Here is a 144,179-nt window from a genome sequence, read left to right as displayed (position 1 = left end):
CTCCTTGTCCTTTCAGAAGTGCCAACTGTGGTTTGAGCAAGGTGGTTATTTCCTCATCTCCGAGAATTCTAAACCTGCTGGAGACTACTGTCTTTATGTTCTTGTGAAGATCAACTGTCTGGAATACAGTACTTGTGGGTGATCTCGAGTCCTCTCCTTGTCCAGAGAGGAATTATTGAACAGCTAGTCTATTCTCCAGCTTTTCATTCCACCATGCTCTGCTTTTCATTAAGCCCCGTTCAGACTGCCATTTCTCTCCCCCCCCAAATTTAAAATGATACATCTCTTGAGGAAAAGGTGCACCATCATCTTCTTCAAGGTCAAAGGTACCACCCCATCTCTCATTGAGGTCAACAATACAGCATGGATCCAACTACAGTTTACCTCCTGATTGCCTTAATAACCCAGGAGGAACCTGAGTCCAATAAACAGATGACCAATCTAATATAGCAGAGAACCCTGTCCATTTCCTCAAGCATCACTAACTCAAACTGATTCAAGGTTAGAACAAAAAAGGGCAAAGCAAAGCAATTCAAATAAAGGAAATAGATATTACACAGAGATGTAAGCAAGTATAAAAGTATGCCTTTGGGACCAAAATTCTAGTTTCTCATTTGTATAATGCAGAAATATGTTAATAATGAGATTTTGAGGTTCTACTCAATGTATAACTGCTATAAAATATATTAAAATAATTGGCCATATTGCCAGCATCATGATGTCTTTAAATGTGTATGTTGTGTTCCTCAAAAAGGACAAATGCCTAAATAATGACTGAAATGATAAAGTTCAATCTGTTACAAGAAAGGCTATAACATTTAGGTATTTTTTCCCCATAAAAATCAAATAAGCATTTTGTGGGGGAGGTGCCAGTAGAGGCATACAAAATAACGTATGAACTTGAAAAAGCAGATTTGGAAAAAGCATTCTCACAACACCAGAATCCAATGTTATTCATCTGATTGGCAGGGGATTTCAGAAGAGATAAAAGGAAGTTTTTCATATGCTTAACTTGTGAAATGCATTACCACCACCAGATGGCCATCAACTGGGACACATTTTCCATGGGCAGATTCCTTAGGAATATAACTATCAGTCATTATTATTATTAATTATAATGGCCATATGTTACCCTCAGTATCATAGACTTTATGCCCCTCAATACTGAGTATTGAAAAAGAAGCTGCTACATTTCTACATTTGTCTGCTACTTAAGGATAATCAAAATAACCCTACAGTCATTTTTATCTTAAGCTGGCTTGAAATATGCATCTTACTGTGATTCTACTAAGTGCTTGCTAATTTAAAGTCAATAGATGGCACTCTGTCCTTGAACTAGTTAGCTCTGACCTTATTAGCATTGTCTTCTTACATGAGAATAATTATTTTCATAAGAAATGCTAAAGACACTTTTTGGTTTGGATGTATCATCACTTCTCATTGCTGCTAGTGTGGAATATAAAGCAGAAGAGAACCACTTTTAAATCAGATGTGTTTTCTTGCCAGTGAGTTATTTAACTGAATTGCAAATTGAGGAAACATAAAATGCAGCCAATCCTTTTTAAGGTTAACTATCTGGCTAAGTTTGCAATCTTACAGAAATTTCACTGAGACAAACCCCTCTGAACATATCAGAACTTACTTCTGAGTAGACTGAGGTAGACTTGCCCAATACATTTGAATTTTCTACCCTAATATTTCACATTCAGCTGCTTTCGTCTTTTTTTTCCAGTTTCATCATGATAGTAACTTTTTAGTTCTGCCCATCTAAAGCTCAGTTGTGAAGTACAAAATATACCACCATCATTTATTGACCCCACAACTGAAGAATCCTTTAGTGAACACAGCTGCCGTCAAAGAAATACATCACAACCTGAAAATTGTTGCGCTATGAATGGAGCAACAACTCTCTGACAAATAATTTACCTATCACTGAAGATGGGCAGCGTTTTTATAAGGTTCATTTATGTAAGTATTTCTTTTTCTACATGTCCCCAATACTTCAGGGGGAAAAATGAACATTGGGGTGAACCCATTCAAGTGCAAAATGTCCTTTTAATTCTCTAGTCTAGTGTATGAGTGTCTTCACACATATGTACCTTCAAATCACTCTTGACTTCTGACAACTACCTGGACAGCCCTTGTGATTTTCTTGGGAAGATTATTAGAGGGAGTTAGCCCTTGACTTCTCTCTGGGACTGAGAGAGGGAGATAATGGCACAAAGCTACTCCACTGGCTTCATGCTTAAGGCAGGACTAGAACTCACGGTCTCCTGGTTTCTAGTCTGGTTCCTTTAGCCACTAAACCAGCCTGAATCTCTTTCTCTTAGCAGTTGAAATTAGTAAGTACTTGAAGAACTGTTTCCATAGAAACCTTCAAAGAGGTAGTCCTTGACTTACATTCATTCATTTAGTGGCCATTCAAAGTTACAATGATACTGAAAAAAGAGATTGATGAGCAGTTTTCACACTTACAACTACTGCAGCATCTCCATGGTCACATGATCAAAATTTGGGCACTTGGCAACTGGCACGTACAGGTAGTCCTCAACTTACAACTCATTCTTGTTCATTTTCACCAAAAAAGTGACTTATGACCTTTTTTTCACACATGTCGGTTGCAGGATCCCTGTAGTCACATCATCAAAATTCAGATGTTGGCAACTGGTTCATATTTCTGACGGTTGCAGTGTCCCGGGGCCGTGTGATCACCTTTTGCAACTTTCTGATAAGCAAAGTCAATGGAGAAGCCAGATTCACTTAACAACCATGTTACTAACCTAACAACTGCAGTGATTCACTTAACTGTGGCAAGAAAAGTTGTAACATGGGACAAAACTCACTTAACAAATGTCTCACTTAACAACAGAAACGTTGAGATCAGTAATGGTCATAAGTTGAGGACTACTGTGATCATCATTTGTAACCTTCCTAACTGGCTTCTGACTTGCAAGACCCATGGAGGAGGCCAGATTTACTTACTGACCGCAGGGTTCACTTAACAACTAAAGTGATTTGCTGAACAACAACAGTGGAAATCAAAATTGAGTGGCTCAGCTCTGCAATTACTTTTGTTTGAATGGTTAAAGAGTAGTTGTGGTGTGAAAGTGCTGTGATTCATTAAAGGAGGCAAGTTTAATAATATTTATTGAAGTTTTTAAAAAGACAGTAATAAAAGAAACTACAAACTAAACTCAGAAAAGAAAAATAGAACAGAAGGTGCAAGAAAGTGGGGGAGGAAGAAAGGAAGAAGTAAAAAAAATATGCAAACAAAATATTTAAAGAAGTGACTTCCAATCTTCATCACAACAAGTACAAACTTGGTAATTCTTCATCTCTTTATAACAGGGGTCCCCAACCCCTGGTCCACGGACCGGCACTGGGCCATGGCATGCCAGAAACCAGGCTGTGTAAACAAGCAAAGCCCCATCCTTGGGAGGCAGGCAGCACCCAAAACCATGCTCCATCTGGTCTGCGGAAAAACGTCTCTCCGTGGAACTGGTCCTGGTGCCCCAAAGGTTGGAGGCCTCTGCCTTATAAGGTTGCATGCAAGTATTTTTTCTTCAGTTAGAACAGAATTGGAAGAGACCTTGGAGGTCTTCTAATCCAACCTCCTGCTAAAGCCCCTGCCCTGCCCCCTCTGCCCCCACCCCTGCCCCCCACGCTGCCCCCCTGCCTGCCCCCGCCCTGCCCCCGCCTACAACTTCTCAGGGCAAGCTGTTCCACTGGTTAATTGTCCTCACTGTTGGGAAGTTTATCCTTAGTTCCAGTTGCTTCTCTCCTTGATTAGTTTCCAATCCATTGTTTCTTCCCATAAACCATCCCTTATCCATATGCAAATCCATAAATCATTAAAATTTTCATTCCTGTTGTCAGCAAAAGTTCATAAAGAATTCTCAGAATTCTATAGAAACTTATTTTAGTCTTGGTCAAATAAATCAACATTGTACTCCTTCTTTTTGCTTCCAGAAATCTTAATGTTTAATTCAGATATTGTCATAGGGTTTGATCTCTCTTCATTTTTTTTCAACTTAGAGGCTTCCTCAAGGCTTTAACAAACTTCTTTTATAAATCCAGTAAGGGGTCCCTGAACAAGTCATTCTCTTGGCTTATCCTTTGTATTTCCATCTTAACTGTCACCTTTGTTTTATAATCCTCATTTTTTCATGTTCTAGTATTTCTTTATATTCTATCCTCATGCCATGTATGGCTTTAAATATAAAAACTATTACCTATTCATTAGTCTTACAAAGTAACATGGCAAAATCACGTGATTAAATATTCCTTTTTTTACAAGAATCTTGCTACCTCTGGAAAGCCAGCTTATCAAGGAGAAAAGATGATAGTCCAAGATTCTGTTTCTTTTCCTTTACTATTTTTAAAGATTCTGATTTTGCTTTAAAACGAGTTAGAGCTGCCTGGTATAAAATAAATATGTGCTATATTAATTCCCAATCATCTTAATCATTACAGAGAAAAGATACACTTAAAAAAAACCTCTGTGTTAAGTATCCCTAATTCAGTCTCTACTCTTTCCACTCCATCCATCCCACATGTGATTCAGGAAAACATTCTTCCATTCAACAATGCTAGTCTAAGCAAACTGTGCTTAAAAAAAATACCCTTTAAACTTGTTTTCCCCTTTTGTATATTTTGAGGAAATGCCTCAGACTGAAGAGCTCTGCTGATGTTCACCTATGTGATTGTTCTGTCTGAGGGCCTGTAACTGCTTTGAAGTTGGCTACTCAATACGTAGTGAAAGTGACCTGATTTTAAAATAGTGGCATATCACTGGACTGTCAGGAAGATGAAACTACTTCTAGTAGCCATTCTTTCATATCCTACAGTCTTGACTATATGAAATATATTTTTAGATTTATATTATTTGTATTTATTTCATTTATATTCCACCTTTCCATCCAATACACACACACATACACACAAGTATGGCCACAATACAAATACATCAATATTAAAATCAAACCAAAACATATTTAAATCCCCAGCTAAAGAGGTAAAATTTAACTCATTTCCTAAAAGAAAGGTAAATGAGGTAAAATGAGGATCCAGATTGTTGGGGGCAATATGCTAACATTGTAAACCACTCAGAGAGTGTTGTAAAACACTGTGAAGTGGTGTATAAGTCTAAGTGTTATTGCTATTGCTCCTGTTAACAGAGTTTAGAAAGATCATGAGTGTTGTGTAGTAGGTTCTGGAGAGTAGGAAGGACGCCAGTCTGATGAGTACAGCATAACAGCTCTTTAACAAAACAAAACATCTTTAACAAACCTTTATTAGGTGGAAGTGACCGTACTGGGGAATAGGTGCTACCTGCACTCTTTATATAACTGGCCAGTACCTGGCCAGGTACACAGCCAACCAATCGGATTGAACCTCTGTTTCCCGCTGAAACTGCTTCCCACCAAAACAGTTACAGTTCAACGCCTCCTGGTGGTGACTCTTATACAAGTGCTTTAGGTGTTCCTAAAAAGCCTAATACATAACAATGAGAATATATTTTATAATTTGGAAGGAAGGTAGGTGAAATCTGTCTACCATGTGCTTAACAAAAGATCTTTGAAAATACAGATAGATAGATTTCCACTGAGTATTTAAGTGCCCAGACAGGATTGTAATTGGAGAAGCAGTCTATCAGCAAGTTAATCCCTACACAATCTAAATTCTAAAGGCTACAACCATGTGATTTGTGCTAAAACAGCAATGAGCAACCAAAGCAGATCTTTCATCATGGCATGATTGGATCACATCACTGTGCTTTCATTTGATTGCTGACTTTGTGTTATCTGAAGTTACTGTACTTTCATTAAGACAAGACTTATGTGGAGTAAATTGCAATAGTCTATGAATGGAAACAGCTAACACTCTAAATATAGTTTTGAAAATGTATTTCATACTATCACCATCATCTGGAGATACAGAAATAGTTGCAGTTCATGGGTTATGTCATAGTCAACTATCCATTCATTTAGTAATGAATTTTATAAGCATTTCAGTCAATACTGCTGTAAATCAACACACAACACAGAAATACACTATTTAACTCATTTCCTAAAAGAAAGGTAAATGAGGTAAAATGAGGATCCAGATTGTTGGGGGCAATATGTAAATCAACACACAACACAGAAATACACTATAAAGTTATGGCAAAAATTACAAGTTGTATTCTATTCCTGCAACTGGGAGTTCTATAGCACAAGGCCCAAAGGCTTTCTGCAATAGCCAAATTTTTACAAGCTCCCAGCAGGCCAGTTGGGTGGCAACTTGTTTCAAAGCAAGGGAGCCTCCATACAGAATGTCCACTTTTGGCTCCCTCCTGTCACATCTCCTGATAGGGGAGGACTAGTGGTGGGATTCAGCCGGTTCACACCACTTTGGCAGAACCGGTAGCTAACTTTTTGTTTCCCAGGCCCAGAATGGACTTTTGGAAATGGCATCCACACAGAGAACCGGCTGTTCACATATTTGAATCCCACCACTGGGGAGCACTTTCAACAAGCATCTGTCCTCTGACAGATGCATCATCTATGTGTTACAGAAGGACTTGGAGATAGATCTTCAAGAGACTTTCTAGGGCTGAGCTATATACTATAAGACTTTGTAGGTGATATCCAGTACTGCCAATTTCTCTTTTAAGAGAAGTAGATCTTGATAGGGAATATTCTGAATTTCCAAACCCAAGCTTTCTTGCCAATATGTACTTTTCAGTGTTGTATGAATTGCATTTCAGTTTTTCAATCTAATTGGCGCTTCTGGGAGGTCCAGTCCAGAAAACGTAATAGGAAACTATTGAATGATAACATATGTAACTCTAGTTTATAATTATCACTTACTCTACTCACAAAATCCCTCTTTCTTTCTATACATAAATTTACCTCTTTATATACATTTATGTACACTTTAATGGATACTGAGAATGATATTTCAATTGTGTGTAGTAAAGGTGGAGGGGCTGACCCATCTCTCTCTTTCTCATTGTTTATATTCTTAAGCAAGCAGCAATTTGTAGATATGGGAATCTGACTTCCAAAACAAGACTCTGTATTTGGAACATTGTGTTTGTTTTGAGGACATTCCACCCATTGAATTATAAATTTCACCCTATGAAATCCATCATAAAGATATAATACTTGAGGAATTTCTTTTCCTTTCGTTTATTTTTCCAAACATTTTGAGAAAATGAGATGGCTATCTGCCGTTTCCTTATTTTTTTGCAGGAAAGCTAAGGGTTGTTGACTTCCTCTCCCCTCCCTTCCTTCCTTCTTTCTGAAGGTACAGAACTCATCTGAGAAAAGAAGAAAAAAAACCAAATGAAGTGATTGTTCCTGTTCTCTTTCTTAAGTCATTTGGAACGCTGTCCCTCCACGTTTTCTAAATGCACTGCAGCTGCCACACGAGAAGTGACAACTTTGCCAATTAGGGAGCAATTACAAGCATTGGGTTACTACCACTGTCGGGTCAGCACCTGGTAAGTTAACCTTCCAAAATTTCTTAAGGCAGCCTGTAAACTAATAATAAATGAAAGTTGAAAGATCAAATACATGCTTCTTTGTGGATCCCAAGCATTTCAGTTTGGCAGGAGCTTAGTACGTGTGTTTATGTATGCTTGTGTGCATTCTACAATTAACTATACAGTACTCCAATTTTCTAGATACTCGATCAAACAATCTGAAATTGTAAAAGTGATAATTTTTACAACTACAGTAAACATTTTTAGTGGTTTCTGAAAGCTGCAATCTTTTTTGTTTTAGTGCATTTCCCAATGTGAAAGACACACTCAGATCCTTGTGAAATCTCAAAATAGTTCATCTGAGAAATGCACTTTCTTGTGGCCCTTAGTAGCTAATTGATTTAGTATGGGCTACACGGGGGCCTGAACGATCTCTTAAAATCTTCTAGTTTTAAGCAGAAGATGGAGGCTATAATTATATGAAGAGCGCCTTGTGTATAAAGTGTTAATATCTCAAATGCTCTCTTTCCTGAAAGTGTACAATACCAGTGAACCAACCACTTTGCATCATAAGCAGTAAAAGATTCTGGAAACTATCTTATAAACAAATACATCAAAATCTAGGCAACATTTCTCTTAAGTAAATTCCAGTTACAAGGTTAATTCTGCTCAGTCATGAATTGTACTCTCCCAGTATCTAGTTCACTGCAATTTTAGCTGTAGTTTTAATTATACGCCAAGACACCTAGGAGTAAGCCTTACTTTCACTATAGGGTCCTTTCCTTTCCTTTCCTTTCCTTTCCTTTCCTTTCCTTTCCTTTCCTTTCCTTTCCTTTCCTTTCCTTTCCTTTCCTTTCCTTTCCTTTCCTTTCCTTTCCTTTCCTTTCCTTTCCTTTCCTTTCCTTTCCTTTCCTTTCCTTCATTCTGGAGGCAGAGCAATGCTGGAACTTAAGTTTAAATGTGAAGTATTCATAGCATACTGAAGACCCAGTTTTCTCACATCTAAACTATCTGGGAATTACGGTATATTTAGAAATTTTAGAAATGAGTTCCATTGTACAAAATTGGGATTATTTCTCAATAAAGACATGTTGTTACCAGCCTCAATATTTGAAATGAAGAGCCCTCTTCCTCAAGCTTCAATCCTATACAGGCTAAGCAGTGTTGAACAGATTGCAACAATTCTGAAAAAAACATGTGTAGAATTGTACTATGCACTATGTATTATGACATTTGGGGATATCAGAATTGGGCTGCAAAAATCTGAATCACCGCTAAGCGAAGAGATACAAGAGGACTTTAACTCTATTATTTAGCGATTGTCTAGATTTGTGCAGCCCAGACTTTCTGGTCTTAACTAAACCCGTGCTACTAAAAAGAGTCCTTTTACAAATTTTCTTGCCTGAGGTTTGTCAAGCATTCGTAGCTGCCAATTTTCAAGAAAACTTTAGAAAATATTTTGTTCTGATTGTTCTGACTGACATTTTATCTGAACTGTGGCTTCTGTGCATTTTTAAGAAGTGCTTTGCTGGGTGTTTCTTTTAATGTTAGTTTTATTAATTCTTTGTTTCTTTTATTTCCTATACTATGGAAGAGTTTTCCTCTTCCATGGGCAAATATAAAAATATTTTAAAATAAATAAATAAATAAATCCGCCCAAAGTTTGGGATTAAAATCAAGTCCATGGCAAAGTGGGAGAGTTTTTCCCCCACATATGACATCATATGCAATTTTCTATTATTTACAATACTTTACCAGATTTGTTGGAAATTTTTAAAGGTATGCATGCCTATGTAATTGATGGATTTATTGGCTGTCTTTTTAATGAAATTTTCTCTGGTTGAGGTAAGCAATACAGAAGAAGTTAACATTCTCAGAAGTGTTATGATCTGAGGCCTAATTTAAAATATCAGTAATCTTTGGAACAGCTAATATATGAGTCAGTATACAGTGCTTAACCTAGAGTAATGTTAACTTTTAGATAATATTTTATATTTGTCATATTTAAATATACAATAAAATATATTCTTGTAGCTAGTGGTTGTAACTAGAGATTCATTCTGAAGGTTGTTTCAGAGTGAGAATTGACAATTTAAGGGCAATCAGGATAGAAATAAAATAAAACATTCAATTATTATGTTATAAGGAAAAATTAACTTTTTCAGGCAGTTTGGTGTGCATCCTTGCTTAAAGATTTACTATCATGCCTTTGTACCTTTAAGAGCTCAAAAATATAAAATTAGAAATTAAATAATGAGAAAACATTGGAAACTATTAAGTGAACCATAAAGATTCAGTAAATAAATATTAATTAAAATAAAGTCTAAAATACCATCACATGTCAAATAGCAAAGAGAGAGAATGTGCAGTATTATATGCATTATTTAATCATTCAATGAATTGGAATGGCTCTTGGAAACAATGTTGACTTGCAGTTAATTCATAATAATTTTCAAAGGTGCTTGGATTGGCACATTGTAGTTAATGCTGCTTGGATAGTTTGTCTTTGCACACTGGCTGAACCCAGCTGATTAAAACTTATTCAGTTCATCATTGGATGAACCCAGCTGATTAAAACTTATTCAGGCTTAAACAAAACAGAGTTTAGCACAATGTATAAGCTAGAGCAGTGTGAATTCCCAGTGTTCTTGATTATGCTTATTTATAAATATAATTTCTAGCCCATATATTCCTTGTTAACAAGTCATAAAGTAATGAATAGTTTGAAAAATAATATAAAGCATTTAAAAAATGATTACAAGAAGATGATGGTGACAGTCTTCTGAAAACTCACATTGTTGATGATAAAACCAATAATAACCCACCTATTTAAAATCATGATCAGCTAGTGTTATACTGGACCTATGGAGAATTGCAGTAGAGAGTCTATTTTAAATAATTTGGCCTTGAGTCAACATTGAAATGAATCCATTAAACAGAAAGAAGAAGATAGTGGAAAGAGGAAGATAAACCAAGAACTAGATGAGTTTTCATAAAAGTGAGAATACTGAACCACATTTGGGATTAAATTGGTAGATGTTTTAGGAAACACTCTGAAGATCTATGTAAGTAATTACCTTCTTCTGTAGGTTTCACTTCCCCTGAATTAGTCATGTTGGTGAGCGATAAATCTTCATCAGAGTATGAAGAGACTGTGTCATTATGTCATTGGAATCTTCTTTAGGTTACCAAATCTGGACTGCAAAAGTTCAGACAAATCCTGACTGTGAATAATATTTAAGAGGAGGAGCTTTCTTAAACATTGGAAATGCTGATACCTGGAGATCAGGAACCCCATTGTCTATGGAGACTGAGCAATCAAGTCACAACTATAATCAGTGAATGATGAACAGAAGTGATATATATTGTCTACATGCGAGGGAGTAGTCTTACAATAGACCTGGTGTATGGAGTGACATAGTTACAGGGCTAACCCTTGCACCCTTTTGCATCTCAGTGTTGACATAGCTGGCACTATGCCACAGCAAGCGGGAAAATACTGTTTTCATATTGGAGTGCCTCAGCTGGACTTTGGCACACCCTGAGTGCCTAGCTGGTACAACATGGCTGCTGCAGTGTGAGGTACAATAATGCTTTCCAAGAATGCTAAATGAGCTGTCCTTATGCCACAGCAGAAGGGTTCCATGGATATGGCTTTAGTCTTCCTCAGAGTCTCCGAAGTTGCTATATAAATCTGGAGATTAAGTCACATAGTACACGAGCTCCTTATAGAAATGGAACGTATGTTGTAGAATTCAGGCAAAACTCTTCCATGCAAAAGGGAGACCAGGGAAGTGGGGGAATATTCTGTTCTTCATATTTCAGGATTCTGTTTATTAGGTAAAGGTAAAGGTAAAGGTTTCCCTGCACATGCGTGCTAGTCGTTTCCAACTCTAGGGGCCGGTGCTCATCTCCGTTTCAAAGCCAAAGATGTCCGAGGACATCTCTGTGGTCATGTGGCCGGCATGACTAGATGCCAAAGGCACACGGAATGCTGTTACCTTCCCACCGTAGTGGTCCCTATTTTTCTACTTGCATTTTTACGTGCTTTCAAACTGCTAGGTTGGCAGAAGCTGGGACGAGTAACAGGAGCTCACTCTGTTACGCGGCACTTGGGATTCGACCCGTCAAACTGCCGACCTTCTGATCAACAAGCTCAGCGTCCTAACCCACTGAGCCACCATGTATTACTACCTGTTTGTAACTGTTTGTTTTTTCTGCACAGCATTTTCTAAAAAGTAACTCTTTTTATCCCCTTGGCTGGGATAATATTTGCAAGCAACTCAGTGGGGATGATGTCCTTAATATATGATGTTGCAGTGTCAAATGAGGACAATATCTATTGTCCTTACTCTGAATTGTCTTCGTGACAATGGCTATATTAGGATTGGATGAAAATGGTTGAAAGTGAGGGCAGTAATTTTCCATCTCTTGAACTTGGGTCTATGGAATCACCACAAAAAACAAATTCTACTTCAAGGGAATGCTAGAAACATTCTTTTACTTTGAATTGTTGTTAGAGATGAAACATTTCTGTACCTGCCTATAATTCATTCTCCATAAATGACCAAAATACACTGTTTTGTGAGTTGTGAAAAAATGTTGAAAAAAGCCACAGCTCATCCTAGCTCAGCCTGGCCCAGAGATGTCTGAAACATTATAGATTTTGGCTGGTATATTCACTTTGTGTTGGTAGCTGTCCTTTCCAGAAGCAGTAAAAGACAGGGTTGTATATCTTGAATTCTATGCTCCTCTGCATATAGACTCAACCATGAATATCAGGACTGTGCCCAACTTCAGATTTGAAGACAGAAAGCTTCTACAACTCTTTGAACCAAACTCACATTTTCCTATGAAAAAGGAAACACTCTATTTGTTGAGGGCCCCCGTGCAATTCTAGGAAAAGATGCAAGTAATTTAAAGAGTTGCAGGCAGATGGTCCGGGCGCACTGATATATTCAGTATGTTCTAAAATACCTTTTTCCCTCTAAATTTGAAGCTCTACAGAGCCCAAATTCATCTGATTATTGAATTGCCAAAGTAGTTATAAATCTCATAAAAATTTGACTGTGTTCTATGTCAAACTTTAAGAGGTTTGACAGATCTTCACTTCCAGTTTAATGTATATATGAAGTAAAAGAAGAAAGGAAGTGATTTATGCTGGGAAAACACTTTATGCCTGAATCAATACCTGAAGGTAATTTCCCATAGAGAACTGAGATGTTAGCCTTCCTATATGCCCATCTAAGACATGGCTGAGAGGTGGACTCTGTTGCTACTTTCAATTCATTCAAGATAATGATGACTGGCAACAATCTACCAGCTTTTAAAGCAAAGGAAAGTCAAAGTAAGATCATAAGCATATCAGCTGATTCACTTAGCAACTGCTTTGCTTAACAATCAAGTTGCCAGTCCCATTTATGGTCACTGAATAAGGACTACCTGTAGTTTAAGACAATACAGAATAAGCTGCTATGGGGTCTCAAATTTGCTTATAACTATTTATGTAAATACTTTTCAGAGATTTAGACACCTTATTACTTTGTCCATTTTTCCTGTCTTGCTATAAGACCCATGCATGCATTAAAGCATAAAGTACAAAGTGAAAGCCAGTGGTAAGGCCCATGTTCTCCACAGATGCTCATACATTGAGTGCAAATTCACCTAAGACTTTACCATAATCAGAAACCCCAGTGTAATCAGGTTTTTCATAATAAAGGATGCTTGGTCAACTGAGTTACTTACAAATCCGCTAGGATTACAGGTGTTCCTCATTTAGCAACTGCCTTGTTTACTGACTGTTCACAGTTATGATGCTGATGAAAAAGTAATTTTATGCTGAGTCTTTGCTTTTACAATCTTCATAGCTGTATAAAGCAAAGGCAAGCTGAAATAAAATTGTAAGCACAGTGATGGTTTTCCTTAGATACCACCCTGTTTAATGACCGAATTGCTGGTCCCAATTAGGGTCACTAAAGAAGGACTACCTGTATATCCCCCTCCTTCTGACTTTTTCAGCCCTTACAACAGCTAAATGGCTAAAAAAAAGTTAAGTTTCTGATCAAATCAGATTTAGAATTACTTTATAGGAAGAATGTAGTATAACTATCTTCTAGTAGTATTTCCTATCCTATAGCAATAAGTTAAGCCTTGAACTTTGGGGGCACCTAGTGACTGGTGCCAATATTTTTATGGTTGCTTATGCAGAATACATTTCAGTATGGTAATACATACCTAAGGAATGTGCATATCTGCAATTATTCCTATTTCTTTAGGGAAAATAGTATCTTTGCTGTCATCTTTACCATCTAGCCCTTGCTGGAAGAATTTTTAATGGGTTTTCCAATATTTTTAAAAACTCAGGACAGCATGCTAAGGCTGGTCTACCTGAATGCAAGGTCCGTAGCTAACAAAGCCCACCTCATTCGTGACCTAGTGGAGAGCGAGCATGCGGACCTGGCTTGCATCACGGAAACCTGGCTGGGCCCAGAGGGTGGTGTTCCTCTGGTTGACCTCTGCCCGCCAGGTTTCCAGGTGCTGCACCAGCCTCGGGCTCATGGGAGGGGTGGGGGAGTGGCAGTTATCATCAGGGAATCCCTTAGCCCGCGAGAGACCACCGTCCCTCAGATGGTCGGGTGTGAGTCTCTCCTACTGAGATACGGCCCAGGGGCGCAGTTGGGCCTGCTGCTGGCGTACCTACCACCTAATCGTGCAGCGGCGGCCCTGCCCGAGCTACTCGATGCCCTCTCAGGGTTGGTGGTTGAATTCCCAAGACTCATGGTCTTGGGCGACTTTAATCTACCGTCCCTGGGAGGATCGTCAGAACTGGCTCGGGAGTTCATGGCTTCCATGGCGGCCATGGACCTGTCGCAAATAATTTCTGGACCGACTCATGAGAGAGGCCACACCCCAGACTTGGTGTTCTTGTCTGGACGGTGGCGTGATGATATCGGTGGGGGCACCACAACTGTTACGCCCCTGTCATGGACCGATCACCACCTCCTGCGGCTAGACTTCCCCCTTGCCACCCCCCACCGTGGGTGCACGGTGCCAGTCAGATGGTACCGCCCTAGGCGCCTAATGGACCCTGATAAGTTCCAGGCAGCGCTTAGGGACACGCATGCACTCCCTGCTCACAGCTCGGCGGATGCCTTAGTGGAAGCCTGGGAAAAGGCAGCCACGGAGGCTCTGGACCGAGTTGTACCCTTGCGGCCTCTGACCCGGCGCAGATCCCAGCGAGCCCCATGGTTCACCGAGGAGCTCCGGGAGATGAAGCGTCGGAGACGGGGCCTAGAGAGCCGTTGGAGATCCAGCCGATCCGAATCCGACCGATTGCGACTAAGAATCCTCACCAGGTCTTATCTCGCTGCGATAAGGGTGGCAAAATCCAACTATTTTTCCACCCTCATCGCGTCCGCAGATAATCGCCCGGCTGCCTTGTTCAGGGTGACTCGCTCCCTATTAAACCAAGAGGTGAGGGAGGAACCCTTGCAGGGTCGAGCCGAGGAATTCAGTCAATATCTGCTGGATAAAATTGCTCGGATTCGAACTGGCCTAGACTCCAACTGGGCTGAGATGGAAGAACAAGACATGGACAGTCTTGTCGACGTCATCTGGGATGAATTTGATCCTGTAACTCCTAAGGAAGTGGACAGGATTATGAGAAGGTTGAGCTCCTCCACATGCTTACTGGACCCGTGCCCTTCCTGGCTGGCCTATGCAGCTCGAGAGGGGACACGTGGATGGTTCCTAGCGGTCATCTCTGCTTCTCTAAGTGAGGGTCACTTCCCCACCGCCTTGAAGGAGGCGGTGGTGAGACCTCTCCTCAAGAAGCCCACCTTGGACCCATCCTCTTTAAATAACTTTCGTCCAGTCTCCAATCTTCGCTTCCTTGCGAAGGTTGTTGAGAGCGTGGTGGCGCACCAACTTCCTCAGATCCTGGATGAAGCGGTTTATCTAGACCCGTACCAATCGGGTTTCAGGCCGGGCTACAGCACGGAGACGGCATTGGTCGCTCTGATGAATGATCTCTGGAGAGCCCGGGACAGGGGCTATTCCTCTGTCCTAGTCTTATTAGACCTCTCGGCGGCTTTCGATACCATCGACCATGGTATCTTGCTGCGACGCCTCAGGGGACTGGGAGTGGGAGGCACGGTTCTGCGTTGGTTCTCCTCCTTTCTCCAGGGTCGCTCGCAGTCGGTGCTGACAGGGGGACAGAGGTCGACCCCGAGGCCTCTCGCTTGCGGAGTCCCTCAGGGGTCGGTCCTCTCGCCTCTCCTGTTCAACATCTACATGAAACCGCTGGGTGAGATCATTCGCAGTTTTGGAGTAGGGTTCCATCAGTATGCTGATGACACCCAGCTTTTTATCTCAACTCCAAACAATATCAGTGATGCCCTAGACGTGATGTCCCGCTGCCTGAAAGCGGTCCGGGAATGGATGGGGAGGAACAGGCTTCAACTGAACCCGGACAAGACTGAATGGCTGTACGTTCCGGCAAACCAGGATATTCAGAATGTCCCATTGCTTAACATCGGGGACATGTTACTACCCCCTGTTGATAGGGCCCGCAACCTGGGTGTCCTCCTAGACTCGCAGCTCTCCCTAGAAGACCACATAGGAGTTGTGACCATGGGGGCCTTCTCCCGGGTTCGACTAGTTCGCCAACTACGGCCTTATCTAGACCTGGATTCCTTACGTACAGTCACCCATGCCCTTGTGACCTCTCGCCTAGACTATTGTAACGCTCTCTACATGGGGCTGCCCTTGAGATCCACTCGGAAGCTTCAGCTGGTGCAAAGTGCGGCGGCACGGACACTCTTGGGAGCCTCCCGATACTCCCATATCACACCTCTCCTCCGTGCGCTGCACTGGCTTCCGGTTGCCTTCCGAGTGAAGTTCAAGGTGCTAACAATGACATACAAAGCCCTACATGGCATGGGTCCGGACTACCTACGGGAGCACCTTCTGCCGATGTCAGCACCCCACCGTCCTGTGCGCTCCCACAGAGAGGGCCTCCTCAGGGTGCCACCGCTCAAGGAATGTCGGCTGGTGGCCCCCAGGGGGAGGGCATTCTCAGTGGGTGCGCCGGCCCTCTGGAACAGTTTACCAACCGAAATCCGGATGGCCCCCGACCTCCGTACCTTCCGTCGCGACTTAAAAACTTTCCTGTTCCAGCAGTCCGGCCTGGCATGATAGCGTTAATTGGGGTCCCAGTTTGTTTTCACTATTGTTTTTATTACTTTTTATTGTTCATCTGTATACCTTCCTCTGTACACCGCCCCGAGTCCCTTGGGAGAAGGGCGGTTTATAAAAACTAATAAATAAATAAATAAATAAATTTGGCTAACCTGGCCTGTGTTGTGAAGCTAAGCAGCTTCAGATTTGATTAATATTTGGATGGGAAGATATCAGGAATTCTAGTACTGTAGGCTACAATGGGAAGTTAGAAAATTTTCTTATTTCCTGAAATTTGAGGGAGATACAGAAAGGCTCCGTTCCCTGTCGAGCAGCTATTTATTTTGAATTATATATTTAGTGCATGATTTAATCTGTTTCAAAACAACAGCCCCAGAAAAAAGATAGATGTGTGTTATTTTATGCAATGTCAAATACAAATGAATAAAGAATATCAAGTTCAGCAACAGAAATGACAGCATGAATATCCACATTGGGATCTGTTTCACCCCCTATTATACCATAATGCAGTTCATTTATTTGAGGACAAATCAGTCGTGACTCCTAGCAACTGCCTGTTGTTTTCTTGGCAAGATTTTCAGAAACAGTTTACTATTGCCTGCTTTCTAGTGCTAATAGTATACGAATGGCCCAAGATTACCCAGCTGGCTTTATGTTTAAGTCACAACTAGAACTCATGGTCTCCTGGTTTCTAGCCTGGTGCACTGACCAAACTGGCTCTTTTTATTTGTCTTAGTCTTAGCACACTATACAAATGTAGAGATTATAATGTGATTTGTGTAATGCATTTGTGTTCTGCTGTTTGTCAGGAAGCTCAAGGCAGCAAAAAGAGGCATCTGCTCAAGACCCTTAAGATAGCCTCCAAAAATGTCTGGCTCCAAGTTACGGTTGCAAGACCCAATCTGGGTCTGTCACCGGAACCAGAGGTTTTGCTTTCAGACTTATGTTGGAGCCCATCCTCAGGGCACATTCTGATAGAGAGAAGCTCCCTTAGGATGGGCTCCGGTACAAGTCCGAAAGCTTGGAAAACAAACCTCTGGTCCCAGTGACTGATCCAAGTTGGATCCTGCAACATTATCAAGAGACACATATATTTGCCTTCATTCATCAAAGTCACAGTGATTCAGTATTGACTTTGCCTTCATGGAAACAGTTTACTATCATTGATAACTTCTTTATGCTTGGTTTAGGCTAAAGTGCACTGAGTGATGGCTTTAGAATTAAATGACTGTGAATTTAAAATGGACAACTGGATTGCTATGTCACAAAACATTTGACTTCTCATAATACTAAACAGTATAGAAGAAAGATTCCTGTTCTGTATACTTCAGAAAATTTGAAACAAAAGATCACAGCATGGGCGCTTGTACTTTAAATAGTTCTGGTGCAGATAAAGATTTTGGAGATATGATCTTATCAAGAAGGGTAAGAAAAACTGTTGTACTGCAGTGCTCACTATTCAAGGTACAGGAAGCTGGTCTTCTCTTGCTATTGCACTTGGCAGCATATTTAGTATTTAACGCTTACTTCCTAAACTTAGAAATAAGAACGTTGTGTACAAAAGGAGAGAATGGAGTTCCAGTCTTCTAAAGATGATAAATAATTACCTTTTCTTTTGAAAAAGCATAATAAAATATTAAACTGGCAGCAGTTAGGATCACTGGGAACCAATGTAGATGTACTAACATTTTCTTCTTCTCATTCAAGGCAAATGTGATTCATGCTGAAGTCACTTCTGTTGCATTACTCACTGTTTAAAATAAATTAAAATTTAATTTGGATGGTGCTATTGTTCTTTTAAAAGGATGACAAACCACGCAAAGTTAAAAGCAACTCAAAATTCACAAAAGCCATTCTCATTTTGCACTCTTCTCTAGCAATATGCAATATGCATAGATAAACACACTAACCTGCAGCCTTGAAGGGCAAAACTGTATATACTATTAGGGACTTCACTTTGAGTGGAGATCCCCACATCTCTCTCTCTCTCTCTCTCTCTCTCTCTCTCTCTCTCTCTCTCTCTCTCTCTCTCATCTCAGAAAGCAACTGTAAAAATCATTGATTAGGATGGGTTGTCAGCCCAAGACAAAAATTAAGGGTTTGCCCCAAAGCTAACATGGCACAGGAAGTATGCTAATATAAATACATATCAAACTCACCAAATGCTAGTGACTGCCTGGACAAGTCCTGCCATATTCTTGTCAAGATTTTTGAATGTTTTGCCATTGCCTTTTTCCTGGGGTTGCCAAGGACATCTGGCTGGCTTTGTGCCTAAGACAGGATTAAAATTCAGTGTCTCCTGGTGTCTGTCCTGATGCCTTAACCACTGCACCAAACTGTTTCTTTCCCTCTATTTCCTAATATTGTGGAAAGATTAGAATTAATGAGAAGCATGTAGAGAGCCCATAAAATTTCTCAAACTTTGTCCCTCAGCCTTCTATTGGGGGTATAGCTCCCATTCAGCAATTAAAGGATCCCATACTGAGGAAGATTATTCAAAGGAATGATATGCAAAGAAGACATAATAAAGGGTAAGAAAAATAATATACTTTCTTGAATTCTATAAAAGCTCCAATTTAGCATGAAGTAGAGGCAAATGCAGTATCTATTTCAGAATCATACTACCAGGGCTATTTTTGTCACAGAATGCTCAGAACGGAATTCCGGCACCTTTTTTGGATGGAACCTTGTAGGGTAGGCAAGGTGGGTTGTATGACGTGTGAGTTCCGGCACCTTTTTCTTTTACAAAAAAAGCACTGCATACTACAATGGTGAGAATCTTTGGTTACCGTAGTCACATCAGGTTTGCTCCTTGACATAGGAAGTTATATACATAGAAGAGCAGGTTTACATATTGTAACTTCCAATTCATCAAAGGGCATACATATGGTACACTACCTTTGTAAAGTTGTTTAATGTTTAAGATCTCTCTCTCTCTCTTTCTCTCTCTTCCCTCCATGTCTCTAACTAGCTAGTTAGCTAGCTACCTGTAATTAGGTAGCTATGCACCTCATCTTTCTGTCATCTCTAAACAACAGTGTCCTCAAATATTTCCCCCCCAATAATTTACTAGAAAACAACATGGAACCTTGAACTTATACATTTCTATCTCAACCATCACATACTGTATTTAAAGAACGATCATTGTTTTCTCTGTCTCTTAGACACAGATGTCTGGAGCTCATGCAGATGCCTTTAAAGCCCATTTGGCCCAAAGGTGATGATTTAATGTGAGTACAGATGCTGTCCTATTGATACTTAAACTTAAGGGTTATTTATTTGTTGCACATTTATTCAACAAACATTATAAAACAGGCTAAATAACAAATGGATATAAAGGGTTGAATTAATTTGTTGGGCAGAGTACAGCATTGAAAGGCATATCCAAAGGTCCTAAATCTACCAGTAGAAGCACACAGTACCAATCTTTCATTGTCTGCTTACTAGTTTCGGCAGTTCATGACAGCCTGCAAAATCAATACTTAGTCACATAGGACATTGCCTTTCACTGAATCAAGCTTTTGGTAGATATAGTCCCTCCCAAAATCACTAAACTGTAAATGTTACATTGATAGAGGTAGAAATAATGACATTCATGGGGAATAAAAACATGGTATGAATGCCATTTATTTAATAGTATTGTTTCTGCCCAGCTCAGTCCAATTTTTTATTTTGGTCATGTCTATTTTTGGGGACTGCGGCCTTCTACTCTTCTACCACTCAAAGGCTAAAAGCGACCCATATAATGTGATGACAGGTCTTAAGGGGGTTCAAAGAGAAGTTTTCCCAAGTCTTATCTGGAAATTGTAGACCTTGACATGTTCTGCATTCAAAACAAGCAACTGGCTATGCATGAAACTTAACGGGTTCTAAGACATGCCTTACTTTCTCTGAAATTAGCATTACCAACTAATCCACCAGCTAGCAAACTAGTTAAACAGCTTAGTAATTAAGGCAAGTTGCAACTGGCCACACTATTTTGAGTGTGACCCCCTCCCCAGAACTGTGACACATTTTGCTATTCAATACTGAGTTTTAACTGATGGGGTAAGGCAAGCTATTAAGTGCTTGCTAATAGCCATATGAATTATATTTAATTAATTTAATTGCAATTGACATTTAATTCAATCAATTGACATTTGGGCATTTTTGGGGGGATTGCCACACCTTTTCCACTGTGTCCCTAAGATATTAGTCAGAGTCTAAGTGTGGTTCTTGACCCCAAAGGAATATACTGTACAGCATGACTTTAGGAGCAGGATGATTGCCTAAACAGTTATTTCCAGTTCCATGATCTTAATGAACAGGAATGTTCATTAAGTATGTATGAACTCATATATGTATGTATGTATGAACTTTTTTGACATTGAAAGGCAGATCTAAATGCAGCCCTAGTGGAGCAGCAGAAGTAGCCCTTATCAACCATAGCTTGTACTCATTTTTAATGCATGGAAGAATTAGACTGAGTCCTTTCATGTGGAGTTACATGTCATAAAGCTATATTAAGCAACTGCATGAAGTTGACCAGATTTTTTTGTTAAAAGCTACAAAGACTGACAAATGCCAGAAACCAGATTTCTGGCCTAGAAAAGTAAACTTGAGGCTAAAAAAAGAAAGCAGACAAAACAGGATAGACCACCATCTTTTGTGTTAAACTGTCATTTAAGGATTTCAACTCAATTACACTTCATATCAAATAACAGCAAGCAGGAATAAGATTGGTTTTAAAAGATGTTATTTATTATTTGAAGGAAGCTAGAAAGTCCAGGAGAACTTCGGTGCAATGAAGAAAGAGGACACACATTGCAAGATGGACAATATACAAGCCTTTTCCTTTGCTCATTGCTTGGATCCTATTGTAAAAACCAATATAGCTCCACCCCTCAGTGAGGAATTCAGGACACAGCTTGCCCAATTTGGATACAGCCCTGCCACAGACTTAGAAAACTTCAAAAGTTCTTTGGAAGGGGGATCTCGTAAACGTAAAAGCATGCCAATGAAAATGCCTTCCACTCTCCCTCCAGGAGATCCCACATCTCCATTGGACAAAGTTGAAGAAAATGTTGATGGAGGTTCTCCCAGCCTCCCTTCAATATTTCAGCATGAATCCACACAGCCAAAGTACAATGCTCACATGATTGACCTCTGCAACCTTGGTTATCACTTTTACAGGACTCTGGAACACTTTGGGACACAGCATATCAAAGAAGAACCAATAAAGCCCAAGGTTCTATGGCCTGGTCCTACCACTTTTCTGCAGGCTCCCTATTCATACTATCCCAAAATTCATCCTACTCTAATGTTTCCTTTTATGATGCCCCCAGATTTGCATTTTAGAAATCCTTTCCCATTAAAAAGACCCCTGGAGCCACCCTTTGAAAGGGTTGAGTTAAGTGAGCAAGCTGAAAAGAAGCAAAAGGTGGAAAGAGTAGATGTTAATATTCAGATTGATGACAGCTATTACATTGATGTAGGAGGGGAGCAGAAACGTTGGCAGTGCCCTATGTGTGACAAGTCTTACACATCCAAATACAATTTGGTCACTCACATTTTGGGGCACAGTGGCATCAAACCCCACGCTTGCTCCCGGTGTGGCAAGCTTTTCAAGCAGCTAAGCCATCTCCATACTCATATGCTGACTCATCAAGGCACTCGACCTCATAAGTGCCAGGTGTGTCACAAGGCCTTTACCCAAACGAGTCACCTGAAGAGACACATGATGCAGCACAGTGACATTAAACCTTACAGCTGCAGGATTTGTGGAAGGGGTTTTGCATATCCCAGTGAGTTGAAAGCTCATGAATCCAAGCATGAGAGTGGCAGAGAAAATATTTGCATTGAGTGTGGTCTTGACTTCCCAACTTTGTCTCAGCTGAAGAGGCACTTAACCACCCACCGAGGTCCTATTCAATACACTTGCACTGAGTGTGACAAGATATTCCAGTACCCAAGCCAGCTGCAGAATCACATGATGAAGCACAAGGATATTCGCCCATATATTTGCACTGAATGTGGTATGGAATTTGTGCAGCCACATCACCTGAAGCAGCACTCCTTGACTCATAAGGTAAGCTAATGCCAGGGATTCTCCAATAGTTGTGCTGGGGGGGGGGGAAACCCCTGCTAAAATGCAAATATTTTTAAGTACTTCTAAACTGAAAGTAACAGAGAAGTCACTTCGAGATTACTACCATCTTTACTTCTCCCTAACCTCAGAAACACTTTCAGTCTCAATAGCATTGATCCTCAGTGCAGCCATCTTGAAATGTCAAGAACACCATACTTGCTGCAGCCGTCCAATAGGTGTTCACAAATTGACATTTGGCCAGTATCACCCTCTGTGTTTATATGCCAGTCCATTTATTTGGCTTTTTAAAAAAACACCTGACTGTGCTTTTAACTGTTTCATGAAAGAGAAGCCACCTAAACTCAATTTAAAAAAAAACTCAGCACAGCATCACAGCAACATGCCCACTATGGGGAGGGAAGAGAGTCAAGGGGCTCAGAGTAGATAAAATAAAAGTTCCCTTAAAGGAAGATATCTGACCCAAAACTCAAAAGTTTGCAAAGCTAGATTCCTTTTCCACTGTGGTTGAGCCAAAGTGAATAGTCTCAGCTACCCCAGCCAAAACCAAGATCAAATTTAAAACAGAAAAAAGAAAAAGGCGGGGGTTAGGATTAGGAACCAACACTTACCTCATTCTTATGTTTTTCAAGGGTGTGAAAGAGCACAAGTGTGGAATCTGTGGCCGGGAGTTTACACTACTTGCCAATATGAAGAGACATGTCTTAATTCACACCAATATCAGAGCCTACCAATGCCACCTCTGCTTTAAAAGCTTTGTGCAAAAACAAACTCTCAAAGCCCATATGATTGTCCATTCAGACGTCAAACCTTTCAAATGTAAGGTGAGTATTTCTTACCCTAGGTCAAATGAACTAAAAGTTATAAAAAAAAATAAGTCACTGGTGGAGAAGGACCTGATAAATTCATTATAGGTTGCACAATAAACAACAAAGGCAACTTGTCATAAATATTATTATGTCTATGGCTAGCTGACATTTGCATTAGTAGAAATATGTAAATATCAATATTATTGAATTCAGAGCACATGGATGATTTAATAAGACCTCAGAATAGCTCTTTTCATACATCTTCATACAAACCAGTATGATTCACTTTCATGATGTCCCATATCTGCTTTCCTACGCTTGCTGGTAAGTTTGATCCTTCTTTACTTTTAAAAGGAAGGAGATAAATTCATGTTTAAGAAAATTAGAGTGAAGACAGTTTGAACCATACCACAAAAGCTTTTGTTTCCAGTAACTCCCAACATGCTTTAAATCTAACCAATAAATCCTCCACTTTGGTGTGAATTTGGAGTGTACAGGAACTACTGTACTTTCAACCAACCATTGTTCAGAGAAAGCTAGCCAATACCAGAACACTAAAAAAGCTAGCCTGTCATTGTTCACTTTTTTTGCGTGCCAGAGCATCCTCCCTTCTTAACCACTTCCAGCACTCCAATAATCAACGAACACCCCCTCCTTCTTTTTCACAAAAATGAAAACAAATATGCGTTTGGTATATTATGGTGCTATTATCCTAGCAAATCCTGAAAAATGCTTTGTCCAAGAAAATCCTGATTATGGATCACGTCAGCAAAGTTGCATTTGAAATCATTTCCCAAAATGGATTTACTAAAACAGAACAATATTCACCTGCAGATGACATAATAAAGCCTCCCCCCCACAGCACTGTGGAAATAGAACTAGAACATTGCAGCAGATCATTGCTGGTTTGCTGTTAACGTTGTGTGACAGGATAGAGACCTATAACGCAACAGAAGCAGGATAAAGTCAGTGCAGTGCCTCTCAACCTTAGTAACTTTAAGATTTCAACTTCCAGAATTCCTTGGCCAACATTGGAGTTCATTCTTCATTCTTAGAAAAGAAATGTCAATGAATCTTAAGCTAACATATTTATGAACTTTCTTCCATATTACCTGGTATGAGTGATCTTTAAGGTAGTATTTAAAAGAAGCAAATCTGAGCATATCAAGAGATTGGGAGCAGAAGCAGAACTACTATTTTGCTAATAACAAAAATATTTATACCACACCAGGACAATCCACTTATTGTTGTGGTTATTGTCATTCAGTGCCAATCTACAGCTAATATAATGAGCAGTGGGTTCTTTGGGGCATCTGATGAAGTTGCAGACATCTGCCTTATGTAATTTGCTAAGTAAAACCCCACTCCTATTCTGGACTGCGGCCTGACATTCAAATCTACAATGCAAGAAATGAAACCTACGTAGACTTGTGCCTATACATGATTATAATATTAATTTGATTTCCAAAAGATATTCATTTCTGGAATACATAGGCAAAATAGAATAGAACAGAACAGAACAGAATAGAATAGAACAGAACAGAATAGAATAGCAAGGGACCTTGGAGGTCTTCTAGTCCAGCACTCTGCTCAAGCAGGAGAACCTATACCATCTCAGACGAATGACTGTCTAGCCTCTTTTTAAAAATCTCCAGTGATGGAGTGTCCATGATTTCTGAAGGCAAGATGTTCCACTGGTTAATTGTCTTCACTGTCAGGAAGTTTCTGCTTAATTCCAGCTTGCTTCTCTCTTTGATCAGTTTCCAACCATTGTTTCTTGACCTGCCCTCTGGTGCTTTGGTGAATAATGTGACCCCCTCTTCTTTGTAGCAGCCCCTCAAATACTGGAATACTGCTATCATGTCTCCCCTATTTCTTCTTTTCTTTAGACTAGCCAAACCCAAGTCCTGTAGCCATTCTTCGTATGTTTTAGTCTCCAGGCCCTTGATCATCTTAATTGCTCTTCTCTGAATGTTTTTCGAACACTCAACATCTTTTTTGTAATATGGTGACTAAAATTGGCTGCAGTATTCCAGGTGTGGTCTTACTAGGGTTTTATAAAGCGGTACTAATACCTCATGTGATCTTGATTCTGTCCTGCTGTTTATACAACCCAGGATTGTATTTAGCTTTTTTGGCTGCTGCTGCACACTGCTGGCTCATGGTTAAGTGATCGTCCACTAGGATTCCAAGGTCCCTCTCACAGTTACTGTTTTTAAGCCAGGTCTTGCCCAATCTGTACATGTACCTTTGATTTTTCCTACCTAAATGTATAACTTCGCTTTTTTCCACATTGAAACTCATTTTGTTGGATAGGGCCCTTTGTTCAAGTTTGTCGAGATCTTTTTGGATCCTGAGTTTGTCTTCTGGGGTGTTGGCTACTCCTGCCAGTTTAGTGTCATCTTCAAATTTGATGAGTTCACCTTCAATTCCCTCATTGATGAAGATATTGAAGAGTACTGGGCCTAAGATGGAACCTTGTGGTACCCCACTGCTTACTTCTTTCCATGTGGATGTAGTGCCATTGAAGACTACTCATTGAGTATGGTTTGCCAGCCAGCTACAGATCCATCTGGTGATGATGTTGTCTATTCCACCTTTTTCTAGCTTACCAAGGAGTAGGATGATATACTATTTAGCATGATTAATAGATAATGTTAATCTGTTATGTAGGTGATAATTGTTCAATTTTTTCTCCTTTTCCGGAGATGGGGTACTTGGATTGATGAAATAGTGCCATAGTTTCATTGTGTCATTCTTTGACTCTTCAGTTGCTGCACTAAATCAGCCTTCCACACTCTTGTGCAGTGTTGGGTTTGCAGTTCCCAGAATTCTAAGCATTAAGGCCATGATTGCTAGGTATTCTGGGAGCTGCAGTTACAATATATTTATCAGCTATCAAATAGGAGAAGAGGGACTGAAATGAGGAAGCATTAAAACTAGAACGCAGACTTTGCCTTCAAATTTCCTTTTGATTTTATTCTTCATCTTGAGATTGCATTTCATAGCACTTAGTGTGATTGCTAGTCTGCTGATGATAAATATATCTGACATTTGTATTGCACATTTCATTCCAAAGGGAGGTCAAGGATATTTAACAATTTGATATACTGGCTAGACACGTGAATCAGTCTGTGCATGTTGCCTTTTTTTATCAATACAAAATATCAATTATGCCTATACCTAAAGACAGAAAATATATTAGCAGCACTAGAGGAGAAAATGCCATATTTTAAATGGGATAATATTAATTGAATACCATCATAACTCGCACAACCGTGTCAAAATGAGTCTATTGAAAATGCTATTAACTTTTTCATGGAAATAGCTGCACCTTCTGACAACCTGCAGAAGAATACAGTCAGTCGATGCTACTCCTGTCTTCATCTTTCATTGTCAGCACCCTCTTGGATGGCAGCTGTTTCTAAAGACCTCCAGTGGCCCCCAATCCCCTATTTACTGAATGAGGCAAAAACTCCTTTTACCTCAACTGTGAGCTCAGGATTGCTTTACCTTTTTTTGCCCTCGGGAGGGCACAGGATCAGCACGTGGCTGCAAGAGGAAGTAAATATGAACGAGGGCATTGGTGACTCACTGTCATCATTTCTCTCCCTCAGGAAAGAGGGAAATACATTGTAAGAATGGAATTCTCATTAGGCTTGTGTGAGCAGGCCAGACTTTGTCCCATGAAGCCTCCTTTGGCTCCAGAGACAATGCTATTTCAATGCCGTCCTGAGATGCCACAATCACACAGTTCATCTTGTTGCTTCATTTCTGGCTTCTCCTCAGTCTCATCTGATGACGGGAGGCCTCTGGCTTGGTCCTGGAGGTCCTGGAAATGCTTTCTGGATGAGCCTTTGTAAACTGGGCTTGCCTTGGGAGAGCCCAAAAGTGAAGTGAAGGGCAAAGCAGAACAAAGCAAACTTAAGTGCAGTTTTCTAGCATGATAGCTATGACTGGTATATTTAATTCAAAACAGTGGGCTGTTTTGTGTAGCAAAGTGGGCTGACACAAAAATGATGAAAGATATGTGATGATTTCATTATGCAGATTATGCATATTTGTGTCATTGATATGATTCATTTGCACCATTTGCCCCTCATCCTTACTAGTGCTCTAAAGACACTCATTGCTTGTAGTCCTGTCAAAAACAAATCACTATTTTAAGTTTTACATAGGAAATCGGGCAACAAAATGAATTACTCTTATTATATGTTGCCATCTTCATAAGAGAATGGCAATAAAGTTGAGGAGTAAACCTTGCTTGCCCACCTCAAAACATAGGCAGGACCAACGCAAAACTATAGTTTATGTGTAAATTAAATTAATTACATATACAGGATTGATCTTCTTGTACCTAATCAATTCCACCTTCCAGGATATTAAAATTTGTACCATAAATTGGGAAAATAATAGTCCTACTGTAGTCTGCAGTGATCAGGTTCCTTGAGTATTATATTCAGTGCTGTGCATCAAAGGTAAGAAACATTCAGGCACACTGGAGGAGGTGCAAAGAAAGGCCATGAAAATGGTTGAGCACAGGAAGAAAAATTATGCAGGGAGCAAATGAGATAAGCATATTTTTTTTCAAACACCATATGGTGTCAGAAGTAGTCCGTGGCATGTTCGCTATCATCCTGAAATGGAATAATCAGATTAAACCAGATTCCTGCATTAAAATGAGAACTAAAGTCCTATCTAAAGTCCTAAATGCCCTTTTCCAAGGCTTTTATTCTATGATAATCACTCACACCTTGGAGGAATTTTAGTAAGCTACATGAAGCTCTGATGTTTGCCTTTGAGGTAGACAGTCAGGAAACAGAAAGCACAAGATATACTGCAACTGTAGTTTACTGTATTGATAGAAGCTATACTAACAGAATTTCCAAAGCCTGATAGCATTTATCCTTCCTTCTTACACTAAACAAGGTCAGTCATGAGTTTCTTTCTTGCACTTTTCTGTTTTCCTTGTCTGACTTCATGTTTTGTTACCTACTTTTTCTGAGGACATTTCTGTTCTCTACTACCCATGAAGCCACAGGTAATGTCTTAACTATAGGAAAACCAAGAAACAATTAGCCTTTTCAATATCTCTACATTGCACCAAGTAACTTTGTCAAATAATTAAGAAGGATGATGGCTTATTGGTGATGGGATTTAGCCAGTTCGCACCGCTTCGGCAGAACCGGTAGCTAATGTCTTGTTGCCCAGGCCCAGAATGGACTTCTGGAAGCGGCATCCACACCGAGAACCGGTTGTTCACATATTTGAATCTCACCACTGTGGCTTATGCAGAGATAAAATGGACATCCAATGTTTGGTAGCAATTTCTGAGGCTCCCAAAAACTTGCACAGTCCATTTATAAAACCAAACCTGGAATCTACCTGACTGTGCACTTTAAGCAATGTCAGGCAGCTGGGCCTAACCACTGCAGCTGTTCCATAGCAGTTTAAAGCAATACGATGGCAGGAATACTGTAAGGACTTTTAATTGGAGAGAGATCTAGATAGCCAACATTACGGCTGCCATCAAAGTTATCCATTGTTACCAAACTCACCATAGTCTACTGGTATGACAAGATACCTATTATATCAATATCAATTCTTATCTAGAACTCCCTCAATCCTGGATTTGGACTAATGCTTTAAAAAAAATAATTTTATCGCTTTAAAAACAATAGTCTTTGTATTCCTTCTTAGATAAGGTATTTATATCCTTGTAGATCATGCACTGGATAAAGTTATCTGTGCAGGAGGGAAGATGGGTGCAATGGCTCAGTGGGTTTGTTGGCTGGAAATTTGACAGCCAGGTTTGAGACCCAAACGTTGTGTGACAGGATGAGCTCCCATTATTCGCACCAGCTCCTGCCCACCTAGTAGTTCGTAAGTATAAATACACAAGTAGATAAATAGGTACCACTTCGGTGAGAAGATAACAGTGTTCATGCACCTTGACATATAGTCATGCTGGCCATCTGACCATAGAAGTATCTTCGGCCAATGCTAAAAAATGGAGATGAGCGCTGCCCCTTAGAGTCAGACACCACTGGACAGGGGAAACCTTTAGTTTTACCTTTTTGCAGGAGGGAAAAAAGCATGAATCCAACAGCCATCTGATCTTTGTTGCACTGAATGGTCAGATGGAGAGAAACTAAGATAGTCAATAGAAGGAAGGAAATCCAACAGACTGATTTTAAACCCTGACAGTTTTGTTCCTGAAGGGTTTCAACAGGCAGCAGCTGAAACTGGCCACTTGGAGAAGGGGATCGGCCTGCTTGCAAGAAGCCCTGGAGAATTGGGGCTGTTTGGCTGGCCTTCAGCAAGTTCAGGCAGTGACCAGATAGCCGCTTTTTGGCACCATGCTCCTCCTGAACAGAAGGAAGGATATCGCTGTATGAGCTACTTGCTTAACAATGGCTTGCACGTCCCCAGGGAATGGCCTGCAAATAGATTTCATCTTGCTTTCTCTTGTACTTTTTGGAGCTTCCTGTTTTCTCACGGCCCTTTTGGACACTTTGCAGTCTTTCTCCCTCTCCCTCTCTCTCTTACTTTCAGGAAAGGAACACCCTTCTTATTAAACCATCTTTTAAAAAAGAAGAAAGAAAACAAGGGTAAGACAGCACAGCAGTGGCCTTTCTACCTCTCTGCAGGCTTGGGTTTCTTGGACTAGTTTCTCAGAGCAAAACAAAACAGCCTGCTTTCCTACGGAGCTGATCACAAAGACCAGATGTGGCCCAAGGGCAGAAGACAGGCTCTGTCGCTAATATTTCCTCATTACTTGGATTTTTTTCCTCTCCAACGAGCAGTGCTATCTGCAGTCTCTTATATGAATCCAGCCAGAGATTGCAGGTTTAGCTTATAAATAATTACACAAATTTTGTTTCCAAGTGCAACCGTGTAGTTAATGCATGAATGTACTGAAACAACTGTTCCCCGTCCATGTCAATGCACACACATGTCCTTTGTTATCTTAACTGTTGTCAAACATTTGAGATTCTTTTGTTTGCTGTTTGCAAAAGGATTATAGTTCCAGCCTGTTCAGGTTGATGCTGGAATGAGTCTTTAGAATAATATTTTCTAAAACAGAATGCTGAATTATATTCAGCAATGTCCCTCAAAATGTACTGAACAATCTGGGACAACTTTTACAATAACCATGGTGTTCCATCATAAGCTACTAATTTGTCCAAAATTTACTTTGTGTAAGTTTCAGTAGTGAAGCAAAGTGAAGTCTTCTTCAGCATTTAAGAAGGGCCTCAAATGACCTTTAAGAGAATGGCAAATGATCAGGAATGCAGCAGAAGATGGTGCCAATGTTAATAAAAATGTATCTTTTTTTTACCATGACTGATGTTGCTTGGCACAGCTTTTATTTCTTTCCTCCATTTTTAAACAACTTTTCATAGCAATAGGACTGATTAGAATGGGTTGTCTATAAGGATATTTAGGATACCTAAAATTACCTAGTTGTACACTGCCTCATTTTGAAAAATGTGTACCAATATGATAGTTGGCTACTGAATTGTTCTAAAAAGAATTAAAACACGATTGCAGTACTGACAAAACTTCTGCTGTTCAATTTATCTTCTACAAATTTGTCTAGTAGAATAGTCCATATACATTTGGGATGGAATAAATCAAGCCTTTAAAATGACAGAATTGCCCTGTCATGCCAGTGAGTATAGTATGGAGTTTTATTTAAAATATTTCAAAAGTTGACAAACAATCAATTCACATGAAGTATGCAGCCTTTGTATGAACTACTTGGCAACCTAGAATGAGAAGAAAAAAATGGCTGCAGCCATGCTAATTTGTAGAGTTTATTCATCTCTGTCTGTTGGAACCATGACACTACTCTCAGAATATTCCAACAAAAAAGCCAAAATGAGTTTCAGCGGCCAATTTTCCTCACTGAGATAGACTGCTTTAATACGATAATACTGGTAGTTTTTCTCCCTTCCCAGGAAATCCAAAGGTTTGCTAGAGAGAGCAAAGAGTCCATCAAATATTAGCTGGAAAGAAACATGAGCAAATCAAAGATTAAATAAGAAACAGAAATACACTTGAAGAGGAAATACAGAACTTCCTCTTCATCTGTTTAGTTTTCCTGTAGCATTCCATGCATTTTAAACAATAGGAATCCCAATGGTAAACACACACCATCTTCTAGAATGGCTAGCCCCCAACCTGACACACTCAGATACATTGCATTCCCATCACACCAGGGAATGGCAACCTTGGATATTGGAAGTGACCATCCATTCAACCTTGAAGGCACAACTTCCAAGAAGGTTTTTTTTAGAATAAGAGTGATCTGCATTTCTGAATAAGCTGGTACAATTTCTCAAATAGGCCTAAGACCATTCAGAAACTACTCTGCAATAAATCTGAGTTTGTCCTTATATTTACTCAGCCAGCATCCAATAAAAATACTTGCCTGCTATATTTGTATTTTTAGGCTATAATTTTGTTTCCAGATCAAAGAATATTCAGTAATTTCAAAGCCTCCTGTACTCTCCATTTTAGTGAGTACAGTATCAAATTTGAATGAAAGAGAAGCATATCAAATTTAGCTGTAAAGACATTCCTTTTCCTTGAGGACCTATCTGTGATGGTTGAGTTTCATTCATTGCAGAATGAAATTAAAAAGTGGAATTTCTTCCAAATTTTGGATCTATACCCTAACCATAACCCTATAGTCAGCACTTAGATTTCTATCTCAGATTTCATCTTTTTTGGCCAGGTCAAATCTGACATGTTGTAAAAAAATATACTTTGGAGTAATTTCTGTCAAGCCTGTCAGAACTAGAAGCCTCCCAGGACTTCTAGAAGGACACAATTTTTGAATAATTCATTTTATTTCCAGAACTAGAAAATCCTGACAATTTAGAGAACTGTTCATTCTTTGATCGAGATTAAAAGGAGGCAATAGAAGAAATGTTGCTGATTTATGCTTCAGAAAGAGAAACTGCAGAACTGTGGAGAAGTTGACTCAGTGTAAACAGGCTATGTCTGGGGGGGGAAGAAATGATCTCTTTGAAAAAAGGTGCCTCATTTTGATTCTCATTGGTCTTTTGACAGCTGTGTGGAAAAGAATTTAATCGAATGCATAATTTAATGGGCCACATGCACTTGCATTCTGACAGCAAGCCATTCAAATGCCTCTACTGTCCCAGCAAATTCACCTTGAAGGGGAACCTCACCAGACACATGAAAGTCAAACATGGGGTCATGGAAAGAGGATTTCGTTCTCCAGGTAAAAAGTGATAACTAGCCTTATTTGTATTTCATTCAATAATATAATGACATTATTGAGCATCTAGAAGTTGCCGGAGTTCATTTGTGTAACAGAATCAAAATCATGTCTAGTTGAACCAGATTTTGTGAAATAAGAGGTTCTCTAGAGCAGGGCTTTTCAACGTTTTCACAGATTGTACCACTTTTAGGACATGACAATATTCGAGTACCACCAGTGCTTAGCAAGGTGTCAAAAACTTGATGACTGAAAAAAAGGGGCAGGGTTTTGGGTTTTACTAGTTAGATTCATTTGTTGTTATAGAAATGGCTAGTTTATACTATTATGGAAAAGTAAAAAATTGAGGTTCGATGTTAATGCTTCATTCTACCACAACAGAGGAAGTCGGAAATCAATGCCTTTTCTTTTACCCTTCTCCCCCTCACTTCCCCCCCTTCTTCCTCCCCATTGTGTCCTACTATTCGCTTTTGTATTTTTGTACTTTATTCCATAATCTAATAAAATATTACAAATCATAAAAAAAGGAAAAAAGTACCGGTGGTGGTTCCTTTGCTCTCAGGCCATGTGGAGGACCCCCAGCAGTGCAGGCTGCCCAGAGCCCTGGTCAGTGGAGGGCAAGCACCCAGCTCAGCCCAGCCTTCCCCAAGGCCCCCCCCGGCTGCGCTTAGCTTCTCCTCGAGGCTGCTGCTGTTTGGCTTGCTCTCCTTGGTCAGGTCTCTCATAGTGTGTGTGGGAGAGCAAAATGTGTGGGTCAGAGGGAGGCCCACTCCCTCTCCCTGCTAGGAGCATCCTCAGCAATAGGATGGGAGACCACCAGGAGAGTCAGGAGGAGGGGACAAGGGGATGGCAAAAGGGCAGCAGGGCTGGTCGTGGCCAAGTGCTATGGCAGGTCTTCCCTCAAACCCTCCCTCCCCCTCATTATAATTTCCTTCCTTCCTTCCTTCCTTCCTTCCTTCCTTCCTTCCTTCCTTCCTTCCTTCCTTCCTTTGTGCTCAGGAAGGGATAACAGGAAGGGGAGAGATTGCCAGCGCTGCCGGTGGCCATGCTGCCGCCGGCCATAGCTATCCCATGCAGGCAGGGGTGGGCCCAGTGAAAGGGAAGCCTGGTGGCTGCAAGGCTAGGTCACCAAGTGGGCGTGGTGCTGATCTACTGTTGGGGCCTATCAAAGCCAGAATGCACTCAGCCTTAGATGCATGGGGCAGTCATGGAGCCAGCGAGGGTTCCCCCGCCATCTCTGCCCCACCCCCTACGGGTGCACAGAGAAGGCAGCGAGCGCACGAGCACTGGCGTCCTGGGGGAAAGGGAAGTGCTTCTCTTGCCTTTTTTCTTTCTCAGTAGTCAGCAGGGATGGTCAGCAGGGATGTCGGGCACTCACTGCCTCCTCTTCGTGCACCCCGTGGGCGGGGCAGGGGAAGCCCCTTGCTGCCCTTTCCCACAAAACTTCCTTTTATATCCTCTCCTCTCTCCCCCTCCTCCTTTTCTCTTCAGGGCACCTCCAGCTTCCAAAAGCGCCGATCAGCTGGAGCCGGGCGCTGATCCTGGGGCTTCTGCCGAGGCCCAACAGCCCTGCAGCTCCAGCTGTCTCTCCCTCAGGCTTGTGTGGTGCTGCCGCTGCTTCAGCTCATTCATCTCCCCCCCCACTACCACTTCTAGAGAAGTGGTTGCGTACCACCTGCCAGGTGCCAAAGTACCACCAGTGGTACGCATACCACTGATTGACAAGCCCTGCTGTAAACCACTTATAGAGGGCTGTAAAGTACTATGAAGCAGTATATAAGTCTAAGTTCTATTGCTATATATAATAAAATCAAGTATTACTTAGAATTTCTATAATAGTCCAAACTCATCCAATATTTATGCAATAAAAACTATTCAAAATTGTCAAGAATGTCAAGTGAAATAGCAAAGAGCCCCTTTTTTATATTCCCTACTATAAAATTGCAAAATAATCATAAGGCACAAGTTGAAATATTCTGCACAAAGCTGAAGATCAGAGTCACTGTAATTACGAAATTGACATGGAATGGGAAATGTATCCATTAATGCATTTGTCTTGTTCAAAAATATCCTAGGATTTGCAAGGGAACAACTGAGCATATCAGAAACGGATACCTCAAGAAGCCTAGAACAGGAAGAACCTTTTGACCTTTCCCAAAAGAACCACAGGCAAGGACTATCCTTTCATTCTGACAGGGAGACTGCGAAGCAAAACACAAGCCACGATGAAGAAGACAATTGCCAGAGGGCAGAGCAGTATTCCCCTCGCATGTATGACAAGGGCAAGAACCCTAACAGACTGCAGGATCTTCCAGGCGAAACAGAAAATGAGGTTAAGGATTTCAGAGAGTCCTACTGTCATGGCAAAGAGAAAAAGTACAATGACACCATCGAGGACAAACAAGAAAACAGAAGGGAGCAATGCCGGGGAGAGAGAGACTTTGTGAATCACAATGAGGAATATCACTTCGAAAGTAGTAGATTCACTCAGTCTCTGTCTGACTATTTGTACTTTCAACATAGGAACAAGAGTTTGAAGGAGCTGCTGGAAAGTAAAATGGAGTCACAAGCTGTTTTTCTGGGGATCTAAATGGTCATCACTGAATTATCTTTGGGGAAATGAAGTGTTTTCAGAGTTTTTGGCTAACATGAACTATAACATTTACCAAGACTGGTAAATGATAGCAAAAATTATTTTAAAATGACAAAAAACCTAGCAAAAATAATTTAAGACAAATATCCCTTGTTCCTTCAGGTTTTCTCTTTTTTAACAGTAATATTTTAGAGATTAATCTAATCTATCATTCTCTTCCCAAAACCTTGTCCCAATATTTGGACCAGGTCTACATGTTCAGCAGAACAAAGTGGAAGAGTCCTGAGGTAGTAAGTATAACAGATGGCATACAATATAATCTTTTTTTATGTTTCCCTATGTGATAAGTTTTTTCCCATCACAACTTTTTCTAGGCTACACAATCCTTGTTTTTGTTGGTATATTTATTTTGCTTGCAGGAAGTGAAGCACGTGTGAAGCAGCCACCTGAAGTGTCTAGTCTCTAACTCAAGATACCACCATTTCCTTCTGCCAGTGGTGAAGCTCATTCCAGGACTTGGTTCCAGGCTGTTTAATATTCTGTCACACTCAGTGGTGGGATTCAGCCAGTTCGCACCACTTCAGCAGAACCGGTAGCTAATGTGTTGTTGCCCAGGCCCAGAATGGACTTCTGGAAGTGGCCACCACACAGAGAACCAGTTGTTCACATATTTGAATCCCACCACTAGTCACACTGTGGCAAGGCCAAGAACCGATAACTGGAGCAGATCTGGCTGAGCAATAAGAAATGAGGAAGAATCCTCTTTCTTATTCCAGACACTGGAAGAATAGGCTTAGCCTCTTTGTGGTGGTATCTGTTCTTCTTTCCTGTTTTTATACAGTAATATTATAGAGGTTAATCGTTCCAAACTCTTTTACCATAACCGATCTAAGTTAGTAACTACATGCACTCTGCAGATAACCAAGGGGTCCCTTGAAGGCGTACTTTTCATACAAAAGCTGTCAGTTATAAAATTGCTCTTTCACTAGATAAATATACCTACCATGAAAGAAAGAGAAGTTTATTTCAGTTCTGGACATGTTTTTTTTTTGATAATTCAGTTTTGCATTGTTTGCCTTTTGGTGGGCGTTTCAGTCTGTGTTGATTCCTGGCAACTACCTGGAGAAGTCCTTGAAGTTTTCTTGAAAGATTTTTGAAACTGGTTTGCAATGGCTACTGTCACCCATTTGGTTTCATGCCTGTGGGAATAAATTCAGTCTCTTGGTTTCTAGCCTGATGTCTTAACCAATACACATTATTATAGATTTCACTGTATAGTTGCAATAAATACTTAAATTGATTTGAGTGTCATTCCATATCTTCATAATAGCCAAGTCTATTCAGTGACATACATACTTAGAAAAGTAGCCAAGGATGCAAAAATGCTGTATCATTGCATTAAGCAATGATTATATTGCAGTAAAGGTTTTGATTATTTTGTCCATATTGAAAGATGCATCCCAAAAGATTTTCTTGACAGATTAACAAAAATAAGTATTTTTATGTAATCCTGTGATACAGAGGAGATCCTTATATTTCCATATATTCTTTTATGTGGAGATCACTACATTGTTCTTCATGTGGGATAATATGAAGAAGTATCTAAAGCATCTTCTGGGTTGAATTGCCCTTTTAATTTGATGAGTCTAATAACTTCCATAGGCTGTTTGCTTTACTTGTAGACTATGCTACATTTGCATGTAAAGTTATTAAGGAAAATAAAATCTCAGTGTGGGCTTGTTAACCTTAATGGTCCCATGTCTAAACTACACCAACTAAAGAACTTATTCCACTCTTCAAAAATATAATCAAGGTAACTATTGACTTGATCTGCATTGCAAAGTTGCAAACCAAGACTTTACATGGATTTTACCCTGGACTGTAGAGCTATGAGAAGCATTCAAAACAGACCCTTTGCAACATTTGAATGTGCAAGCGAAGGTTGGTCACAGCTGCATTGAAGACTGTCCCTGGCCATTTGCGTGTATCTGTGCAGACAATTTCTATAGAACTGCCAGTGAAGAGAAGTGACTGACAACTGAGACAGACTTGAAAGCAGCTACACAAGCCTTACAAAAGTTGCAACTGACAATGCTTTGTGGAGAGATGCATCATACATGCTAGCATATTTTGCAGAGCACGAATGCTTTGTACAGCTATTGCATACTGGGGAGAATAATTTAGTGAAAGAGATAACACACAAAGATACACAAGAGCATTGCCCCCATTAAAATAATTCTAAGGGAACTCTAGACTATAAAATTTATATCTCATGCATATTATATGTATGAAGGAAATTCTATAATTTTTGGACATTAATAATTATAGATATCAGACAAGGAGAAACTTGCACACAGACTCTGTGGAAAGTAGAATTGTCACATTATTTCAAATTGTGCAAAACCTAGTCATAAAAAGGGCAAATGTTCTTTAACTGAATTTAGATGTAGTTCTAATTAAATAAAATAAATGTAAAATTATTAGCACAATTGTCCTCTGTATTTAAACTTCCCATTTTTGAAGGCAGTCTTTACCAGTCTATACCTCCTTATAATCTCTGAAGTCTCATTTCTTCTTCTTAGTAATGACTCAATCCTGCCACAATACTGGTCCCCATGTGGGAGAGATAATGAGGGTATTCATGAACTTAACACTTTCTTTTCTCCTTTACTATAATTGATTGAATTACTGTGAAAATATTTTCAACAACAGATAACTGAGAAATATGGTTCAATTTTTTTTAGAAAATGAAAATGCTGGGCAGAGCATTATTTGGAAGTGTGCCCATATGGCCCCTCTCCAAGATAATTTGGCATAATAAGGTGCAATTTACTGGATGGAGTTGGTATACAAGGGATGATAGCTTTATGGTACTTTGGTGTTTGTAACTGCTTATATTGCCCACAATAGCCATCTTGAAATGGTCCCTTGAACAGTATTTTGCAAGACTTCCTGCGACATGATCATGAAAGATTGGAGAGTGCTGTTGTAGTGATTGCAATGTACTCCATCCAGAAATTAACTGACTCTAATGCTTCAGCCATTTAGCATTCTCAAGATAATTGATTCATATACTGTTAGTGTAGACATCTTGGTTGATAGGTAAACCAGAGGAGGGCAAGTGACAGAGTATGTATTATGTCAGGGTACAAACTCTGCCCCTAGAGCAGGGATGTCAAACTCCCGCCCCGTGGGCCGGATATGTCATCAGGAAACCGTGCCCACCCCAATGGAGAAAAAGCTCCGATACATCGTGCGACATCACATGACATTGTGAATTTGACATTTCTGCCCTAGAGTACTTACATATTACATCAAAATGCAAATAGAAAGAATGGAACTTTCAACATGATATCATAGAACACGTTTCATCACTTAGGTGTCACTGTGTTTAGGATATTATAGGATCCTATGGCTAGTAAGACTTAGGAAAAAAATCGTGCAGAGTTCAGACCTAGGGACAAACTAGAAATTATATGGTGCTAATACATTTCCTCCCCATTCAAATATATTCAGAGAAAGGATTTCCCTTGTAATGGCAACAGGACAAGGAAAGGTAAATTCCTCTTTTCTGTTTATCTTATGAACCTAAAAATCAGTAACTCACTCAGCCAATTCTGTTTGCATTTTGAAAAATCCATACAGTATTTATATGTAAAGCTACACTTAGTATCAGGGCTAATTTGGCACTTGCTTCAAAGTACAGAAATGAGAATAATGTTAGAATACAATTCTTCCTGTGTTCAATATGTCTTGCTGTCATTATGTAAGTATATATGCGTATGATTATAAGCTAATCTAAATTAGCTTATGGCAATAATATGATCTGCATCTTATTGGATACTAGTAGTCTGATATTAAAATGAGAACTTGTATGTGAAGAGGTCAACAATAAATAGCAGGCTTTCTTATTATTATTCATTGGATACAGTTTGAAAACTTTATTGTGTAGACCTGTACTGGCTAAGGAGATGTTTAGATGTAGCTATTCAGTTAGGAATGTATGACGTTTTGGAGAAGTGGAGATGGTATTTGACCTTTGGTCATTGTTCTTGGAGATGCACTCTAATAACAAGCAAAAGATAAATAAAAGCCAAAATAAATTTGACATGGTGGTTTCTCACTATGTACATAAAATTTTTTCCTAAAGCATTACTTTAACATTTCAATTTGGCAGAAAAACTTCAAGGGTTTTATATGGCCTTAGGAGCTCAGATTCCCCCATTAAGTAATATGGAAACCTCACTAACCTACAAATAAGGTGTTATAAAATTGCTTACAATTATACTCATAAAACAAGAACAATCCCCCAGGCTAAATTACACAGGTTTTCTATACAGACTGACCTCTTGCAAAGGTGTGAGATACCATATTATGCTAATTTTCTTGTCATGTTCCTTTTGAACCTTGGTAATTGTAGTTTTATCTTGTACTCTGTAACAGGAGTAGATTCACAAAGCTATAGTTGCAGTGTTCTTTGTACCAAATCTTAAAGATATCCCTAAAGAGTCTTAGGGCACAAATATGCTTTATTTAAGAACAAGCAGTACCAGTAGTCCTCAATAGGTTGCTTAATCACCATTCAAATTTACAATGGGCTCAGAAAAAGTCATTTGTGACCTGTTATGACTACGACATCACACCATCACATTTCAGGCACTTGGCAACTAGCTTGCATTTACTACTGGTTATAGCATCCTGCAATCACATAATCTCATTATGTTAGTATTATTTTTTTTGCCATTTTCTAGCAAAATATGCCCATTGGATAAGCTGAATTTGGACTAATGACCACATGAGTCATTTAATCACTGCAGTGAGTTGCTTTACAACTGGATAAAAATGGTTGTAAATCAAATCCAGTCACATGGTGACTGAACTTACAACTGTAATGACTTACAGCCAGAATTCTGGCTCATCTGTGATTATAATTCAAGGACTAGCTACATTTGGTAAAAGGATTCTGGGCAGCCATATAGAATTCTGCAAGACGCAGCAGTACATAGCAGGCAAGTGAAAAAATGGAAAGAAATATTGATTGCGTCTCATTGTAAGCGGATATAACTAAGATAAGAAACAGCATCAAGCAGCATAATGATCAATTAACAAATGATCTAGGAGAGCTCAGATATATTTGGAAAGTGGTAAAAAGAGTCAATGCATAATATAAAACATAATTTCTATTTATGTATCTCAAAACCTTTTGGTAGCCTAGCATATAAGATTGCAATTTTATTTTCATTTGTAAGTATTAAGTATTGGGGAGAATGGTACCATAGTGAATTAAATAAGTTAATTAGATTTTGATAGTTATTTTATCTGTATAATTTTTCTCAGAAACCAGGTGATTCCTATTTCTGTATCCCTTTATTCTGCTGAAATATTTGCCCAGGGATATCATCTCTGACATCTTACTGCTTCATGGTGCGGTTGCATTTTGCAGCTGATGGTGCAAATCTTGAAAGTATAATTTAAAATATAATATTTATATTATGCCCATTTTATGTTGAATAGAATTCTGCTATTTGTCTTGTGTTTACTAAACTGAATAAGGTCTAACATTAACATTTTATGTTTTATCTATATAACAAATAATGTGAGCTTTGTAAATAAAATTCAGCCAATGTTCCAATTTACTTTTGTTACCTAATAATTAATTTCAGAGTTGCATGTAAAATATATTTTGTTAATTTAAATAAAATAAAAAATAGACATATCAATTGTCAGTTGTAATTTCTGTCAAGTACATATAGAAATATCAGTGATATCTTCCAGATATACCAATAGGCTCTGTTATGATGTTCCATATTGCTTTCTTCAAGACATAAATGATTTTAGAGGCATCTTTTACCTGGATTTATCTTTCATCAATGAAATGAGCACTGGAGACTTAGGAAATTATGACAATCTTTTAGTTCATTTATGAACACATAAAATGAAGGTAGATAGAGATATGAAGCAATAATTCTACAGGTAAGAATTATATTGCCCATGTAAGATCTGTACAGAGAGGTCTGCACCAGCCTTTCTACAAAAATTTCTTTTGTTTCTAAAAATGCTTCTATCATTTTTTCTGCATACAGACCCCAAATCCAGCTTTTGCTATGGGACTGGAAAAGCAAGGAGAAATGAGTCATCTTCTCCACTATAGCTCTTACATTACAAGCATTAGAATGACTTAAGAGAATTGAGCTACCTATGAATAGAACTGACCATTTTGTCTTTATCATTACTTTGTGCAGACGCCAGTATTCTTCTGGAAAGTTAATCAGTCTCTCTGTGTGTATGCAGACAAATATACATGAATATTTTTGATGGGATCATTGTAAAGAGACGTAGAACTGATTCATTTACTACACTAAGACATTTATCTAACCATTGTTAAATATTAATAGAGGACTGGTGAAATATTGAGGGAGCTCCAGTAAAATAAACTTCTGCTGTAAAATTATAAAAGGCACAAAACTAAAACACACAAACAATGTACACACACAAAAATGTTTTTAATAATAGTATTAATTCTTGTCTGTATATATTGTTTTGCTTTGTTGTATGCCACCCAGAAATAATTGTTTGTGAGATGGGCAGTCATATAAATATGATGAAACAAACAAACAAACAAGTTGAATTTGGATAGAATTATAATTTACAAAATTTACAAAGGGGAAGCTGTCAAAACAATTCAAAATAATCTTGCCTTGATTGTGTTTGGAATAAAAGAAGTTGGAGAAAACTCACTGTTTTTCAAGATTCTGTTGTAATCCCTCTATAACAATAAAGTAGTAATTTTGTAATTCCAGTTAATTGGGACATGCCAATACTTTATAGACCATGTTTTCCTAAAAGCAACAAAGATTGAGCTCCTTAAAATCAAATCATACTGATATAAATAATGACTGGAACACACATGAAAACAGTTACAACAATAGGACAATTTGGAAGGCAAATTGTAATTTGTACAATTTGTAATTGTAGTTTTATGAAGTGTTCATTTCAGGGAACAACGTGAATGGAGAAAGGTTTTGATTGTGTACTTTGGAAACACTGTAAACTTGTTCAGCATGTGGAGGAAACTCTGTGCCTTTGATAGCTGGGAGGGACCACCATAGTCTCATGTGGCTCTTAGTGTTTCCGCTTTGCTAGATGCAACAACAAATTTTAAAGGGGTACAAAAGGCTTGACCTTTTTATAATATATTTGTTTCAGCATCTTTGTTGGCAGTTGAACTGAGTTCCTTTCGCATAATAGAGCATCTCTGAAAATTCGTGATAATGATTCCATCACTACAAGTGAAAAAACAACAACATTCAAACATCTCATTGAAAACAAAAATGCAAAATTTACCATTAGAATTTAAACCATTTAACTTTTGTTCTGTTTCAAATATCTTTGGAACAGTTTGCCACATTTTAGCTTGCTTGAACCATCATTCATTTCTTCCAGCTAAACTTTTTCTTCCGTGGCTTAGATGTATCCAGGGCTTTTTTTCTCATTGAACGCTCAGAATGGAGTTCTGGCACCTTTTTTGGATGGAACCTTGTAGGGTAGGCAAGGTGGGTTGTATAACATGTGTGAGTTCTGGCACCTTTTTCTTTTATAAAAAAAGCACTTGATGTATCTAGCATGAATCATGCTCAAGTATACGCCCACAGATCCAAAGTGCAGGTATTTAGTGTGATAAAAATAAACAAGAGCCATTGTCTGTGTTTGCCCTAACCCAGTTCAAGTGCCACACTACCTAAAGCCATTCAGATATGGGTCTGTGCCTCAGCTGATTTTTATCATGAGGTTTCACATACTATGTTAAGTTGTGGAATATAAAGCCATTATTTTTGAGATGAAATATGATTAGTTATTCTCACAGCATATTGAGTAATATGCTCCTGTTTAAAAATCACAATAAGGTCACAGAACATATTGAGCCAAAATCAAAATAGCTTACATTTTGATTTAGAACAATATGCAAACTCAAACACAGATGATTTCTGCTAGGAGGACATTAGTCTAGCAAAAGTCATTTTTGTCTCATGAAGCTGCAAGGTTGTTTTAGATCACTGATTTTTGTCAAATAGTTTTTCCTCGCAGCACTTTCATTCTGGATACATTCAAAGGTTTTTACTTGTGGGACAGAGCCACTTCTCCTTATGAAAAATTGCGTATTTGAGGATCTTTGAGTTGAAAGGTATGTAATAAACTTGGCGGGATTCGACCCGCCAAACTGCTGACCATCTGATCGACAAGCTCAGCGTCCTAACCCACTGAGCCACCGCGTCCCTTTTAGCAGATAACTCATGCTAAAACCACTTGCAGAAGCAAAATTGAAAATAATAGTTCTTTAAATATTCAGTCTTGTGCAGTTGAAGGAAATAAGCAGTTTCATCTTCCTGAATCCCTAACATTAGCTGGTTGGGAAGATCATAAATGCTGTCTAGAACTTCCTCTCCTGACATCTCAGAATGATATGATGAAAGACTAGAACCTTCACAAAGTGGCTCAGTGGGTTAGAACGCTGAGCTTGTGGATCAGATGGTCGGCAGTTTGGTGGGTCAAATCCCTAGTGCCGTGTAACAGAGCGAGCGCCTGTTATTCATCCCAGCTTCTGCCAACCTAGCAGTTCGAAAGCATGTAAAAATGCAAGTAGAATAATAGGGACCATTACGGTGGGAAGGTAACAGTGTTCCATGCGCCGTTGGCGTCTAGTCATGCCGGCCACATGACCACGGAGACATCCTCGGACAAGCGCTGGCTCTTTGGGTTTGAAACAGAGATGAGCACCGGCCCCTAGAGTTGGAAACGACTAGCACGCATGTGCAGGGGAAACTTTACCTTTACTAAAGTGGAGTTTCTTTTTCTATATAATATTCATAAATACATATGATTGTTGCCTAGCTTCAGAAAAAGGAAATTTGTATATCATAAAAATTGCTTCCTATTGCAGTGTGAATAACTCAACTGGTAGCAAATTGGCTGTTTGCCACTCAACACTGAAGTACTGAAGTGTGTCTGTAACTAGAACTCTACAACTGTTTTTTGGTTATCACCTGCCCAGCTGTGGGATGAGTAGGACAGACCTGACGGAAATATGTCACACAACACATTTGATTGTCTTTTATTATCTGACAGTTGATAAATCATTCCAGGTTCAAGGGTCTCCAGACACCTTTTTTAGGTGCATCCCGTTCCATAACTAATAAGACAATTGTGTGCTGGAATTTAGTTACTCCTCTGGCCTTAAACTGAAGGATGTTAAAACTTTCTTATAAAATTTTAGGGCACAAAGCTAGATATTACTGTGAGGGGAAGTTACACAAGGAAGCAGTCAGGGTGTAGATAAGAGAAACAAAGGAAGCCGCTTTCTGTGGCTCAGGATATTTCTCTGTCTTGTCCAGTTTTGTCCATCCCAGAGGTGAGCACCCTAATGCCCTTCAGCTATTAGATTCCATTTCCATTAGCTCTATCCAGTATAATAAATACTGAGGCCCAATGGGTTGTATTCTAATTGGAAGTGACCCAAACAACAGAACAGACTGCGTTTCTGACATCATCTTTCAATATGCCCGTGTATTAAATGAAAACACCAAGAAATCTGTGCAAATCTTATACTTTAACTAACACATTCTCCCCGTGCAGACTTGGGGGAAAAAATGGATGGTAGTGACCACGATAGAAGAAGAGTTTGTTTTTTTTGTAATCATTTTATCTTATGGTAAGGTCTTGACATTGCTGACAATCCTGACAAGGACAGGATTGGTACTAGCCAAGTTTTTCAGGTGCTATATGGTAGAAATAGACAAGCCAAAATTCCCTGACCTAAATAGTTAATCATAACAGATGTTAGATGCTGTAATTCATAAACTGAGTCTGAAAATACACTATCAATGTACACCAATACCTTCCTTCCTTCCTTCCTTCCTTCCTTCCTTCCTTCCTTCCTTCCTTCCTTCCTTCCTTCCTTCCTTCCCCACCTTTATCATTTTTATAAATAACTCAAGGGGGTGAACATATCCAACACACCTTTCTCCTACTATTTTTCTCACTACAACAATGCTGTGAGGTGGGTTGGACTGAGAGTGACTGGCCCAGGGTCACCCAGCTGCTTTCATGCCTAAGATGGGATTTGAACTCAGTCTCCTGCTTTCTAGCTTGGGGCCTTAACCACTAGAACAAAGCCAATATCATAGAGGCCTGTCAGTAGCAAAAATAAGTATGCCTTCTTATACAGGAAGGTTTTTCTTTTTCATCTTAAAATGTATCTGGATGATTATTATTGCATTAACATCAAACACCTCCACAGTTGGAAATGATCCATCAAAGATCTCCGACTGCGTGCTCCAGTATACAAGTATAGAGATGCCAATTATAAAATCCTCACATGCATCATAGACTCAGTTTTACAAAATAACACCATCTGCCATTCATTCAGCTTCCTATGCTTATATTTTATTACTAAATAAAATAAAGCGATTAAATGGGACAAATATGTGTGCTAAAAGATTATTGCAGCTCAGCCAGATCCAGTTCAAGGATGGTAAACCTGGGGGTTTATAACATCCCTGTCCATTGGTTATGACATTTTTGATGATTGTTGTGTCCATCCATTTCCAGAAAGTTACAAGCCCATGAAGACTTGTCTCATTCTTGATACCTTTAACATTTGGACCACTTGTGGCTGTCCAATTTGCTGTGAGTGACTGTAGCTCAGTGTTTTCCAATAAAAAATGTTTTCAAGAGCAGAGCATATTTAGGGGAAGTTAAAACAAAAGTTGTTGGCTACAGTTGACCATAAGGTTGCAATTGTCATGTTGATGTTTTTGATTCTCTTGTAACCATATTTGCTTATCAGTTAATATTTATAGTATTTATATTTACAGTAATTATAAGCAATAAAGTTTTCAGTGGATTAAATGAAAAACATATTAAATATACAGTTTCTTCTTTTCTGATATTACAATGCTATAACTCATGTCTGTCGAAAGCACATAAAATGCAAGTAGAAAAATAGGGACCACTACGGTGGGAAGGTAACAGTGTTCCATGCGCCTTTGGCATCTAGTCATGCCGGCCACATGACCATGGAGACGTCCTCAGACAAGCACTGGCTCTTCAGCTTTGAAATGGAGATGAGCACCGGCCCCTAGAGTCGGAAACAACTAGCACGCATGTGGGGGGGAACCTTTACCTTTACCTTTTTATCTGCTAAAATCTGAAACAGATTTTCCTACATTGGGATATTTAAGATAGTTACTGTCATTTTTTGAACAGTTTCTAATACTTCATTGTTAAAAATGCTTCTTTTCTATACTTGATAAAGAATAAGCACCACGTAGTCTTCCAACTCTTCCCCCCATTTTTTTCCTTTCTCTGTGATGTCTATGGATATGAACATGAAACAATGCCCTGGTCCTTCAAGAAACAAAAGTAGATCTTCAGAAAACTGGCCTAAAGGTGCAATTATCTATCTAGATTAACATTGTCTTGTACTTGATTATTGCCCCCAAATATAGGCTGTACAAGGCATTGCAAAACTTGTGATGTTTATGCTAGAAACCATAAATTGGATACATCTGTCATTAATTTTGAAGATCAGAATTAATCTTCCAGAAATCTAATATACTCATTTGGAACATTCTTAACATTAAAAAAAATCTAATCTACGACTTAGCCGCATTCTTAAAATTGTGGAAGGTATTTTATATCATTGGAAAACTGAAGTTCAGAAAGGCCTCTGAAGGAAATCAGACAGGATCCCCACTGAGTGGTATGAAAATGATAAGACAATCTGTCTGCTCCCTTGTAGCAGTATATAAGAGGTCTTTTGAAAAACGGATTATCCGTATCATATTATGAGGTTGGTACAGCTGTGTGAGCTATTATCCAAATTGTCCTTATTACCGTAGATGTAGCTATTAAGTTATGACAGCTACTTTGACTACCAAAAGCATTACTTTCAACAATTAATCTTGCACAATTTTGATTTATGAAAGGACTTCAAATTTCCAACAATATTAAATCATTTTAGCATTGTATTATAATAATGAAACAGAACCATTGGCTTCTTAGTATGTAGAAAAAGCATTTGGAATACCACAACATAGACTATAAACAAACTGGATTTCCATCACATTTTAATTTTTTGAATGAAAAAGGAATGTTTCTGATATTGAAACTAGGCAAAGATGCTTCTTATCTTCTTTAATATTTAGTACGGTGCTGTAAACATTGATATATTTAGGAAGACACCCTGTGTCCTTCTGAATATTTGGGCCTTAGCAACTGAATATAAGATATTGCTATCAGTAATGTATTGAAATGAAAATAATGTTAAAAACATACTGTTACAAGCCCAGGGAGTTATTCCTTGGCATCACTGAAATCTTGGCAAATACTTTAATATTATATAAAACTACTGTTAAATTTGTTGCACTTAAGTTATACATATTGAGGCCTTATTGCTAAAAAATTAAAATGTGTCAACAGTTTTCATGAGAACTTGATGCTTTAGAACAGCTTTTATTTAAAATTGGATATGAGAGGGTGTGCAAGTGGACAGGGTAAAATATTGAATAATCACTGTTAATCAGTTAGTTAGAAATCATATCTGTACAATTTCTGAAAGAGTACAAATAAAATATGAACAAATGAATGGCCATACATGTAATTAAAGCATAATATTATATTTCTTGTTTGGATCAGATATTTTGAAAGTACTGAAAAAAAGCTTTCATAAGCCCAAACCAACAATTGCACATAATTGACAATTAGAACATTTTACAGAGATAAATTTGAATAACACACAAGGTATTTGGAAAATTGGAGGATCCTGTAGTATAAAACCTACTATCTCATTGCAAATAGATAATGTTGATGTTAAACTGGTGTGAGCTATATTTTCTCAAACCTTTTAGTGGTTTCCCATTTTTTAGTTTTTTTTCTAGTTTGCATAGCATTGCTTACTCTGAAAGGGACTTGCAATTGGGCATATATGTATATAGGTAAAGATAAAGGTTCCCCTGCACATGCGTGCTAGTCGTTTTCGACTCTAGGGGCCGGTGCTCATCTCCGTTTCAAAGCCGAAGAGCCAGCCCTCAGTGTCCTAACCCACTGTATATATTTGAACAACCTATAAATCTTGATAAATGAAATAAGCTTTTCTTGCTTACCCCAATAATATTCAATTAGCTGTTCCTCAAGAGGAATTTTATTAAAGTAGAAAAAGCAGATGGCAATATATTAAAGCAGGCCTAAGAGTAGTGCATCCCATGTAGCCAAATTTAAAATTTGAATTTTTAAAAAATATTTAAATTTAAGTTATGTTGCATTTCTATACCCCAGAAACTCATTGTTTCAGAATTTCTTTGCTTGTTCATCTTTGCACCAATAGGACTGGGTTGGTGCTACTTTGGAGAGCCTTAGCACCAGGAGTGAAAACTGGAACAACTGCAGATTACACAGTATTTGCCTCTATTATATAGTAGATGATGGGTGGGAGGTGTCAGCCTGAGATCAGGAGTTCAAACAACACTGACAGTGTAGTTCACTGGGTGAAGTTAGCTTAACTCCAAAAGATGCACGGTCTGTTTCTAATCAAATCTAGCCTTGGCAGGGTTTGTGGACAAAGTCGCTTAGCTTCATTTTGGAGTTCGAATGACAAATTTATCTCCTGCCCAAGACTCAGGTAAGTGTGTTGTATGAATGGTCCCTGTAAGTCTTATCAGTTGAACTAGGTTGCCGAATTCTGCTTATTGCTCACAGTTACAGAGTCTCTCTCTCTCTCTCTCTCTCTCTCTCTCTCTCTCTCTCTCTCTCTCTCTCTCTCTCTCTCTCTCTCTCTCTCTCTCTCTCTCTCTCTCTCTCTCTCTCTCTCTCTCTCTCTTAAACTCTGAAGGCTGTTGGGCTGTTTCTCTGAAAGCTGAAAGAAAGGGGAAACATCTGATTATGATGTCAAAATAAGACAACATTTTTCAGAACTTTCATGTTGTTGGCTTCCCTGAAAGACACTCAAAATGAATAGGAAAGAATTTCCTGGGGAAAACGCTGGAATGCTTAGATAAAAAAGAGGAAATGACTGAAACAAATTGTGGGCTCTCCAGTAATGGTGAGCCTGTGATTATTGTCTCTTTGTACAAAGTTCCAAAATGGTTACAAATAAAGGTATTCAGTGTGACCCACGTGCATAGGTCAATATATGCATAACTGTACTATTGAAATAATAGTGATTTGCACAATTATGGTATTAATCTCAATGGCACGTTGAAACGCAGGCATGAATTTCAAACTGCAGGCCAAACTGTAATCTTAATATTTGAAATTTCACAAGTGAAATTCAGGGCACACAGGAAAAAAAATGCCAGAAACATCTTCTGATAAATACAGTAAAGGGGATCTGCTCTCGCTCTGTGTGCAAAGTACACAGAGCATGCTCACAACAGCCTCATTTCTGCAACACGCACAAGCCAATCAGCCACCAAATCAAATATTCCCATAACATAGATTCAAAACAACTGAGTCAAAAATCACTGCTCTGGGACCTACTGAGATCTCATCTACTTTTTCAGGGACTGACTTTGATTCTTTGCATTAAATGTTATGGTATGGACATCTTGGTCACTTCCCACCATCCAGACAGGCAGGAGAAGGGGCAGCTTTGCTACTGCAGATAACACACGTTGGGAAGTTCTGCCTAATCTTAGCAGCAGGATTTTTGTTTTAGAGGTTTTTGTTTGCATGTTTGTTTATTTTTTAAAAATGTTGCTATGAAAATTGGGTTGATTTACAGCAGGGGTGTCAAACTGCTGGCCCGCAGGCCAGTTTCATCATACTGAAGCCACGCCCACCCCATTGCCAGTATGGCGCAACATGTCACGTGACGTGGCAACTTTGACACCCATGATTTACAGGGTTCAAATGTTCTCATAAATGATTAACTGAACAGGGTTAATTTACTCTGTGCACGACTGGGAGTATTTTGTGCTAATTTAGGTATCTCAAATTCAAAATTATTATGACTGCTACATGGGGATCTAGTTCAATAGCTGGGCAGAAGCATATTCTTCTTTCTTTGCGTCTCTTCTTACCCTTCTTCTTCTTCTTCCCATGCCATACTTGCTTGCCATCCTTCTCACTTGTCACCCAGGTGTTAATGATGGGACCCCTCCTCCTCCTCCTCCTCCTGGGACAGTTCCACCCTTGTAATCTATTCCCCCTGGGCAGGCTCGCTCCTTCTGTTCAGAATGCCTGTCACTGCCTTGAGGCTGGATCTGCCCAGCTCAGCCAACCAAGGTGTCAATTGGCAGGAGAAACAATAGGTTGGGCTAATATTGTGGCCCAATCCGTGCATTTATGTTACAGTGAAAATCCTAACATTTCTAGGCAGTGTCCTACCTTCTAGAAAGTGATTTTTAGGCCACAATAAATATCTTGAAGAATGTCCATGGGCTGCTTGTTTGAGGGTCCCTGACTAAATGTGGTAAGGTACTTGACTGGTTTAACTGTTTATTTTTTGGTGTTTCTACAACCATTGTCTCTTCCCTCCAACTCCAAATGACCAAGCCGAACATATTAGGAAAATAAGGCCAATGCCAAATAATTTTTTTAAAAATATGTTTTATTAATTTTTAACATACACCTTAATATTTGGTAAACATCGTGTTGTCTGGGCTAGTGTTTAAAAAACAATCAATAACAATTTCTATATAATACTCTATATGATAGTTTTCCTTGATTTCCTCTTCTTCCAATAATATTCTCTTTTGCCAACCTTAAATTAATACAGTTCTTATTTAAATAAATGACAATTAAATATAAACATTTTTCTCATGTTTCTGCAAATAATAACCACATCAATATAAAGCTTCTTTTCATTGATCATCTTAATTGCCTTGTCATAAATCCTGTTTACATTCTTATTTAAATTTGTTCTCCTCACAATATTCAAAACATTCTTACTGGTTAAGATTTTCTCAAAATTAATTACACTTAAGTATTTAAGTCTTTTTTTCTCATACAAGCTATCAGATTTTTACATTTCTCATATCTTAAAGAAAATGCAAAATAATTTTAGAAGCTCATTTCAACCACACACATGCAAGCACAAGCTTGGAGGAGCCTAGATTTGCTTTCCAGAGGAGTAAGTGACCAGTATATCCACCCACAGAAGTATAAAATACATATTCTAACCTAAGAGAGAAGAGGATGTTATAACAAATAACATATTATCCAATTAACATATGTCATATTTTGTCAAACAAATATACTACAACTATTTGCAGAAGGGAAACATAAGTATAAAGCATAGGCAAAGCTGAGTTGATAGGAAAAAATTGGATTGGTGCAAAAGTGATAGAACTAAAAAAAACATAGAATGAACAAAGCAACAGTGATATGGTTAGATTATTTAGCAGACTCCTTCCATCAAGAAACTCAATCTGGTCAATTAAAACACAACCAACTCTACAGTTCTCAACTTACAATGACAATTAAGCCCAATGTTTCTGTTGTTAAGTAAGACATTTGGTGAGTTTTGCCTCATTTTATGACCCTTATTTCCACAGTTGTTAAGTGAATCAACAGTTGATAAGTTAGTAACCTGGTTGTTAAGTGAATCAGGCTTCCCCATTGACTTTGCTTGTCAAGAGGTTGCAAAAAGTGATCAAATGACCTTGGGACACAGCAATGGTCATAAGGATGAGCCAGCTGCTAAGCATCTGAATTTTAATCACATGATCATGATCTGTTACAACAAAGATTGTAACTGTGAAAAATAAACATGTCACTTTTTCCAGTGCCATTGTAACTTTGAACGGTCACTAAATGAGTCGAGGATTACCTGTACTTGGTTAAGAAAACAAAACAAAATCAACAGACTCAGATTAATGGACAGTTTTAAAATTGAAGGCACTTCCATGTGGCATTTTTTCAGCTACCTAACAGTTCCATAGGGAGTATCATCTTCATACCTGCCAACCTTAAAATGCTGGGAACAGGCAGGGATACCCTTAGCCAATCAATGCTCCTTTTCAATGATCAACAAAAATAGTGTGAAGAAGGTTATCCAGAAGTGCCCTGCCCCCTGAGCTATGTCAGTTCCTGGAGTAACAGAAATTGCCTCGTCCATATGCTATAACAGACATATAGTGTTATTGTTATACAGTAAACAATCTTTCTCCCTTTTGTGACCTACTGAAGAGCAAAAAACTGATATACACAATCCCTTGTTGGGTATAAACCTATAGCACTACCTAAAGAGCCTTGGTGGAGCAGTGGGCTAATGCCTCCTTATGTAACACCAGCTGCCTGCAATTAGTGCAGGTTCGCATCCCACCAGGCTCAAGGTTGACTCAGCCTTCCATCCTTCCGAGGTAGGTAAAATGAGGACCCAGATTGTTGGGGGCAATTAAGCTGACTTTGTAATAATGCCGCTTGGGGGGGTGTATGAAAGCCCTAATAAGCAGGCATATACATAGAATAAAGGCTACTGCTAAGCTTGTAAGCCGCCCTGAGTCTTCGGAGAAGGGCGGGATATAAATGGGATTAAAATAAAAATAAAATAAAAATAAATAAATTTTGCTCACTGTCACTCTTGTACTTGTTCTGGCAAATACTTTCTGAAGGATGCTGAACAAACTAACCTCACTGTAGTGTTTGCATTCACTCTTGCTCCCTTTTCTGCTGTGTAGAAAAAGAACAATGGTGCTCTTCTAATCCCCACACAGTCTTGGGAGTCTGCTCATACTTCTTAAGCAAGTTAAACATCTCCCAACAAACCAGATTAATGTTTTAACATTTGTTCAGTTCCAACATCTATACCTTCATCTTTGCTGTTCTTCAACAGTCACATCTATAACTTCCTTTTTGTCATTTATTTCTACTCTGAAATATTCTTAATACACTTCTCTAAAATACTCCAACATTTCCTCACTTCAGTTTCATCCTCAGTCATTTTATTAGTTTTACTTTTAAACCTATTCCTCTCCTAGAGAGATAAATTTATAACAGTGCTTATAACTGTTGTAAAGAAAACCCGTCTCTTTCTATCTTCTTTTGTTCTTTTCTATTATTTTTCTTTTTTGCCCTTTTAGCTCCGTGATTTTTTTCTTTTTATCCTACATTAATTTGTATTCATTTTTACCTTTGATTTTACAACTTTTAATAAATTACCGGTATATATAAAAATGTAGTTTTCTCTCTACAGACATTATATACTATCTTTTCTTCATTCCCATTCTTGCAACATTTTCTTAAATGCATGTCCTCTTATTCACAATCTCTTTCACTTCAACATTTCACCAAACATCATTTTTCATACTTCCCATTGGCATAACAGAATTTTTTTTCATTAGGTTTTAGACAGCTTTCGCATCCTTTTTTTTTTTTCTTACATCCACTTTGTTCATTCTCTTGGGAGATCAATCTACTTAACTCTTTTTCAGACGGGATTCACATTTTCTGTTCCTGAAGTCAGGCACTTTCACTCCTATTGGTTTCACTTTTTAAGTTTTCTTCCATGTCCATTTCCCTTCAAGCTTCACTCTTGATACTGTTCCAAAATCAGAACTTCCAATTCCCCTCATATCCTTTACTAAGGAATTTGTGTTTTCAAATGTAGTATATGCATTTCTTTGCTGTGTTTACACATGTATAACTGTAGTCTTAAATTACATTCTTAAAACAAATGCATCTGTTTCTCAGCAAACACCACTCATCACTGCCATTATAGACTCCAATAGCCCAGTCACTTTTTCTCCATTTTTTTCATCTCATTCCAACCCATCCATTGAAGTCACCTAGCAGAAAAAGTTTCTGTATTCGTTCAGAATGGTCCACAACTATCCATCAAATTCACCTTTGGTTCTTCCATTATCATTCAATGTCAACCAAAAAAGCATGTATACATAATATTTGAATTGTTATATCTATTTAGTATATCATAATATCGCAAGTCATGATGCATAATAGATAGGAAACAGGGGACAGTCAATAACTATATGAAAAATGCTAGTGTTATAAAAACAAAGTCTCCATCTTGCCAAGTCCCAAAATATTTATATTCTAATTCAATTGAAGCTAAAAATTTACCTTGTAGAACTAATAGATAAATAGTTAGAAAAGGGGCATGGATATTATTTATACATGATTAACCCAGCAAGAATATTATATGCCTCTTTACTGGGAAACAAAATTAGTTATTTCCTAATTAAAGAATGGCACTCAATTAGCCATATATTGAAATGGAAAGAACAACTTGGTGTTAGCTACATACATTTGTACTGCAATTTATTTTAAATATCAATATGCTGGTCTTGGTAAATATGATTAACCTTCAATTTAAATGTCTAGGTAGGCCAGTCTAGCTATAATTATTTCTGCCTACTGCTTTGCTGTCTAGATAAATTTCATGCAGTGTTTTTTCCCCCCAAAATATACTATTGGTTTCACCTATTTCATTATATGAAGTTCCTGAAAATGTGCCAGCTAAATGTCATGTCATTGTATCTTATTAAAAGATCTGACCTTTAGGGCATAAAATATAGAAATATCCATTTGTGAAGCACAAATGGATGTTTCCCTGATGATGATGTTTCCCTGATGATTCAGATTTCATTACTGAGTCTGTGTTTGCGAAAGTCTTTCTGGCCTGTTGGATTCATATTCAAAGAGCTCATTTATTTTTGCTTAATACTACTTGTACATAATAACTTTGGCAACAAATTGTTTTCAAAACCCTGGTTTTTCATGCTGTGTAAATCCAACTACTCTGTTCATTGATCTTCCTATATTTCAGTGTTTCTATGATAGGACAAGAGAAGATGGGTCTCTAAATTAAGTCATGGTTTTCTCATTATGAGGTATTGGATAAGGCATAATTACCTGGGGTTCACAAAATACGTTAAGCCAGTGTTTCCCAACCTTGGCCACTTTAAGGCAGGTGGACTTCAACTCCCAGAATTCCCCAGCCAGCCATGGGGAGTTAAAGTCAACCCGCCTTAAAGTTGCCAAGGTTGGGAAACACTGGCTTAGGCCTTGATTTAGAAACTATAATTCCTATGACTGGATTCCTATGACACTAAGTACCGTAGTTTCCGGCGTATAAGACTACTTTTTAACCCATGAAAATCTTCTCAAAAGTCAGGGGTCATCTTATACACCTGGTGCTGAAAATTTAGGGACAGGGCTGGCTGGAAAACCTGGAGCGGATCTCCCATTTAGTCTGCGCAGGGAAAGCGGGACCAATTGGAGAAGAAGCTGCAGTCTGTGATTTTTTACAGGCTGGGGTCTGGGCGTCTTTCCTTCTAAAGTTGAAGAGCAGCTGTAGTATATCCCAACTTGAAAGGCAGGTGGGGAAGGCAGCAGCCAGAGCAGCGGCTTAGCTCTAAGGACACATTTGACTCAAGAACTGGGCGGGCTGGCTGGAAAACCTGGAGTGGATCTCCCATTTGGTCTTTTTTTTTTAAATCCCATTTATATCCTGCCCTTCTCCAAAGACTCAGGGTGGCTTACAATTTAAAGCACAAATCAATGTGCTTAGCAATAGCCTTCATTCTGTGTATATGCCTGTTTATTAGGGCTTTCACCCCCCCCCAAGCAGCATTATTACAAAGTCAGCTTATTGTCCCCAACAATCTGGGTCCTCATTTTACCTACCTTGGAAGGATGGAAAGCTGAGTCAACCTTGAGCCTGGTGGGATGCGAACCTGCACTAATTGCAGGCAGCTGGTGTTACTTAAGGCTCTGCGCAGGGAAAGCTTTAGAGTGAATTAGGAAAAGTGAAAAAGTGAATTAGGAAAATAGGGAACGGTTGCTGGAATTGGGTATGTGTAGCTTAACGAAGAGAAGGGTGAGGGGTGACATGATAGCAGTGATCCAATATCTCAGGGGCGGCCACAAAGCAGAGGGAGCCAAGCTATTCTCCAAAGCACCTGAAAGCAGGACAAGAAGCAATGGATGGAAACTAGTCAAGGAGAGAAGCAACCTAGAACTAAAGAGAAACTTCCTGACAGTTAGAACAATTAACCAGTGGAACAACCTGCCTCCAGAAGTGGTGAATGCTCCAACACTGGAAGTTTTTAAGAAGAGACTGGACAGCCATTTGTCTGAAATGGTATAGGGTTTCCTGCCTTAGCAGGGGGTTGGACTAGATGACCTCCAAGGTCCCCTCCAACAACTTCTTCTTCTTCTTCTTCTTCTTCTTCTTCTTCTTCTTCTTCTTCTTATTATTATTATTATTATTATTATTATTATTATTATTATTATTATTATTATTATTATTATTTAATCCACTTGCATTGTTTTATGTTTACATGTTGATGACAAACAGCCTTATGTTTATAAGTGAGTTTTCCTACTAAGCACCTGCATGTCATAAGCATTTGAATTAAAATTACCATATTAAAATCAAATCTGATGTTTTTTAATTTTTATTTGGTGTGCGTTGGAAGAGGGGTAGTCTTATACGGCGAGTATAGCCCAAACCCTATAATTTAACAGGAAATGTAGGGGGTCGTCTTATACGCCCAGTCGTCTTATACGCTGGAAAATACAGTATTTTTTAAATAGCGGCTTTTAATTTGTATAAAGCAAATTTCCTTTATCATTTTGAATAAGCAGTTAATTTTACTTTGATTCAAGATCTATTTAATCTAAGCTCTTAAATCCTAGTACTTAAAAGTTCCACTTTCATCTGGAGATATTAGAAATACACAGAATATTGGAGCTGAGTACATTTGCTGTTATTGTTAAATCTAAATATGGCTGCAATAGCCTACCATGAATTATCAGAATCAGGGGGCCCAGGGACATTTCTGGCCAGGCTGCTCTAGAATGTCTTATAAATTGATTTCAGAAGCATTTAAGGCATTTTTTCATACCAGTCATGAGTTAATATTTTCAAATACTCTGTTTCAGAAGACATTAAAGATGGTAAAAGCATTAGTAAGTTAGGACACAGGACTTAAAACTAGGTATTGATGTACCTGTTTGTTTGAGGTTGGCTGTTATATTTTCTAAATTGAAAAAGTAACGCATTTGTCATGAACATGTCAACTGCTAATTCCTTATTGGTGAGATATAAATGCTGAAAGTGAACCAGTTCTTGGAAGAAAAATTGGGACTCTCTCAGTTTATGAAAATCATTAAGTATATCTTGGTTGAACTCTTTTGAGAAAAGGTGATGATATGTTTCTAGAAGGATATTTACGTACTGTATTGGATTTTAAAAATTGGCTTAATGAAATTTGTCACATCTTAGCCTCTATTTTGAAGGAGACAAAATTGAACAGTGTGACTCAATATGGTTCAAATAAAATTGTAATGATTTGAATTAATTTAAAATTAATATCAAATTTCAGAATAACAATATAATAGTAATATAATTTGCATATTTGAATAATTTAGTTTTTTAATTAATGGGATTTTAAATGTTACTTTCCTTTTTTGTCTTTTTCATTTTGTTTTGTTTTGTTTAGAATAATAATTTATTTGCTTGAGGCTTTTACATTTTTTTGTTACTTTAGGTTTTGTTTTTAAACATAATCTGTTATGTAATAATTATGAGAGACAGTGTGGTAAAATAGGAATGAGAAGGACTTAGGTTCTAGTTCTTCCTTAGGCATGGAAGCTGGTTGGATGACTTTGGGCCAACCTTTCTCTCTCAGCCCTACATTGGGAAGTCAAAAAACATCTGTCTGCCAACCTATATTGAACCAGTGTGGTAGACTATGGCCTCATAACTTTCAGTGAAGAGGCCTTCATCCTAAAAGGTGTTGATTCAGACTGATTATAATATTAGCATGAATGTGTGTGCATGGACATACACATTCATTATACATTACTGTTATTAATATGTAACACATTTTAAGAAAAATTAATTGTAATTTTTAAAAATCCAATTAAAATTATAACAAAAATACCAGTTAGTCTTAGATTCTCATGTCTAAGCTTTTCTCTATTTGTCTAGGCCAGGGGTAGGCAACCTCGGCTCTTTTATGACTCATGGACTTCAACTCCCAGAATTCCTGAGTCAGCACAGCTGACTCAGGAATTCTGGGAGTTGAAGTCCATGAGTCATAAAAGAGCCGAGGTTGCCTACCCCTGGTCTAGGCAGTAACAGCACCAAGCCAATCTTGGATGATCTGCAGGTAAGAGCTGGTTAATATTTGGATGGAACCCATCCAAGGTTATAAACTAGACTAGAAAATCAACTCTTCCTATCCCCAATCTTGGAAGAAGGCAACATTAAATACATCTGTAGTCAAGAAATGGGGTTACAAAATATTCTTGTGCCTTTTCTTTTTTGACATTAAAAGAATAATTCTTATTTCAATCTTCAGAAAAACCCATGAGACTTCAAAGCCACAATCTATCTTCATTGCTAATCCAGGTTCCTCTCTAAAAGTAAGTAACAGTACAACAAAACAGATTCTGTGGTCTAAATTTCCCCTGAAAACTGCTTAACCGCAGAGAGGATTTTATACAGGCATCAGTCTTTTCTATTCCAGTTCTCTCTTTTTTTGGACATATTGAAATGAGAACTATCGAAGCTTGACACATAAATGCATTCTTCCCAAAGAATGGGCTGCTTTATTTCTCTTCCTCCCCATAATGCAATTATTTTTAGAACTGCAAAGGTTTATGTAAAATTTATATATTTATGCTCTACTCCTTTAACCAACCATTTCCAACCATCCAAATATGTTGGATGACAGCTCCTAGAATTCCAATTGACTTATGACCACAATTGAGCCCAACATTTCTGTTGCTAAGTGAAACAATTTTTAGTGAGTTTTACCCCATTTTGCGACCTTTAAGTGAATCACTGTGGTTGTTTAGTATCATGGTTGTTAAGTGAATTTGGCTTCCCCATTGACTTTGCTTGGCAGAAGTTTGCAAAAGGTGATCACATGATCCTGGGACACTGCAACCGTTATAAATATGAGTCAATTGTCAAGTGTCTGAATTTTTATCATGTGACCATGAGGATGATGCAAAGGTTGTATGAAAAACAGTCATAAATCACTTTTTTCAGTGCCGTAGTAACTTTGAACGGTCACTAAACTGTTGTAAGTTGAGGACTACCTGTATTTGATCCATTATCTCTTGCAATTTGGGGAAGACTGACATGCAATGGCAGAATAATCTGAGAATCTATTTCATATCATTGATCTACTTCAGTATTGTCTCCAGTGATTGACAACAACTTGCTAGTATAGAATAGAGAACGTATTTCTTAACCTTAAGTGGATATGCCTGGATAAACCAGGGATGTATTTGCAGATTTTTAGGAGTTTTTCAATTTATCTCTACCCTTTCGTCTTCCAATAAAGCATTTCCATTTGTACATGTGTAAAAAATGCTCTTGGGTCAAGCTTGAGTCCTGATGACAGCATCCATGCAGAGTTGTTTTTTTTTTAAACAATGCTAGGAAGTAGTTTTAGCTTCCCAGTACTGGGCTAGTATTATGAACAAATATACAAGCCATTGGGTTGCCGCAGTAGGTTTTGTCTGCCCACATAAATGACAGATGTGACAGAAGAGTGAATGTCATTCCAAAATGGTAAAAGGGGGAGAAAAATTCAAAAGACAAATGGGACAACTCACTGAGGTATCACCTTTTGCTGTTTTGTACACAAGCGAGTTCCTTGGACTGCAAGGCGATCAAACCGGTCAGTCCTAGAGGAGATAAACCCTGACTGCTCTTTAGAAGGCCAGATCCTGAAGCTAAAACTCAAATACTTTGGCCACCTAATGAGAAGGAAGGACTCACTGGAGAAGAGCCTAATGCTGGGAAAGATTGAGGGCAATAGAAGAAGGGGACGACAGAGAATGAGGTGGCTGGATGGAGTCACTGAAGCAGTAGGCGTGAGCTTAGATGGACTCCAGAAGATGGTAGAGGACAGGAAGGCCTGGAGGAACATTGTGCATGGGGTTGTGATGGGTTGGATACGACTTCGCAACTAACAACAACAAAACACAAGCAACTGAACAATATTACTATAATTGTATAATTATTATAATGTCCTTTGGTTCAAACTCAATTATCAGTTTTTAAAATAAATATTTAAATAATGTCTCTTTTAAGGTGTTCTATTTGGGGGTGGGGGGTGGGGGGTCCATTCAATCAGCAGTATTTATGAATTTTATTTGCCTGTACTGACTTCTCTGCCAGCTTTACTTTAAACACTACCTTCAATTACTGATGTCAACTTCTCTTACTTGAAATGAACTCCTAAAAGCAATAAATGAAAAAAAGAGGAACTTTGTGAGTGAAAACCACAAGTTCAAGATGACAAAATATGAAAATAGGGACAAGAGACTACCACGTGAACATAAAGGCTATATTCAGTTAGAAATCATATAAATAAGACAGAAACAGCCCTGTTATTAGGCTCAATGGAGCTACATTGCTTTTCACTATAATCGCCCGGTCTATTTACTAGGGTTATGTATAAAATGTGCCTTAATGGACAAAAACAAGCACAGCAATGGGAAGCTTTATGCATTCAAGCCTGTACATACAGGACAGACACTTCATTTAATTGAGATGAAAATAGAGGACGAAGGAAAACCCTTTTTTTCTTGATGTTACTCAACTGTTAGGAATTGGGGAATCTTTGCTCAGCTCTTGCAAATTAGCCAGGGAGTTGTCATAGGAGAACTTAGTTTATTTTTTACCATCCTGCTTTTAGATTATGCTCCAATGCTTCTTATCACATTGCAAGGTAATTCAAGACAGTTATAGAGTTGGTTCAAGTCCCAAGAAACAATAGGCGTACTCTTTTGGAGGTAATTACTGCCAAAGCAGACCTATTTCTGTTATTACTTTAAAAAGACTATTATTTGACACTATTAAGAGGCAAGCTGAAAACTAGTTATTTTGCAGTCATGTATGTTCTTTCTCAACATTCAGTATCTAAGAAGTCTTGAAAGCTCTATAGTAAGTTTTGTAAACTATTTACATTGGTATTTCAAGACTATGGAAACAGATTGAAAACTCGGTGGGATCATACAACACACTAAACAATAGCTTGCTTAATCATGGTTTACAGTATACATTACACTTATCTTGCTTTGCACAATGCCTTAAGCTATACATAGGCCCTGAAGCACCCCAATTTTCATCCTCAAGTTCCCTGCAGACCTTAGGCCTGCTTTTTCACCCCTCTGGGTCTCATATTCTCTCCTACCCCATCACCAGTCACCTTTTGTAGATCTCTGGAGCTCATATTGGGTAATTGTAGGCCACTCTGCTCCTTGGCATCCCTGCAGGTTGCATGGCATGGTCCTGGATGAAGGTACCATTTTTGGAGAAGCCACATTGCCAAACCATGCCATATAGCCTGCAGGGATGCTGAAGGATGGAGCAGCCTAGTTGTCTTTCCCCTTTCCAGAGCTCTACAAAAGGTAAGTGGCAACCCACACCCTCCTCCCCATCCCTTGCTTTCTCACTTAACTTCTGTAGATCTTCAGAGCTCGCATTAGAGAGCAGGCTGCTTTGCCTATGGCTCTGTGAATTGTGGCTGCTCCAAAAATGGGGTCCAATTCCTGGATGGAGCCATCCAACCTAAGAAAGCCGAGGAGTGGAGTGGCCTTCTCTCAGTGTGAACTCTGGAGCTGTACAGTACAGAAGGCAAGTGAACAATCTGTGATGGAGGGTGGGGAGGAGGATATGCAACTCTGTGGGTTGGGAAGCAGGCCCAAGGGCTGCAGGGAGCTAGTAGGGTGGGAAAGCAGACCCAAGGCAAGATGGGATGGAGGGAGATAGGTGAGGGGGACACTGTTGCAGCTTCTCTGTGGTTGGTCAAAAGGGTGAACCCCCCCAATTTTTTGCAAGTGACCATGATTTCAAAACTTGGTTGTAAGTAGTTTTGGGGAAGTCTGTTGTAACTCTGAATAGTAGCTAAGTGACCAATTGTAAGTTGAGGACTATCTGCACAACAGCCAAGATTGCTACAGGATCCAGAAGTATAGAAGTTAAATGGATGAACAAATAACTTGAGTATGTTTTTGCATTTCTTGTATAATAGTGTCAAAATTTTGTTATTTTGGAAAAAAAGAAGAGCCCAGTGAAACATTGATATCCTAATCACTATAAATAGCTGGCACATGCTTGATGAGTACAGGGCAAGGTAAAGCTTATTTATTTATTGCATTTCTTCTATGAGAATCCTTCATGTTTTATCTCTAAACGTATTCTGGATATAATACACATTATGTGTATAACCCAGGTATATAACTCAGTGTATTTCTTATTTTATATTTAACTAATTTTATACCACAAAAGGTATACATTTTTTAAATTGCCTCCAATATAATTTGCATTCACCATTCAAATTAGATGGATTGTTTTATAAATAATGAATAGTGCACCCTCTACTGTCTGTTTCAGTGTTTTGGCAAGACATTGAAAAATAAAGTCAGTTCCTACATTATCTTTTTCTGAAGTCATTTAAAACATTATTTGAAGAAAACATAGAAATATGTTTTTGTTGCTATATACTAATCTATCGAAAGGAAATTAACAAAATCTTGTTGATTTGTGTCTGATACAGACATTACACATACAGTTCAGACTGACCCCAGCTATTTTTAATTCAACAATACTTATTTCCACCTCAGAGTGCTTAGGATTTCAACTTCCTGGATATTTCCATGTTTCGTATCATATTTATATCTACCATTCTGTCAGGATAGCTTTTGCACCTCTTGTTCCATTAAATATTAAGGATCCCTTTTCATAGAAAATGACTCCTTACTAAGATATTATGAAATGTTTCTTAAGTAGTACTGAGGCAATTCTGAATTTTGGTAAACATACCGTGATGAAAATAACAATATATACATGCTAAAAAAATAAGGAACTCTCAATCCAAGTCAGCAAGACAAATTTAAATCAGGCAGGACTATGGAAGAATTTGTTATAAATCAGTAGGCTTGGGAACAGGTGGAGGGAAGAGCAGAGAGGACAGGCATTTTGTAAGGGCTTGCCAAGTTTTCTACAGATCTTTGTATCAGAAGTTTCCAAAAGGTTTGCTTAAAAGCATATGAAGCCCCATACCAAAATTAAGTTATGGCTATCTGAATGAGTCCTCACTACACAATGAACAATATAAATTATGTATTACCGCAATATAAATTATGTACTACAGCATATTGCCATATCATGAGCCAGTTTGCTATACAGATAGTACTTACTTATAACTGTTCATTTAATGATAGTTTGAAGCTCTAACAGCCTTGCTAAAAGTGAACCTAAGACCCACCCTCAAAGTTGTGAATGCCACATCACCCTCAAGGTCATGTGATCACAATTTGAGCTCTTAGAAACCAGCTTGCATTTATGATGGTTGCAGTGTCTTGTGTTCATGTGATCATGCTTTGTGACCTTCCCAGCTAGCTTCTGACAAGCAAAGTTAATTGATTAACTGACAAGCAAAGTTAATTGGTGAAGGCAGATTTGCTTAACGCCCAATTTATTCATTTAACAGCAACTTAATGAGTGGTAAAATGATTTTAAAATTGGATTCGGTCATGCAATGACTTATTTTACAACCATATCAATTTGTTGTTGTTGTTGTTGTTAGCTGCGAAGTCGTGTCCGACCCATCGCGACCCTATGGACAACATTCCTCCAGGCCTTCCTGTCCTCTACCATCTTCTGGAGTCCATTTAAGCTCACGCCTACTGCTTCAGTGACTCCATCCAGCCACCTCATTCTCTGTCGTCCCCTTCTTCTATTGCCCTCGATCTTTCCCAGCATTAGGCTCTTCTCCAGTGAGTCCTTCCTTCTCATTAGGTGGCCAAAGTATTTGAGTTTTAGCTTCAGGATCTGGCCTTCTAAAGAGCAGTCAGGATTGATCTCCTCTAGGACTGACCGGTTTGATCGCCTTGCAGTCCAAGGGACTCGCAGGAGTCTTCTCCAGCACCATAGTTCAAAGGCCTCAATTCTTTGGCGCTCAGCCTTTCTTATGGTCCAACTTTCACTGCCATACATTGCAACTGGGAAGACCATAGCCTTGACTATACGCACTTTTGTTGACAGGGTGATGTCTCTGCTTTTTAGTGTGCTGTCTAGATTTGCCATGGCTTTCCTCCCCAGGAGCAAGCGTCTTTTAATTTCTTGGCTACAGTCCCCATCTGCAGTGATCTTGGAGCCCAGGAAAATAAAATCTGTCACTACCTCCATTTCTTCCCCATCTATTTGCCAGGAATTGAGAGGGCCAGATGCCATGATCTTGGTTTTCTTAATGTTAAGTTTCAACCCAAGTTTTGCACTCTCCTTCTTCACCCGCAACAAGAGGCTCTTTAGTTCTTCTTCACTTTCTGCCATTAGAGTGGTATCATCTGCGTATCTTAGGTTGTTGATATTTCTTCCGGCAATCTTAATTCCAACTTTTGATTCATCTAGCCCTGCCTTTCTCATGATGTGCTCTGCATATAAGTTAAATAGGCAGGGTGACAGTATACAGCCTTGCCGGACTCCTTTCCCAATTTTGAACCAATCAGTGGTTCCATGTCCAGTTCTCACTGTTGCTTCTTGGCCCGCATATAGGTTTCTCAAGAGACAAATAAGATGGTCTGGTACTCCCATCTCTTTAAGAACTTGCCACAGTTTGTTATCATCCACACAATCAAAGGCTTTAGCATAGTCAATGAAGCAGAAGTAGATGTTTTTCTGGAACTCCCTAGCTTTCTCCATGATCCAGCGTATGTTGGCAATTTGATCTCTAGTTCTTCTGCCTCTTCGAAATCCTGCCTGTACTTCTGGTAGTTCTCGATCCACATACTACTGAAGTCTAGCTTGTAGGATTTTAAGCATGACTTTACTAGCATGAGAAATGAGTGCAATGGTGCGATAGTTTGAACATTCTTTGGCACTGCCTTTCTTTGGAATTGGGATGTAAACTGATCTTTTCCAATCCTGTGGCCACTGTTGAGTTTTCCAAATTTGCTGGCAAATTGAGTGTAGCACTTTTACTGCACTGTCTTTTAAGATTTTGAATAGCTCAGCTGGAATACTGTCACCTCCACTAGCTTTGTTGTTGCTCAGCTTTTCTAAGGCCCACTTCACTTCACATTCTAGGATGTCTGGCTCGAGGTCAGTGACCACCTCATTGTGATTATCTGGGACGTTAAGCTCATTCTTGTATAGTTCTTCTGTGTATTTTTGCCACCTCTTCTTAATCTCTTCTGCCTCTGTTAGGTCCCTGCCGTTTTGGTCCTTTATCATGCCCATTTTTGCATTAAACGTTCCCTTCATCTCTCCAATTTTCTTGAAAAGATCTCTGGTCCTCCCTATTCATATCAATTTATAATGTAAATTTTGGTCCCAATTGTGATTTAAGTTGAGGACTATCCGTAGCGGTAAAGATGCTACTCTAGAAATCAGCAGATTAAATTGTAGGCCTCTCTTACACATGGATGACTGTGAGCCAGGCACTCTTTCTCAGTCCCATCCACCTCACAAGGTGGTTATCAAGGGGGAAATAATACAGAAGAGTATTAGGTATGTTCACCACTGAGACCCAAAGACAAATAAATGTAGGACAAAAACATAATAAAAATTTACAGACTAATTATATTTAAGCAGACCACTTTGGTGAACTCAATCCAAATGGGCCTTATTTGACTTTGACTTAATAGTTGTGCAAATCTAGCTCCTGTGGTTAGTTTGGCATATTGAATAAATAGTTCATTTGGTTACTAACACAATCATGCTTAAGTGACCATGGGATGTGATATGTTAATAGCCTCCAAAAGCCCAGTGAACTTTGAGGCTAAGTGCAGACCTGCACCTGCATCTCCCTAGCCCAGGGGTAGGCAACCTCGGCTCTTTTATGACTCATGGACTTCAACTCCCAGAAATCCTGAGCCAGCATAGCTGGCTCAGGATTTCTGGGAGTTGAAGTCCATGAGTCATAAAAGAGCCGAGGTTGCCTACCCCTGCCCTAGCCCAACACTATGTAACATTATCTAACAAGAGGTTCTTCCCTTTAGTGAATTGCTCAGAAGAACAGAGCAAGGGAAAGTCATTTCTATCTTCACCATATCATTTTTTCTCCAATAAAAAGCAATGAACATGGTAATATGAAATCAAGAAAAGCCTTCATGAGCTTGGCAAACTCTTAATTTCCCCTGCAGATTCTTTTAACTGTTTCTGCAAAATGCCTTATTATGAAGTTATGTTAGGTTTTTACATTATTTACTTGGCAATATACCAGCAAAACCATTCATGTGATTTGTGATCATCAGTATTCCGCCAAAAAAAATCCACACTAAATGAAAATCTTGTAAGAAAGACAGGTGTATTCTAGGACAGAATTCCTGATGGGGAAAGTGCACTCAGTCAGTTAGCAGAAAAGACTGGAGAGGCTGTAAAGTCCGTTGACTCCGTTTTGTTTCTTTCAACAGCTGCATTTTGTACCCTTTGGAATGTGGGACCTCACACAGCAGGTCATCCAGAGTCAGTTCATTTATCTGTCCTGAGACTTTTAACTTGGTAACAATTTCTTCAAACTGAATAGTGAGGTCTAGATCGAGTTCTAGTTTTTCCCTGGCAGCCATTATCTGTAAAATTACAGCAAACAAACCATGATCAACATAGCACTGTCTTTTCTACGCCAAATCAAAATAAACTTTTACCAAATGTATAGAAAAAAGGCCCTAATTCAATTCCTCTTAGCAATTTGTTATGAAGGCACACACCTGTGAAAGTTACGGTTATCTGCAGCTCTATACATCAAGGCTTATCTTCTTCAGTTACAAGCCACAAGCTAGAGAAGTTTTAAATTTGTGCATTGTCAGACGTTTCCCAAAATATTTGTTAATAGAGACTAACTAGATGAGAAAAATATTCCTAAAGCAAGTTCAGCCAGCTCTTTTAATATGTTAAGAGGCCGGTTTATATAAATGGTTATTTCAAGATAATTATTGCCAAATTGTTTCAGATTCTGATTTATTTATAAAAAACTCAGTGAGCAATGATTCTCACTATTTACAGTGTAATTTACCTTGGGCTAAAAAAAATCAGTTATAGGGGTGTGTTCTATTAAACAAATGATGCTTGCAACTGATATAAAGCATATAAAGTATATGGTAGTACAAATAATCTAACAAATTTCAGCAAGATGTGGAAGAAACAACTGAGATATCCACAACAGCATGGGTACATTTATTCTAGTATAAAATAGTTCAAAAGCACATAAAAATGCAAGTAGAAAAATAGGGACCACTACGGTGGGAAGGTAACAGCATTCTGTGTGCCTTTGGCTCTTCGGCTTTGAAACGGAGATGAGCACTGGCCCCTAGAGTTGGAAAGGACTAGCACGCATGTGCGGGGGAACCTTTACTTATAGGTTACCCCACACATGCATGCTAGTCGTTTCCAACTCTAGGGGCCAGTCCCTTCATATATATATATACACACACACACACAACCCCTCCTGCCCAAAAGGAAAAAAAATCAGCTATATTTCTATCTATAAAAGCCTGCCTCTATCCAATAATTTTCACTTACCACATCCTTACAGAAGTTAGGTTTTCTCACAAAATATGTATCAAATTTTGAAGCTTTTTCCAGTGTTTGCACAAGAGTCTTCAGATTTCCAAAGGCAGCCAAAAGAAGAATCTTCAATACAAACACCACAAAAGAATAATACTTTAAGAAATTCTGGATTGTGTCAGAAGAAAAACTTTCCAAATAGGCAGGTCAAAAGTCTTTGTACCAGTAGCCCTGATGATCATCAACAGAATGTATTGTTCGTAAAGTGTAGTGGAATGTGGTACCCTTATGAATGTGGTATACCTATTGCTGATCATCGATTGTGGCAAATTCCAGGTATATATTTTTCAATATAAAACGTAAGTTATAAAAGTTACAATAAAACATGTGATGCAGAATCTTTCTGTCTCGTTAGTTATTTTACTCACAATAATAACAGGGGTGCTCCAGGGGTTAAAAGAAGCAAGGCCTCTTAAAGGAAAAGGTGGAAGAGTCAGGATCAGAAAAAGGAAAGAAGGCGAGGTTGTCAGAATACAAGCTAACTTGAGGGCTATTCTTCGGAGAAGGGCGGGATATAAATGGAATTAAAATTAAAAAATAAATAAATAAAAAAATAATCCACATGGAGCCCCATTTCCATCTGTCCTGTTTGCCATCGTTCACTCCCTAGAGACTAAAATGGACAATGTGAAATTTGAGTGGGACACGAACAAGGAGTATATATTGGAGGTGGTGACCCTTTGAGAGCTGTATGCAACGAAATTTCATTTTGATGTATGCCGATTGGTGTACAAAGTGACAATAAAGTTATCATAATAGACACAACTAAGGGAAAGAACATGCTGGGATTGAAACTTCAGTGCAACCTTCTTCATTGCAGCCCAATATAGTGAAGAATGTTATGCTAAAAGGGGCTGCTTAGGAACATTTTTGCTATTACTATGGAAATAATCATTGCCCTCCAACTCCAAGCTATTACAACAAATCAATAAAATTGGTCTGAATAGGAGGGAGGAATGGGGAAGAATATCTGATGAAGAAATTGTTTTGTTCCTAAATAAGCATTAGATTGCTGATTGTTCTCTATCTGTTGTCCCTTCCTCCATCTGCCCCTCTTTCTACCACTCCCATATAGATTTTTGTATCTTCAATGTTAAACAAAGATATTTTGACATAGTAGTTATGGCATCGAAACCGGGAGACTGAGTGCTAGCCCCACCTTGGGCTAGTCACTTTCTCTCAGCCTTAGGAAGGAAGTAATGGCAAACTACTTCTGAGTAACCTTGCCAAGAAAACTACAGGGACTTGTCCTGGCTGTCTCTGAGAATCAGACATGATTAAATAGAAAAAAATGGAATACTAATTGCTCCTGTTTTCAGTGCCATATCCTCTCTGAGATTATCTCTGCTTGCCCACTTTTCACTGTTCTTTCAACATCTTGTAAGTTATTTACTCCTACATTTGCTGTCATGGAAATTTTTATTAACAAAAGATTTTAAGAAGATTCCTTAGAACCATTTCATTGATGTGAATCATAGAAAAGGTTTTGCCAGCATATTTGAATAATTTAGCCATTGGTTATTTAAATACAGCATTGACAAACAGTAAATGAGTCACTACTTATATTTTTCCAGTATTGATCTGCCATAAAGCAAATCGAAACACTTGAAAAATTAAGGACATAAAGAAAATAATATAAGGCAGAGATGTTTTTAAGTAGCGCTGGAATACAGCAGATTAAAGACATCCTTTGTCTTCAAAATAGCATCAGAAGGTAGAACACACAAATTAAGTGTATTTACCTTTAGATTATCATATATTATACTTTCTGTAGGCTGCAACTGTGAAAAATAGTACTGGGCCTTAAAAAAATCATTCTGTAGAAGGAAACAAAAATAATAATTAGTCATGCTTTAAAAATATTGCTTAACATTTTATTTAAATCCTAACAATTGGCTCTCATAACCTCTCAATAATAAATAGACTTATCATATTATTCCAAATCATCAGTAGTAATATTTATTTATTCGGTCATTGACCAGCACATTTAAAAGAATAACAATATGAAGCAAATTAATACAGCACATAAGACAAATCACATGATATAACATTCACACCCCTATTACTGTATTAATATATTAACTGACCAAGTAATGATAAATTTAAAATTTTTAAAAACTGTAATGTAAATATCCTGAAGAAATTCATTAAAAATAACTACCTAAAAGTAATATTAGGGATAATGTGAAAACTTCTTAAACTAATTATTTCTTGAATTGCTGTTGTCTTATTTTCATTGCAGCAACATAAAATTTCACTATCAGACAGGAAAAAGTGGATTTCAAATCCTGGAGAAGATAATTCAGATGAAATGTGTATACTCCAGCTCAGGGGTAGGCAACCTTGCTCTTTTATGACTCGTGGACTTCAACTCCCAGAATTCCTGAGCCAGCATGGCTCAGCTTAGAAACCTCTCCCTTTCCCCTCAGCATGGCTGGCTCAGGAATTCTGGGAGTTGAAGTCCACGAGTCATAAACGAGCCAAGGTTGCCTACCCTGCTCTACCTAGGAACATTTCTATTAGAGGTGACATATAAATAGACCTTATGTCCCTATAAAATTTACAATATAATAATAGATGTAAGATTCTTTATTACTAAGGATAAATGTGCTCCACTATGGGTATTTTATCTGTCTTGGAATAGTGCTGATGGAAAAACACTAGTACTAATCTTAACTTACAGAAAGTGAGATTTTGTAGGTCATATGCTGTTTCCCATCTATCCTTACTTATTCATATTCTATCATGTTGGGACAACCTGTTGACTTCCAACCAAAACATTCAAATACCTTTCAAATGGAATCCCCCTCCCAGGCAATTTAAATGTGTTAACCTGCTCTATGCCCTTCTACCCTTCAGTGAGCAATATGTTGAATCTCCAGTTGATGAACTCCCATCTTCTGTCAGTTAGCCATATTGACTAAAACTGCTGTGAGTTGGAATTCAACAATGTTCAGGGGATGACTTCAATATTCATCACTGTTATGTGCTGTTCAGCTCACTCTGAGCCCAACTCGAAACTGTCAATATTTGGGCCCCCTTGGCTTTTGAGGTTTTCCATCTTTATTCTCAAATGGGGAAGCATTTTCCCATTCAAGACTGGCATACAATCTGAAGGTTGTCTTAAACTTAAAAGAGTAGGCGGAGGCTGTGGCCAGTAGGCCCTTTGGTTCCAAGAGTTCCTGGATTAGGAAGACTCTGAGACAAACACTGATATCCTAATCAATTTATACTTACACTACTGCAATGCACTCTACACAGGGCTGCCCTTGGAGTCCATGTGGAAGCTACCGCTGGTTCAGAATGGGCACGCTACAATGTCCCCACGTGACTCCAATACTCTACAAACTTAGTTAACAGTTGGTTTCTGAGTGCAATTCAAGGTGTTGGTTACTTCCTAAAAATCCCTTCATGACATAGGGCCTGGCTAGAGAGACTGCCTATCTGCAATTATTTCTACGCATCTCGTAAGAATGAGAATAAGTGCGTATTGAGTCCCTTCAATTAAACAATGTCAGCTATTGGGACCTAGGAAGCGTAACTTCTCTAGTTAGTGTCAGCCTGGAACAGCACCCCTGGTGAGACCTATATGCTTTCTTCAGATTTGCTGAAAATCTGTCTGTCCTCCAGGACTTGAGGGTAGGATGTGGTTACGTTCCTGTAAGATATTTATATTTTATATATTCCAGAGAATTTGCCCTCTGGATTCTTACTGTTTATTTTCTTAGTTTTTTACTGTTAATCCCTTTTTAAGCATAAGCCACTGCACTGAGGTTATTGTACAAACACACATCAAAGGATACAGAACATCAAACTGCACTGATAATAGAAATAAATAATCCTTTACCTGTTTTAGACCAAGTGCCACTATAAAATATTGTGTTCTTCTTGAGAGCTCATGTCCATAGAGATGCTTATCTTCAAGTAATGTATTAACAATTTTCCAAGACGCTGGGCTGTTCTGCAGGATGCAAGATTTTTAGTACATGTATAATTGCAGGGCAGACTACAATTCAGAGATGTTACAACTCTACTGAATTCTAAATGCTTGGGCTATGAAAAGTGCTCAGAACTTCTCTTAAAATCCACTAAAGGTAAAAACAAAACAGAATTATAAACAGGCTATTTATAAACTCCCATGAAAACTGGAGCTCAATGGATACTCCAGTGTGATTAATTTGTGAAGACATCAGGAAAGCTAATATTTAATACTTCTCTAATGGAAGATCATGCAAGCCTGTGTCAGATACAGGTAAAGGAAGAAGTATATCTCCTCTCCACATAGACGTATTGTTTCCAAACTATCAAACTTCCCCTCTTTGTACAGTTGAAGATTCTATTTTTCTTGAAGGAGGAAGAGCTCCAGATGGAGAAAGAAGCATACTGTATGTACTTTTCCTCATAGAAAGCAAGCTTAATTTATTAATAAAATACTCACTAGGGACAGTTTTTTATATTGGTCAAAGCACAAACACCTACCAAATGACTGTGATTCACACTTATTTTGGTATAACTTTTACAAAGCCTACTGCGGTATTTTGTATTACTGAAAAGATCTGCTTTTGTGTATCATAGTTTTATGCAACTATTGATAACCATTATGTTCTTTACACAATGGGTAGCCATACTATGGTATTCACAGCTCACGTGGCAATTTAAATAGAGACTACAGACAAATGGAAGAAGGATCAGGCTGTCAATGGCTGCTTATCGTAATGGCTGTGCATTACCTCTCTAATCCCAGGTACAGCTGCTATAGAGCAACAGTAGATCACAAATACAGTATTATCCTCCTTGTGAACTCTGAATGATTCTCTCTGGTATATGTGTCATGAAACACTGGCTTTCTTAAGTCATAACCTGAGGCAACAAGTTTATTATGATCTTATGTCAAAATAGCAAATGCTATAATTATTTTAAATACATTTTCCTTAACTTTAAATTTTTTAAAAATCATATTTTTGTCAAATTTATATTATATTCCTGATTCAACTAAGACTATATGCAAAACATACAACTCTCCATTTCAGTAGCTATAAAACATCATCTGTTTAACGCCAAGGAAATCTTAGTGTCTGCCGCTAGTGGACAAAGCACCAAGACAGAGAGAAAAATAATGCAGTCATTGTATGAAATGTTAAGGGAAATTGAGAAGGATGTTTTGATAATGTAACCTGAATTATGTACTGAAAACTCTGTTACTGAATCTCTGATTACCCAGTCATCGTGATGCTTTCTAAATATGCAGATTTTAATTGAAAAAAACAATAAAACCTGTTTAAAAAAATCATATTAAACACAATTTAAACAATATATATTATTACCAGTTTGTAGCATATTGCAAATGCAAGCAAGTAGGTGTCTTGGCTGAATCTGACATTTTCCCTGTCCATTTCTAATAGCACATTCAGGGCATCTGTGGAAAATAATTTTAATTTTAAGCATTCCTTCAGTATCTGTAGATAGTCACACATTCCAACTACTAATTAATAATATTTGCAAATTGAAATAAATTATTTATTAAAAACACTTTGGGGAATCAATTACATACCGTTAGATTCTTTCAGGGTTCCTTGGTGTTCTCTGAGCTTAGTTGTTTTGTTGTAGATGTTTCATTGCCAAATGAAATAGGTATGTTACCTATTTTCAGTAATGAAACATTAGCAACAAAACAACCAAGCTGAGAGAATACCAAGGACCCCTCATTTCAACCTGAGCTACAAATATTCTCCTCTATCAGTACTAGGTTCTTTATTTTAACTCATGTTGTGATTCAGGGTCAGCCTGTGGGTTCGGCAGTTGGGTCGGACGACTCAGAGGAGGAGGGGGGTGTTGAAGACCTTGCTGAGGGGGTTGAAGATCTTGCTGATGATAGCCCTCAGGCAGGCCCCTCCCACTTGGTCACCATGGAGACCCAGCTGTGTGAGCCTGACAGTGTGGATGAAGATGACCCACAGCTGGCCCTGTTCAAGGACGCCCGACACAGGAGGCAGTCAGTCAGGAGTAGAGAGATGGAGGCAATGGGGCACCTCAGAAGGAGGCACAGAGAGGCCACGCCCTGAACTGTATTTAAGGGGAATGTGTGGGAGGGCTGGTTTGCTGAAGGCAACCGCTTGGATTGTTCCTGTTTCTTAAAGCTCCTGTTTCTTGGTTCGTGTCTTGTCTTGCTCTTGTTTTATGTGAATAAATTTGGCAGGCTTTATTCCAGCCTCTTGCCGTTCGTAAAGGGGTCGTCCCTGCTTTTGCTGCAGGGCCGGTAGCAGGCTGGTACAGAACAACTCAGGTATTCCCAACTCTTTGGGCAAATACAGTAGTGGCCAAAATTTATTTATTTTATTGCATTTATATACCGCCCTTTCCCTGAGGACTCAGGGCGGTTTACAGGGAGTTAAAAATCAACCATACAAAAGTTAAAACCCAATTTAAAAAATATTAAATCAACCCTGTACTATTAAAACCCCCAATTAAAATGAATGTCTCCTCAGCCTGGGCCCGAGAGCTCAAAGAGCCAGGTCTTCAGGCCCCGGCGGAATGATCGGAGGTCGGAAGCAGTCCTCAGCTCCACCGGCAGCTGGTTCCAGAGGGCAGGCGCCCCCACTGAGAAGGCCCTATCCCTGGGTGTCACCCGCCGGCAATCTCTTACCGGCGGGACCCTGAGCAGACCCTCCCTGTGGGAGCGCACTGGGCGAAGGGCGTTTGATGCCGGCAGCAGGTGTTCCCTCAAATACCCTGGACCCAGGCCATGTAGGGCTTTATAGGTGATAACCAGCACCTTGAATTTCACCCGGAGGGCAACCGGAAGCCAATGCAGCTCGCGGAGTAGAGGTGTTACATGGGAGTATCGGGAGACCCCCATTACAACTCGCGCGGCCGCATTCTGCACCAGTTGAAGCCTCCGAGTGGTCTTCAAGGGCAGCCCCATGTAGAGAGCGTTACAGTAGTCCAAACGGGAGGTCACAAGCGCATGAGTAACTGTGCGTAGGGCGTCTCGGTCCAGATAGGGACGCAAATGGCGCACCAGGCGAACCTGTGCAAAAGCCCCCCTGGTCACGGCTCCTATGTGATCTTCAAAATTGAGCCGTGAATCCAGGAGGACGCCCAAGTTGCGAGCCCTATCAACGGGGGTAACACCTCACCCCCCATCGTTAGAGGTGGAATAACTTGGTTAACCCGAGATGCCGATATGCACAGCCACTCAGTCTTGGCGGGATTGAGACGAAGCCTGTTTCTCCCCATCCAGACCTGAACCGCCTCCAGGCACCGGGACATCACGGAGAGGGCATCACTGGGTTGGTTCGGGGTGGAAAGAAAAAGTTGGGTATCACCAGCGTACTGGTGATACCCCACCCCGAAGCCACGAATGATCTCGCCCAGCGGCTTCATATAGATGTTGAACAGGAGAGGCGAGAGAACCGACCCCTGAGGGACTCCACAAATGAGAGGCCTCGGGGCGGATCTCTGCCCTCCCGTCAACACCGACTGCGAGCGGTCCTGGAGGTAGGAGGAGAACCACCGTAAAACGGTGCCTCCCACTCCCAACCCCCTGAGACGCCGCAGCAGGATACCATGGTCGATGGTATCGAAAGCCACTGAGAGATCTAATAGGACCAGGACAGAGGAGCAACCCCTGTCCCTTGCCCTCCAGAGATCATTCACCAGCGCGACCAATGCCGTCTCCGTGCTGTGTCCGGGCCTGAAACCCGATTGGTACGGGTCCAGATAATCAGTTTCCTCCAGGAACAGAGGGAGCTGATGCGCCACCACACTCTCAACAACCTTCGCCAGAAAGCGAAGGTTGGAGACTGGACGGTAGTTGTCTAAAGCAGCCGGGTCCAAAGCAGGCTTCTTGAGAAGGGGTCTCACCACCGTCTCCTTCAGGGCGGCAGGGAAGACACCCTCCTTCAAAGAAGCAGTTATTACTGCATGGAACCAGCCTCGTGTTCCCTCCCGAGCCGCATAAGCTAGCCAGGAGGGGCACGGATCCAACAAACAGGTGGTGGTGCTCAGTCTCCCCATGATCCTGTCCACATCATCAGGGGAAACAGGGTCGAACTCAGTCCAGATAACGTGCTCAAGACCGCCTGATTCCTCCACATCAGACTCTGCCCAGTCAGAGTCCAGGCCGGTCCGGATCCGAGCGATTTTGTCCGCCAGATGATGACTAAACTCCTCGGCTCGTCCCTGCAAGGGATCCTCTCTCACCTCCTGGTTAAGGAGGGAGCGAGTCACCCTAAACAGGGCGGCTGGGTGATTATCTGCGGCCGGGCAATTGTGGAAACCTTTTGGGAAAAGTGTACATTTGAGGTTTGATGGCTAATACCACTTTTTTTGGAGTAGTACCGTAAAATTATATATCAACGGAAATATAATTTAATCAAGAATGTAATGCAATAACTTTTATGAAGGATTTTCCATTAGAATAGCAGTTATAAAGAAAAGTGAAACACACAGAAAAAACAAGATATACAAGAATTATCACCATAGAAAAAAATGAGATATACAAAAAAATATCACCATAGAAAAAACGAGATATACAAAAATTATCACCATGTCAGTTAATACTTAATTGGGTAACCTTTAGCATGAATTACGGCCTTACAACGTCTTCCCATGGAGTGAACCAAGTCCTTTAGTTCTGCAGCTGTTATAATGTGAAACCAAGATTGAATGTCTGCTTCTATTAACTGGGTTTTATTGCTGGGTCGCTTTTGACTAATAAGTTTCTTTAGTCAGTTCCATAGATTTTCAATTGGGTTAAGGTCTGGGCTATTCCCAGGCCATTCCAGCAATGGAATATGATTATCTTGAAACCACTTTTTGCACACAGCAGCAACATGAAATGGAGCTAAATCCTGTTGAAATATAAATGCTTCATTGTCTTGGAAAAGATCAGGTGCGGAAGGCTTCAGTTTGGGCTCAAGTATTTCATTAATGTATTTTTGGCTATTTATATTCCCATTAATCACACAAATTCTGCCCACACCTTTCGATGTCATACAACCCCAGATCATAACAGTGACTGGGTGTATCACGGTACATGTAATGCAATCAGGATGCAAATCTTCTCCGATTCTTCTTCTTACGTATTTTATGCCATTACTACCAAACAGGGAGATAGATCTTGGTCTCATCACTCCAAATAACACTGTCCCATTGTTCCTCTGTCCAGGTAACATGGGTTTTAGCCCAGTTTAGTCTTTTCAACCTTTGTTTGAGAGATAAAAGTGGCTTTTTTTCGTGGAATTCTAGATTTTAGGCCAAATTCTTGCAGTCTTCGCCGAACAGTCCTTAAACTCAACTTCACATTGCATTGCTCCATTTCATCTTGTATACACCCAGATTATTTTCCTCTGTCATGCAGGCACAGTCTCTTAATTCTTCTATGATCACTTGCTGTTGTGCACCTTTTCCTGGTGTGGTTTTTTAGTGACCGAGTCTCCTTATACCTCTTCAAAAACTTAGAAATGCCACCTTTGGTTAAGTTTCCACCAATTTTTCTTTATAACTGTAGCCTTGTTCACTTAATACTATTTTACATCGCTTTCTGGGCGACCAGTCAACTCTTTGCACCATTACTTTAATTTTATTACGTTTTACAAGCTCACTAAATGAAAGAACATAAAAAAACCCAACCAACTTGATAGCAATCACATAACACACTGACAAATGTCTTCCTCTCAGCTTCAATACATGACATAACTGAATCCTACTGTGATCTGATTGGCTCATTGCCAAAACAAAATAACAACTGATTGGCTCTCTAAACACTCATGGTCATTGGCTACAATCAGATGAAGGAAAGCTACCTGATATCAACCTAAGTAAGTTGTGCTTCCTTTTTCTGATTATTTGGCTATAACTTTTCACAGAATACAGATAATCGAACAAACTTTGTTGCATTACATTCTTGATTAAATTATCTTTCCATTGATATATAATTTTATGGTACTACTCCAAAAAAGTGGTGTTATTAGCCATCAAACCTCAAATGTACACTTTTCCCAAAAGGTTTCCACAATTTTGGCCACTATTGTAGGTTCTTTGGGGATATATGAATGCCTCTCATACACACTCACACAAAAATTCTGCCACAGGAAGAAGTTGATTTATACAGTGCTTTTCATGGTGGATGGGGGCAGTCAAAAAATAGCAATTTAGCAGGAGGAAAATTTGTGAAGTTCTTCCTATGGTTATCTTTTCCCCATCTTTGAATACACAAGTACAATGTTAGAGGAAGCATTGGGATATTTCTGCTTATCACTTTCCAAGAATGCCTATTGGATTCAAATGCATTCTTGCAAGCCAATATCATATTACAGGTTATTGCAATGCAATTAAAGTATGTATTAAAAATTACATTAGGTAGAGCAGGGACCTGATAGATGCCAAGGAATAAAGCTATGAACAATGCAGCCCATGTTCTCCAAGCTGGGGATGCCAATTAGAAATGATTTTATACCTAAATTCTAAGATTGCAACAGTTCAGTGAAAACCATATATCAGAATAGTAAAACAATATGCTATGTGATAGCAAAAAATTTGATGTATCATTATTTTAAATTTACTATTTATACTATTTATAACTGATCACAATTGGAATAAAATTGCATGCTGTATTAGGATTCAGCCCTGATGTCCAGATACAATTTTCTTTGCAACTCTTGTATCATGAAGTGATTAGAAAGGGTGTCTTCGGCATCTGAGTCACAAAACTGCAAGTTAAAAATATTCCCAGAGAACCAGAGCATTACAAAATCCACAATAATTAAAAGGTATAATCCAAAATTTAAAACATTAAAAGTGATAAGACATCTTGCAAAAACTCATGAGAAAGATGTCTTGAGATTTGGGTTTCTTTTAAAAAAGAATTTTGATTCCATTTTGGAGGTCTGTGAATATCTAGAAATAAGTGCTGTAGTAATTTCAGTTTTAAATGTCATAAAGCTGAAGTACTCTACAAAGTTGTTTGGAATTAAGTCTTATTGTCTAGAATACTCTTTCTAACAGATATTTACACAGAATGCAATGTGCCATGGCAAAAGAAATGTTATGGTCAGACAAAATTTTGTCAAGATTTAAAATTTTCCAAGCTCCCAAAAGAAAAAGTAAGTTTTTAAAAAAAACTCCAAAAAAGTACAATGTTTTCATAAGGTGAAAGATTACATTCACTGAATGAAAACAAACATCTAATGAACACAGACTTAAGAGAACAATTATTTTTACGAGATGTGTTATAGCTCTGCAACATCGAAAAGTAATCACGTAAAATTTATTAGATCAAATTATTCAGTGGCAATTATATTATAATGTGATTAATATTATCTTTCCTTTACCTTCATAATGGCCCTTTTCAAACAACATGTCCATTAATATATTGAATGATGTGTAATCTCCAAAGAAGCCATTTAGCGTCTGACATGGGAAAAAAAATCAGAAAATATAACTGTATTGGCTGTCTTCAAAGGAAATCACTCTATTCATAATGCTTGAGAAAAACTTGTATAAAAATTCAGGACTTTAAATTTCAGGATCATCCTCTCAAGCTACAAAGGTTTATTTAGGAGAGAGTCATCATTCTCAAAATACATTTATCACTATAGTACTTCTAAAAATAAATTATCAAAGATTAAATGTTGATATATTAGAGGACTGTTTGAAAAATTATTGGAAATGGACAGACCATGGAATGTCTTCCTTTGGATCTTAATCATGGACTAGAGGAGACTGTGCTCAAACCTTTGAGTAATCTCCAGTGAAACAAGACTTACTTCCAAGTGTAGAGTCCCATGCAACTGGCAAGACCAAGGAAATAAGGGTAAGTAGGATTTCAGGAAGGTTTCTTTAATGCTAGTCCGAGATAAGTACAGAATCTTGAAAACTCTAAGAATTTCTCAGCCTTAGTTAGAGTGAATTAATTAATCATGGACTAGAGGAGACTGTGCTCAAACCTTTGAGTAATCTCCAGTGAAACAAGACTTACTTCCAAGTGTAGAGTCCCATGCAACTGGCAAGACCAAGGAAATAAGGGTAAGTAGGATTTCAGGAAGGTTTCTTTAATGCTAGTCCGAGATAAGTACAGAATCTTGAAAACTCTAAGAATTTCTCAGCCTTAGTTAGAGTGAATTACCGTATATACTTGAGTATAAGCCGACTCGAGTATAAGCCGAGACCCCCATTTTCACCCCCAAAAACTGGAAAAAGTTCGTGACTCGAGTATAAGCCGATCCGCCGTTCTGCAAGCCTCCGCCGCCAGCAGAGGCTCGATCCGCCATTTTGCAAGCCTGAATACACAGGAATACCCTGTGTGGCTGCGGCTCTCGGGGAAGCCCTGGCTGTCCGCTTCCTCGCTCCACGCTGCCATTCGGGCCTGCGCGTTCCCCGGGCAAATCGCGGCGCCCAGCAGGCGAGGAAACACGCCCGCTCCAGTCGCCCCCCCTTCCCTCAGGAGACGCGAAGCAAGTGACTGCCCGGAGCTTACCGAGGACTTGCGCGTGGCCGAGGCTTCGGTGCTTCCAGGATCGCGCGCACCTCTCCCAAGCCGCCGCCGTCCGGAGACCTGCCGACGTTTGGGGAGGTTTGGGGAGGTGCGCGCGTACCTCCCCAAACCTCCCCAAACTTCGGCAGGTCTCCGGACGGCGGTGGCTTGGGAGAGGTGCGCGCAATCCCGGAAGCACCAAAGCCTCGGCCGCGCACAAGTCCTCGGTAAGTTTTTTTTGTTGACTGGAGTATAAGCCGAAGTGGAATTTTTCAGCCCAAAAAGTGGGCTGAAAAATTCGGCTTATACTCAAGTATATACGGTAATTAATTTTCTTGAAATGCTTTTTCTTGTATCTATCAGCAGGTGGATGAGCTCCCAGCTGTGAGATAAACATTCACCCATCTTCTTCCCTGCCTTTCCGCTATCCCTCACCCCAAATATAGCACAGGATAAACTCCAAAATTAGGCCAGCTACATTTGTATAGGATCCAATCTGGGTCAGTCCCCGGGATCAGAGGCTTTGCCTTCCGAGCTTTTGGACTCTCGCTGGAACCCATTTTTATAACTCGAGGTTCAAGGTTCCAGATATCCAGGAATTTAAATGGAACCCGAATGTTCCAAACTAAACCCGTTGGCCATAAAAAGCTCCACTGATTTTAAGACGATTGCATAAGAAAAATAAATTGCCCTATGGCTTGAATTTCATGGTTGTAATTATAGAAAATAAAAATAATACAAACATAGACCTGAATTTCACCTGGTCTTTGATGAGTTCCAGTGCAACTGCTTCAAGGTCTAGTTCATAACATAACCTCATAAATATGGGTCCAAATCTGAACTCCCCAAAAGCTCTGTTTCTGTTCTCTTTGTGATACCTGAGTAGAATACAGTTTTTGTTATGATGATGATTTAAGCTTAAAGATCAGACAGATACAATACAGAATATTCATACCTCAATATGAATCTTCCACAAGATAGGAACCAAGATGCTAGGAAATGTTATAGTTACTTGTTTAGAGTTTCCAGAAAACCAATATCATTCAAATACCATACAACTAAAAATAATGACAACCTACTTCCCAGTCAACAAGAGAAGAGTTTATATAATAATATCCCTAAAGTAGCTCTTTCTATCAAATGAATTTTGAATGCTGGTAAAATATTCTATATATTTTTTTCCTTTTACTATGTTGTGGTTTGCATTATTTCCATAAGAATGAAATGTCTTTAGTCTTTGAAAAAGACAAAAAAAACAAATGTGAAATAATTAAGAATAGCCTCATTATAAAACTCCCTTATTGTAACATGATCAGAAATGAACTAAAGATAATACAAATGAATATACACATTACTAAATGACTCTTACCTGTATATGGCTCTTTTGACTAATTCTATTTCATTTTTGGATTGACATAGATAAAGTAGATTTATTAATTCGGTTTTGAGGATAAGGGTATCATTTGCTAACTTTTTTTCAACAGTTCTGAAAAACTCATCTGTAATTAAAAAAAAGTAAATTGTTTATATTGTATTCAATTGTATTTACAATCAGCTATGAAGGTTACAATAGTGCAGAATTGGTAGAATAAAATGAAGCTGACCTTTGCTTTTGTTTATACCTAGGATGATGTAGCTTCCTAGTTTTGCTGGAACAGTCCCCTTTTGGGGAAGATATCCTACAAATCAGACACATTCCTCAACCCAGGAAAATATTCTGATTTCCAGAATTTGGCCCAGTTCAGCAATAACAATAGCAGAAAGAGCCAGAAGCTCATGTTCGCCAGAGCAGCAGCAGGCTCACCTGAGACTGAGTCACAGAGTAGGAAATTGCATCTTTGTTCCCTGAGCATAATGATGAGGGCTACCAAACCTGGGCTACCAAGCGCCTCTGGATGGCAACAAGGACTTTGAGTTCCTACTTCTGCCATTTAGTGATTTACCTGGATTTCTGCAACTTTTGAAGCACTTGGGGATATAAATGAATACAGGTAGTCCTCATTTAACAATTAACTGGGACAGGCAACTCCATCACTAAATCATAAAGTGGTTAAGCAAGACATCAAGTGACCATAATTTGCAGTTTTACTGCTGGATTCCTCACTGTCTTTGCTTGTTGGAAGCCAGCAGGGAAGATCGCAAATAACGATCAAGTAATCGTGGGATGGTCTAAAATGCATGCTGGTTGCGAAGCATTCACATTTTCAACATGTGACAATGGGAATGTTGAGATAATCATAAGTGCAAGAATCAGTTGTAAAATTACCTTTTCAACCCCACTGTAACTTCTAACTATTGTAAAACAGGGCAGTCTTTAAATATAAACCCATGGGCTTTAAAAAGGACTGCCTTTAAATATACAACTATATAAATTAAATATGTGCTGTGGGAAATCTGGTTAAGTAAATCACTGCGGTTGTTAAGTAAGTAGCAAGGTTGTTAAGTGAATCTGGCTTCTCTATTGACTTTGCTTGTCAGAAAGTTGTAAAAGGTGATCACATGATCCCAGGACACTGCAAATGTCATAAATATGAGTCAGCTGCCAAGTTTCTGAATTATGACCATGGGGATGCTGCAATGGTCATAAGTGTGAAAAATGATCATAAGTCACTTTTTTCAGTGATGTTGTAACTTTGAATGGTCACTAAATGTACTGTTCTAAGTCGAGGACTAACTGTACTGCTTTTCTGCTACTCATTAAAAAATATTTCTTTTTCAGGTTTCCATGCAAACCCTAAAAGAGAAATAGATGCTTTAAGAATTACTTTAATGAATCACTTTTGTCTTCTGCAAAAGCTGCTTTAGTATTTAGCAGAGAGGTGTTCACACAATATTTGAAGCATGTTTTATGATTACTTTTGAATAGTGCATATCTTTAACACATACCTAATAAAAACTCCCAAAGTTTGTTGATATTTGGATAGAGATGGGCGGCATATAAATTTAGTAATACATTTATTCTTAACAAGAAAATATAGGTAATCTCGACTTACAATAATTGAGCCAAATTTTTCTGTTGCTAAGCACGACATTTGTTAAATGAGTATTGCCCACTTTATAACCTTTCTTGCCACAGTTGTTAAGTGAATCATTGCAGTTAAGTTAGTAACATGGTTTTTAAGTGAATCTGGCTTCCCCACTGACTTTGCTTGTCTGAAGGTCACAAAAAGGGATCACGTGATCCCAGGACACTGCAACTGTCATTAATATGAGTCAGTTGCAAAGCATCTGAATTTTGAACACATGACCATGGGGACGCTGCAACAGTCATAAGTATGAAAAAGAGTCATAAGTTACTTTTTTCAGGGCTACTGTAACTTTGAATGGTCACTAAATGAACTATTGTAAATTGAGGGCTACCTGTATAGCATTGTACTGCATGTAAATATTATTTTCGGGGGTGGGGGTGGGGAAGAGGTTAGACCAGACATGTCAAACACAAGGTCCGGGGGCCGGATCTGGCCTGTGAAGTGGTTTCATGTGGCCCGCAAAGCCATCCTGGAAACAGTGAGGGAACGGCTCCCACTGCCTTGGCCCTGGCCCAGAGACCCTCCTTCTGCCAGAGACCCTCAGATCTGTCCCACTCCTGCCCAGGCCCCCATAGGCACCCTTGATACGAACGATGTAGAGCTGGCCATGCCCACCCAGTAGGCCATATGCACTCTAGCCACGCCCACCCAGTAGGCCACGCCCACCCTGGCCATACCCACCCGGCCCCCTGAGGGCAACTGCAATGCTGATGCGGCCCTCAATGATATTGAGTTTGACACCCCTGGGTTAGACACTTAAAGAGATAGTATCTTAGCTATCATACTGTATGGATTAGCGAAATCATAGTTTGTACATCACAGATAAAAATTATGCTCCTCAATTTTAATTTGCAAATGATTAATTTGATGTAAATACCTTTTTGTCCATATATTTTATATTGATTTTCCAACTTCTTTTCTTGAAATTTACGTAACTGCAGAACATCTTCTGTTAACAAGTAACGTTTTGCTGAAAATGGAACAAGAAAATATACTAGTGTTTTATTTATTCTAAAAAATAATTATTTTTAACCTTAATCAAATAACCATATTTCCAACTAGAAAAAGACCTCAGACATTTTCCTTTATGCAATTAATATTATTCTGATGTGTCATGATTAGAAACATTGTACAGTAATACTTACATGTTTCCACTATGATCACTTCTATTATAACAATAAAATTCAATCAGGTTTTGCCAAGTAAATGTGAATAATTTCAATTCCGCAAAAACAGTAAGTGTCAAGTCTCAATCATATAAACTCATATTTCTGAATTCTTGATGGTCCCTGACAGCTTCCCACAAGGATCTCAATGGGGAAGCTGGCAGGAAGTCAGAAGTCACTCCCGCTCCCCTTGCTTTTTGCCTATGCATGGTCCTTCTGTTTATTCAGGTAAGGAAATATCTCTGAAAGGATGACCCAACAGGTCACAGGTTGTCTAATAACTACTGAAAACCATTAGCATAATTTCCTACCATTTTAAATAACAAAACAGGCATTCGGTATGGTACAACTGCTTAGTATATTTTTAAAAATAGAAACAAAGTTCTTATCCATTTATGACATGGTTTTATCAATTTCTCAGTATTGGTCTGCTAAGTATAGTCTTCGCTAAAAAAAAAAGTTAGGTATGACTCCTGGACCTTAAATACTGTCCACCCCATGTTAATAATGGATCCAATTTAAATCTGAACTGGGTCAATATAATGCATGAATCCGTTTACACATTCCTTCCTTTATTCTTATTCATCCATTCCCATTCATACAGTACATACTGGCTATTACCGTTAAAATGTTTCTTGTATTGCTTGAGCTTTTGACAACACATTATATAAATATAAAACATTTCCTCTGTACTTGTGGATTTGACTTTCCTAATTTGGCTCTCTCTGGATGTCGCTGGAAAAATTCTCAGATGACATTGTCAAAGAAGTTCTAGTCCCAACAAGTAATTGGTGTCCTCCCTCTCCTAAGGTACAGTATATTTCCAGAATACACTGTGTGCCAAATTGGGAGTAACATGAATGATACCTTGAGCTCCTGAACAAAAGGTGAGATAAAAATCAAACTAATTAACACACTACTTGTACTAATTCAGAATTAGGTCCTGATATTGTGTTCTTATGCAACAATCTATAATAGAACTGGTTCAATTGCAATATATATGAATTTACAGTGAAGGCAAAGCTGTCTTTAGCAATAACATGTAATTAATATCTTTTATTGTCTGATTGCTTGCTTTTTATTGTATCACTTATATCCAATGTATGTCCACAAGTAGTCCTTGACTTGTGACCACAACTGAGCCCAAAATTTATGTTGCTGAAACATTTGTTGAGTTTTGCCCCATGTTATGACCTTTCTTACCACAGTTAAGTAAATCACTGCAGTTGTTAAATTAGTAATACAGTTGTTAAGTCAATCTGGCTTCCCAATTGACTTTGCTTAACAGAAGGTTGCAAAAGGGGATCACATGACCCCAGGATACTGCAACAGTCATAAATATGAGTAGTTGCCAAGCATCTGAATTTTGATCACATGACGATGGGGATGCTGCAATGGTTGTGTGAAAAAAGGTCATAAATCGCTTTTTTTTCCAGTGCTGTTGTAACGTTAAATGGTCCCTAAATGAACTGTTGGAAGTCGAGGACTACCTGTAATTTGTTTGTGTACCTTAAAAAGACTTCACTCCCCAACCCCCCTTAATAAATGATTTCTACTTGCCTGAATTAAATAACAACAACAACAATAATATTTGGTGATTTCTATTTTTCGGGTGAGCAAAGAACCCCTTTGCAAAGGTAAAAATGTCTCTCCCAAAATCGGGGATCAAATTCTTAGCAGCTCCACGTCAAACTCAGTACGTCTGACTTTCGAAGGCACAATTTGGAGGCTCGCACCCCTCGGGGCTCGGATTGACTGGCTTCAGTCACTGTCGGCACAAGACGAGTTCACCCACGCGCCTTCAAAGGAGGCAACATTACTTTAGTTAGAACAGAATAGAGCTGGAAGGGACCTTGGAGGTCTTCTAGTCCAGCCCCCCCCCCCGCTTAAGCAGAAGAACCTATACCAGGGGTAGGCAACCTTGGCTCTTTTATGACTCGTGGACTTCAACTCCCAGAATTCCTGAGCCAGCATGGCTGGCTCAGGAATTCTGGGAGTTGAAGTCCACGAGTCATAAAAGAGCCAAGGTTGCCTACCCCTGACCTATACCATCTCAGACTTGTAAGATTTGCATGGATATACACTTTAAAACACAACTCTGGGCGGCTCACAACAGTGGTGTTTGTTATTGATGACTATACATTACAAATTTCAGAGGTGTAAAGCAACCTTTCCATTTATTCGTTCACTCTTTAAAGAGAGACCTAGAATTTCCAACCCCCTTTCTTTTTCTAACACCAGTTCCAACGTACCTCCTTGAAAGCAGTTGCAACAGCCAAATCTGTCCGCAACCAGCCCGCCAGCCACGGGATATTCGACTGTCTTTCGCAGGAATCGACCCGAGGATCCAACCATCAGCGAAGCCATCTTACCGCCGGGACATACGAAGAACCGCTACAAAGAGAGAGGCGCTAAAGGACAGCCCAAGAAGTGTTGCCCTTCTTTCCCGTAGCACTCTATTGTCACATAGGCTTTCGCTTAGCTCTGTGACCATCAGCTATGCTGGCTCAGGAATTCTGGGAGTTGAAGTCCACAAGTCATAGAAAGGCCGTAGTTCCCCGTCTCCGGCATAGAGCCTTAAGCAACTGGTCTGGACCGCAGCAGTAAAGGCGTTTCTTCCCCTTACTGCTCCTCCCATCTGGATCATAGATGCGGTACGCGCCAAAATGGCCGCGTTCATGTTTCAGCGTGGGTTACTGCAGAGCCGGACTACGATGAAAAATTGGGCGGCGACAGGTGGGTCGCTTCAGATGGGAGGAAGATGGAAGTCTTCCTCAGAGAATCTGTCCGTTTCTTACTATACTTAGTTCTGGAGGGGTTTTTTTTTCAGTTGAGGGTTTTACTGATTTTTTTGAAACAGTGACTTGATACCTAGTGGCGATTTTTATAGACCATTTATTTAGACTGACTAGTTCAGGAGTGTTTATTCCTGCTAGGAATCTTTGCATAGAAAGATTTGCACGTCAGGATTTGTTCGTCTCTTTAATATCCACGTGGAATTGATGAGGATAAGACCACGGCCAGCTTAGCATTTTGATTTTCTCACGTGTTGTTTCCTAGCCGCCTTATTTCAATAGAATATATGTCACTCCCCATCAAAGTCAAATGTGTGTCAGATTACGCGAAAATGCTAGATTAGTGTCAGTAAGAAGAAAGGCCCATGTCATGCTAATTTATCATTTGTTTTAATCACAGTTTGTTGAATATGCTGTTGTCCAAACATTGCTTTAAGACATGATTTAGAAACCACAATGATGAATTCACATATTAAGTTAAATTAAAATGTGGTTTTTTTAAGTAGGTTTAAATTATGAGAGAAATATATTTTCTTTCAGGATATAAATCAAATGTTTCGGTCAATGATCTTTATTGTTGAATGTTAAAATATAAAACAAGACTGCCAGAAAGTAAATAAGGTTTAAGATTGACTTTGGTGTCTTAACCTTTTGGGACAGAAGAGCAGCTTATACTGTTCCTCCACTGATGTCATGGATGTAGTGAAACTTTTGAAAAATAGGGTTATTGTTTTTTGAGTCAGTTCCATATACTCTTATTTTTAAACCTCAGTGGCTTCCTTTAAGCCTATCAATATAATATATATTGACCTATTTCATGTACACTGAAGAAACATAGTGTAATTCTTTAGCAATGTTCAGAAACTAGTTTTATTTTTTTCACAAAGAGAATATGATCTGGGGAAATTTTCACCAGTTTGGGTAAGAACATAGTCCTTGACTTACGACCACAATTGAGCCCAAAGTGAGACATTTGTTAAGTGAGTTTTGCCTCTCTAATCCCACAGTTGCTAAGTGAATCACTGCAGTTCTTAAATTAGCTACACAGCTGTTAAATGAATCTGAACTCCCCATTGACTCTGCTTGTCAGAAAGTAACAAAAGGTGATCAGAGGATTATAGGAACTGCAGCTGTCAAAAATAGGAGTCGCCAAGTATCTGAATGTTGATCTCGTGCAGCGGTCATAAGTGTGAATAACAGTCATAAGTCACTTTTTCCAGTGCCGTTGTAACTTCTAACGGTCACTAAACAAATTGTGTACCTGTACATCAAAAGGAGGTAGTGGCCATTTCTGGTCTGCCCTGTTTAAAAGTAAAGCCTGTATTATTCCATAGAACAAGGGCAAAGTTTCTCCACATCGTATAGAAAAGATTGCCTGGACATTGACAAACATTTTTGTTTCTCATTTTTCATAGAAGATTTATTAATGTAGTATTTCTCAATATTGTATATGGATATTTTCCCAACAAAGATATTATATTATTCACTAATTTTACTTGATTTGGAACCTTTTTGTCTGGATCACCTATTTTATCCTTCTGCCCACATTTTTTAGATTTGAGTTTATTTTAAATTTATGGGATCTGACCTAGTTGAGTGTTTATTCTATAATCTATATGAACCTTATTATTACAGCTAGTTGGATGGTATGTTTCATTTCATTTCATTTCATTTCATTTATTTGATTTCTATACCACCCTTCTCCCTAGGGACTCAGGGCGGTTCACAGGGCATATATAAATAGCTATACAAAAATTAAAAGAGAATTAAACCATGCCCAATTAAAATACAGCAATAATAAAATAATAAAAACCAATTAAAAACCCATATTCCCCATCAGGCCAGACCAGCTAACTCAAACAAGTGGGTCTTCAACCCGCGACGGAAGGATCGGAGGTCCGATGCCATCCGGAGCTCAACCGGCAGTTGGTTCCATAATGCCGGAGCACCCACAGAGAAGGCCCTCCCCCTGGGGGCCACCAGTCGACATTCCCTGACCGGAGGCACCCTAAGGAGGCCCTCTCTGTGGGCACGCACAGGGCGGAGGGGAGTTGACGTCGGCAGCAGGTGGTCCTCGAGGTATCCCGGACCCATGCCATGTAAGGACTTAAAGATCATAACCAAGACCTTGAACCTCACCCGGAAGACAACTGGTAACCAATGCAGCTCGCAGAGCAAAGGTGTAACATGGGAGTACCGGGAAACTCCCAACATGTTGACTGTTTTTCCCTTCAAGTTTGTGCTGGTTAAAAATAATTACTACCAAATGTATGAGATGCAGCCCAATACATGTGAACTGCTTAAGTACAGGTAATCCTCAACTTATAACCATTTGTTTAGTGACTATTCAAAGTTACAATGGCACTGGAAAAGTAACTTATGACAATTTTTCACACTTACAACTGTTGAAGCATTCCCATGGTCATGTGATCAAAATTTGGGCCCTTGGCAACTTACATGTATTGCACTGTCCTGGGGTCATGTAATTACCATTTGTAATCTTCCCACTTAGATTCACTCAACGACCACATGATTCACTTATCAACTGCAATGATTCACTTAACTGTGGCAGAAAAGGTTGTAAAAAGGGGCACAAATCACTTAACAATTACGTTGCTTAGCAATGAAAATTTTGGGCTCAATAGTCATAGGCTCAATAGTCATAGGTTGAGGACTACCTGTAACCATTCACAGCAAGCTGAATTGACCCTGAGTGGCAATGAAAAGAGAAATCAATCAGGTACTTTTGTGGCCCAATAAATTTGTTTATATTCACTGACAGTACTGTCAGAGATAGTATGATTAGCATGCCAACCTAGTAGAAAGGAATTCCAAAATGCCGTAATTTTTTTTACTGTGTCTGCCTTTCTTTGTCTTCCCTTCGCAATGTAGTAGGCCAAGGTATATGCCAGGGTCCTGCCTTTGTTTAAGGTTGCCCCCACAAGCTAGCAGTGCTTTGCCGGGAGCCCAGTGTAAACTGCATTGTTTCCATGCCTAATTGAATTCTGTTGTATTTTCAGAATGATTTGGTTGCTTTAGTTGAACCAAATTTTGGCTGCAAGAAGATCAATTGGTGGGATTTGTAGGACCTTTTTAGTATTTGTATTTAGTATTTAGTATTTTAGTATTTATGGAATACTATGCCAACTTGTATTGGCACTGCACTTTTAACCTTCTCCTGTGTTGTGTTCATACTGTTTTCCAAACAGTGGTAGGAACATAGATTAAGCTATAGCAATATTGCTTTTGGAAACCTTTCACGGACTTCACCTGGCAAAGATTAAAATAAGATTTAGATAGGTATGCATTATAAAGAGAGCATTGGGGTGGGAGAGAAACTGTTACTCAGTTTTTCAGCATATTAATTCTTGCCTGCTCAAAAACCATTGAGAATGTTATTTCAGAACTTCGCATCTCTGGTTTCTGAATATTCACCAGGATGCTTCTCACAATTAGATTTTCACTTTAGGAGTTAGGATCACAGAATTTTTAACATTTTAACCTTTATTCTAAAGAAATATTGGGAACATTATTGAAAAGTTAGTTTCTATATAAGGTGTTACTGAATCAATGTTTTTTGCATTTATTAGGACTTTAGAAATAAACTGTACGTATTTGTTTATATCTCTGTACACTTTTTCTCTATTGACTTGTTTGTTCTGGTAATTCATATTTTCTGTTTTTATTCTGTACAATTAAAATAAAAGATTGTATGTCACTCAGTTGATTTAAAATGGAGTAGTTTGTAAGTCTTATAAATAAACAATCTTTTGTACCAATATAAGATGTAGGGAGTTGCTATTTTGATTAATATCTTTTAAACAGATTAGCATTTCAAGTTTTAATTAACCTTTTTTACGGAAAATGCTATATAGTTATCCTTGAGCCCCCTGAATACTCTAAATCATAATATTTATTGAGTAAGATTTATTGAATTTTATAGAAGTATAATTTATGGTGACGTTGTGAGATATTTTAAAGCTGTAGAGTTGACAGAGACTCTTATCAGAGTTCCAATTTTTATAGAATCTGAATCCCAAAGGTTGATAAAAATTAAATGATTGCTGAAATAATAATTGCTACCATAGCAACCTGGTGCATTTAATGTAATAAATATAATGCATACAAATAGGATGACTAATGCATTTTTCAATGTGGAAATCTTCTAAAGGACTTTCTTTGACCTCTTTTATTAGGTCAAAGGTGTATTCTTTCAGCAGCATACGTTGACAGTACAACATGGGAACAAAGAAAAAAGGAAGAGCACAGCCTGGGTAAGGAAATGAATGCTTTTTTTAAATCTTGGGCTTACAGGATCTAATGTTGAACATGATCTAGACTTAAATTTGTTAGTATTCCAGATGCCAATTTCTCAAAGCAAGAGTGCCTGCTTGACTTTTTTTTTTATGGGGGCTAAATACTTGAGAAAGCAACGATGACAATACAGTACGCGACAAATTTTAATAATATTCATTTAGTTTAGCAGTGTTTTAGTTGTGGTAAAAAACAAAGAGATGTATACAGCAGAGTTGTACATATGGGAGACAGGAATTCATGACAGCTTTTTTCCCTTTTCTAAATAATATGTATGTTGAATATTTTATGTTATCATGTCTTTTTGCATTTCTTTTTATCTTTGGCTGTCTCTTTCAGGGTTGGGGAAACATGCAACTTCCTAATAGTGGGAATAGGTGTATTTTTTCGCAATACCGAGGACATTTATAGAAAGCAGCATTGTCTCTTCTAGGCAGCAGCAGTTTTCCATCAACCATCATCTCAACAGCTCCAGTTCTGGAGAGAGAGAGAGAGAGATGCTGCTTCTGTTTACAGTTCAGTAGTGTACAGGACTGTAGCTGTTTCATTAAGAGTCTAACACATTCCTTGTGGCCGAACTTTCATAAAGTTCATAAATATACCAAAATATAGTACTGAAAGCAAAATAGGCTGAAATATTAGGGGAAAAGCAGCCAAGTTAGGACATTCAATTGATTGAGGGTAGATAAATTAGCTTGCTAGATATCAGTTTGCAAACCACAGCTGTGCAGTGTCTTTTACTTGAACGCAAGATGGCACTGTGCCTTTGTGAGTGGTAGCATTTCTCAGTCAAGAGAATTACAATTTTTACAACAATGGCCAGTCAGACTAACTTTATAATGCAGGGACTAGCTCTCTGCAAGAAAAGAGCCTTGGTGGAGCAGTGGGCTAATGCCTCCTTAAGTAACACCAGCTGCCTGCAATTAGTGCAGGTTCGCATCCCACCAGGCTCAAGGTTGACTCAGCCTTCCATCCTTCTGAGGTAGGTAAAATGAGGACCCAGATTGTTGGGGGCAATTAAGCTGACTTTGTAATAATGCCGCTTGGGATGTGTGTGAAAGCCCTAATAAGCAGGCATATACATAGAATGATGGCTATTGCTAAGCACATTGATTTGTGCTTTAAATTGTAAGCCGCCCTGAGTCTTCGGAGAAGGGCGGGATATAAATGGGATTAAAATATATATATATATATATATATATATATATATATATATATATATATATATATATATATATATATATATATCCTTCCAGTGTGGCTGTTCTACTGGATTTTTCCTCCTTCATAATTCTGAACTGAGATAGGTTTGGCAGGTTGCAGCAGGGCTGTTACTTCGATGTGTATATTGGTTTGCAGATTCTACATTTGAAACTTGCTTGATATATATATTTGTATTGGGAAGAAAACACTTGGTACATGAGGTGCTTTTAACTTTCCTCATATACCTTTTGTTCATGGCCATAATAATTTAAACATAGGTTTTATTACTCTTCTAAATAAAATGTGTAGTTAACATGAAACACTTTTTTTAATGTACAGCAGGTTTGTTAGGAGGAGGAGGAGGAGGAGGAGGAGGAAGAAGAGAATGGTGTTTGGGCTTTTTATTGATTAAAAAAGAGCATACTATTCTAAACAAAAGCATAGTAAAGGAGAACCAAAATGATTTATGAAAAGAATGATCGGTATTTGGATTTTTAGCCTAGAAAAAGATATTTGGAAACACTTTATACAATTATAAATGATGCTGAGAAACCAAAGTGTTAATTTTTTCCTTGCTATTCTCATTATGAATTCAGAACAAAGAAAAGGATTATTGTGGCACATAGTTACAATAAATATAGGTTATAATGATGGCTTTCAATATAGCTTTAAAAAGGGATAAGACAGTTTAGTGAAGGGTCAGTCTGTCAGTAGTCATTAGTACATAATGGATCTTGCTGGCTCCAAGTTCAGATGCTGCAGATTGTGAATACTGGTTGTGGAGAAACAGCTGAATGAAGAAACTACACTGTCTTTTAAGTCCAAGATCCTGGAGTTTGTAATCATTGCCATTCAGACCAAGAACTGCCCTTATGTTCTTAATCTTGTAGAGCAGGAAAGCTGCTATATCTTCCAAGGTTTATATTTAGAAGATTGAGCAAAATACATTGAGAAGTATGGCATATTAATTCTAATGAATTCAAATCACTTTTATGAATATTTGTTTAAGGAGCAAAAGTAATTTTCTGCTTTAAAGTGACTTAAAATACAGTTACACTTATGTATACGTTATCCTACATTTTCATTGAATATTGACATCCTTACAGAAACTACTTGCAAACTCTTTTATGCTGATGCGGTTCCATTAAAAAATAAGCTAACAGCACTGATCTGTTTTGAAGAGTATTCTAGCAGCAATTATATAGTAAGCCTTTATTGACTGGCACTGCCTGGAGCTAGCTTTGAACCAGCAATTTTTGGGAAGTGAAAAGCTTTATCTCCTGTTACTAGTCCCTTGAGCCACCAATTTGTAAGAGCAAGAATCTTCTATGACAGCTTTAAGGTAAATTTAATCAATAGGCAATTTTAGGTTTCATTATTTTAGGAGGTAATAGTTAACTATTGAATGGATGCCATTTAGAGCTGGTTAAGATTTTCTTTAGTTGATTCATGAGATTTCCATATTACATTCCATAATTTAAGAAGGCTAGAATATGCCATGCTGAGTTTTGTTCATCATGAGGTGGTTGAACTATTAAGCAATATTATTAAGGTTGAACTATTAAGCAATAAAAGGGACGCGGTGGCTCAGTGGGTTAGGATGCTGAGCCTGTCGATCAGAAGGTCGGCAGGCGGGTCAAATCCCGAGTGCCACATAACAGAGTGAGCGCCTGTTACTCGTCCCAGCTTCTGCCAACCTAGCAGTTCGAAAGCACGTAAAAATGCAAGTAGAAAAATAGGGACCACTACGGTGGGAAGGTAACAGCGCTCCGTGCGCCTTTGGCGTCTAGTCATGCCGGCCACATGACCACGGAGACGTCCTCGGACAAGCGCTGGCTCTTCGGCTTTGAAACGGAGATGAGCACCGGCCCCTAGAGTCGGAAACGACTAGCATGCTTGTGCGGGGGAACCTTTACCTTTACTATTAAGCAATAATATTAAGCAGTTTTCCAGAATAGCTCCACTGATTTTAATTTTTTTTCTTTTTTAGCTAGATTTCTTTAAAATAATACAAAATGAAACACTGTTTTTTATATTAATTGGGTTGATGGATAAATTTGATCTTCGTGCATGGTTGATTATCTGATCCTTCATCTCTTGAATTACTATATCAATGGGAACTGACCTGTCTTCAGTTGTCTTTGAATATTACAACACAGTTTCTGGAAGTTTAACTGTATCAGAATACAGATATAATGTCATATATAACAATAGGTGCTTTAAGAGTTTTGTTTTAATCAAATGTTTGAAATTTACAGCTACCATGCTGGCAAGCGGGAGGCTATGAAAGATGGCTGGATGACTTTGGGCAGTGACTCTCTCAGTCCAACCCATCTCACAGACATAGCTTTACTAAGTGACTGCTTTGCTTAACGACCAAGCACCCTGGTGGGTTCCACTGGCATTTTTTTAAAAAATCTCAATAAATTTACTGCCACTAAATGTTGGCGCTGCCCGGAAGGATATACTGTGGCCATTGCCCCAACAGATACACTGCCAAATGCCTCCAGGCCTCACCTACATCACCAACTCCAGTGCTGCTGCTGCTGCTCTGCTAGCCATCAAAGAGCTAAGTGATGCAGCAAGTGTTGCTTTGTGGCCCGTGAGTTGTGCAGGTGTGTTTGTTCTCAGGCCTAGATGACACCTTATTGCATTGTAAAGATGTAGTGTGAAAGAAGGCCGTTTTTGGAGTTATCATACTTCGTTTTCATTTCTTGTTTTTTCATCCAATAACTTTAATGAGTAAAAACTAAAGGTGCTTTTTTCCCCTGCAGCTAATTTAGCCAATTTGATGGACAAAACCTATGAAAAAAAATTACCGGTCAGCTCTTTAACATTATCTCGGGTAAGAACATGACATTAAATTAAATTAAAACAAAAATAATCCAGATAAAATAACATCTTGATATTTTAAACTAGTATTTTAGTTGAATTGCTACATGTATACAGTTGCTTTCTACATATACCAGGATAGTTATTTAAGACCTTGGGAGTTATCTACTTTGACTTGATATGACTTATTATCTCATATATTACAGACATGTCTTTCCTTGGAGACAGACAGACAGACAGACAGACAGACAGACAGACAGACAGACAGACAGATAGATAGATAGATAGATAGATAAAGAGAGAGAGAAACAAGCTCTATTTCCTCATTCCCTAAATCCTATAAATAAAAGCATTGCTAGTGTATAAGGGTCACATGAATTAAAGCAGTTATTTTTTTTCTGATTTTTCCCCCTAGAGCAGGGGTGTCAAACTGCTGGCCCACAGGCTGGATGTGTCATGAGGAAACCGCACCCACCCCATTGCCGGCAATGGGGAAAAGGTTCCAATACATCGCACGACATCACATGACGTTGAGAGTTTGACATGTCTGCCCTAGAGGATAAACTTATGAAAAATAAGTTTTCATGGTCACAGGGACATGTAATTAAGAATATATTTGTGTAATGTTTAATATGGTGATAGCATTAGTAGCTGTGGGTGTACCAGAATGTGCCCATGTAACAATTCTGCTACCTGAACTGCACTGGTTATCAATGGGCTTCTGAGTACAATTCAAGATGCCAGTTGTCATCCATCGAGCTCTACATGGCATGGGACCAAGTTATTTGAGTGACTCTCTTGAGATTTTGCTACCTATTTCTCACACTTTTAAAATCTGTCTTGGTCCAGATTTGTTAAATAAAAAAGACATAGAATTAATGAATATAGAATTATTCTTTATTCCAATTCCAGCTACATTATTTGGGTGCCATATTTTATGTTGCCAATGTTAGGCGCAAAGAATCAAAACCATAAAGTTGCAATTTAGAAGATTTATTGTTCACATTTATATACAAGAATCTAGTCAACAAATGTTTTAATGCTAAATTGGCACCTAATAAAGGTTAATAGAATTCATGAGGGATGGACTTAGACTATTTTTGGGACTAATAATTCTAGGCTGATGACTCCTAGTTCCGCCATCCAGCTCTGCCTTTTCCTACAGCCAAAAGTGCCAAGCTACATACTAGAAGGTACCAGCAAAAGTAAAAATGAATGAAGGCTAATATACTTGTCCCAGGATAATGTTGCAAGATCCAATCTGGGTCAGTCACCACTCTGCTAGAGAGAAGTTCCCTGAAGATAGCTTGGAAGACTAAACCTCTGGCTCAGATTGGATCCTGCAAAAGTAAAAACTTTTTTTTCTCAAGTGAAGGCATTTTTATAAGCAGCATAATAAAATCTGGGTATCTTCAATGGTAGCAGATTGATTACTGATTGCTGGGGACAAAACCTTCAGAAAACCACCTGTGAGAGGAAATAGAACAAAATGTTCAGAAAACTGGTACAAAAGAATTTTATTGTGCACCAATTTGTTCCATTTAGTGTTTGCCTTTAAAGCCTAAATCCACAATTTCTGGATGCTCCTGAATTTGTACTAATAATACTGTCATGTTAGTACTATGTTACTATATATAGTAATGCTAATGATATTAATAATTATCATCATATATATTTATTTCAAGGCTATTTCCTCATAAAAAGGAAGATTAAACATAAAAAATAATCTTTAGTCTGGTTTTTAGTCTTCTTTCAGGTAAAGGTAACAATTGAAAATCAAGTAAAAGTGCTACAGTGATAATTTTCTCTATGCCACTTTAAAGTGATTTTTTTTCTATATTGCAGTTATATCTGATCATGCTATGTTCAACCATATCTGAGTGGCTGTCGATGGTTTACCTAAGATCATCTCTAAACTATTTTTCCCTTAGTTTATAGATAACATTTCTTCTCGTGAGCAGGTGGATCAAACTGAATATTATCTATACAAGTAAGCAACCCTTTTAGTTTTATAACAAAATTATATATTTTCATTGCACACTTTGTTCTCAGCTCTTGGCTTCAATTAGTTAAATCACACATTGCTTGAAAATTAATTTCTGATCATGATTTTGGATATCATTGATGTCTAGGGGCTCACCATGCACTCATCAATTATCTGTTAGGAAGTATAATTTTGCTGCTATAATTTTGATCATAAAGACAATCTTCTCATTGTGGTAATTTCAGAATGAAAGAATGACAGTGGTGCTCCCTAAAGCAAGGGTTCCAAACTTTTCCAGCTTTGTGAAGCAGTGGCAAGGGCAGGAGAGGAGATGTTTTTGCGCACATGTGGTTTGTGCATATGGAGCTTTGCATGCTTGCCTGCTTTTTGCGTGGCCTGATTCCCATACCAGGCCATGGACTGGGGGTTGGGGTCCTCTGCTCTAAAGCAACAATGAGCCTAGGTGGCATTTAGATAATCATGACTGTAGAGGAAGCCAACTATTCATGCCCAAGAAGAATGCTGGATCTTAAATGTTTGGGCTGCCTACCAAGGTCAGCTTAGATATATTAACTTGGACTTCAGTAAGGCATTTGATAAAGTAGACCACAACCTACTACTTGATAAGATAGAAACAAATGTGGCATACATAGCATCACCACCAGATGGATTTGTAGCTGGCTGACCAGCCGTACTCAGCGTGTGGTCCTCAATGGAACTGCATCTACACAGAGGGAAGTGTGTAGTGGGGTGCCCAGGGCTCTGTTCTGGACCCAGTGCTCAATGATTTGGATTAGGGGATAGATGGGGAACTCATCAAATTTGCAGACCACACCAAGTTGGCAGGAATAGCCAACACTCCAGAAGATAGGCTTAAGATACAGAAGGATCTTGACAGACTTTCAGTGGAGAAAAAAGTAAGGTTCTACATTTAGGCAAGAAAAATCAAATGCACAGGTATAGTATAGGTGGTACCTTGCTCAATAGTAGTAACAGTGAGAGGGATCTCGGAGTCCTAGTGGACAATCACTTAAATATGAGCCAGCAGTGTGCTGCAGCTGCCAAAAAAGCCCACACAGTGCTAGTCTGCATTAACAGAGGGATAGAATCAAGATCATGTGAAGTATTAATACCACTTTACAATGCCTTGGTAAGGCCACACTTGGAATACTACATCTAGTTTTGGTCACCACAATGTAAAAAAGATGTTGAGGCTCTAGAAAGAGTACAGAGAAAAGCAACAAAGATGATTAGGGGACTGGAGGCTAAAACATATAAGGAACGGTTGCTGGAATTGGATATGTCTAGTTTAATGAAGAGAAGGATGAGGGGTAACATGATAGCAGTGTTCCAATATCTCAGGGGTTGCCACAAAGAAGAGGGAGTCAAGCTATTCTCCAAAGCACCTGAAAGCAGGACAAGAAGCAACAGATGGAAATTAACCAAAGAGAGAAGCAACCTAGAACTAAGGAGAAACTTCCTGATAATTAGAACAATTAATCAGTGGAACAACCTGCCTGCAGAAGCTGAATTTTCCAACACTGGAAGTTTTTAAGAGACTGGACAGCCATTTGTCCAAAATGGTATAGGGCTTCCTGCCTGAGCAGGGGGTTGGACTAGATGATCTCCAAGATCCCTTCCAACTTTATTATTACTATTACTACTAACTGTTATATGTAACAATCTATTTGGAATGTCACATTCCTTCAAGTGTTCCAATCTTTGGGCTGATTGTTAAGTATCTTTGTGTCGTATTTGTCAAATACGGAGTAAAACTGGATGTTTCAGTTTGATACGACAAAGTTGAGTGTGAATGTGAGAAATTTTAAGAGAGCCAATATGACATTTTTACTACGTTTTTAAAGTATCAAACTAAATCTTGGGAGAGCCAGGTTCAAATATACTCTTAACCATGGATGCTTTTTAGATATTTTTTCAGGGCTTATAAACTGATGTAATCTCAAACAACTCTGAGCATTAAACATCCCTTCATTCTTTCTCCCTTTTGCTCTCTCTGTTTTATTTTAGAGATTTTAAAAATGCAACCAAGAAAAAAGAAGGGAGCAAAAATAGAAAAGAGATTTATAAAAATGATATACATATGTAAGAATGAACATATATCAATTTGGCAATTTAAAACCCTTATTAAAATAAATCAATCAGTAATTAGCAAAATCAGCCAATGAAATAATTATCAATCAGAATGAACAATTAAGAGTTTCCAGCTAATCTGGGAAAGCCTGCCTTCATTAATTTAATTCAGTGTCAGCCTTGATGTCTGTTGATGTCTATCCCATATGTAAGTCTGCAGTTCTCCTAATAATGGGAATTATATGTAAGGTTCAGTATGAAGCATGAAGAATCCCAGCAGCTACTATCATATGCAAAGCCCACTCTGTATACTTTACAGCAATATAGGGCTTAGTAATGCTTAAAAAGGTAAGGTAAAGGTTCCCCCGCACATGTGTGCTAGTCGTTTCCAACTCTAGGGGCCGTTGCTCATCTCCGTTTCAAAGCCGAAGAGCCAGTGCTTGTCCGAGGACGTCTCCGTGGTCATGTGGCTGGCATGACTAGACACCAAAGGCGCACAGAACGCTGTTACCTTCCCACCATAGTGGTCCCTATTTTTCTGCTTGCATTTTTATGTGCTTTCGAACTGCTAGGTTGGCAGAAGCTGGGATGAGTAACAGGCGCTCACTCTGTTATGTGGCACTTGGGATTTGACCCGCCAAACTGCCGACCGTCTGATCAACAAGCTCAGCGTCCTAACCCACTGAGCCACAATTGGCAAAAAGGAAATATTGATACTTGTTTCATTATAAGTGAAATTATCTTCAAGAATTGTTCAGCTTTATGACATTGTCACTAAATGTCCAGAATGCATTCAGTATGGTTATTCCCCACCCCCACCCAGTTTTTGAATATGAATACAGGTAGTCATCAGCTTATGTCCATTCTTCAGCTATTGTTCAAAGTTATTGTGGTGCTGAAAAAGGAACTTATTACCTGTCCCCAAAGTTTTGGCCATTGCAGTGTCCCCATAGTCAAGTGATCACAGTCTGGGCATTTGGGTGCCTAGCTCACGACAACGATTATTGCAGTACCACATAATCACCATTTGCAACCTTTCTGTTGGTTTCACACAAGCTAAGTAAATAGGAAATAAATGGGTCTGACAGCTGCAATTTCCAGTTTGTTATCCTCTTGCTGCACTCACAGTCTCACAGCGGGCTGTGAGCATGTAGGCGATTCCTTACTTGGGAACTCTCTGGCTCCTTCCTTTTCTTTCAGTTGTCCAACATGAGAAATCAACTCTATTGTGTGCCTGGAAAATGAGCAGCATAAAAGAGTGGGAGAGTCTGTTTATTCAGGCCTGATAAGGGTAATTCCAGCAGACGCTTAACTTCCTCCATAGACTTCTTTTTGCCATCCTCTAGTACAGGGGTAGGCAACCTCGGCTCTTTTATGACTCGTGGACTTCAACTCCCAGAATTCCTGAGCCAGCTGGCTCAGGAATTCTGGGAGTTGAAGTCCACGAGTCATAAAAAAGCCGAGGTTGCCTACCCCTGCTCCTAGTATCTGTCCTCTCCCTTCCCTTTCTTTCCCGCCCTTATATTTGCCTTCTCTTCAGAGCAGTCTTTATGTTTAGCAAGCACTGAGTCTGCAGGCACTTACAGTTAGGAACTGTGGCTTACTCCTGAGGAGACCAGTGTTTCCCTTTACCACAGATACCATACTTCTGTATCACCCCCTTTTTTGTTTTTGCTTTTCTTCTTTTGCTTGCTTGTTTTTTTTTTAAAAAAACATAATTAAAAAAAGAACAAAAGACCCCTGTGAAATGTTTCCATACTCTTTTTTTTTAAATTCCTGATTTTTCCATTCTCAAATATCCTGGCTCTTTGCAAACGTATTTACTATAAAAACAAGATTTCAACACTAGGAAAAGATTTTGATGTGCAACAGTGACTGGGCCATTCAGCACTAAAGTCCTCAGAGACCACTACCATTTGCATATCTTCTCAGCATCAGAAACTTTTAATTATTGCTTCGTTATTAGCTAGCTTGCCTATGTAGTAACAGCTGGTAAATGGAGTTTAGAAATTATAGAAAGGTCAGCAGTAGCTGAAAATTACAGATGGCAGCCAACATGGTATGGTAAACAGTTCTGGCAATCTGCCTGCAACACGTATTGGGAGATGACTGTGATTTTAATGTATGCAGACACCAACATAATATGCAAGTGATCTGTGCATATCCTTTTTAAAAGAGGTCAATCTTTTATTATTATTTTTCCCCTTGTGAGGCCGGTAATTTAGGATTTTGTAGTTACCCTCCTGCATTACTGCATGTGAATTGACAGGAGATACAGGTTGGTTCTGATGGGCACAAATGAATGCTGGCTGGGATAGTCCACACAACTTAAAGTTGCCAATATTGAGAAGCACCAGGTAAATGAAATAGCTCTGGCAAGACATGGTCTTATATGGAAAGGTTTACAAGGAAACCCCCAAAGGATATCTTATTATCCATTACATGCAGTGTCTTGGTACTGTGCCTGCTTTGAAGAATAAGTAATTTATATAATGCAGTACATTTATGAAACTCAATTTTTCACTTCTACGTCTATGACTGCTCAGTAAAAATGATTGTGAAGCGTAAGAAAGACAATTAAAAAAAAGGCTCTTTGTATTGCAGTGCCCATAAATGGGAATGGTGTTGGGGCTGATATATACTGTATGAGGATTGTGACTTTGATTTTTCATAGGCGATGATGGAATTTAACTGTGGCCTGCTGTTCTTCAACAAAAAATTGTCAGCTGAAATATGGAAGTTTCTTTGAATCCTAAGCTCCTATGATTCTTTTTTTATTTCCCTCCTCCCCCCCAAAACCTGAAAAATGGGAATTGTAATGGAGACTACCTCATAGTCAGATTCCGTTGGGCATTCTGCAGGACTGAGTAGCATTTGGAAGGCTGAGGACTGCATTACGGAACAGGGCCAAGCAAAGCCATCTGGTCACGCTGTCATATTACCTGAAAGCATGGTGCTCGTGGATTTATTTTCTTTTTCTTTTTTGGGGGGGAGGCTTAGAGTGGGAATAGGAACAGGTGGATTCTATGAAACAGTCCCTATCCTTACCCTTAAGAGCCCCCAACTATTATCTTAACAAATTGATTTGAAGGTTCTGGAAGGGCATGTGCTGGTTTGTGATATTCCCTTCCTGAGCCTAAATTAATCTTGGCACTTTTAATTTCAAAATATTTATTTGGACTTCAGTGAAGGAAAACAAAATGCTTGCCATTCTTGCTGTCAGGGCCCATGACTCAGGTTCAGTGATTAACTTCATTCAATCCAGCTCCTTTCTAATCTATTCTGTTCTAAAACTCATGTGTTTTTATCCACCCAGACAACTTCTTGTAGTATAATGCAAATAATGCAGCTATTTTCTTCCTTGTGTTCAGAAAGGTATTCTTTTACTCTTTTTCATTCACTATTTTGTTCTGATAGGTTGATTGCTTTCTTTCTTTGTATTGTGAAAGTGGACCACTCTGTGGTGTTTCATCTTAAGCTACAGGGGAAAAAAATATGTCAGTGGCTTTAATAACCAAAGAAGGCAGATGGAGCTAATTGTACAACAATTTATAGTTAGAGTCACTACACCTCCTGGGTACAATCTAAGCAGAAAAACATGGCTCAATACAGTAAGGCTTTTAAAATTAATTACATATTCATGAAATGTGGATAATGTGACTATAGTACTGAGTTGCAGCACAGCTTGATGGTAGCCATCTTGGGTGCATCATTAATCAGAGAGGCTGATTTAGATAACATATTCATGCTGTGTTTCCAAGAGAGAGCTGTTCTTTCTTCCTCCCTTGTGCCCCCCCCTTCTGGGAAATGAAACATCACAAGCCTGGGTCCATGTGTCCTTAATCTGTGTTTGAAATGTAAAAGAGTATGCCATGAATTGTCAACAATATGTGTTTTTAATTCAAGGCTGTCATTTAGTTTTCTTGACATTTCATCCCCTTCATTATATTTCTGACATTTTACATTTGGTGCTATGCTGGGGGTAGGCATACATTAGAGAATATGGTTGTCATAGTGAAGAATTAGAAGATCAAATGGTTAGAAGTGATGGGTACAGGAGCAGCTGCCTTGCCTCACATTAATGGAGGAGGGAAGATGGGACAAATTGCACTAACATGGTTTAAACCTTGGCTGTATTTTGGATTAATGGCAATGGCAATTTCTCCTATTTTGTTTCAGTGCCAAAGAGTTGTTTTCATGTATGAAAAACTTTATGAAAAAGTTTTCTAGATGGTATGCAAAGTTTCCCTCCCCCCCAAAACAACGGCTGATGCCAGCCGAATTCAACTATAAATAATAAAAGGAATGGAATGAACCTACATCCCAGCACATTGAAACATTTCATAAGGGTTGCCATGTGTTCTAATCTTAAATGGTAAAGTACAAAGAAGTAAGTGATGCAAATGTATTTGTTACACATGTGAAAACAGAGCATTTGAACTCAGTATCTTTTGAAGGGTATGGAATTAAATAAAGTGGGTTAAGAAAATGTGATTTTTTTAAAAAATAAGCCATTGTGATTTAGAATTGATGGAAATCATGCCTTATGCATGTATACTTTGTATAAATATTAAGATGTTTTGAGATTTCTCACTCACTTGCTCTTCTTGCACTTTTACATAAACTGTTGTCCAATTTTCAAAGGCCTTTAAACATTTGTGACATGCTGATTGATGCCTCACAACATGTTTGCAATATGAATCTTTGATTCTGTAGGTTGGTGTAAGCATTACATTTGTTTACTGGTGGTTGGGTTATGAGCAGAAGTGCTCATTTATATTTAAGGGTAGCAGCACAAAATGTTTATTATAGCGAAGAACTGGTTAAGAAAAGTATGGCTGAATAGACTGGCTGGTAAACCATAACCCAGTGTTCCCCAACCTTTGTGGTTTGGCGGCCCAGCTGGGGGGGGGAGAGGAACCAGGCTGTTCGACCATGCACATGTGAATGGCATGCCGACACAAGCATGCATGCAGCCCTTGTGCAAGTGGCAGGTCAGCATGAGCAGCAGGGTGGTGTGCATATGTGCAAGCGCCTGCCGGCCTGCCACTCACAGAAGTTGAGCCGCGCGCTCCAGCCAGCAACTCACACAGCTCAATTCCAAATAAGCTATGGCCTGGTAGTGGGCCAGGGTTTGGGGACCCCTGCCATAACCCATCTTGATTGTTTTTAAGGCTTATAGATATTAACTAAAACATTTTTTTAGCTTCAGCAGAAATACAAATTTTTGTCATTGTTGATATTGTGTTATTAATGTTACAATACCGTACACTATACATTACAAAGTAGGAATTTAAATATTCTGTAAATGTGGGTCAACAATAAGACAGCGACAACTTGCATACTGTGGCTTATGGAATTTTTTCCAACCCCTTTACTAGTAATGGCCCTCGGAGGGATCCATAATTTCTTCCATAGTTTGTCTGTGTCTCTGTATGTTGCTTCCTTCCACTTGTATTGCATCTGTATGTTTGTGTATTTGTGCCCTAGGAAGCATGGGGTCAGTGCACATGCTCTGCTCTGGGCCATGGGACCAGGGGGAAGCTAGGGGGGGGCTTAGAAGAGAGCAGCTGGCAGCGTTCCAAGACTTACCCAGTTAGTTCTCCCATCGGGATGCGTTGGGGATTTTTTTCCTTTAATGTTTGTCTCCACTTGCCCAAGAGAGATCCAACTCATTTTCAACCTCACTTTTCTTGTTTTCATCCATCATATAGTACCAAATGTGGACCCATTCTGTTCAGTTTTCTGAGAGTTATCCTGATGGTGGACAAACAGTGTGCCCAATAATCTCATTTTACGTAAAATCTTTCCAAATTTCTATTGAGTTGAAAAGAGAAGGGGGAAAAAAAGCTTGATATAATATTAAGAAAATGGTTTAGCTGGAATGTTACTTTAAAGTTACTGTATTGTGGTCATGCTGGGAGTATCTCTTACCAGGTTGCTATAGCAACAGTTCCCCCCCCACTGTTCTCTAGTGCTTTCCTTGATCTATTATAGTGCACATATTAGGTTATTACATTTTTTTAAAATCCACTCATTTTCAATGAAATGGCATCAATAGTGGAAATCTTTATTGATTTTTGTTTGACTATCAATAGGTTTGTTTAAACCTAAATATTTCTCACTTTACCTTTGTAAAGCATTTCATCCTCAAGAAATTTTCCACTATTTTCATTTTTCTTTGTATTTTATGTTTTGATAATTTTTTAAAAAAAAATGGAATCGAAATAAATATAATGAAAATAGTGTTGTTTGTATACAGGCTGGAAATAATACTTTTTTATTATTTTAAAATTAACTAGTTTCAACATCTTTTTCCCAAAGAGCAAATTATTATTGAACTTCTGTGATATATTGATTGAAAAACCGTCAGTGACTATCGTGATAAGGCAGGAGAAGGAGAAAAAGTTGCTTTTTATTTGCCCTTAAAAAAAAAAGAACAGAATGTTTTGAGATTCTTTGTTTCCTCTTTCCTGCCTCTGATTTCATAGCTGATTACTGGAGGGAAACAATACTTTCTGTTTCTGTTTGAAGCATCCCATTTAACATGCCTTTTTAAAAAAAAAGATATGTATAGGGGGTGGGCTAGTTCCCCAAGTATAAGTGGATTATTTTTAAATAAATCCAGAATATGTTTCCTTTTCCTGTTTTGCAGGGTTTAGAGTCACCCAGGTTAACAAGTGTAGGGAGTCCTTTATTGTAAGAGCTCATGGGTTGCAGAGACAAAGGCTTGAAAAGAAGTACAGGCACGTACATGCATGCCATACAAATGGGACGTAGGGTTGACATAGGCTGAGTGACAAAAGGAAAGCTTCCTTTGGTTATGCATGATTAAAAAGGAGCCTTCAAGGAGCAACCAGCTTTGTGAGGCCGTTTTCTTTGATGGAGATGCATGATCAGTAAGCGCCTCTAGGCTTTTTCTCCCACTGCTTAGAGCTTGCACTGGCAGACAAAGGAGGTTTCTAGGTGACATCCTTCCAAATCCTCTAAGTTAAGCCTGCCTAGATTCTATTTGATCATTAAGCTTTGTACCTAAAAATATGCATGGAAGGAAGAACTAGCATTTTTGAAGCTCAGCCTTTAATGTGCTGCTTTGAATTGCATTTGGAAAGGGAGGCAAATCTGAATTGTTCCAAGAGACCAGCTTATTTTTAGTTGTTTGGAATATATATTTGCTTTCTTGTTTTTTCTCAAATCATTTTAGACTCTGAAGCAAACAAAAATGCTTTTTTATGAAAGTAAATGAATATATACCAGGACTATGGAAAACTACAGAAAGCCAAGCCTGTTGGCATGAACAAAGTGCCCCTCCTCACAGCATGGAGACAGCTGTAAGGATCTGGATCCATGGAAGGCTCAAAACAGCTGCCTCAACCATTGCCTAGACTGTGCACGCATAGACAACACTGCTGTCGAGAATACTAGCAAAACAGTTGTGCATGGGGAGGCTGGAAAAGTCTTCCCAAAAGCCACATATGGCTTTCTGACCTATCTGCTTCAGTACCTCAAACAGGAGCATTTTGTTTGCACTAGCTGCTTTGAAAAATCACTTCTCCAAATGCTTCACACATGCATGAGTATGCAAAGACTCACAGTGAGCATAAACTGGAGCGGTTCTACTGATTTATATTTCACTTTGAGTACATCTCACTCGTATACTTCCGGGATTGGACCAGACCAGAACACAGCACATGTATATTCTCAATCTGTAATGTTTTATTAGATTTCAAAAAAATAGTCTCTCCATCTTCTTTAATTTCGGTTAATTCATGCAGCATTTGAGAATGCAAAGAAAATATTAAAATCAGAAGTATTCCTGTATACAATGTTGAAATTGATGCCTCATAAACGATTGTATTTGAGCATATCAGTACAAAAAATTACCACATGGTGGCACTGAACAAAACTTTTAAGATCCATATAAAGGAAACATAATTTTGGTTTAATATTGAAAAAAAAGTATTTCCCTGATCATTAGCTGAATTTATTTCTAAAAAATAACACTTTTAGGTCTTGTAAATTGCTGTATTGTCCCCTGATTTCATAAAGTATTTCAGTTAAAAATTAGTAACCGAACATTAAAAAAAACAAGTCGCTTTAGTACTTAATTCCAGGTTTCCCACATTTACTTATTGCTTAAATTTAAAATTGCTGAAATGATCAATGATAAGTTTATTAGCTTACACCTTCTGTTAAGATTGCACATCTTAACTCATTAATGGATAGGGATAATTGTTTTCTTTGGATCACTCAACTGGTTGAATATCGAAATCTTTTTCCTAATTAAATAATAGGAAATGACCCTCATTTTTTCCCTTTTTGATCATTCTTTCTGTCAGATTCCCTAACCTGGACATCCTCCAATTGTGTTATCTAATTTTCAAAATTCTTCATTCAGTAAACCTATTGCTAAGAATTGTGGGAGATTAAGTCTAATGAATGTTTATGGATTAAAGAAAGCTTTTCTGTTAGTATCATAAATGATTAAAAGTGAAAAAGAACAAGATCTTTCTTGCCTCCACTTGCTTCCACTTTACACAACTTTGTTCCTCATTGCCGGTTACCTTTTTATTCTGTCTGTGTTCTTTATCAATGCCTTACAGTGTCTTTCTTGTCTTCCTTCGCCTCAATTCTTGACCCTTACAGTTTCTTCTCCTTCTAGTCACATTGTACATAGCCCTCTGTGTATGGGCCGTCCTTTGCTTCCCTGCCCAATCAAGAGTCTGATGAAAATATAATTAAATCGCTGATGGCATTCTTTCTGGAAACTTTCCATTGAAAGTCATGCTTAGAGAAGAAAAAACTTAAATTGGTTCGCTCTGAAAGTAGTTCCTTCGATATTTCTTTCAAAAGCCCATAGGGAGTTGCAGTTTTGCTTTTTCCAGGTATTCCTGCCAATGAAAAACACAGCGGTAATTGCAGGAATTCTGGGAATGCTATCTGTTTTATCAGATGGAGAATGCTTCAAGGATCCTCTGGCATGCTTTGTCACCCAATTCTGTAGCAGTTGGTGCAGAGAACTGATGTAATTGTACTTCATGAAGCACAGTGGCTCACGAGGTTAGAACACTGGGCTGCAGATTGACAGGCTCAGGGTAAGTTCCCGTCACACACTCCAGCTTCTACCGACCCAGCAGTTTGAAAGTGGGCGACTGAATAGATTAATGGGTGCCACTTCGGTGGGCAACTTTATGGGGACACAAAGGGAGCCCCCAACTGGACATCCCATGGGCAACAGTGATATCACTGGCAAATCTTTTCACCACAGAAGCATTTCAGTGCTTCCGATACTGGGGGAAAATCCTTCGTATGTTCATATTCCAGTCTTCCTTTCTCAGTGTCTGAAAAGTTAGCAGTGGCAGGTGATTACCGTATGCCTATTTTAATTTATTTAGTCACATTCAAAGAGCCAGTTTGATCTACTGCTCCCAACCTTTTCTATACCCCACACCCCTAGAATGCTTCTGATATATTCTCACACCCCTTACAAAAGTTTGAAATAATTATGCATATATACTATAATTTTGAAAAGTTTTCACACCCCCTGGAATATCTTCCTGCACCCCCAGGGGGTGCAAGCACCCCCAGTTGGGAACCCCTGACCTAGTGATTAAGACACTAGGCTAGAAACCAGGAGACTGTGAGCTATAATCCTGTTTTAGGCATGAAACTCAGCTGGATGAGTTTGGGCCAGTCACCCTCAGTCCTAGTCACTTCACATAATTATTGTTGTGAGGAAAATAGGAGGGATTTTTATATATGTCCACCACCTTCAATTATTTATAACTATTTATAAAAATAGTAAAAGTGGGATATATATAATAGTAAATGGGTGTCTGAAATTCAGTTATAGGCAGTCCTCTAGTTACAACCATAATTTGGATCAGAATTTCTTAAGCAAGGCAGTTAAGTAAATTGTGCTCAATTTTGTGACCTTTTTTGCCATGCTGTTAAGCAAATCATTGCCATTATTAAGTGAATCATGTTGTTCTGTGGCTTCTCCCATTGACTTTGCTTGTCAGAAGCCAAGAGGGAAGGTCACATATGGCGATCAAATGACATTAGGATACTGTAACTGCCATAAATACATGTTAGTTGCTTAGTGCCCAAATTTTCATGGTGATGCTCTGATAGTTGTAAGCACAAGAACCAGTCATAAGTCACTTTTTTCAGTTCAGTTGTAACTTTGAACAGTTGTTAAATGAATGGTTGTAAGTCAAGGACTACTTGTACTGTATAACATTTTGCCTTGCTTGGGTTACACAACCTTTCCAATGTTCTCTTCCATAAAAGTAGGGAGCTTTTTAAATATAGTTATCTGAAGGTTTTAGATCTCATTGTATATGGGTCTGAAAAGCTACACTGTAATGTGTGTGATGTCATTTACGTAATTGTACTGCCTTGCTGAATTAGGAATTTAAAAAATAGCAACCAGTTTGCTGGTTCTGAGAAGTAATTTATTGTTTGCTGGGTGTTAGTATTAAAATATGCTTGATATGCTGTCTCCAACAATAGATTATTAGAAATTAGAGGGGTACAAATAGGAGAAAACCACAGAGAAAGCTCCTGATTGTCCCATTCAGCATATAAAATGTAGTAGAGGCTACCTTTTCATTCAATTTATGTTTATCTTTTGCCTTGATTTATAAACGTAAGATACGTTCTATATTCCTAGTTATTGTAGATTGAATGCTTCTTTCTCTTGACTTGGGGCCCTGAACACAACCTAATTACACCCTATTCAAGGAGCAGAGAGACAGTTTAATTATATCCTGTTTTGGAAGGGAACAGAGAGACACTTAATACTTTTTCAACTGATTCTGTGTTTGTGTGCATGCAAATGTGTGTGCAAAATATCTAACATAGCAGTTACTGAATGTTGTTTACATAAAATCAAGGTAAAATAGAAAATGTTTCAGAAATTGTAATATGTGGGAATGACTTTGGGAGACCGAGTGAAGATAGGCTCCCTGGGGAATGGTAAGGTAAGTGGGAGCATAGCATATAGCTGCTTAATGAGCAAAACAAGAGGCTCAGAGAGGACCTTCCTTAAGTTATCAGGCTGTGAAGATGATGGTAGGAGAACTTGCCATGCCTCTGTCGGAGCCTGAATCTGCAGAGGAAAATGAGCTGGAACGGGACCCTATGCAGGGCAAAGGAAAGTGTGGCTTCAGAGGAATGTGGGAAAGAGCAGGCCAAGGCAGGCCAGGGCCCTTCAGGATTGGGACAGGATGAACAGGAGAGACAGAGTTCAGGCGATGAGCAAGAGCCACCCCCACCTGATCCTACAGCACGGAGGGTGGAGAGAAGGAGGGAACAATGCAGGCAGGCTCAATTACTTGGGAGGAGAGCATCCCGCCCCTCTCCACAAGCCACACCTGGAGACTGAGATTTAAGGAGACGCTGTGGGGAGGGGCATTTGTTGGGAACAAACGCTGATTCCTTGGAGTTTTGTCTGTTGTTGCTGATCTCTTGTTCTGTGACTTCTGCTTGGAAACCTGGAACTCTGACTATTGGACTGACTGACAATGTTACTTAAATGTTTAAAGACCTCGGACTATATTTTATATTCTCTTTTGAAACTGCTCAGACAAGCTTGTATTCACACAGACTCATTAGGTTTATGATGTATGTTTTATTCCTTGTTATCTCTGTGGCCTTGAGTAAATTCCTCTTCTAATCAGACTGTATGTGAAACTACTTGCAGCCAGAGTTAGCTGAAGGTGTGTGTGTGTGTTTTCTTTCATTGGAGGCTTGCCAGAAACGGAGCATTTGGGGAAAATTTGGAGCAATTAAAGGACTGTTTGAATTGCCAACTGACTGCATTGCCTCTGTGCTGTGCAGAACTGTACAATCAGACTTCCAAGATTCTATTAATGTATCTTTACAATAAAGTAGAATTAGCCTATCGGTCGATGTTTCCTAACTGGTCTCTTTGGTGAGGCTGAAAGAAACTGAATTGAGTATTGGTTCTTTAGGGAAGACTGCACATCCTGAGAGACATATTATTAGTAATTGGGCCCAATAATGTACAACAGACCTCTCCAACTTGATTGTATCCTAATGTGTTATACCAGTTCATCATTGAACTTTTGTCAGTCTGGTACCATCAAGGATCACTGATCATGCCATCAAATTTTTTTGATAAAATAGCAGTTTTCAGAATAAATATTTTTTTTCACAAACACTTGAAACCATTTTGACAAATCTTTCCTCAAGAATCCCTCAGATCCAAAATAAAAAAGGATAAAAAAATATTTCACTTTCTTCTCTATTATCATCACTGTTTTGATGGCCAACCTCCAAACCCAGAAATAGAAAGGAAAATATGTGCAGTTTCAGGCTGGATTAAATTTGCCCAATCCTGAATTATATCTTTCTTCATCCCCAGACAACATAGTATCTATACCAGGGGTGTCAAACTGCCGGCCCGCGAGCCAGATGCGTCATGCCAAAACTGCCCCCACCCCATTGCAGGGAACGGGAATAAAAGTTGCAATACATTGTGACACGTCACGTGACGTTGCAAGTTTGACAGCCCTGATCTATATCAGTTGGGAAAGTTGGATCTGTATTTAGATCTGTAGAGCGCCAGTTGAGGGAAAGTTTCTTTACGATAAATAAACAGATTTCTCTTTCAGCTTTGCTTGTGTGGAGCCAAATTGAGAAGAATACTCTTAATCAAGACAGCTAGTGGGAAGATTGAAATTACAAAGCAGTATTCATCAGACTCGGTCTCTCAGCTATTTATCAGAATCTCTCTTCTTACATCTTTATATTTGTAACTGATTTTATATCTAATTAGGTAGTGATACAAATTTGTTTCAGGAAGAAAGAAATATTTGCCAAATGCTTCAAAATGACTGAGTGTGTTATGATACTTTTAAAAAAGTTATCAGAGAAATGCAGTGCAAATATATGCTGTATAAATATTTCAAATAATCATATTTAATAATGTTAAATAATGAAAATCAATGAAGTATAATTATTTAAATGTCATGTTCAAAGGAATTCAACTTTTTGTTTTCACATTATACTACTTGAAAATCTCTTAAGAGGTGGTGATTCAGTAAAAGGCACACCTCTTACATTATTTAAATGCTGATTTGTTGAAGGGAACCATATAGCAGCAAAAAGATAAACGAAGGCTTGAAACAGTTCTCTTTTTCATGATCTGAGTTGGCTTTTTTTTACAGGAAATTATGAATAGTCTAACAATTTAACCTTAAATAAATCACTATGGTGAATGGTTTGTTTTACATTGTTACATATATACAACTTATATATTTCTAATCATTGCATATGCAGACCCTTGTATACATGCAGTTGTATGCATGCCAATAATTTAATTAGCTATGACATCTGTTTTTCTTCTTGTACCTGATCCTGCAATCCAGCTGAGATGATTATGTGTGAATCTACCATCCCCTGCATGTGTTCTTCAGTGACTTTGGGGATCATAATATTCTTTCTGCTTTATAATGGGATTCAGTTATTCATATTTTAATCATATTGTGTAACTAGCAAATCAATCAATACCAATTAGATAACTGATACATCAAATCATAATTCAGTTTGATGGCATATAACTTATGTTTCCTGCAAGCAATTTTTAAGCAATCCTCTAATGAAAACAAATATAAAATCTTTTTTGTTCTTAATATCAGAGTTCAAGTGGAAGTATGTCAAGCAATTAGATCAACCAAATGGATCTTGATAACTTGATTTTCAGTGAGTCTGTGTATTATGAAATTAATTTGAAAAGAAGGAACAGTCAGTCACTTAAACTATGCACACACACACACACAATTTTGTTGCCAGTGCTTTCATGCCATAGCTTTCTTTCTTGGGAACAGAACATAACATCTTGGCTCTATTCACCGAACAACATACCTCTTCTCTCCTTGGTAATATATATAGCCTTCAGCCATAAGGGACAATTCTGTGAAATTCACTTGACAGTAGTGAAAAGGGATGGTGGCTATAATAATCTGATAAATGTTCTGGAAAGCATGCTCATTCAGATGGAAGGATCTTTCTTGCTGTTAAATACTGCTGCAGTTTGGCTTCAGGCTGCTTTAGCATCTGTGGGTTAGTACTGTTCATTCATCCTGATGTTCTGTAAAAAAGGGATATGGGCTAAGGTCTCTGTCATTTAGATGCAGGGATTCCTGGGCCTTGTCATTTATAGATTATATGGTTCTTAGCACAGTGGCCAAAAAAGCTGTGATTTATAGATTTATTTTGAGTTACTAGAATCAGCGGAACCATCATAGCTGGACATACTTAAAATTAAAGAAATTTGAAGTCACAAATTAGTTCTGAGTAACAAAGATGAAAGAATATTAGACCTTCTGACTAATGCCCCACCATCAGTAATGCTTTCTTTCCATTGTGGCAATATAATTAAAAGTAAAAGGAGTGAAATTTCTATCGCTGCTTTAGAACAACCAAAATTCAGAAATCCTGGCTGAATTAGCTACTTGGAGATTGAGCAATAAATTCTAATTTATGTTTACCCAGTTCTGATTTAAAGGCTTCAGTCAGTAGGTCAGATAGTCATAAGACATGGTTAGGAATTTTTTTTCCTCCCATTACAAGTTATTTTCTGTTATTAAATTGGGTTTTTCCTATTTTAAACTGTTGTCTGCCCTGAAAACCTTATGACACGAAATAGGGATACACTCTAGATAGTTAACCATATTTTCTAGCTTTAATATTATGGAAATGATAAAATTATGTCCTTCAGGAATGTAGTAAGAGCATGAGAGTTCATGAAGAGGAATTAGAACATTTAAGATAATTGTATGTTTTTGTGTGATTTAAACCAAGACTTCCTTTTCATAATCCAAGTTTGCAAACCACTGATATTCATTGTAAAATAGCTCTGTAGCCTTAAAATGTTGTGGTATTTCAGCAGTTCGGCCAGTGGTATTTTTCTTTTGGTTCACTTTTGGCAATAAATTAAGACTTCCTCTGAGAAAAATGTTCATTTTTATAGATTGTATCCCAGGAGATTTTATCCTTTGAGCTTGCTTCAAATGGTTTACCCGGAACGGCTTGAGACTATCCATTTTGTATCCCAAAATGTTTATTTCATGCTTGGGATCTATTTTACAGAGCAACTATTATCATCATTTTACTTTAGAATTGTTTTCAACAGTGTTTTTATTGATCATTGGTTATTTAGGTGAAATGTTTTGCAACCATTCCATATCCTGAATATGAATTTTAGATTGGTCATTTACTTTGCCGTGTACAATTGAAGCCACTTTATGGGTATGAGTCACCCAGTTTTCTATCTGGATGACTGATAGGAAAGCTCAACAAGTGCTCTCCACACTATTAATTTGTTCAATGGAAGCAGCAACCATAAGAAGAAGTAGCAAACCACAGTCACTAGGCAAATAGGAGACTGGCAGTGGATCCTTCCTTGAACAGAAAAAAAACCTCTAGCAACTGCTCCCGAATGTCATCTCTGCAGCTATGAAATCAATAGGTAAAACATAGTAGCTTGATTTTTGTCGGACGTTTTCACCAACTAATCCAATAATATTTGATGAGGCAGCCTATTTATCTTTCTTCCATTTTGGGTGGTTTTGCATGATGTTAGTTTCTTAGGTTAAAATTGACATTTTAGCAATCGAGCTTCTTAGCAACCTCTTTGTGCAGTTGATAAAGCTGCTTTTTGCACTTCCAGAACAGCTTACTAGGATTTCTCTACTTAGGAAAAGAGTCCCTAGAGGACCTCTGGTCAAGCAGAATTTCCTTTAATGATCATACATTACAGAGAACTAATTATTTCAGGGCGGATCCTTCTGCAACCATAACAACATCATCTATCACATTAGGATGTTTGCAGAATATTCTCTCTCTCTGTCTCTTGTATTTTGATAGCTGTGATGTTCCGTGTAGCTGAACCATTCAAAAGCTAAGAAAACAAATTTCAGAAATATGTTCTTTCTGCCAGTCATTGGTAAAAGCTTAATCTTGAACATTGCAAAAAATTGCTTCCAGGCTGACTTATGCAAGCTAATTAAACATTTGAACTGTTTGCTGTCCATGTCTGGGCTATGCTGCCTCTTCTGACACAGCTGAAATCTTTCACCTGCTTGTCACAGTCTGTCACAATGGGGAATAAAAGCAATTCCCAGCTGTTCAACACTGTCCAGTGAGGATTAAGCAATTACGAAGGCTACTGGCACAAAGTAAAATTAAATGGAACATTTCAGATGAAGGTATAACAATTGTTTGTTAAAATGACCCTTTTATTTTTTATATATTATTTTCATATTTTCTCAATTTAATTGATCTAAAAAAATAATTCCAGATGGTGTTTTAATATGAATAATTGTTGGTTCTGGTGGCGAGTCCCTGATAAAGAAAGCTGCTTTGAATCTAGTTTGCTTTTACATGGTTTTTATTTTCTGGTGGCTAATTATGACTTTCTATTGCATTACATCTGATTATTCTTTTCATTTAAATTTTAGAATTTAAACAGTTCTTCATATAAAATGTAAAGTGAGAAAGTGACAAAAGATGTTTCAAATTGCATATCTCTCAAATACTGTAATTTTCTTGATGGGCAGAATTGATTGTGATTGCCATTTGACAGCTGGTGCAATTGGATTGTGATGTATGAAATGGCCCCAAGTAATTAAAACTTTAAAATTAGGAATTTGCAAAATCTCATTTAATATTTTAAATACAGTTGACTTACATTTTGAGTAAAGTAGCTGTTTCAATATTTTATTGAAAATTATACACCTTTAAAATTAGAAGCATTGGCTGTATTGAACGGAACCAGTTATGGGCAATATGGATCACAAATTCAACATTAACTTCCATAATTCTTGATGTTTCTGTCATCATTAGGTTTCGTCATAGTCCTAACTGCTTTTATTTAAGAGATTGGATCATCCACAGCTGGATTAGGAAGTGCCTTAAGTTTGGTGCACAGGACAAAGCTTTGTATACTCTACAAAACAAGGTTTTTAAATTTTATTATACTTTATTTTATATGTAAAAAAAGAAAAGTAACAAAACAGAGAAAAACAAATGTCTTTATAAAATCATACTTTGCTCATGTACTTATCAAAACTAATGTTACACAATTAAATTACTAATTTTTTATACCAGTCTTAGCATGCATAAAAAATGAAAAAGGAAAAAAGGGAAATGTTTATATACATTATGTGCAGTCCAGAATTTGGGATTTGCAGTCCTCGTATTGGGATTCCTGGTGATAAAAATTCTGGTCCAAGCGGAGCAAAAAGTAAGTTCTTCAGACCATTAAATAATAGATGAGAGAATGGATGTCCTTGTAATGTAACTTTTTACAACCATGAATGCATATGGTTTCTATTTCCATTTTCCACTTGATTCTTTCCAAACCAGTAATATTTAATTCAAAAGACCCAGAATACCTACAAAAGAAAATAATTTCTTTAGAACAGTATTAATATATAAAACAACCTAAATAGTTGAATAGAAGTGACCCCCAGCATAGGGCCACATCAGGTGAGCATCATATCACTTATTATATTATATCACATCTTATTATATTAAGTACCACATCTACAAAAATGAGCTGTACACATCTAGTTCTTTCTTTTGATTTCTTTTTGAAAATATATGCAAGTGTCCAATTGATACGAAATAATCATTTTTTATTTAAATATAACTTTAGAACTAGAGAAATGTGACACGTGATCTTTCACTCTCATTTGAACACTGAACACTATAATTCCTCACTTCATTTCTCTTTATCTTTTAAATATCACAATTAGTATATTTTAACAAGGATTCACAAATAGTTATTGTAGGCTATGTTTGTAGACATTAATTTTTAATATAAAACATTTAATCAGGGTGCACATTCTGTAGCACTCAAACTATATATCTGGATATCAGAAAATATTGTTATTGAAAATATTTCTAGTCTGGGCATCTTTTGCAAATAATACTTAGATTGCAACTACTCAAATAATGAAATAATGAACATATATAATTTAATCCTATTAATGGATGTGTTAATACTGTATATTCCAAACTGCATCTGGGTTCCTCAATAGAAAGATTACCTTGCTATTTTCAAATTTACAGTAAGAGTTATTTTTTTACTTGTCATGGTATCTTTTTAGAAAGGGCATCAATCAATTATGCTGAAATCGTGGACAGATACAGTTCTTCATTTTATGTCCTCTTTCTTTTCTACATATTATGGATATGATCTGGCCCATGTAAAGAAATACTATCTTGATTTCAGTAAGGGTAATTAAAAACCTGCTTATCTCTCACTAAAATCCTTCAGTGAATACCTTTAACACTTTGGCCTATATTGTGATTAATTTGTTTATTACGGGATTTAATATATAGCTTGGTTTATTTAATCAGAGTGCACCCACCACAGTAAGCATTTGAAGGGATGATTTCTATTTACGTAGTTGAGAACTGTTTGGAACAAAAGCAGAAATATCTGTCTGAGCCATTTTTTTGTGCTCCAAGAGCCACATTCCTGGAAATACTTACTTTCTTATGTTTTTGTCTGGCACTCAAGTTAAATTTTTGAGGTCTCCTGCATCAGCAGCACCAGGATACTTCAGTGTCAATGTGAAGTTAAAGGAAATGGTTCTTATTGCTAAAAGTTTTAAAAGCTTGGATGAAAAGATACAAAACATGTTCTTTCCTGGTGTGCCATAGCTTGGCAGGAAACAAAATAAAATGGCAGAAATTTGTGAATACTATCTGTCCTTGGCTTGGAATGGAAAATCCATTTATATAGTGCATGTTGGAAAATATATGTTCCTGTGGGAGTTCATGCCTGTGATTAATGAAAAATAAGAGTACTCATTTCCCTGTAAAAGTTCACTAGTAGAAAGTGGCTGGGTACATTCATGTAGCCGGATGGTTATGTACCCTAATCTCTGATGATGAAAAGAAAACATAGCATAAGGGCTGCTGGATTTATAGTTCTGCCTCTCTTCTTTATTAGCTTAATTGAAGGGAGGCGGGAAAGCTGTCATGAATTTCCTGAAGCAAGTCAATTAATGCTGCCTGAGCTGAAGTAGCATTTTTCAAACTTGGTAACTTTAAAAGATGTGTGTGCTTCAACCCCAGAATGCTGGGAGCTGAAAGATACAAAATTTAATTTTGCCTAGTTCAGGGGTCGGCAACCTTAAACACTCGAAGTGCCACTTGGACCCATTTCCCAAAAGAAAAAAAAACACTGGGAGCCGCAAAACTCGCATGCGCGCACACACAAGGAAGGGAGCTTGATTGAAGAGTTTCATTAAAAAGAAATAGAGGCTGCTGTGCATGAGTTCTCTCTCTCTCGCCCTTGCCCTCCCTCTCTCACCCTCTCTTTCTCCCTCTCCCCCCCTCTCTCCGTCTCCAATCTTCTGCTCACCTGGCAAGTTGGCTTCATGCTGTTCTCAGACAAGCTAACACACATTCTTATTGGGCTGGCTCTCCTACCCTGCTTTCTGCTGCTTCCTGCTTCCTGTGGAGATGCAGCAAAGGCAGGAGCCCCGCCCAATAAGCTTGTCAGCTTCTCAGAGAACAGCGTGAGACCACTCTCCTTTTTACACACACATACACACACAGAGAGAGAGAGAGAGAAGGGAAGCACAAGTGCCTCTGTGTCTCTCTCTGTGCAAATGGCGGAGGGCGACTGGGAGCCGCAGGAGAAGGCTGAAAGAGCCGCATGCGGCTCCAGAGCCGCGGGTCGCCAACCTATAGCCTAGTTTGAAAAACACTGATCCAAAGCCTGTGCTAGCCAATGGGTACAACAACTGTTTTCTTCAGGCACAAGCTACTCTGCAAATTCTTTCTTATGTTCCCATGTCCATCTATGAAGGTGAAAATAGAAGCAGAATGCATACTGATAGATATCTTTTTAGATTTGCTCAATCATGTCATGTATTCAAGCCACTATTCAGAATTATTAAAAGTATGGCATTAACACAACTTTGTTCTCTGCTCATTTTTTCCCCAGGTACAGTTTGGAATAATTCCAGATAGTTTTACCTTCAATTTATTGTTGGATTCTTTTATAAAAGATGATAACTATGAAAGTAAGGAACACCTATTTATTAAAAATTTATTAAACTATATATTAAATAGTTCACCCTTAATATGTATTGTGCATTTCTTTATTCCTGGACATGCCCATTTTGAGCCTATTTCTTTACAACTAATTTACTATGATTTCAGGAATAGATTTTTTTTAAAGAGAAGAGGATAACAGAAGTAAAGCGGGTGGCAAGATTAATGCAATGACTATAAATTCTTCTCATAAAAAGATATATAGGTAGCCCTCAAAATACAAACATTTGTTTAGTAACCATTCAAAGTTACAACAACGCTGAAAACGTACAACTGATCCTCGCACTTAATGACTGTTGCAGCATCCCTGCAATTACGTGATTAAAATTTGGACAACAAGCTTAGGGATATTAAATTAAAACAGAATAATAGTGGTGCAAGTCCATTTCATATGTTGAGTGTCTCCCCATCATTTTACATTTCCAGAATAATGAATTTGTCTTTTTTGAATATTACCCAAAGAATTAGATCAAACTGTGAAGTCAGAAGATATTTGAATAGGATATACTACCGTTCTGCAGTTTTAGGAATTCAGATTCCCTTTGCCAAACCAGTCTTCTTTTTTTCAGGTTGTGGGAAGACCATAATATCATATGAATAGGGAACTCAATTGAATTTTCCTCCCAGTATCTTCCAAATCTACCTTGCAGTATTTCATGCTAGCAACAGTATAATAATGAATAAATGGGACTTCTCTTGGAGAGTTGCATTATCAGTTTATAATGAATTTTGGATGTGATCTCCTGGATTGCAGTAAAGGAAAAATCAAGATGTACAGTTGCAAGAAAAAGTATGTGAACCCTTTGGGATTACGTGGAGTTTTGCATGAATTGGCCATAAAATGCGCTCTAAACGTCACGTAAGTCACAACAATAGAAAAACACAGTCTGCTTAAAATAATACTACACAAACATTAGCTGTTGTCATGTTTTAATTGAACATAAGATGGAAACATTCACAGTGCAGGGTGGAAAAAGTATGTGAACCTTTGGACTTAATAATTGGTTGACCCTTCTTTGGCAGCAATAACCTCAACCAAATGTTTCCTGTAGTTGCAGATCAGACCTGTACAACGATCTGGAGTAATTTTGGACCACTTCTCTTCACAAAACTGTTTCAGTGTAGCAATATTCTTGGGATGTCTGGTGTGAATCGCTCTCTTAAGGTCATGCCACAGCATTTCAATCGGGTTGAGGTCAGGACTCTGACTGGGCCACTCCAGAAGGCGTATTCTGTTCTGTTAAAGTCATTGTTTTGTTGAATTACTTGTATGCTTTGGGTCATTGTCCTGTTGCATCACCCATCCTCTGTGGAGCTTCAGTTGGCGGACAGATGGTCGTACGTTTTCCTGCAAAATGTCCTGATAAACTCTGGAATTCATTTTCCCATCAATGACAACAATCCGCCCAGGCCCTGAGGCAGCAAAGCAGCCCCAAACCATGATGCTCCTTCCGCCATGTTTTACAGTGGGGATGAGGTTTTGATGTTGGTGTGGTGTGCCTTTTTTTCTCCACACATAGTGTTGTGTGTTTTTCCCAAACAACTCAATTTTGGTTTCATCTGTCCACAGTATATTTTGCCAGTAGTGCTGTGGAACATACAGGTGCTCTTTTGCAAACTTCAAACGTGCTGCAATATTTTTTTTGGACAGCAATGGCTTCCTCCGTGGTGTCCTCCCATGAACTCCATTCTTGTTTAATGTTTTCCTTATTGTAGATGTGTCACGAAAAATGTTAGCATGTGCCAGAGATTTCTGTAGGTCTTTAGCTGACACTCTAGGATTCTTCTTTACCTCATTAAGCATTATGCACTGTGCTCTTGCAGTCATTTTTACAGGACGACCACGCCTAGGGAGAGTAGCAACAGTGCTAAACTTTCTCCATTTGTAGACAGTCTGTCTTACCATGGACACATGAACATCAAGGCTTTTGGAGATACTTTTGTAACCCTTTCCAGCTTCATGCAAGTCAACAATTCTTGATCGTAGGTCTTCTGAGAGCTCTTTTCTGCGAGGCATGGTTCACATCAGACAGTGCTTCTTGAGACCAGTAACCCAAAATAGGTGTGTGTTTTTAAAGGGCAGGACAGCTGTCAGCAACACATCCAATATCATCACACTGGTTGGAGTCAAGGTTGGCTCACTCCTGGCTCCAATTAGCTCTTGGAGAAGTCATTAGGCTAGGGGTTCACATATTTTTTCCACCCTGCACTGTGAATGTTTCCATCTTATGTTCAATTAAAACATGACAACAGCTAATGTTTGTGTAGTATTATTTTAAGCAGACTGTGTTTTTCTATTGTTGTGACTTACATGACGTTTAGAGCGCATTTTATGGCCAATTCATTCAAAACTCCACGTAATCCCAAAGGGTTCACATACTTTTTCTTGCAACTGTATCCCCAGGAATGAAGCTGAACAGGAGGAATATTTAAAATTTCAAAATCAGATGATAATGATAGTTTAGGTAAAAAAAAGCCAAGATATTTCCCCTTAATTTATAAATCTCATAAATGGCATTAACATAGTGTTTAATTTGAATATTAGAAGTATTAATATGGGAATCCAGTCAAGTACATATATCAAGCTTGAAATGATGTTAATTTTTACAGTGCTTATTTTTTCCCATGATGTCACTGGGATTTTTAATTACCTGTTTATGTCATATTAATCTGAAATAAACAGTTCGATATATTCATTTCTATAAATACATTGGTGGGATAATTATTGTAATATAGTTTAAGCAACATCTTAATGCTCATTTTTATTATTTTTAGATGCTATGGCTGTAGTGACTGAGATAATGATACAAGAAGATTTTACTAAGGTGTCCACCCAACTTCTCTCTCTTTATACCATGTACAAATATTTGGCAACCAAATCAGAACTTACGGTAAGCTACTTGCATAATGAAATGTTTGTGGTTATGGCTAAAGGATAATATGATTCAGACGCCGCATGTCCATACTTTCAAAGTATGATTTTAAGCCAAGTTGAAGAGACTTAAGGTCCTTAGGTGTAATTTAAGTTGTAAGGCTGTGCCAGCTGGTATATGGCCCTTGATTGACCCCATGGTTACTCTTCCTTTCTCCCCAAACATCTCTTTTTCTTCATAGTCTTGATTTAAAAAACTGAAGTATATCATGGATATAATATTCACTTTTACAGTTATCTTTCTTCCTAAACTCAGTGAAACTCAGTTTGTATCTGAGATTTTTAAGAAGTCATATATTTACATCCACAAGTGAAGGAAGTTGCTGTTTTGTGCCTGTCACTGTTTTCATATTGCTGTTTGCTTTCTCTGTGTGAGAGAGGATATATGTCTGGCAAGAAAGGAAAAGAAAAGCTTTCAAGTTGTAGTTAGTTCCTCATTACATTATGGACATGCCATAAGTTGTCTTAGCAACCGTATAGAAGCACTTGGACATGAGTTCATCCATGATTTCTTTTTTGAACTTTAGAGCAGGGTTGTCCAACTTTGGCAACTTTAAGGCTATGGACTTCACCTCCCAGAATTCTCCAGCCAGCCATGCTGACTGAGGAATTCTGGGAGTTGAAGTTGATAAGTCTTAAAGTTGCCAAGGTTGGATACCCCTGCTTTAGAATCTAGTTTACAGCCCTGAAGGTTACCTACCCAAATATTAAGGAGGTCCAAGCCTGTTTAGAGTGTGGCAAGCCCTAAACAAAATCCCTTCCACTTGCTGAAGCACATATAGATAGAAAAGATATTTTGTTCAATAAAGCAGAGAATTGGCAGAGTGTATAATCCTGTTCTGCTTTCACATTTTTCAAGTAATATTTCCTGTTTACAGTGGGAAGAAGAGAAAAATCTTGGAGCATCTCTGTTCTTAGTGGGCCTCAAGCAGACTAACACTGTAGGATTTAGTTCTCAGCTATATGGCCTTGCCCTTCTTGGTAAGTTTTAACAAATATTTAATTAAAAATATTTCTGTATTGCTCTAATGATTAGTTTGGAGTAAATGGAATTTCTTCAATTAAATACTAATATACCTTGACACAACAGAAAATTAGAACTAAATCAAGTTAAGCATAATTGGCATTCAGTCTACGTAATGCAAAATTCACCTGGCTAGTCAAAGTTGCCCTGAATATTTGAAAAAGCCCCAAAGGTATGATCTATCTTTCTGTCATCCTCTCAACCACCTTCCCACAAAATATTCAACTGAGAAAGGAGATAAATGGTAACAAGTAGGCATTATTCCTTAGTTATATATGTGGAAGTCCCTTGCTATTTTCTAACTAGAGCCCCAAAATTAAAGATTTTCTATGTAGCATTATAGATTCCTTTGCTGTATCCTCCAAGTTAACTTACTAGGAACATTACTAGGTGTTGGTTTAAAGCTGAATAGGGCCTAGAATCAACTTGAACTGGGGCCAGATTGTTCAAAGTAAGATATGTTTGAAATGTCCTCTTTGTAGCTCTCTTTGTTTTCTTAAAAGATCTCCTTGTATGTATGGGAAGTTATTTCTCTAAAATTAATTATTATTTAGTATTAGAGACCTTAACTTAACATTTAAAGAAGGGAGAATGTTCCGTCTAGGGTAGTCCCTAATCTCTTCAAATTCATTTTGTCATTTGTCTTTTGATTAAAGTTCAGCATACAATGTCAGAATTCCCTCTATTTCAATGCCTTGTACAATGGCTTTATTGGGTCCATTAAAAATCCCTTGCCCTCCCCTATGAATAGCTGTTAATTGGCATACTACCTTAAGGTGAGAGAGAGGCTTTATCAAAAAGTGTTAGACAGTTGCCCTTTTACATGCATTGGTTTCTCAGCTGTAATAAGAGTGAATGATGTATCAGAATTAGAGGCTGATCCTGATTTTACCTGATGGTACAGTTTAAAAAGTGGCGGATTCTGCTGCAGTAGAGATCAAAATTGTAAACCAATTAGCACATTTTTTCCCCATTTCAGCTATCCTTTTAAAAAATCTGTCTTTGATTAGCATTTTCAAATCTTTAAAATACATCCCTGAACAATTTAAAAAGGAATTGGCTTTAGCAAATCACTTTACTTCGGTAGACAAAAGATTCACCTGAACATTCTGAAGGTGAAAAGCTATTTTTTGTTGTGCTACCGGGATGTGCATTTTGCAGTTATGCCAGATCTAATGGAATATACCTGTATAAAGAATAAAAGATGCTCATTCATTTATGATGCTGTCCATCTCACTATCAAACAGCATTCTCACTCTAGAGATCAGGCTGGTCTGGGACCCCACATGCATGAAGGGACCCCTTTCTTAGTTATATTAGTTATATTGGTGATCTGGTTTATAATATTTTGTGTATTTTAATTTTTCTAATGTTTTTACTTTATTTTAAATCTGTTCACCACCCAGAGTCACTAGTTGAGATGGGCAACTAAATCAATCAATCAAATAAATAAAAATACAGAACTTAATCTCAACCAGGCCAAGAAATACTTACTGAAACCAGACACTCTTTTCCTAGAAGAACTATACAGATATTGTTTCAATGTTGTTTAAAGGCCCTTTTTTGTGAATTGCAGAGGACTATAAAAGCAAAAGGAGGCATTGAAAAGCATTCTGAAAGCCAAAGTCTGATGGATTTCTTAATATTACTTTGGGAATTCTGTACAGCAGGGGTCCCCAACTCCCGGGCTGCTGACTAGTACTGGTCCACAGCCGATTGGGAACCAGGGTGCACAAGCAGCACGTGAGAGCACAAAGCTTCATTTGTGCATGTCCTGAATCTAGGTTGTGCACGAAAGATCCCCTCCAACTACCCCCCTGCCACTGCTGCCACCACCACTGCTGCCAGCCTGTGGAGCTAGAAAGGTTTGCAACCGCTGATGTGCAGTATAGTATCTGCTTTCTACTTTGAATCTAACTGTAATAATAGAGGAGATTTTGTTGTTATGGCCTACATAGAAGAAGGTGTTAAACTATTCCTCTCCATATCCTACAGTCTCATTTAAAATTTTCTGGCAACCCATTAGAACTCCTTGACCATTTTTAAAGAAAATGCTGACATAGTTTCTAGTGTCATATTCATCACCACATCTCTTTGGCCACAAGGGTTAGCTGTGTTTTCTCGTTTAAGCAATGGAGTAAAAAGCTGTTAAATCACAGGTAAAGTGGAGCTGCAGAAAGGATTGCGAGCTGTTTACCACCTAATGCCACTCATGTGGACCCCGGGATATCTGAACAGAGCCTTGAAAGTAATGGAGGATGTGGCTCTGCTTCCTGAAGATGTGAAGCTTTGCCAGGAAGCAGTAAGTGAAAACTCATTTAAGCAGATGTGACCTGGTATACTTGTGACTCAGCAGCAGGGTTGCTACTATTCTCGGCACTGTTTTATATAGCTTGAAAATATATTGAAGTATTTCTTGAATAGGACTGTATCAACTGGCGTGGGAGACTAAGATTGTCATACAGCCTTGGAGATGGTTGGTGGGTTGAAGGTGCTCCCTCTGCTTTTTCATCTTTTTAATTGTTCTTTTAAACTCTGTTTTAATTCTGTTTGTTAATTGTTTTTAACTATGGCTTTTATATGATTTTACCATTCCATTCGTAAATCATCAGAGTCATGTAAGAATGATGGGTGGTATAGAAAATTGATTGATTAATAAATAAATAACTCTTCACCTTGGGGGGGGGAAATTCCAGAAAGCCCAGAAAAATGCTTTCTTCACCCTTACCTCATAGCTGATTCTGCTTCTGACAGTTATTGATAATGCAGCTGATCTTTCCTATTCCTTGATTCTAGTAACTTTTCATGCAGTGCTGATGAATATCAGTTTCTGGAACACACATTCAAAAACTCATAATACAGAGTCACTCATATTTCCATTCAGACAGGCTTTTTGTTTACTTGTTATCAAAGAAAGGGTATAGGTGCATGATTCTGTCGAAAATCATAGACAACCTGATAGCCCTTTCTTTCCAAAACAGGAATTCAGATAGAAATTATATAACATAATACATTGTAATCTCTTCTTGTAATTGTTACAAATATTCAAACTATTATCAGCAAAGAGCATCTGTGATTTAATTTGGAGTCAATAATAAAATCAATAGTAATTTCACAAGGGCCTTGTCTGCTTTATCAAAAATCGGTCCTCAACCAACATACAAACATGGAAGAAAAAAAAACTATTTTGGTCTTTAGTTTGTTATGCATTGTCATTTTATATTTTCAGTTTACAGTACATGCTTTCCATAAAGTTAAGCTCTTTTCTGCAGTTAAAACCAAGAGATTTGGTAAAAACAAAACCAAAAAAATTTAAGGTACTGCATCCTATTTTCAATCCACCCTGTGTCGGGCCTGGCAAGCCCGACATACGGAGGGGCCGCGGAGCGGCCTGCCCGGGCCCGAAGATCACCGCCGGCGGCCGCGAGGCATCGGTGGCCACGAGGCATCGGTGGCCCGGCCTAAAGGTGCGTCTACAGAGTGGAGGGAGCGGTGTTACATGGAGGACAGCAGTGAAGAGTGGAGCTACTCCACCGCTCCGGGCGGCCGTACTATGGAGGTACTCAGAGAGCGGTTCGGGGAGGTGAGGGGCCGGGAGCCTGAGTTTTGGACTGTTCCAGGAGAGTCAGACCAGGGGCAGTGGTCCCTCCCAAGGGCCCCTGCCCGGCGGTCTAGTCCGCCCCGCTTCCGGGGCAATGGTAGTGGCCGTGACGGCGTGTCTTCAAGGAGAGGCCGCGGTCTGGGCGGCCGACTTATACGGCGACCATGCCCGTGAGCTCGGGGACCTTGGTCTTTTCCTGGAGGCTCTACGGGCCCGTTTTGAAGATATCTCACGGGTGCTCCGCGCCGAGGCCGAAGTGTTGGATCTGCGCCAGCAAGGAAGACCAGCGGTGCGATATGTTGGGGAGTTCCGGAAAGTGGCCGGGAGGTTACGGTCATGGCCTGAACGCCTTCTTGTGCACCACTTCAAGGCAGGACTGGACAGTGCCCTGCGACGAGCTTGTGTGGTAAGGGGGGTGCCGGCCCGTCTGCAGGACTGGTACCGGGTGGCTGTTGAGTTGGACATTGGCTTGCAGGATATTCGAGGACGACCTGAGGGGGCAACCGGAGCCCGTAGGCCGGCCGAAAAGAAGGTGGAGGAGCGGCCTGGCTTGTCGGCGTCCAAAGCCCCCTCCGTACAGCCACCACGTTCTGGTATCAGGTGTTTCCGATGTGACCAGCCAGGTCATCGGGCGGCTGAATGCCCGCTCCCGCCAGCCCGAATGGCTCCCCCTGCGACCTCGACACGGGCTTTGTCCACTAGGAAGACTTCGGAGCGGTCCCGGACTGCTTATCAGGCAGTCGATGACGACCGGCGGGTGACTACTCCCTTGGCGACCGGACCCGTAACCACCCAGCCCACACCAACAGAGGACCTTGAGGATCTGGAGCTGGAGGAGGATCCGATGGTAAGCGCCCCGGTGTGTCCCTTCGCGTTCCCGGTGGTGTTGGTGAGCCCAGTGTCTGGGCAAAGGCGGCCAGTTAGGGCTTTGGTCGATTCTGGGAGCACCCGGTGTCTTATCAACCGGAAAACAGCGGCTGCAGTGGGTATCCGGTTGCAACGCCTGGTAACCCCCCTTCGCTTCCAGCAAGTGGATGGGTCGCTCCTGGGGGGAGCCCCTATCACCCATGTTACCGAACCAGTCCGGCTGGAGTTGGGGGCCCACTGGGAGACTTTGCGTTTCATTGTGGTGCCCTCTATGACTGAAGCTGTTATCCTGGGCCTTACGTGGCTTGATAAATGGGGTCCCACAATTTGGTGGGAGGGAGGTTGTCGCCATCTCCGGGTGGGTTTGGGCCCCGAGCCCCCTCTCCACCATTCTTTCCTGGGGCCGGAGGACATAGGGTCGCGGGAGAAGGTATGCGGGGTTGCGGAGGACTCGATGGTGCAAGTGCCCCGAGTTTATTCCGACTTAATGGACGTCTTCAATGAGCGGGAGTGCGATTCGTTACCACCCCACCGGCCGACGGATTGTGCCATCGAGTTTGAACCTGGTGCCAGACTGCCTAAACCCCGTATGTACGCCATGTCCCCGAAGGAGATGCAGGAGTTACGGCGGTATATAGATAAAAACTTGGAGAGGGGGTTTATCCAACCAGCCCGTTCTCGGGTGGCGGCGCCAGTGCTCTTCCGCGAGAAGAAGGATGGGGGCTTGCGCTTGTGTGTGGACTACCGGGGGGTTAACGCGGTGTGCGTGGAGCACCTCTATCCCCTTCCTTTGATGAAGGACCTGCTGGCCCATTTGGCAACAGGCCGGGTGTTCACTAAATTGGACCTGAGAGAAGCCTACTACCGGGTGAGGGTCAAAGCAGGGGACGAGTGGAAGACTGCGTTTAATTGCCCCCTTGGTAGCTTCCAGTTCCGAGTGATGCCGTTTGGCCTACAGGGAGCTCCGGCTGTATTCATGCAATTGATCAATCAGGTCCTGCATGAGTTCCTGTATCGGGGAGTTCTGGTGTACTTAGACGACATCCTAATTTACTCGGACACATTGGAGGAGCATGTACTCCTAGTATGGCAGGTGTTGACTAGACTATTGGAAGCGCAGCTCTATGTTAAACTGTCCAAGTGTGAGTTCCATAGGGCCCAGCTGGACTACCTTGGGTATCGTATATCGGCAGCAGGAGTGGAGATGGATCCTAGAAAAGTACACGCCATTCAACAGTGGCAGCCTCCGCGAACTCGTCGACAGTTGCAAAGTTTCCTTGGCTTTGCCAACTTCTACAGACAGTTCATCCCACGTTTCGCGGCCATCGCCCTGCCGTTAACAGATCTTCTGCGCACACGACAATTAAAGACACGTCCACGCCCAGGGCTTAAGTTGGAGTGGTCCACAGCGTGCCAGCGGGCATTTGAGGAACTTAAGTCCCTCTTCGCTAAAGAGCCCGTTTTGCGACACCCCGACCCCGAACTGGCCTATGTCGTACAGGCGGACGCGAGCGATGTTGCCCTTGGGGCCGTCCTTCTTCAGCGGAGTAGTGCCGGGATCCTACAGCCGTGTGCTTACGCTTCCAAGAAACTGACTCCCACTGAACGGGCCTGGGCAGTGTGGGAGAAGGAGGCTTTTGCGGTCCGTTGGGCCTTAGAGACTTGGCGACATCTCCTGGAAGGGGCCTCCCGTCCATTTGAACTGTGGACGGACCATAAAAACCTGGAGGCCCTACAAACCCCTCGCCGCCTGTCGCCCAAGCATGTCAGGTGGGCTCTATACTTCCGTCGCTTCAGGTTTGTGCTGAAGTATGTGCCGGGGGGTCGAAACTTTCTGGCGGATGCCCTATCCCGCATGCCACAGTTTGACAGCAAGAGGGAGGAGGTGGTGCAGGCGCTTATCCCGACACTAGTGGAGGCGGGAGATGCATCAGAGAGTGCTGGACGGGTGACGGAGGAGAATTTGAACCAGACCATCCAAAGGGCCTTACAGGAGGACGCTTGGTTACGGAGTAATCCGGGACTATTGTCTATGCGGGACGATCTGGCGTGGCATGGTACACGATTGTATGTACCTGAATCTGTGCGGCCACGTGTTCTGCATGGTTGTCATGACACCAAACAGGCAGGACATTTCGGGTTTGTAAAGACCTTGCATCTGGCACGCCGTCAATTTTGGTGGCCCCGCATGAAGAGTGACATCGAGGAGTATGTGCGGCGTTGTCATGTCTGTGCTACTACAAAGCCCCAGGTCGGGAAGCCTTTGGGACTTTTGCAACAAGTAGCTGACCCGTCTCGGCCATGGCAAGATATCGCCATGGACTTCGTTGTGGACCTCCCAGAGAGCAAGGGTCACACCGTTATTTGGACAGTGGTCGACCTGTTTTCCAAACAGGCACACTTTGTTCCGTGTAAGGGGTTACCATCGGCTCGTCGACTAGCTTGGTTGTTCCTCACGCAGATATACAGACTACATGGAGTGCCGCGACGTGTAATTTCCGACAGAGGGGTGCAGTTCACGGCTCGATTTTGGAGAGACTTCCTGCGTCACATCGGCTCGTCGCAGGGTCTGAGTACGGCTTATCACCCCAGCACCAACGGGGCCGCAGAACGAGCCAACGCTGCCGTTGAACGTTATCTGCGAAGCTACGTCTCTTTTCGGCAGACGGATTGGGTAGACCTGTTAGCGCTGGCTGAGGTGGCGTACAATAACGCCGTCCATAGTAGCACTGGCTTCTCTCCTTTTCGGGTGGTCACGGGTCATGAATTCGTTCCCTTTGCTGAATGCCTTCAGGAGGAGGGGTCTTCGTGTTCACCGCAGGACTGGATGCGTCAGATCACGGCCGCCTGGGGGGCGGCAAAGGAAGCATTGGACCGGTCTGCTACGGCAGCCAAAACACAGGCGGACAAGAAACGGAAACCTTTTGCTACGCCGCGGGTGGGGGATCTAGTTTACTTGTCCACCAAGTACTTACGGTTACAGGTTCCGTGCCGTAAGCTGGGGCCCAAATACCTCGGGCCGTTCCGGGTAGTGCAGGTGGTGAACCCGGTGACGGTGCGACTGCGGTTGCCTAAATTCTTGGGTAAGATCCACCCGGTGTTCCATAGCAGTCTGCTGAAACCCGCTCCAGCAGCTACTACGGCGGCAGGGGAGGGGGGCCCCGGACCGGTTCACGCTGACCAGTACGAGGTGCAAGAGGTGTTGGACTCCAGGGTACGGAGGGGCGGTATACAGTATCTCCTTCGGTGGAAGGGGTACCCGGTGGAGGAGGCTACGTGGGTGTCACGGGAAAACGTCCATGCTCCACGTTTGGTCCGAGCATTCCATCGAGCCCATCCTAGCAGGCCGGGGGGTAGGGGACATGGGAGAATTTGCGCAGTGAATAATTCTTTAACCGTGTTCTCTACATCTGCAGGTAGACCCTTGGTAGGGGGGGCGGCATGTCGGGCCTGGCAAGCCCGACATACGGAGGGGCCGCGGAGCGGCCTGCCCGGGCCCGAAGATCACCGCCGGCGGCCGCGGAGCGCCCCGCCAGGCCCCAGAGTCAGGCGCCAGTGCCCGCATCTGCCTAGACGGCCGGGACAACGCTCGGCCTTCTCCGCGCCTCAGCAACCGCCCGCCCAACGTCCGGGGAAGCCAGAAAGCAACCTACCGGCTTCCAGGGATTCCCGGCGGCGTCTTCCTCGCTCCTCCTCCCTCGGTGGCGCCCGGAACGGAGAGCAGCGACCACGAGGCATCGGCTGCAGCCTCCCAGCCTGGGGCCCGCTTGCCAGCACATTCCACAGCGCCGCGCCGCTCTTGCCGACTCCCGGAAGTGATCAGCAAGTCGGGAGGGAGTGCGGTTGGCGTGCAAGGCCATGGAGTGGCCAGCTGACATTTGGGAGCTGGGGGGAAGGGCAAGGATGCCGTCGCAGAGCAAAAGACCAGAGGGCCAAGGAGCAACTCAAACGGCAGGACAAGGACGGGTGCCAGGAGGGTTCAAGGGGGGGTGGAGACTGCCGGCGAGTTAGGGAGGGGCTCGAGGCACAGCCCTCGTCGGACTGGAGAGACCGGAGAGATGAGGGGGAAAAGGAAAGTATGCGGAGCTCTGGGGGAAAGGAGGGTGGTTTGGGCTGGGGGGTGGCTTACCGGCTGCAATGGTGGTGGGGCGGGTGCCAAAGGGTGGATACTGTAGGGGGTGGTAGTTAAGTTAGGTGTGGGCGTGGTGGAATAATTAAGGGTGTGGTGGAGGGTGTTGCCGTTACTGGCTATTTAGCAGCGTTGATTGTGCTGTAAAATCAACGCTGACTTCATCAATCTTCGGGCTCTTGTTTATGAAGCAATAAACGTGGCTTAGAAGAACCAGCTCCCGTTCCGGTTTCATTTGTTTGGGTGAATCGTCGGACGGGCCCTGAAACCCTGTTGTTGATACTTTGTTCCTGACTTGTTTGGCTTTTAATTTTAATGTTATGTTTTCAAGATGTTAAGGAAGATGCACAAACTATGAAAATATATTCACGTATAGCACACTTTTTTATGTTACTTTACGCCACCCACTGCATTTTTATTTTTTTGCTGCAAAGGTTGATGTTCTGGCAGATATTTTGCACCTGGCACCTGAGCCAGATATTTCTCCAGAAGACCCCAAGGATTCAAAAGAAGCACCGAAGCAGACACCGCCGGAAGAAAACGAGCTGCTTCGACTGGCTGAATACCTAAGCCGTTTTAAGGTATGTGGTCTCCTTCCACCTCCTGAGGAAATAAGACATCATTCATTATTACCCCACTAGCAATACACCATGTTCTTGGTTATTGATAGGTATCGATGATGAGCTACATTCTTACTGTTTCAGCCAGGAATTTGCCTGGAGAAAATTATGTTCACTGTCATTTTCTTATTACCTGGTTGCTAGTAGTCTGTTTTTATTTTTCATACATGTGCCTTAATAAGTGAAACTCCTAATAATTAAAATAAAATGTCACTCCTAGAATTATATATCTGTCCTTTGCATCATATATCTGCTGGCAAGCTTTCCTGTAATTCTGATTTCATATCAGGTATAGAATATATATCACAGTATCATGTTTATTCTTTTTAGTTCCTCATCATCTCAGAAGGATTTAGATTTATTAGCTTCCCTCCTTCAGAGGGCTTTAGATTTATTAGCTCCCTTCCTTTGATGAGTTATTGAATGACATCTTTATGTAAGTGGTTACATAGAGCTGATAAAGCTTAAAAGTTAGAATGTTGGACTACACTTGTTAGATAAAGACCCAAGCTGAAGTTCACTGTTTGTTAGAGGATTTTAAAAAGTCATCTCAGTCTAATTTCCTCATACAGTAGTTTCTGTATTGTTTCTCTTACAGTATGTATACTGTCACCTCCTAAGAAAAAGCTAGCTATACTATACTGTACTGTAAATTTTGATTCGGGACTCCCTTTGAGGGCTCATTTGAAGTCGTCAGTAGGGTTGAGAAAGGATTATAAAATACTGGATGCTTAGTCAGTGACCTAAAATATCTGCTCCCATCTCCCTCACCTTCCGTAAGGGCCTGAAAACCTGGCTCTGCCAGTTGACTTGGGGTCCCAATGGGAGAGTGCCACGGTGGAGGTGGTAGAAGTAGTGAAACTGATTAACTGTTTCTTTCCTTTTATTCTCTCTTATTCTCTCTTATGCCAACCATGACAGGAGCTGAATTCTAAACTCCATTCCCTTGGCAAGGTGGAATCTAGGAAGCTGTTAACTCTGACTACTCAACTTGTTGAGGAGAAACTACCAGCCTCTGAAGAGGAAGACATTACAAAATACAAAGAGAAACTTGAGGAGTGGGATAAAGAGCAAACAATGCTGATTGAAAGGGAGAAAGAATTTAAAGAAAAAGCTAAGGAAATGATGGAAAGCCGGAAAAAAGCAAATGCAGCCACATGATGCTTTTGCTTAGACTTCCGTGATGCCTTAAATTGTCTTGGCAATAAGCAGAGTCTCATCCAGTCTACTACTTTATTGCAATACAGACTTGGCTGTCCACACATTAAATCTTTACACGATCCAGGCTATATGTCATCCCCGCCTCTGAAATCTATTATTATTACTGTTCTTCTGAAAGTATATATTACCTCTGTTGTGTCTGAGAACAAAAGTCTGTCATTTAATCAAATGGTTCCTTTCTAAAATGTTGGGGTGAGATAGTACATTCAGAACTTCTTTCATCGCCAGCATATACTATTTTTCATGATAGTTACTGACAAGCATTGCTGGTAGTTTAGAATTTAGAGAAAACAATAAATGTAATTTGAATGTGCACATATATTCATCCATATTCTGTTATTTCTAGATCAAAGTACAATTTCCCAGCTTTCCAGCTTGGGAGTTAAAGGGTAGTTCAGAGAATAAGAAATAATCTATTCTGCTGTGATCTGTGAATATTAATCTGGGTCAGCCCTTCTCAATCCTTGAAATAGGTCAGATTGCAACTCCTATTACTAACAAGAGAAAAAGACTGACCTGGACTCTACCTAGGAAGGCACCGTACACTTTTATAATACAACATAGTAAAAATCTCAATAAAATAAATCTTCATTTTGTTATGTCAATCTTGCCAAAGGTTAATGTTTAAATATAAAACTAAATGTGCCATCAGGAGCATATGGAAGAATGCAATAAATTTAGTTCCTGATCGCTGATTAATTGGTTTATGTTTGTTTTTAGTTGGCATTTTGTATTTTGTTTTTACATCTTTCGTTTACTGGTTTATTGTATGCCATACAGACCCTCATTGTTCAGATTGGAAAGCTATTTATATACTTTAATACAGGCAGCTCTTGGCTTTTATCCATTCATTCAGTGACCATCTGAACTTGTGACAGCCCTGAATGAGTGCTATTTTCAACTGTGGTTGGAGTTCCAGTTGTCATGGCATCCTTGTGAACACATGATCATGATTTGTGATCTTTCCTCTCAGCTTCCCATAAGCGAAAGGGAAGAAGCCAGCAGGTTGTGATCATGTGAGGTCTTTGCTTATCATCCCTCATGGTCATTTCTTAATGACAACAATAAAACCATCAGAACTTATTTATTTATTAAGTTTTTATAGCCCCCATTTCACATATACAGTGACTGAGTGGCTTATGATATGATAAAAAGTAAAAAAGTACTACAGGACGATTAAAATTAGAAGAATTAAATAAAAGTTAAAAACCAAGGCCGGGGGGGAGGGGGGAGAAGGCTGGAAGTGGGAACCTTCTTTATCAAGTCAGATTCCCCAAACATAACAAGGTCCCTATTGGGGCCCCAGGCCAAGTGGCAGAGCCCAATTTTCAGGATCTGGAAGGTCAGGAGTATGTTGTGTGTGGGGGTGTGGGGTGGCAGACCTCACCTCCAACAGGAGAATATTCCAGAGTGGGGGCCACAACAGAAAAGGAATTGCCATCACTAAGCACTAACTCACCTGATGTTGCACTTTATGACCTTGGTATTTAGCAATGGCAAGCTTGGTTCCAATTGCCATTGTTAACCTAAAACTACCTGTATAATATATTATGTAACATTATGTGCCAAGCAATCTTTGAGAAACTTTCTAGAGCGAGAAGGTCACTAGGGAGGAGCTGGTTTCTTGTTACTTTCTAAGAACGATCTTGCATTTGATGTTAAAAAGCAGCTAGGACAGGAACATTTGGGAGGAGTTGTTGAATCAGGTACTGTGGTCGAACTTATTCTGATCTATGGACTGAACCATAGCAACTCCTAATGGGAATGAACCTCTGTCATTCTAGTTTTGTTGGAATTCCAACTTTATCATTTACTGCTGTTTTTATTTGTTTCTATCTTTTCTGTTTTACAGAGTCCTATTTTCTATAGAACCATCCAATTTGCCTTTGCTGACTTTTATTCAGAGAATGTCACCAATTAGCTGCTTGTCTCTCCAAACTGGCTTTCCTCATTCCAGATTTTATAGAAATTTCTGTCAAATTCTTTGGTTTTTCTTTTTTCCTGTTTCCTGTCTTAGACAAATGGTTATGCAAGCATGCTAAAAAGTAGCCTTTAATCCAGTGAAAGAAAACCAGTTAAGGTACCAGGCTAGAAACCAGGGGACTGAGTTCTAGTTCCATCTTCAGCAAAATCCAGCTGAGTATTCCTGGGTAAGTCACACTCTCTCAGCCCTAGGAAGGAGGCACCGGCAAGAAACCATGTCTGAATATCTTGCCAAGAAAACTGCGGGGTCTAATTTAGGCAGTCACCAAGAATCAACACTGACTGGAAGAGGATTTCCTTTGGTCTCATATCACTGTTAGTGCTTGGCTGTCCCAGACTCAGGATCATATCATTACAACTGGTAAATAAACATTAGTAAACCTATTCATAGAGAACAATACAAGATCCAGTCTATGGGTCATAGTTTAGTAGAAATGATGGATTTAGTGTATAATGGATTTGCTCTCTTAAATGTGAAAAATTATTAGTCCTTGTCCTCCGAGTTGTTGCCCTAGACTACACAACTAATGTCTTTTCATCTTTGAGCATCCCTTGCTTCAGCTCCTGATTTCAAGAAACTTGAGTCAGAGATGTAGCACCAGTGGAGTTAATTGTTAAAATATTGGATTAGGATTGAGACCAACATTCACGTCATTCTCAGTCATGAACTTTTAGAGTTAAGAGTCATCCTCTCAGAAGTTTCATAGGGTTGTCATGGATCAAAATGAAAATAAGATCTCTGCTGATTACCTTAGTCTTTGAAAGACAAGGCGGAATACAAATGTAATATATTTATTTATATTAAACTAAGTTCAGTCAATAAAAAACCCTTTCCTACGCGATAGGATGTTCTATTTACAAGGAGACTTAAGCAGAAGTGGCTGTTTTGCCAGAAGAGGCATGTGGCCTTTCAGAAGACCTTTAAACACATCTTTGTACAATGTCAGGTACTGTTGTTGGAACCTACAGGAAAAATCCTTAAAATAAATAATTTTTGCTACTTTGTAAAAAAATGTGTTCTAAAGAAATTTGCCTTATATAAGCCAAAAACGGATGAAGAATTTGTAGTTCTTCCCATATGAGTAATCTGCTATTGTTTATTGATTGAACTACATAACTTTCAGCCCTAGTTAAATTGCAAACTTGCTATAATTGAAATTGTGTTTCTTTGCTGTCAAACAATAACACCAAAGTGAGAATCATTGCTGTTTACTACTTTGCTAAGCAGATTTAGGGCCAAATATCCCATTTTCCTGACAATATATTGAAAGGTTGTATTGGCAAGCAAGCAATTTAATTAACTAATTGTTCATTAATTTTAGTATAATTTCCCCATAGCTCCTGTAGATTCTGCCAACAATTGCTAACAATATGTTGGTGGAATCTGAGTCATATCAGGGTTTCTTATTGCTAAAGCGTTCCATTTTTCAATAGGTCAAGTTGGTCAGAACTGCTTCAATAGGAACCTTAAATTATAGTAGTTTAACTCCACCTTCAAAGCAAGGGAAGCACTGAGTTTTTACTCAGTCAACCTGGCCAATAGAAAGATGCTGGGAAGTTGTAGTTTGGCAAAAGCTGGACAGCTACAGGTGTAAAGGATTAGAGCTGCAAAATTAGCATTTCATAAGCACCCCATTGAATTGGAAAGGACATATTTGTTCATGAAAATGATACAATTATATAGTTCTTGCTTATTGCAGTATAGTTCCATTGACTAGAACATCCGCTATAAATACAAATATTTATTTAAAATTTATATGTTTAAAAAGGGAATAGTGTGGTTGTGATTCTTTTAGATGGAAATTGCATTGTTAATATACAAATAAAAGGAAAAAACCCAACAACACTTGAACTATTTTATTTTTTTATTGTGGAACTGAGCTTAATTTCCTTTACATCAAATATCCTCAGTGGAAGAGGGGATATTGCACACAAATATCATAAAAGCACTACATATTACTTTCACTGGAAACTAATTTTCTACTTTAGATATGATAGGATAGAGGTGATGAAGGATTATAAGACATAAAACCATACACAGCTTCAGACTGACACAAACGAGACCATTCAGAACAAGAGAGTGGAGTGAGGTGCTTCTCAGCCACGACAAGACTTTCTCTCCATGGTTTGGAAGAATCAAATGGCTGCAGGCCATCATGTGAAAGCATCCTGGACTTTTAGAACTGTGCTTTTCCGGATGTAATTACAGCCCAGTCTTGTATGAATAGAACAGTCGCTCTGGGCAACTAGAGCTCCTAAACTAATTTAGTGCAGAGAAACAATTCCCCCCCAAATGTTCAAGGTTTTGATGCTGCTTTCTTATTTTGTTATTTTTATAAGATCACAACGAATATTTTTTGTTAAAAAAAAGAAGCAAACATCCTTAACAAGGCAAGCAATGCAGTTTCCAAATGTATATAAATAATTTGACAATTTTTGTGGTTTCTTCTACTATCAAGGAGCACTTACAATTTTTTTGGTAAGTTTAAATATAACATTTCCCCAGTACTAATATTTTTAGACTACAAAATTATCTCTGAGCTAGAACTTATGTAAGGAGAAAAAGGCTATGGCCATTGCTCCACTAGTGTCTTAAAAAATGTTTTCATATCATCATCCACTTATCACTGCAGTGATGTAAAATTTGTCCTCTTTATTGTTAATCATGGCACATCAATGTTGGGATGATTCTAAAAGATGCTTGCTAGTGGAGAAATGACCTGTGATATAGGAAATGCAGAATTAACTCCTTGAAGCTAAGCTGGGAGATCTTGGAATGTTTTCCTCAACCAACAGCTTCTTAGTTCTGTGTTGCAAGGTTCCTAAACTGCTTAATCTACTGAAGACAGCTAAATATATTTGTATACACATTTGGATTCATCCACTACTGTATGTGAAGTTAAACACAAATCATGAAGAATGAAAGAGCAATTAAAACGTAGTAGTTGCAGAAATTAGACCCACCATAGGAAAATGTAAAGGCATGCAAAAGATCCGTTTTAAGTTTGAATGTGACCTCAACTAAACTGTCACTGAATTTTAATCAATGGAAAAGTACTATCATAACAGCACAATGAGGGGAATGTTACCAACGGTAAAATTTTCCGGAATGCATATAGCACTCTACTTTTGCTTCATTAATTAATATTGAATTGTTAATTAATATTGAACCATGCTTCTAGTAATCTGTGCTGAGTAACAGAGCACAATATCGGTATTCATGGTACTTCAGATTGACTGTCACTATACTAACTGTGTAGGGCTGTGACTAACACAACTATTAGTTACATTTAGTTTGGTCTAGAGGAGCTTCCTAAAACAACAGTAACAGAAATCCAGAATTGAGTGCCATTCAAATTCAATCCTGATTGCCATTCAAAACCCTATGCCTGCTTGTTCAAAAACAATTGTTTAAGCACTGTATAGCCTACTACTATAGCTTTAGTCAGAAACTTAAAAAGAAAATATAGGCTTGGCTCTAAAGGCACATCAACTCATATGCAGGGCAAATGCCAATGTCATGCCCACTATATGACCCTGTACTTTCAGAAGTATTCCTGAAATTTTCCTCAACTCTCAAGAGCAAGTTGTCAGAAAACAGACCATTAAAAAGCGTTCTGATGCCAAATGATGCCAAATGATACCTTTGAGAAGTAATACAAAATGAGACCTTTGAGCAAAGCTATACAAATTGGTACTTCCACCCCCCAAAAACCAAGAGTTATTGGACTATAAATTCTCAAACTTTGCAATTAGCATGCTGGCTGAGAATGCTGGAAATTGTAATCCACTGTAAGATAGGGAAAGCTGTCATAAAAGAATATATATTCCCATAAAAACCAAGATTTGCGAAATTAAAGATTAGAGTTGGGTCCATCAACCATTTGGAAGCATAGAAATGGGAAATTTACACATAGAAAAATCCCAATCTAACTACATTTCTGATTCTACAGTACAATAATTACAAGGGGATCAATAACGTGCTTAAAGTGTGAAGGAGTGTCAAGGCCAAATTTGAACTCCATTAAGGTGGTAATCCTATATATGTTTATTGGGAATGAGTCCTACTGCACACAACAGAGTTGACTTCTGATATGGCATACATAATTATCTGTCGTGATTTCAGACAATTGCTTCAACAGGCCTATTGATGTACGCATCTGCTATATTTGGAAACAGAAAAGTAATTTCTTCTGCACATTTAAATTATTATTATTATTATTATTATTATTATTATTATTAATTTTATTTGTATACCGCCCTTCTCCCGAAGGACTCAGGGCGGTGAACGGGGCAATACATATTAAAAGCCGCTGAGAGGTCTAATAGGATCGGTTGGATTATTAAATATATATTTAATATTGTTTATTGAGCATGAACTAGAAATAATCCTCATAGAAGTTCAGTTCAAAACAGACTGACAACTTCCATGATCTAGTCAGCTTTTGTCTTACTGTTCACATTTCCTTTCCTTTTCTTTTTGGCAAGAAGAAAATTAAACATATTCCTGCTGGGAAAATCCTTTAAATTTTGCTTAAAAACAGCAAAGTGTGGGATCTGTGTGTCATAAAATTAATTCATCTTGAAACAATAATTAATAAATGGAATATTGCATTGTAAGTTGGCAGAGCTCATTGCAATCCCTTGGCACCCACTTAGAATAAGTCATCTAATCAATCTTTCCATATTAAGGAGCTCTCCAGATGAATTTCTCCAGAATTCCCCAGCCAGCATGGCCACTGCTAAGAAGCCCAGATATTTTTAAGGTGGCCAATGTGGATAAGTAAAAGACAATCATTATGCTAACAATGTGGTAGAGTAACATCTTTGTCCAATAAACTCTTACATTTTAACCTTCTATAAGTACTATTGGCCTGGGTCATCCAATGTGGACAAACATTTGGTTAGTGGATTATGTAGAATTGTATTAGAAATAGCAACTGTTGGCCTAAGAAAGGGGATGAGGTATGGGAGAATAACATTCAGGAATATATCAAATAACATGTAGTTATTTCTGTTTAATGGGTACCAGGACAACGTTTTCCCCACTGCTGCATTTCCCAAATGCAAGCATTCACAATTATGAGTTCAGCTTTCTGGCTTCTTTCAAAAATACATTTTCCCCTTGCTTTTCATTCCACAATCATACCAGTTTTTATTTAAGACTTGGGATCTAACCCATAGAGCTTCTATCTACGCTGTTCCAAGAAAAATAAAGCACTACAAAAACATAAGTGTTTCTTGGATAAAGGTAAAATAATAAATAAAGTAGCATTGCTAGAATTGTCAAACAAAAACAAAATATTAGAATTTTTAAATCCACAAAACAAAAACAATATTTCACAGCATTAATTGAGCTACCCAGCCCAAATTAAAGAGGATCTAAAGTAATATTAAAATATATAAAAATTAGCAAAATAAAGTAAAAATAAACAATGTAACAATTAAAATAAATTATATAACATATAATAAACAAAATGCTGTAGTTGTCCACTACGTAATGAAATCAGACTTTCTGAAAACATGGTTGGCATAAAACAATACAAATTCCTATTATGGAGAGAATGAGATTGTGAAAATTCTGTACAGAACTGTGAAGTAAAAGATTAAGTATAATGGAGGTATTATTACAGGTAGTGATAACATGTACTCTGGTCATGAAAATACTATACCAGCACAAGAAATATTATTATCAGACCTCTGTTATCACACATTTTCTTATTTTTCTTTTTCATTTCCATCTGTCTTATAATGAAATTGTAGGCTTCCTGGTAGAGGTGGTCTTGAACATTAAAAAATAAGCAAGTAAGTTTGCACTAGACTAGGCACATGTAATTTGTTTGAATAAATGGAATAGTGGCATGTTTGAAAAGATGAGGGAAGAACCAGAGACCCCTGCAACCCTAGCAGGTGCTGTAGTAGCAAGGAGAAAGTAGTGTGATTGCATACTGTGTGGTATGCCAGCATCACCACTCAACTGCTGCTGCTAAAAAGCCAAGTGGAGTAATGTGTGACCAAACAATCTAAGCTCAGTCACACATAAAATTGATTCCTGTAATCTGCAGAAATTATGCATACCTGAATAAATTTTGCATACTTTGTTTTTCTGTGTTAATTTGAAAAGATGTGGAATAGTAAATCCCATCTGATTGTAAGAAATCCTGATCAGCCACTCTCCTTCCTGTAATTCTAGGAACTAGAAGCTTTGAAGAACGTGGAAGCTGAGGTTCTCAACAGTTAAAATCTGTGACTAGGATTACTTTTTGCACGTTTCTATGATTTCACAGAATCACATTATATACAGTATACCCTGTTCTGGTTTTACTTTGGGAAGGGATCCTTCAATTAATTTTACTTAAGTCAGTGTAGGATAAAGGAATACCTAGGAAAAATTAGGTCAAGATCTCTGCTGCCCAACTAACACTGGAGGGTTTGACAGGTGTCTCAAAGGACTGTTTGTAACGTCACAAAACGTGGTTTCATGCAACGCCCCCAGTCATAAGCTGTGTTTATTGGTACTGTGAAATAGTGCCACCCCCAATGACTCCTTAGATTGCATAAAGCCACGGAATAGCTCCAAATCCAAGATGCCTGCTTAAAAGAAAGTCAACTAACCTTCCAGTCGTTAGTTCTTTGACCACTAACACATAATGATATTGCTAGTGTGCTCCCCATAAGATAATCCTTGGCAGTCAGCTACGTTCAATAAATATGGTACTGCTTTATCGTACTTCATTCTCACCAGAACTCAAAATAACACTACGTGTTGTCTTACAAAACTACTAAAATTAGCCTTCACCTAATTTTTTTCTGCATTTTCCTGTAAACAAAACATGTTTAAAAATTCATCTATTAAAAGTTCGTGCACAGCTAAAAAAATTCTGTACATTTGTCCCCATATTCACTTTTAAATTAACAGTCAAACTAATGTAAGACAAAGGAAAGCTTCAAAGACTGTACAGATGTGCAGACAACCTTTTTTGTAACATCCCATATATTTTTGTTATTTTGAATTTCTGGTACTGGACACCTTTTCTTTCATGCTTCCAGGAAGCAGGAAAAAGAGAGGGAAAAAATAACTTCAAACAAGGTTTGCTGTTCAGGGGCACCAATGAAGTGTTCAACTTACATGCATAATTCATAGCACCAAGCTGTTTGACCAATCAGAGAGGTTTCCAATATCACACATGCACACGCATAGTTCTGTACTGGTGTAACTATAATCCTACACAGATGTTTTATAAACTTGCTATCTTGCATTAAAAAATAAGTGCATCAAGTATCTTTGTACATTCAAGTCACTTTCTAAGGCAAATTGTCTACCATAGGTACTCCCAACTGCTTTGGTATTTTGCTTCAGTAAACTTGTCAGTGACCCGGGTGTTTTAGCATGCAAGTTTGTTAAATTTGAAAGAACTCTGAATTTTCACTGGGAGCATGCCTTAGACCAATATGTCTGCATGGTAAACTGAATGGGTTTCAAACTACTTGCATATCTTGTCTAAGAGAATTGTGTTATGTGACAATGAAACACTGAATGGGAAGTTGCCAATAATAAGTGTTTCCAATGCAATGTTCCTTCAAAACCACATTCTATTTCGTTTAATGTTCTAGCTGTCACTAAATTAAATATGCCTACTCTGGAAAAAAAATCTTTCTCTAGGATGCTAGACTGTGGGAGATAAGTCACTGACTGCTTTGTAACTAATGCAGGATTAATTGTTTTATTCTCCTCTATGCCACCCAACTCATCTTCCCCCTCCCCTCCTCTCTCTCCACCTTTACTCTCTGTTTCTTCCAAGAGCAAATGCCCCCAACCTGGCAGAAGTCAGCAGTGTTTGCTAGTGCAT

General features: G+C 39.1%; 3 protein-coding genes across 4 annotated transcripts; 2 read left to right on the top strand and 1 right to left on the bottom strand.

The window, feature by feature from the left end:
• Window positions 1–21,449: 21,449 nt before the first annotated feature.
• ZNF366 (zinc finger protein 366) lies at window positions 21,450–35,403 on the top strand (the record flags this gene model as incomplete). The annotated part of the gene is made up of 4 exons (XM_083351253.1): window positions 21,450–22,733; window positions 23,384–23,575; window positions 32,642–32,816; window positions 34,889–35,403. 4 exons carry the CDS (start codon window positions 21,450–21,452, stop codon window positions 35,401–35,403), a joined length of 2,166 nt encoding a protein of 721 aa, XP_083207379.1.
• Window positions 35,404–66,356: 30,953 nt separating this feature from the next.
• Window positions 66,357–87,205, bottom strand: PTCD2 (pentatricopeptide repeat domain 2). Its single transcript, XM_083357273.1, has 10 exons — window positions 86,880–87,205; window positions 84,339–84,431; window positions 81,802–81,931; window positions 81,193–81,310; window positions 79,291–79,369; window positions 73,282–73,373; window positions 71,805–71,918; window positions 69,700–69,774; window positions 67,913–68,023; window positions 66,357–66,963 (listed from the first exon to the last, which is right to left on the bottom strand). The coding sequence occupies exons 1-10, from the start codon at window positions 86,992–86,994 to the stop codon at window positions 66,739–66,741; spliced, it is 1,152 nt and encodes a 383-aa protein (XP_083213399.1). The 5' UTR covers window positions 86,995–87,205; the 3' UTR covers window positions 66,357–66,738.
• Window positions 87,206–87,215: 10 nt separating this feature from the next.
• On the top strand, window positions 87,216–135,041 carry MRPS27 (mitochondrial ribosomal protein S27). 2 transcript variants are annotated; one of them, XM_083357271.1, is made up of 12 exons: window positions 87,220–87,367; window positions 90,074–90,162; window positions 91,619–91,696; window positions 95,714–95,784; window positions 97,703–97,761; window positions 116,722–116,836; window positions 119,843–119,921; window positions 122,728–122,843; window positions 123,763–123,865; window positions 126,068–126,210; window positions 132,940–133,086; window positions 134,047–135,041. In XM_083357271.1, exons 1-12 carry the CDS (start codon window positions 87,294–87,296, stop codon window positions 134,284–134,286), a joined length of 1,314 nt encoding a protein of 437 aa, XP_083213397.1. In that variant the 5' UTR covers window positions 87,220–87,293; the 3' UTR covers window positions 134,287–135,041. The 2 variants fall into 2 exon arrangements, with proteins under 2 accessions (XP_083213398.1, XP_083213397.1); XM_083357272.1 differs by lacking the exon at window positions 90,074–90,162 and having other exon boundaries at window positions 87,216–87,363.
• The last annotated feature ends 9,138 nt before the right edge of the window (window positions 135,042–144,179 follow it).

The sequence above is a fragment of the Vipera ursinii genome (assembly GCF_947247035.1).
Source record: "Vipera ursinii genome assembly, chromosome: 2".
NCBI lineage: Eukaryota > Metazoa > Chordata > Lepidosauria > Squamata > Viperidae > Vipera > Vipera ursinii.
Note: the sequence above shows the minus strand (reverse complement) of the source record. Positions and strands in the feature narration are given on the sequence as shown.

Coding starts and splice junctions, on each gene's coding strand:
- PTCD2 (XM_083357273.1), bottom strand. CDS start 86,994: ATGGCTTCGCTGATGGTTGGATCCTCGGGTCGATTCCTGCGAAAGACA. Junction 81,932..84,338: donor TAAAATATATGGACAAAAAG/GTATTTACATCA, acceptor TTTTAATTACAG/ATGAGTTTTTCAGAACTGTT. Junction 81,311..81,801: donor GTCAAAAGAGCCATATACAG/GTAAGAGTCATT, acceptor TATTCTACTCAG/GTATCACAAAGAGAACAGAA.
- MRPS27 (XM_083357271.1), top strand. CDS start 87,294: ATGGCCGCGTTCATGTTTCAGCGTGGGTTACTGCAGAGCCGGACTACG. Junction 122,844..123,762: donor CAACCAAATCAGAACTTACG/GTAAGCTACTTG, acceptor TCCTGTTTACAG/TGGGAAGAAGAGAAAAATCT. Junction 133,087..134,046: donor AATACCTAAGCCGTTTTAAG/GTATGTGGTCTC, acceptor CAACCATGACAG/GAGCTGAATTCTAAACTCCA.